This window comes from Gambusia affinis, linkage group LG03 (assembly GCF_019740435.1).
Source record: "Gambusia affinis linkage group LG03, SWU_Gaff_1.0, whole genome shotgun sequence".
NCBI classification, from domain to species: domain Eukaryota; kingdom Metazoa; phylum Chordata; class Actinopteri; order Cyprinodontiformes; family Poeciliidae; genus Gambusia; species Gambusia affinis.
Window position 1 is genome coordinate 32,635,204 of NC_057870.1, and position 127,172 is coordinate 32,762,375.

A 127,172-nucleotide genomic window follows, 5' to 3' on the forward strand; every position below is an offset into this window, starting at 1 on the left:
ATAATTTCACTTTTATTTTCCTCTCAACTTTTTTCTGTTCAAGTATTAAAGGCGAGCTGTTATTGGATCCGGGATATTTCAGCTGTTGAATAAAAGTACAAACATGTGAACCAGAACAAAACAAAACTGTTCAACCTCTATTAGAAAGAATTTACTTTATACCAACTTAGCCTGAATAAATATATTAACTAATTTAATGGATTTACAACAAAGACTTACACATTCCAGTTGAGTTATTGTTTTAGAGCTTGAAGAAAAAAGTCTATAAATCAATACAGTTCAAAAAGTCTGTGTTCAAGTCTAGGCTGATAAAGTTGTGAGTTGAAGGTTAAATTTTTTTACAGGATAAAAGCCAAACTTTCTGCTGGACTTTCAACAGAATCCTACTGTGTATGAAACCTTTTTTCTCCTAGATTCTTTAATAATCTCTTTTTTATGGCGAACTGATGTTCTGCAGAGAGAAAGCTAATTTATTTCTGAAAAGGATTTCCTAACTACCACCATGCATCTGACTGCAATAGCCAAAGACACGGTTTTGTGTTTTCAGCAAATAGTTTTCAGCTTTTCACACTCACTCCTGTGTGCCAATGTACAGTAAGACATGTATATAGCATTGAGAGCATAAGTATTTATTGAAAGTCAAATGGTTCTGCTTTTTAACAGTCGTGCAGTAAACTGCAGCAGGTACATCATGGAACCCGAATCATTCAAATAAATAAATGTGATAGAGTAGAAATGACTTTTGTTGGTGCATTTAGTTGTAAATATACATGCTCAGTTTTGAGTCACTTGTTAGAAGGCTGTTTTTTTTTTTTCTCGACTGTTTTGTAGATGTTAAGAATCATGTCTGTTCATTACAGCAGCATGTACTGACTGATCAGAGTTAATAAAAAAACAAGGGTTTTACGCTCTTTGACTTTTTTTGTTTGTTTGTTTTACGTTTTCCTCCCCAGTTCCTTTTGAATTTCTGCCTTTAAAAGTTGCTGCTAATGTTGTAGAGAGCTTGATAATAGTGTAGTTGTTGGTGATAAATGACAATCCCTGAGCCGCAGACAGATGTTCTAGCATAGGATTCTCCATGTACTGTATCAACGCTGTTGTTTTAGCCGTGCTTTCAAACACCGTTAGCTTCTGCTCTGTTTTTCTTTGTATTGTTTGTGTAGATGGAATTGCACACTACTGATGCTGTTTGTTGTATTGGGGAGCACATAGCAATAAAGGATTTGATGAATTAATATGATCTCTTGCTTTTTATACTTTCTGGACAGTGTTTTGGGGTTTTTTTTGTCAGAGAAGCATCCATTCTTCTCCTTGCAGGATGGCGTCGGGGCTGGTGGCTGGCTCCAGAGGTCATCGGGTCAGAGGCAGGTCATGCATGCAGACAGAAAACATTCAACTCCATTCAGAAAGGCAACAGTGCTGCATGACGTGCAGTCATGTCACAAAAAGTGGAAAAATGCTACTCTGATATTTTGATATACAATAGAAACAAAGTCAGAATTTACTCTCAGCATGTAAAACTTTCTACATTCTCAGTTCTAAACGCCTGAAATTCCTGAAATGTTTTTAATTATTTAAAAGGCATTTTAATTGTTCAACTACTTGTAATTGTTGCCTTTTCAGGCGCTAGGCTTGAAAAATGGGTTTTTCCTCACAGTGGAACTGTCCTTGTTAGATGAAATATAAAATAAAATCTTTAGTCTTAAGATATTGTCTCTTCCTTCCTGCTACCCAGAGGGTCTATATTTATCCTTAAGACAGGAGTCAAGACTTTGTTATATTCCTGCTTTCACCATTTTCTGCTTGCTGGTTTTTGTTTCAAGCACCAGAGATTTAGACTTACTTTTTTTTTTTTTTTGCTGACAGATACTCAGTGGTTGAAGAGAAAATCCCAGAGAATCACTCGACTGTTTATTGCTTTGTTTTCCATTTTAAAGACCCTGGCCATGTTCGAAGAAATCAAACAGTCTGTTGAAAACCCATCAGAAATGTGTGTTTTCTTTCCTATAAATCACAGTGTGTGCTGTGTTGTGTGTCTTTATCCAGCTTGCATATGCAGAGCTGCATTATAACCAGGCTCTGACTATTTTTATATCTGTTGCTGCTGTACAATAGAATCAGTAGCAGGAACTCATAAGGTCAAAGGAAAAGGTTTTAATTGTCTATGGGCCCTTTGGCTCAGAAGAGAAGCATTTTAACAAAGGCTGTTGAATATTTTAACATTATCCTCCTACTGTTCACCAGGCACAGACCTTAGGTTATGACTTCTTAAATAACTGAGAATATCTTTAAAATGACATTTTAAATATCAATAAATTGAACATATATACACTGTAATAATTCTCAACAAATACAAAGATTACATAGTTTAAGCAAGTGATGTAAATGTATGTTAGGTAACGAGTTTCCTGCATTCTGTAATTCATCTCTTGATGAGAAGATTAACTTAAATTTCATGCAAGAATTGGGCATCTATATAATTTATTGTAGTAATTCAGCTCAAACAATAAAGTGCATAAATAAATAAAAGTTGCTGCTAACAGCAATATATGGTGGTTCATTAACTGTAAGTCAGAATCATCAAAATTAACGACAGCTGACACTTAAGATACATCATTGAGTGAAATGAATCTTTATAATGAGGGTTTCACCTTTTTAAATTGAATTTCTGACATGAGTGAACTCCCTGATGACAATCTAATTTATTGGGAAGCACATAATAATGTCTTCTCATTGCTTTTTATTTACCAAATGTGCGTTATTTTCATGGTGGCTATTGAAGACCGGCCTGCAGCAGCGCAGTGTGCTCGTCTCTGCTGGTGCCTTACTAGTTTTAATATCCTGTTACATTTCATTTCTTTGCTTATCTGACAAGCCACCAAGAAGGATGCAGTTTACAGAAGAACAGTTTGCTACTCCAGAGTCACTGTCACTGTCTTTCAACATCATATCACTCGTTTTCCTTCTAATTATATTTGAGCGCTAAATAGGAGCTGCCATGATTTTTTTCTTCTTCTTTATTTTGGTGCGGCTTCTGTGAAGCATTGCTGCAAAATGTTGATTGCATTTCCCTGCAAGTAGATGGTCTAGCTTGTCCTGTAAAAAAAAAAAAGATAGATACTCTATCTATTCTTGAGATAGATAGAGTAGTCTATCTCAAAATAGGATTTAAAAATACATATATAGCATTGCTAACGGGGTAAATGTCAGTGTTTGAATGGATTTAGCTGTGGCATTGCACACACATAAATTTTTTAAACTCTTAAAGTATCAGATTCTTCCTTTTGCTGTGAAGACCTGCTCAAACCAAACAAATACAAACTGTATAAAAGGCATCAATACTGTAGCATTCAAACAATAAAACAGATGGTGAGGTGCATAACACATTTTAGTTTAAGGACTTTTTGCAGTTATTTTCATAATTTAAAAAACCATTCATAACTGTATTATTTCACTTTTTTCTCCTGTAAAGTTGCTCTTTAAATTTGCCTTACTTTAATAAAGTAGAACCACGTCTATTTGCAGCTTAGTATTCGTGGAACAACTCATAATTATTTGCCAATTTTATTTTTTTATTTTTTTGTTTTTTTTTAGTGGAAGTACCTTATTACAAGAGTAGGAAAAATATAGTTAGATATTACATCCTGTTGTAGTGCTAAGATGGTTTCCACTGTACATATTTATACATATTGTAGCTGCAGCAATTAATGAAATGACTCAAAGAACTCTTAAAAGAAGAAATCTTAAAAATTAATCGAGGCATTGTTAAATAATGCTTTACAAATTAGCGTCCTTGTTTCGGTCGGACTATTATTTGTGTTACACAAAAAGCTCTCATTTCCGCCAGCGGTTGACGAATGCTAACTACTTTTTTTGCTAAGTACTATTATTAGTAGCTATGGAGGGAAGCGGCGACTGACGGCAAGTAGCGCGGTTAAGAAAGAGACAAAAAAGTATCAAAATGTGGGATAATTTTAATCTGAAAAGAAATAAATGACAGATCGTTGTGTGTACTGAAACGGAACTGGCGTTTCACAGCTGGACGTCCTGGATGCTCCGTCTGGATCTCCTCAGCTGGAAACATCATCTGCACACATTAAGCTCCTTCGTGGCTGCTAACAGGTGACAAGTTTGTTCCCTTTCCAAAAAACTCTTAATCTTACCACAGAATCTGACGTGGAAATATATTTTTGCCTGATCATATACATATTTGCTGATTAACCACAGCAAAGATTAAAAAATAAAAATTAAAAGCAAAAAATAATAATAAAAAGATTATAAATATTTATTTCATAAAAGTTTTTAATACTTCAAACTTGAGACAAAGTGATATTAATTATAAAGCATTTTAAATAATGTATTTTTTTTGTTAAAAAACTGTATTGTATTTTACTAGCATTTTCTGTCATGTTTGTTTTGCTAGCTTGATTAGCTCCTAAAGAATGGGACCATTTTTTAAATCTGATTACTCATTTAATCGTCAGAATAATTGATATTTTACTCAATCACTTTACAACTGTGCTGATGCACACTAGAGTTTATGTGGTGTTTTGACTATTAAAATAAGCAATGTCAGAGGGGGCATCTGCAATAAAACGTTCATGGCAGCTTTGTAGAATAAATTAAAACATTTAATCCACTGATTGATAAGAATCTGACTTCAATCAATAAGTTTAATTTGTTTTGTTGTACCGCTTTTCGCTTCAGAAGGGGATTTTGTTTTTGTTCTCTGTGTGTTTCTATAATTTACCAGCTTTATGTTTAAAATGCAGAATATTTTATTGAGCAATGTTGGGGCATGTTAAGTGTCATATGTGATGCATATTGTTTAGGAAGTACCTGCAGATTTCCTGTTGTTTGGGTCTTAGTTATTTCATAAGTTGTGATGTTGACACAGACAGATCTCACGCCTAGGGTTTATCAGCTGATTTCCCTGTCGTCGTGGTAACACTGTGGATTCAGTGGGAAAGGATGATCCTTCTCATATCACGGGCCTCTGCTGAGTTCCCAGCCCAGGCAGGCAGACAGGTTGGCTCACGCAGAAAGCAAACATTTGCATGACAGGGTATATAAATGTGAGTTTGCAAAAACTGAGGACTGACCACACCAAATTTTTTTGACAAGCTCAACTAAATCTCAAGCTAAAATAATCTATTTTTTTTATTACCTACAAAAAAATGTAACTATCTAAGGATAAATATTTTTTATTTAAAATCTCACCAGTGTTGATCTCAGTTTGAAGAAATGTGTTGATTCTCATATTGATGCCCTTAGTGTCACTGCAGCTCTGTAAAACTTGTGAGAAAGAAGCTGCTCTCCCAGATCCATCCTGCACCAAACTCTGACACTCTCCTGGTGTTAATTGGTGATGCACCCTGAACAACTGGCTTTTGTCTCAGACAGTGTAGGTGTTGGAAAGCACTCTCCTTACAACATGGCACAACAGGGTTTCAGGGTTTCCTTTCATATTGTTGAGTATTGATGTTTATGTGAGTTTTCAGAATCATTATCAGGGTTCATACGGATACGTAGTTAGTCTTTTAAAATGCTTCAATTTCAATTAGGTGTTTTCAAGGTTTGTAGTAAAACCTAAATTTTAAAAATGTTATTTTTGAAATTCAATATTTTCTTACACCTAATAAAAGCAATTTTTTTCTCATTGCCCTGAAGTTAAATCAGACTGAACCGTCTTGTTGTAGGTTCAGTCTGATTTACACAACGTTTACACTCGCACTGGAAAATTGCTGCAAACAGATGCTCAATTATACAACCGTACGTCTTTGACAAGCAGAAGTAGAGCCTCCTGCGCAGCCAACAAGAGTATAACTAGTGGTTTCTGGACGGTAAGTCAATACCAAAACACTTGTCTTTTCCAGCAGCCATTGTACAGTGGTAAAACCAGCTGATCAAACATGCTTGGAGCTCCTCTGGGGTTGCTAGGTAACATTGCAGTGCCTACTGACTTGTGACATTACATTCCAAAGGTTTTTGAGACAGCTAATTTTCCAGACACCAAAAAACATGAACTTATTCCCAAGAGACAGCTGGGTGTTTTTTTTTTTTTTTAAGTTTAGCTTCGGCTGTTTTTAGAAGCAGTAGAAACCCATTTGGAAGTACAAAAAATGTGCAAAGTGTGATTTTAACAATATTGATGTATTGATCTTCAATTGAGATTCTCTTTCTTTTTTTACATGTTTTCTGTGAGTCTAAACAAATCAACAAATCCAGACTGCAAGTTAACACTGACATATTTCTTAACATTAAAAGTTTTGGTGCAAGTATTCATCTTTTTGTTGTTATAATATTGAAATTTAACTAACAGAGGTGGAAATTTCCTGTGAAATATGACAAATAATAATAATATTATTAATAAAAAAAATTCATCACAATTTGCAACAATTTAAACAGTAGTGTAACATAGTTTTCATTTGAGAGCCATTATGAAATGTTGTGTCATGATGATTTAGACAGTGGGACGTAGCTGTTAGTTTAGCCGTCCTCTCTAAGCACCGGCGTCCTACTTCACACCTCTCAGGCTTTTTAGCACAATATTCTGTCAGAGCAGTCAAACAAGGATGAAAGTGGAGTCTTTTTCAAACAGGAAGGCAAACCACTTCCTACAAAATATAAACTTAGTTATTTGTTGCAGGGATAAAAGCTACTGCGACAGACTGGCGACCTGTCCAGGGTGAACCCCGCCTCTCGCCCGGAACGCAGCTGGAGATTGACACCAGCAACCCTCCCAACCCCATTTAGGGAAGAAGGGTGTAAAGAAAATGGATGGATGGATGGATAAAAGCTAGGGCTGTTTGGATAATGGCTGTTGAATAAACAACAAAACAAGGTTGCTTTTAGTTCCTCAGTTATAATTATCAAAAGACGTTAAAGATTTTTCTTCCAGAATCAACTTTTTTATTCCAATTTGAATTCAGTGTAGATTTAAAAAGATGTACACATACATAAACATGTATATTTGGTTTGAAACAAATTTTTGAAAGTGTAACAACCTACTTTTAAGGCATAACCCTGCTGCAGACAAATTTAGAAAAAGTCCAAAGTGGGCGGAGCCAAGTGACACGGGGGCGTGGCCAAGTGGGCATCTTATAAACTTCTCAACAAAAAATGCTGATTTGGGACTAACTACACATTAATTTACTTAATGTAAATACGTAAATATTATTTAATTAGTTTCAGCCTGAGGGAAGAAACTTTTTAGAGCCTCATTTTGGTTTTTTATGTTTTATAACAGATAACACATCTTCGCAGTTCTGAACAAAAGAGAAAAAGCTTGAGGTTACACGTTATTATTGAACTCTAAAGCAGCTGTGGCAACATTTTTCTTTGGAACATTTTTACCGTCTGTCACTTGAGTTCATAGCAAGCTAAGCTAACTCTTTCCAGTCTGTTTACAGTCCGGGTAAAAAATGTAAAGTGGTAAAAATGGTTTCTCATTCTCACATTCTGAAAATGTTAAACTACGCTGCCACCAATTGGCAATCCCAGCCGTATCAAATGTTTAAAAGTTTCTTTACATTCTCCAAGTAAAACTTGTATTTTTCCATCCCATAATTACCGGGAGCTTTATAAATACCAGCTGCCACAGAAACTGCAGACAAGAGGAGACAAGAAATGCATAAAAATAACATTATTCTAATTGGCTCAATGACCCATTTTTACTTGTAGAGGTGTCAGGAAGGTCTCACTGACCTGCCTCGATGTCAGGCGTCTTAATTAAAAGAAATGGACATAAAATGCCAACATGTAATTTTTCAAAAAAAGAGTTTCACATTTACGTCATCATTTTTCTCGTCTGTGTTTATATTTAATTAGCTAATATTTCTTCACTTTACCGTCTGCTTAGCATCTGTTCTGCTGGAGGCAGGAGAGACTTTATTTTATAGCAATTCAAAAGAAAAGATCCAATAATAAGTTAAATACACACTTAAAAAGGTTGTGATTGTCTCAGGTGACCCATCATTAAGCACCAGTATCAGATTATAGTTTGGGATTTTGAGGGATTAAGAACTGCGAAAAGTAGATAACAAACATCTTTAGGTCATTTTCTAATATTCTATTAATTAACGATGACAATATTGAATGTTTACTTGTTTGGACTCAGAGTTTCAATATTATTTGAAACTAAACTTGGAGGAAATTACCAGATATTTTAATTTCTCAAGGTCAGAGTTAATGAGATCTGATACCGGCACAAACAAATCATCCCCTCTGGGTTTCACAGCTGATTTCTCTGTTGTCGTGGTAACGCCATGCTCCCAGTCGAGGAATGCCCGAACATCCTCATATCATCAGCCTCTGCAGAGTTCCCAGCTGAAGCGGAGGTCCGTCTCAGCGGCACGGCGCCACGTTGGCTCAGGGAGAAAGCAGACATTTGCGTGACAGCGTCTACAGTTGACCGAGTTTGTAGAAATAAGGACTGAACTCGCAGATTTTCATTTTCACTCGGGACTCAGGATGCCTTCTCCACAAGCATCCTGAGTCTGAGTAACAAGCAAATATTTCTGACAGACTCTGGCTCCCCAAGGACGAAGATACAGAGACGAAATCGAATCGGCGGATGGTTGGGCTTTTGAAGGAATGGACCGACCCAAAAAACATGCACTGTCACATTGATGAGTAAAACAGCATTCGCTGCTTTATGGATGCACTTACTGATGCCAGCAGTTGGTCTGGAAAGCTTTAGTAACAAAAAGCAAACTCATGCATGATGTTCCAGAAGCTGGTGCTCTAATGGTACTAATTAATTAACGGGGTTTTTGTCTCGGACTGTAGCCGTCAAAGAACATCATCAACATAAAACAATGAAGATCAAAAAGATTTTCACTAACACACAGGCCATCGTTTCTGTATCAACTCCAAATTTCAATCACAAACTCATGGATTGACGTCTCTTTGTGTCATTTAGATTTCTCAGAATAGTTTTTTACATAAATGCAAACTCTAGTGTCTTTGAGCATCTTGTTAAACTTTTCCTATCATGGATTTTAGAGACTCCTCTTACCACCACAAGGCAATTTTATTTCTAATGCACATTTCATTAACAGGAGTAATTCAAAGTGCCTCAAGAGATTAAAAAGAAAATAAAACGATAAGCTAGCAGAAAACATTATACTGCAGTGGCAAAATAAAGGAAATTCCTGGAAAGCAGAAAAACTGTTTGTTTTTTTTATTGAAGGAAAATCGAAGCAAATAGATTTTAATCTCTGATTTAAAGGACTTCTTAGATCTGTGAAGAGGTTTTATAAAGTAATGGCACCTTCACACATTGATTTGTTTAAAGGATTTTTTTATTGCTTGGATGGGTTCATATCATCAGCCGGTCATGTTGTAGCTACCAAAGGTACTAGCTAGCATTGTTTATAGTCCGATGTGAGAGCATGTAGATATTAAATGTAAGGGTCCAGGATTGAACCTTGGGGTTCCCCACATGTGACTTCTGTCTGCTTCGATGGGACGTTTCCCATCAAAACAGAGAAATCCCTGTTCTGTAGGTAAGTTAGGAACCAACTGACTACTGGAGAGTCCGACCCAACTCTCCAGTCGTTTCAGTAATACGTCACGGTCAACCTGTTGAATGCAGCGCTGAGGTCCAACAGAACCAGCACTGTGGTTCTTCCACAGTCTGTATTTACATTTTATATATTTAAAAAATGTTGCAATTGCTATACAAGTGGTAAATATTGCCATGGTGATACTGGTTGCAATGTGTGCCTATTTTATTTCCTCTGTTCTTCCATTGCTGTGATTTTTACCATTTTGGACAATATTGTTAGTGTTTAATGTGAGCATCTGCTGAGCTGAGCTGAGCCTGTCCAACTGGATAAATATTATATTAGTATAAAGAAAACTTACATTATTGTACTCTTCATTGTCATTTGCAATGTGATTGTTGGAAACACTGTGAAACATATTTGCAAAACACAATAATTGTTGGTTTTCTTGAAAAATACAGTGAAAATCCCTCTAGTTTGTGTAAAGTGAGTATTTTCTTTATGGTTTCAACACGAGGGCTGGATGCGTTGCTGGCTGCAGATTAAGGATGCACCGATTGCAGTTTTCTGGACGATCTGTGATCACAGATCTCTGAAAAGCCTGAGTTGTCAAATCCGATTTTGGCTGATACCTTTTTTTTTTTCATCTGAATTGTTGCTAAATATAACAAGAAAGTCACTAAGTTACCAACAGTGGTATCACTATTGTTAACTGGAAACGTGCAGACATGACCGGGGGGCCGGTCTGTCTGTCAGTCAGTCCTCTCACAGAAGAGCAGAAGAAGTTCAGATTTAGATCTTTGCTGAAGTAGATAAGATCTGGGGATAAGATAAATCGGTGCACCTCTACAGCAGATCTTTGTTTTTTTGGTATCTAAGCTTCACTTTCCGTGAGTTCATAGAAGAACTCTGAAGCCAATACAGTGTGCTCAAATGTTACAGAATGAAAAATGACATTGTGCTTCACAGGTGCCAATCTGTGCAGAAAATCCAGCTAGAATGTCAAAATCTTGAGCAAAACAAACCGACTCACTGAAGTAAAGATGCTTATATTAAATATTTAATTCCTAAATCTGAGTTGGCTTCAGTTGAAAGCGAAGGGGAAAACTGAGCCTCCTGCAGCCTCTTGTTTTTGGACTCATTCTCATTCAAGCTCCCAACACTCACATCCTGGTTCTGTAGTGAACAATCTGCTGCCTGTGGGCTTGTTCCTGCTTTAATTCCTTAGCGATGTCAGACTGTGTTTCCATCTCTCCTCTGTGCCTCAGAGTGTTGATAGCTTCAGTGTTTCATGTTTAATCATCACAGAGAGCCTCTCCTCTCTGGGCCCCATTTGTTTTCTCTCAGTCCTGATTTCATGCTCAGTCATGGGAGAGGGACGGCCACACTCCACCTTTATCCAAACAAGTCATCCTGAAGAAATGACTTTGCAGAGATAAACTTGATGGATTGTATTCAGGCTGTACAATCTTCATCTTTTGACGCCTTTGTTGCAACTGTTGCTATGTGGTGACAATAGGAGACAGATAATGTGTGAAAAGATCGATCTCCACCTTGTCTCTGTCTATTGTCTGATGAAATGCAACGTTCCCAATCAAAAACAACCAATCAGAGCCAGGAGGAGGGGCTTAGCGCTGTCAATCAGCCTCATTAAAACTGTTAAATGAAATAACTTATCAAACTAAAACTAGCCTAACTACCTGTCCACATAGCTAGTTAGGCTAGCTATATGCTATTAAAAGACTTTCTGCTGTATAGACCAAAATTTATGGCCCAATAAAATAATTAACAAAAATAAAATCTGACAAGATACTCTTTTTTTTTTTTTTTTGTAGCAAAGGGATGTTATTCATCATAAATCCAAAACTTGAAAAAGGATTCTGCATGTTTGCTCTATTAAAAGAAATGCCTCTAGTTGGCAATTTGTTTTGGACTTAATTGACAAAAAATACTGAGAGTATTTGGGTCACTTTCTTGCAAAATACTTTAATAAATAAATAAAGTTGATTTGGATAAATATGGTTCTACTTGTTAGAAAAAACAAAAAGCTTCCCTCTGCATCAACCACTGGTGCTGGACGGGGAAAATTTCTTTCATTTTTAAACTAACTAGCACCTGGGTGTGATGGACAGCGCTACGGCCCGCATCCGGTCTCTGATTGGTTGTCTCTATTTAGCACTCAGAGAAAGCACAAAATCAATCCAAGGGCCACAAATGGCCCCTGAACCGCACTTTGGACACCCTGATATATATATATATATATATATATATATATATATATATATATATATATATATATATATATATATATATATATATATATATATATATATATATATAAAACATGTTTATAGGGGAGCAACAGGAAGTTATTTTTACTGAAACAAAATGAATCTAACACATGAAAGCATGACCTATCTATCCACACTAAGACTGAAATTAGGGGAAATCTTTGCATCGTTAAGGAGTTTCGTTCAGCCAGCAGCCATTTGGTCGGTTTAATTGGAGTTCTGCTCATGTGGACGTAAACACTGGTTGGTCCCAGTTTCACTGATTAAACATCAGCCGTGTCCTAAATTTGTGTCTGTTCCCATATCCAGAACAGTTTATTAATTCAGCCTTGCTGCTCCACGACGCGACGCTTTAATCTGCATGAAATACTCCAAACGCTTTAAAAGCTTTTTCAACAAGCACAGATAAACACTTCAAGGCTGTTTTTGTCTCAGGCAACCCACCTGAGACAAAATCCTCCTTTTGGAACATGCTTAAACTATTTCCTTGATGTTCTGTACACCAAGGAATGTTTGGTGTATTTTAAATATTCTACAAATATTTAAAACATAAATGCTCTCATTTACGATGGTTGCACTGGCTGTTATGTTACACATGATTAGTATTTTTGTAGACTGTTCATAGTTTCGTGTTTGAGGAACTGCTTTGAACAATGTTTTCCTTCTGGTTTTTGATACTGTGCATTTTAACTGGTAACAGCTGATTAGCATCTCAAAAACTGTTTAAAAAATACAATCACAGTGAGAAGTAAAAGTTCTGAATTATTTTCAGTGCTGTCTTTTAAACTCTTTGGTTGCCGTTTTATTTTTAATAAGACAAAACAGTTTGAAATAGAGATCAGTAAGTGCTCAACATGAGTCAGTGAAATGATTATAAAATGCAGTAAAATGTTTGTTGACTTTTGTTCTCTTGTGTTTTTCTAAAACATTTTGTTTCTTTAGTTATTTAAAATGGGGATTTCATTGTAGAAAAATAAGCATGCTGTATTGTTGCTTCAGATTTAAAAGCTTAATTGGAAATGTTTTTTTAACTCGTGCACTGATTCACATTAAGCATATCTTGAATCATTAACTTGTGCTCTAATCTTTGGGTTTTTAAAATTATTTTCCCAATAAAACATATCAAACCAAACGAGGCCAAACGCTGTAAAACAGCGACAGAGAAAACAAAAGTATTTTGCTCCTTTAGGATGTTTTTATTTTATTCCTCTTAGCTTTTGCTTTTATATCAAAGCAGCTTTCAAGTGCCTCACTTTCTTCGAAGTCTGGAAATAACAGGGTTTTTTTAAAATGCTCTTTAGAAGATATTTTGAAGTTTACAGAGAAGAAATGAAGCTCAACTCTCCAGACTCCTTTACAAATGCGTAGATTCCTACATTATTTGAACATCTTCATGTTTCACACAAAATATCAAATGAAACATTTTTCATTCTGCTGATCCAGACAGATGTTTTTCTTTCTAGTTTCTGTTTCCCTCTATACTGAGGCTCAACACTTTTCTGTTGCACTTGAGTCATAAACACAATTTGCTTGGAGTGTAACACGATTTTGTGGCATGAGATATTTTAAATTGAAGTAGTTTTTCTTTTGAAGTGTTATACATTTATGTCTGCATTTCTTCTTTTGAGGTTAGTCTTGAAAGCAAATGTGAGCTTTAATCATGACACTTTGTTCAGAGTTTCACTTTAAAGCCAGAAAGGACAGAAAGACGTATAAAGATCCATTAGGATGGCTGACAGCCTGTGGTTAGAAAAATACCAAAAATAATGATGAAGCAGCTTCTGTGGCAGCAGCATGGGTAAAATTAAAAATATACATTTAAAATTCAATCTGCTTCATGGACATTTTTGACACTTAGTAATAAAATTGATGATTAAATTAATTGTAATTAATTTACTGACACATTTCTCATTGCAGTTCAAAGCTCCACAAGTAAGTTTCTGCTTTGAAATAAAATACATGCTTCTTCAGTTACATTAAGCATAATAGACCAATGAGAGTAAAGTCGTAATGAGAATGAACTCATAGTATTACGAGAATAAAGTCACAAATTTACAAGAATAAAGTCACAAATTTATGAGAATAAAATATGATTTAAAGTCTAAATAATATAAGAATACAGACATCATAATGAGAATAAAGTTGTAAAATTACGATAGTCGTATGAGAATAAAATCATAATAAGTGAATAGTCGAACATAAATTATGTAGCATTATAAAAATAGTCAATAATAATGAGAATGAAGTAATATTTTGAGAATAACGTAATTTTATGACTATTTCTTTTTGTGGCGCTGATACTGATGGACTTACAATGATAAAAACAGTATGAAAAACCTTTATCCTACTTATCTATTTACTTTAAAAGAAACTGACTTTTTTGTAGTTTTACGGTTTTAAGCAGCATAAGTTTCCTGCTCTTTAAAGAGTCTCTAATGTTCTCTTGGAATTCTGACTCGATGTTTTAAATATCGTCGTTCTCCAATCCATCAGCAGACGCCTCTAATCCTGCTCTTCTCCAGCGTCTCCGACCGACACGACAACCCGGTGCAGAGTGTGTCAAGTATTCACTGGATGGACCCGCAACTTCAGAGATGTTTTCTATATAATCCAGTCTGCAAGTTCTGGATTATATACAAATATGGGCTTGAAAGCAAATGAAACGCCTGAGTTATTATTTGGATGGCTGAGCAAAAACTCTTAGCATTGAGGACAGTAGAATATGTTAGGATGGATCTGCTCCAGTGTTTCCAGATGTTGAATCAGTTTCTGCACAGGAAGTGATGTTTACAGCGTGTTTATTACTTTATTGATGACACTTTTAGACATTTTGCAGCTCACAGGACCACGAATGCACCCACACAGTTTGGTCACATTAACATTTGTCTTTGTACGAAGGCAGGACGGAGGTGAGCGCCACAAATTTCAAAAGCAGACACAGGAACAATGTTTCCTCTGTCACTGATCCAGTTCTCTCAACAGACAGAATTAACAAAACAAAGAAATATTTCTCAAATGCTGCACGTCAGCGACCGGCGCAAAGAAGCTTCTCTTCCAGCAGAAAACAGTTTTGTTTTTGTTAATTCACACAGAGAGGGATTACACTGTAAAACAGATTATTTTAGAATAAAAAATGCTGTTGGCCTGGAAATCATTGGAGTTTTTCACAAATTTATTAAAATGTAAGAAAATAATTTGATGAGAAATTTTGAAACATTAATGAAATGTGAATTCTTACACCCTTACACAATGAACATTATATCCAGTTGTGGTGAAAAAATTAAATAATGTAGAATTTACACACAAGTTTATCAATGATTGGGTCTGTACCAGGATTTTAAATGATTTAAACCAACTTTGCACTTTAAACTGGTGAAAAGACGATGCCAAAGCAGACAAATTGCATTAAATACTAAATACACATTAAAACCTCAAACTATGTACCAAATACATAAAACCAGTTTTATTTGGAACTTTTTCTCTAAGTATAAATGTAACATCAGTTTCATCTACTCTTTAATAATAATTATACAGTATGTATATGTAATAATTTTCAAAACAACTAAAATGTTAAAGTGCCACTGCATTGGGACTGATTAGAGTCGGATTTTGTTTGCTGGAGTTATTTGTGATAATCTAGAAGAGCAGCTGTTTATTCAGGTGCAGCAAAAACTCAGCAAATAGCTTCTGAAAATCCCCTTTATGCTCCATTAGGATTAAATACTGAATTAATTGGAAGGTAATTAAATAAGACTGGGGTTTTTTTTCAACTCTCATGCAATGTTGCTTTATTAGCATATACAAAAGGCTAAAGTGGCAAGAACACATAAAACTAAGAATATCAAGGAAGGTGCTGCTGCACCAAATAGCAAGAAAAGATGCAATGTAGTCAAAAAACAGCAGAGCTCAATATTTTTGTAATATTTTGATTTGCAAGAAATGAAATGAGACATCAAGCGTAGATCCCAGAAGTGACGGATCAGGTGACGAGTTTGATTTATCTGATATTTTCTGAGAATCAAATGTTAGGGAATCACAATGGTCAAAAATCAGTGAAGTCGTTGCGTTTATACTGGGTGCAAACATTTTGTAGCTCTTTAAACCGAATAATGCTTTTAACATGAACAACACAACACGTGTCATTAAATGATTCGATGTTTGATAGCAGATGAGATACACTAACTGAAAACCAGCTTCATTACACAGAAGAGACTGGTGGCTCTCTCCCTTAAAGGTGGGAGCTTGGTGACTGCTGTGTTTGTGGGCTGAACTTCACCTGTGAAGTTCAATCAGAGAAAGAAATTCGAAGAAAAGTGAACCAGTCACTTTTAACTTAGACTGAAGGAAAATGTAGACGGCTAAATACAGGGTGGGCCATAAGTTTCCATACACAGGAGAATGTAAAATGTATATTTCTTTTGTATTTCAGATACCCAACAAGATGCGTTTAACAAAAGAGCAAAGAATTGAAATTATACTGATGGCTGGATGGGAAAGCAGTCGCATGGTTGCACCAAACTTTAACAGAAAACATGGAATGAGTGTCACACACACACAACACACTGTGGCAAAATGCAAGTTTTAGAAAACTGGAACTGTTGCAGATCAACCAGGAAGTGGTCCAAGACGTCCAGCGATTACAGAGTCCCACAAAAATAAAAACGGTCCAATATGAAATGTTCATTTTTTCTATGTATGTAAACTTATGGCCCACCCTGCAGTTTAAGAAGAACCAGAATTTTTATCAAAGAATAGCAGCAATATTTTAATAATTTAACATTGATTGAAATATTATTCCAATATTTTTATGAGTTTATGAGTTTAAGTGCATCTGAATTGTGTGCAAATGTTAAATATTTGCTGATTTCAAAAGAAAATGCCTAAGAAAGAAGGGGAAATAAAAACTCAATGCATATGGAGTGCAGGCTCAGGTCTCTCTTCCTTATCACAGCAGAAATGCACAAACTATTTGTTCCAACTGACATCTAATCGAACAACTGCTGTTATCTGCTACAGCGCTTTTAGTTAAGCAATAAATCATTTCAGAGCATGTTTATGTGCAGTCGCCACGCTGCCCACAAACAGATACTTTTTCTTATCTGTAAAACAAAAGCATTTGTTTAAAGGTGGGAATATGTCTGAATATGAATGAGGAGCAAAACTTTGCTTCTGCTTCCTGAATATTTCAGTAAAGATCCTGTCAGTTTTATACATTCCAGCTTCAAGTGGTGACGTTTGCTTTCTTCTCTGAAGAGCAGCAGCTTTTCAACATTAAAAATCTTCTATAAATTACTCATCAGCCCATCTTTAATGAATTATTATAAATAAATCATGTTTTCACTACTATTGCCATAAAGCAGGAGGGTTGAGCTTTGCTCATATGCAGATATATATCTATATATTGTGCTGTCAGTTACAGAGGTAATATATCAAGTGTTTAATAGCCCTTCTCAATTAAATAGGACACCATGACTTCCTTTCTTTTCATTAAAATCCAACTCTCTGTTGGACAAAAACCAGCAGTTTCTGTGTCCAGGTGTTACGTCTTAGTAACATTGAGTGGAACATTTAAGCAAAGACTCAAAAACCTCACATGCTCAGACGGAACCAGTTGCATGCAGATTAAGCGAAGATTTCAGGAGCCGTTCAGTCCACAAAAAATGGAAATTCACAGTAATTCATCAACAATTGTATAAATGGGTTATTGTTTTTCACCACAGGCACTAAAAAGTACAAATATTTTACATTCAAAAACTTACACAAAATGCATTTATTCTGCTAAACTGTTTCGGCTGTAGTAGTAAATGAAGAGCAGTCCCATATATACAGTTTTCTGTGTGATTCTTGTCAGTGGCGCTGAACAGACATCAGCAAAATGCATGAAATAAAAAATTAAAAAGCAGCTTTAAAGCTACCTTATGTAACTTTTACAAAAATAATGTTTTGTACATATTAATTATGCCATAAGAGGATAATATGAGAGATAATCAGGAAAAAGAATCTTCTCTGCCTCCTTCCAGTTTGAACTACAAAAAAACACCATTCATTCGGAAGCAACCAATCAGAGCTGGGAGGAGGGTCTTGGCGCTGTCAATCACTCTCATGCTCTCTGATAAACATTTCCAGGATTAGAGGACTAATATCTGGAGAAACTGATCCATGCATTCATCTTCAGTCGCATTGATTACTGCAGCAGCGTCTTCACAGGTCTGCCTAAAAAAAATCCGTCCTACAGCTGCAGCTGACCCAGAATGCTGCTGCTGGCGTTCTGACTAGAACCAGGACGTTAGAGCACGTCACCCAGTTCTGAAGTGAGAGAATAGACTTTAAACTACTGCTGGTAGTTTATAAATCACTACAATACATTACAGATCTGCTGCTGTATCACCTTCCAGACCCCTCAGGTCTTCTGGTTCTGGTTCTGCTCTGAATTCCCAGAACCAGAACCAAACATAGAGAAGTAGCATTCAGCTTCTATGCACCACAAATCTGGGATAAATTTCCAGAAAACTGTAAAACAGCCAAAACACTGAGTTTGTTTAAATCCCAGCAGTTTTCTCAGTTGCTTTTGAAACATCATAAATGAAACATCGACCAAACATTGATGTGTAATGATGGAACTTGACAAAATGTAATGTTTCAATTATTGATGTGAGTTCTGAGAATGATTTAAATTACTTTCACCTGCCTTGTTGCTGAAATGTGCTATACATATAAACATGATTGATTGGTAGACTGCCACTAATGCTAAGGCTAGTTAGCATAGCGTGGCGACAGATAAACATTTTTTCTGTAACAGTGAGCTCAACATTAGCACGTTGAACCGCGTACATGAGGATGATGGGCAGCGTTAAGCCCCTCCTCCTGTTTTTGCATTTCTTCAGGTGGCTCAGGGACGATGAGGAGGAGGAGATCATTTTTTCAGATTCTCTGTCTCAAACTTACTGTCACGACATGGAAAAGTTGTAATAATTATGAAAAAAACATGTATTTGTAAAAGTTACATACAGTAGTTTTAATAGAAAAATAAAAACCCTTTAAATAAATCTTAATGTGAAGAGCTTCAAAAAATATAAATTTATATTCTGAACATTTAATCTGCCGTTTCAACCTTCATTTTTAATTCTCTGGACATGATGCAGCAACACTTGGTGACCTACAAACACAATGCTCACAAATGCAATCAGTGTGTGCTTCAGTCCCTGTGAATTACAGCTAATTATCACCATTTAAACTACCAACAGGGTCTGCAGACACAACGACAGGCTGAAGGACTCTTCCAGTGGCTAACAGATGATGGCACTCAGGTAAAGTGAGAAGAGATGTTCAGGGAGGGCGGCGGCTTGTTTTACAAAGACGAGTCAAGTCAAGGTCACAGAAGCTGCGTGTCAACATGAGAGATTCACCCAAAGGGGGAAACATGACCTGTTCTCTAACTAAGATGGAAAAATGTTCTGAATTCAGCGCCGTTGTTAAGCTGCTGCTATTTTAAAAGATCCCTGTGGAGACGGTGGTTTGTTTTGTGATCTCTGATGTGTATAAACTCCCAGATTCACTAAGATTAAACTCAGCATGAGCTAATTATCGTGGCTGACTCTCAGCTTTGACCTCATTATGAGACACAGGAAATGCAGGCTGCAGCAGAAAGAAAAATTACATCCATTTGAAAAAAAATTACATCAAGCAATTTCAAGATTCGTTGAAACCGCTGCAGCAACTGGCACCCAGGTAGAGACGCACTGCAAAAACACTAAATCCTACCAAACATTTTTATCTCATTTCTAGTTGCAAATATCTTGGTACACTTGAAATTAGACAAAACTAACATACAAGTAACTTTTTAGCAGAATATAGGAACTTGTTTTACGTAAATAATTCCTTAATATTGAATTTTAAGAAAAGTTTTAGTTCCACTGGCAGATTGTTTTACTTATAACATGGAAAAAATGTCTTGTTACAGGTGAAATAATCTGCCAATGGAATAAGTGTTTTTAAATCGATATTAAGGAATTTTTTTACTTAAAATAAGCTCCTACATCCTGCTTAAAAAGTTTCTTGTTCTGTGTTATTTGAAGTATGACAAGATATTTGCAACAGATAATTGGCCAAAAATACTTGGTAAGATTTGTTTTTGCAGTGTGTGATCAAAGTTTTCAAATAAACCTTTAATTTCATAAAGCTTATTAACTGATGGATTAATAAATATTAAGATAATTGTGGTTTGGATAATCCTGTCACAATTTTTCCTAAAATAAAAGTGTTTTTGTTGTAAAGTTAATATAATCTTGTATCTTTGGATTGATCTGAGTGTCTTAAATCTTTTAATTAGGATGTTTTCAGTTTTTCAGAGTTATGAATACAACATGACACGAGGGCCATTATGATTGTCTCCTTATGAAATCAGCTAATGGAGTGAATCTTTGTTGTTCATGTTGATTAAAGATATTTAATATGCGCCCATTTTTCATTTTCAGAAATATAAATGAAAGCAGAGAAAATAAATTCTGTTAATTTGAAGGATTTTCTCAGCAGTCGGCTCACAGCTTCAGGATCTGCAGGATGTAGAATATATATACAGCAACACAACAGGTCAGGGGCCCCCAGGGGCCCCACTTTGGCCCCTTTGCAGGATTATTACACAAATATAAAAATAAAACAACAGTAAATCTTTTCTTCTCCACATTCATTCATTATTTACACGTTTATGTGCAGGTTTGCAGAGCCGATTTCAAACTGAAAACTTTAAAATAATGTCAGCTGAAGTCTTTCCTTCATCAAGAGGAATTTTAAAAAATGGAAAAAGACAAATTAGTTTCAGGGTCATCAGCAGATTATCAGTTTTTCCAAAAATATGATTCTCATCATGAAACTATAAATCAGCTTGAGTGAATATTATAGTATTTTGAATGAGTTAGTCATAAAAACAATTTAAAAGTGTTTAAGCCACAAAAAAGTGACACTAATGGAATATTTACTGGCTGCTTTTCTAGGTAGGAGATCAGACGTCTGTGTGAACAGTTTAGCACCACAAAGCCATTTCTGGAGTTCTTCTGCTTTTTTAAAATTATTATTTTAACTCGTATTTTCCCCCAAAGTGGATGTTTTACTTTGTCGCTGTGTCTCACTTCCTGTCCCATTCCTGACATTCCCGTCAAACATGCATGAAAGAATTATAACAGAGAACATTATAACATAATATAAGACTTAAAAACATTGATTTTACATAACACTGCCCCTTTAAAGTTGTTGTTTTCACATATCTGACCAAGCTTGTGAAGCTACTGGTGTATTTAAGTGTACTGTACTGGTGCAGAGTTATCAAATACATTTATCATTGGGTACATTTATATCTTAAGAAATGTTTAATGTAAATTCAGAACCGTTTATCTGTATTAGATCAATATCAGCCAATACTAAACCTCAGATATTGATATCAGAAGTGGGAAGTAAATGGGTCGGTGTCCCTAATTTAAACTAGTTTTCTATGTTTTTGTTTTCACCTTAAGTCTGTACTGAAAACCAAGCATGATTATTATCTGTATTAATCATGGCATTAATCACCATTTGAACCCCATTCATTTTGGATGTGTTATTTTACGTAGGCACAGCATGTTCAAATTTTAAACATCCTTAAATAACAATTATGAAAAGGCGCGTCATCAGATGGACACGGCGGTCACGCCGCCGCTGCTGCCGGACCCCTGCTCCAGGTCCTCCATCACCAGCTCCCGCTCAGGAACGTGGTTGATCCGCCTGGAAGCGTTCTTGTCCAGGCTGTTGAGCGAAATGGGCTCCACGGTCGTCTGCACGTTGTTGGCCGGCAGCACCGAGTTGCCCTGCAGTCTGTGTGAGTAGCTCTTCCTGCGCTGACCGTCCGCCGCGCACAGGCTGATCTTAAACACGGCCTGGAAACCCCGCCGGAAGTTCTCGTTGAAGAAGCCGTAGATGATGGGGTTGACGCTGCTGTTGAAGAAGGCCAGCCAGTGAGCGAAGGGGTAGATGTAAATGTTGATAATCCTGTACTGCTGCTCCGTCAGGCTGGCGTAGTCGCTCAGCATCATGAGGGTCCAGAGAGGCAACCAGGAGAGGATGAAGAGCAGAGCGACGATCAGGAGCATTTTTATCACCCGCTGCTTCTTCTTCGACACGCTGTGGCGGTTGTCGGCGCCCGGCTTTCCTCCCGTCGGAACGGCGGTTTTGAAGAGCGTAATCCCAATCCGGGCGTACATAATCACAATGAGCGACAGAGGGGCAAGGTAGATGTTCGCAAACAGGACGGTGGTGTAGATTTTCCTCATTTCCTGGTTGGGCCAGTTCTCCCTGCACCAGTAGAAGGGACCAGTCTGGTTGTCGTAGCCCAGTAAGACGCGGACGGTGTGCTCCTTGGTCACCTGCAGCATCACACCGGACGGACACATGATGGATATGGCCAGGACCCAGATTACCACGATGATCAGCGACGCCGTGGAAATGGTGAGCTTCTGCTTGAATGGGTAGACGATGCATCGGAACCTGCAGGGTTGAGAAGAAGAAGAAGAAGGTTCTGTTTGGGTCGAGCTTATTTGAATTACATTTCAGCAGCAACAACACTGCAAAACACAAAATCTGGCAGTGTTTTTATCTAGTGTCTAGAGCAAATGTCTTAGTACAGCTGAAGTAAGACAAAAGTAACCTACAAATTACTCTTCAGCCAGAAATATGCCAGAAATAAGCCTGTCTTAAGGAATAAATTCCTTTATATTGACTTTGAAAAAGTTTGGCTGATTATTTCAGATAAAACATTTTTCCCTTGTTGCCAGTGAAATATTCTGCCAAAGATTTTCCACTTTTACTTAAAACAAACTCACATTTCTTGTTGAACAGTTACTTGTCAGTTAGTTTTGTCTTATTTCAAGTGTTTGTCTAGTTTCTATTTGCGCTGTAATAAGATTTTGTGTTTTTACTGTGAGGGCAGTTCAAATTGCTTTACATCATAAAAATATCATAATAATAATAAAACAAGAAATAAACATTTAATTTAGTCAAATGCAATCATTAAGCAAATACACATCAACGGCCTCCACTAATGATTACTGATTATTCTATCAATTAATTGATTAATCGGATAAAAATGTTGCAAATTTTTTATTTTTTGCATAATATTAGAAAAACAATGGAAGATGCGAATTAGCAAATAATTCCATTTCTCTTTTAAATAAGAAAATAAATGTTTTATTGGCTAAAATGCAATAACACAGCATTCCTTTAGCAGCTAAATTTTATTATTAATCTGTATTGTTTTTTAGATCAATCACTGAAAAGCAAAAGTCTTAAATCTTTAATAATTAAGGTTTACGTTAAATGAAGAGTCCCAACAATGTCAGCCTGTATTCTTAGTCACAGCATCATAAATATGGCAGCTATTAGCAGAACATTTACTTAATGGAAATGTACTGCTAATAGCTGCTAATAGCTGCTAATAGCTGCTAATAGCTGCTAATCGCTGCTCTTCATCTGCCTTCCCTTTCTGAAGTTGGTGGTCGTCTGTCTGATGAGGTGACTTTGAATCGTGGACGCCACGTTTTGGAGTTAATGTGTCCTTTCCGGAGGCGCTGATGTCCTCCTGGGATTTCACATAATGACAGTGACATCACTGGACACCTGACCTCCCAGGAGACCGGCTGTCATTTTTAAGCTTCAGCGTTCTGGTCGCCCTTCCCTCCATTTTGTCCTCTGATGCGACTCGACGCTTTGGCTTATTCTACGTAATGAAACACCGTGCGGCTTCTGGGGGGGTTTGTGGCGCTAGCTTCTCTTTTTCGCAACAGTTAGACAGGAAATAGGCGGATATAGTAAGGTTCCTAAGGTCAAAGGTCAAACCCCTGCTGGCTGCGTCAAGAACTGTTGACTGTCATGGCAACAGATCCTGTATCTGGGTCATTCATGAACCACCACAAAATTAGTTAATTAACTAATTTTAATTATTTCTGATACATTTTATAATCATCATGTTGTATTTTATTTTTTGTATTTTCTGGTTGTGGTAGTTAAGTTATTTTAACCCTTGTTTGTTTTTTAGCAAGACAAATTACTCCATGAACAACAGGTGAAAAGCAACATTTTGGCTACTTCTGGCACATTTACAGAAATGTTCATTAGTGTGCATTATTGCTCCTAAAGAAATAATAAAAACTTCAAATGGAGCCATGCAAAAATACATCTTACCAAAAAGCCTTCATCAAGAATTAAAACATAAAAATGACGATCAAAATGTTTTGTTACAACTTCTTTGTCCTATTTCTAACTAAACATGGCAGACATTTTCAGAAACTGCATGGATTTCTTCTTCTATGGTTTCAGTAGTTTAGTCTAATAACATCCAGTTGGTAATGGTTTTAAAATAAAACCTTGAATTTCACAATGACGTAAACTGATATTCAACTTACTGTCTGACAAAAAACTATAAAATATCTCCTCTGTATTTATCTGATAGTTACTAACTTGAGCTTTCTGCTGCAGTCGGTGCTTTTCAGTTATTATGCGGGTCAATCAAACTATGAGCCTTTTCTCCTGCTTGCACCAGATGCACTCCTGTTTGTTTTGGCTGTATTTACCCAGAATCCCTTGGATTCAGGAAGTGGACTACTACTTGTGCTGTAGTCCACTTCCTGAACGCTCTCTTAGATTCAAGTTTGTAAATCAAAGGTTGTAGCTTTTAGGGCTAACAATTATTCCAGAAAACCTGTCATAGTAAGTTGCACTTGTTCAGTCTTGTTCTAATTAAGAATATTCTAATAAGTCATAAACTCAACTGTTTATTACTTATTAATCTGAGGTTTGTAGAATTTTTTTAGATTGTTTTTATTTTTTGGCTGATTTTCTGGGATGTTCACTCCTGGAAGGACAGCTGCCTTTTGTTTGTCACAAGTGAATAACCTTAATTTAAGTTGAATAACGGACATTAAATAGATCAGAAATCACATCCTGATGCTTAACAAATTGATGTGCAGCAGCAGCTGCTTCACTAACATCATTACTGACATCATTATCTTTATTTAATGAAACTAAAGATGAAAACTAAATATGAAACTAAGGTTTTCATGTACAGTCTTAATATTTTCTGTTATTTTTGCACAATTAAATCAATTTGAAAGCTAGTAAAGATTTGAGCAGCTTTGTTAGCTGATACATAAAAACCTTTTAAGTGAAACTGAGTGTATTTTCTTTTTGCCAAGATCTAAGACAGAAATCTTTTCGAGACATGCATGCTGAGTTTTATTATAATAATTCATATTTTTGCTAATTTTTAAAACAAATTTTACCTAAATCTAAGATGTCTTCTATATTTTTTCTTTGCATTTTCTGTTTGTTCAGAGTGTGTGTGTTTTTATAGTTTTTATTTATTTTATTTGTCACAATGGTTCGTTTGATTTTTTTTGTGGTCTCCGTTTACTAAAAACCCATGAGTGAAAAGAACCGACCATTACCTGTCAACTGCGATGGCAACCAGTGTGAAGACGGAGGCGGAGACTGAAATCCCCTGAACCATGCCGCTCATTTTGCAGACCAGGCTTCCAAACGGCCAACCTGTTGACAGAAAAATGACGTTGAGCTCGTTTACTGCAGGGAACCTGTTCATAAAGACGACAGAAACACTTTTAAGCACAAGTTATGACTCATAATGGGGCACTTAAGGTTCAGTGAGGCAAGCATTCAGTTTTAATAGAGTCCATTACCTGCTGAGGCCAGAAAAATCCAAAATGTCACGTTTGGTGGAGGTTTCATGGAGGTTATGGTCTGTTTGTACCTGAACCTGTCCTCCCCACTGCAAGGAAGGCTTAACATCTAATTTAAAAAATGTTCAGGTTTTACAAAAATAAAATACATAGTAAATAAATTAAATAAAGCTAAGATTGGAAGCATTTAATATAAATATAACAAGAAATCCCACTTTGCAGTTTGTTATCCACCTGGCTGGATGTTGGCCTTTTTTGCATCAAGTGTAATTAATCAATTAATGGCGTAGTTAAAAAAAAAGGATCTTAAAACTGTTCAAATGCCTCATTTGCATTTAAGAAATACATCAGAATGAAGAGACTGGTCCAGAAATTAGAGATTTCAGTGCCTCGTAGGTTTAAAGGGGATCTATTATGGAAAATTTACATTTAGCATATTTTTGTATTTTCATTTAGTAGAAATACTGCATAAAGAAACAATCAACTGTTTTTATTAAAAAGTAATTTAATGTTTTTTGGTATCGTCATAAATCAGCGTGATATTTCTGATTTGGACATTTGGACAAATGATGCATTAACTCGTCCAAAAAGATCCTCTGCTTTTGCATGCATTGACTTTAGAGTTAAGCAAAGATATTCCTGGATTTTGTTGGTCTTTAATATTCAAATCCTCCTGTGTGAAAAATAAATGTTTCACTGTCTGAACAGTTTGTGACAAAAAAACAAACACTTTTGGTTATTTTTTAAGATGTTCCTGTAGAAAACTTTCCAAATCATCTTCAGTCAAAATTCTTATAAATATCATATTTTCAAGAGACTATAAGTAGGTTTGTCATAATAAATAATCACACAGTAAATAAAAATAAACTCAATAATTTCCACTTGCACAATTGATTGTTTTTTAAGTTCAAACTTAATTTGTTAGTTACAATTTGTGTAATACTTTTATGTTTATCTTCTCAGTAATAATAAACAAAAAGACAGGAATGCTGCATAACTCCTTTTCTCTGGAACTCGTCCATACAAGTCGGTTTGGAGCGTTTCAGTGGGAACGTTGGTCAGCGTTTCAGTGGGAACGTTGGTCAGCGTTTCAGTGGGAACGTTGGTCAGCGTTTCAGTGGGAACGTTGGTCAGCGTTTCAGTGGGAACGTTGGTCAGCGTTTCAGTGGGAACGTTGGTCAGCGTTTCAGTGGGAACGTTGGTCAGCGTTTCAGTGGGAACGTTGGTCAGCGTTTCAGTGGGAACGTTGGTCAGCGTTTCAGTGGGAACGTTGGTCAGCGTTTCAGTGGGAACGTTGGTCAGCGTTTCAGTGGGAACGTTGGTCAGCGTTTCCAGTCTGAAAGGATTCGTCCACAGAAACGCTGCAGCGAACCGAGTGGGAGCCGTTTCTCTGGTTCCAACCTGCAGAGTCTTCATCACTCGGTCAGACTGTTCGCCTCTGATTTCTGCAGGGATTCGTCACTGCTCTGTTTGTTTTCTTGATGAAGAAAGTAAATTGTAGAATTTGTGATTTTAATAGTGCTTAAAAGTAGCTGAAAGTGTTCAGTGTTTTCTTCGCTCTCGCCTCGTCTTTGGGCTGTTCGTTGTCCCCTCACATTTCTTCTTTTTTACTGTTTTTCTAAAAGAGGCTTTAGAATCTCAGAGCAACACATTCAGCTTTGTAATCCCTTCAAAAAGAGGGAACTTCAATCAGGCTTGTGCCAGAGTCCCTTTACTACACCTACCTCTGGGTTGGCTTACAATATGAACCACTGTGGCCTGAGGTTTTACTCTTTATTAATAGTTGTATGTAGAGAGGAATATTATCTTTGAACACACAGTTAACAAATCAGCCCTGGTGGCCCGCGTCAGGGACAGGGAACAGTTATTTCTCATCATAATCCATGTTTATTTTGGGATCCTGCCAGAAGTTAATAGAAGAACAAACATCCCATAAATAAGTAAAAGATATACATCTTTTTACATATCAATGTGAAAGAATAGATGTTGGACACCTCCTTCCTTTTAATTTATTTATTTTTTTTTTATTGAAAAACTGTTTTAATATGAAAATTATTTATCAAGCTGCACTTCTCCTGTTGAGCCTGAAGGTGGCGGTAAGCATGACGTTGCAGCAATGCGCCACCAGAGGGCGTACCAGCAAGCTGGCAACTCAGCGCTGCAACAGATGTAGGTCAATTGGGATGATGATCGCTGCTCTCTAATTTACGACGGGGAATTACGGCCTTTGAAGATAAAACAAAACATCTGTAAATTTCCCCCAGAAAACTCACAAATTTTCTAGAAAAAACATGAAACATTTTTTTCTTCTGGATTGCCAAATGTCATTAATTTGCAAGAAAAAAAAATCAGATATTTTGAGATTAACCTCAAATACCTGGAAATCTCTGAGCTCCAGAAATCTAAAATTTTAAAATAAAGCAAACAGAAACTTTCCAATTAATCTCAAAAACTTTTGAGAAAAATGTGGAAATTTCTGAGCTTAAAAAGTCAAAAGTTTGCGCCAAAGTTTTTTAGATCAATCTCAGAAATTTCTAGAAAAACCTGGAAATTTTTGAGTTTCAGAAGTTGAAATTTTTCCATCTTTGCAGAATTTTCAACTTTAAATGTACTTTAAATTTTTCCTATCTGCAATGGCCGCTGTCATACTTGCCTGTCTGTCAACAGGTAAATAATAATCAGTAACTCATTTACAGTATTGCATAAGAGTGTTAGAACTCCAACACACTCTCCTGAGTGTGTTGTGTATTTTCAAGCTAGCTTAAATTGAATTTAGGTAATTGATGCTGCCACTAGTCTGGAGGAGTTGTTTGTGGAAGGGGTAAAAAAGTGATTTTTCATATTTTTATCAGCTGTGTGCAGATTTAATTTACAAACAGCCTGAAAACACCAGCCGGTGTAATTAATTTAGAACGTGTTTTACTGTGAGGACGGACTTACTAAAATAAAATGTTTTTATTAATATTCAAATTAATGAAAGGACTGCATATGAACATTGTGTCCTGGTAAAATATGAGCCCAGTGAGTTTCAGCGTTTCTGCTGTGGAGTCCGATCAACTTGTTTCAAGTCTGCATCAATTCTGGAAGAATTTCAAACTTAATTTCCTCGTCGTTCCCTTCAGCTAAATCAGTGGAATGAGAAATACCTGTCCTGTTTTTAATCAGGAGCGGCAGTAAAGTCTGTGGCTCTGTTTTCAGAGTCCGTCTCTTTCCACTGAACTGCTTGGCTTTTCTCTCAGTTGCTGAAACTCTAATGCATTCTGGGATTGTTTGGTTTGGTGATTTTCTCCTAGTTCACAAAAATAAATTCAGTTCCAGGGTTTTATGTATAACGACTAACATTGTTTCAATTCTAAACACAAAATATAAAAACAGTTCACCTACTTCCTGCTCAGCTCTACGAACAGCAGCACAAACATTCATATCAGCAGTAATAAAGCGACAATTCAGGTAAATGTCACATCACTGTTGGTATCACAGATATATATTATATATATATACACCTGGTGAAAGCTATTGCTGGTTTTAATTAAAATCAGATTTGGGGACACTAACGGTTCACTATGCGGTTCTATTTACCATGAAATTAAATGGAACATAAAAATTGTGGTTGTTAAAAGACAAATATTTTCAGTTGTATCTCATAGAAATAAGATTAACTGCAGTCTGGAGGTCAGAAATGGCCGCCGGCCCACAGTTTGGACACCCGAGCCTTTGACTGATGATGACAGACGTCGATCTGTTCTGACATCCAGATGAAAAACCTTCTGTTTCCAAACATCACAGCGTCGTGCTCTTCGCCGTCGTCAGCAGAGGAAACGAGTCTTTCATCACAAAGCGTCCAGATGAAGAGCAGCTGATGAGCTGATTTCTTTGACTTACTGGGTTTCTGATCTCTGACATAAACAAGCCTTTTGCCTTTTGCCTTTTGTCTTCTGCTTGCTGAGTCCTTGATTTGCCTTTTTTCCTCTCAAGGTGCCACCTGCTTCAACTTGACCCCTTTTTCCACACCACTGCTTTTTCTATTACCGTTTTGCTCAGATATGAAAGGTGTTGGAGTTTTCTCTGCAGCTAAATAAATAGACCGAGATTTCATATTACTTTTAACGCTCTTGATATTACAGCCATATGCACCCAATCATACATCCATCTGTAAGCAACCTGAGGTTCAGTGCCTTGAATATGAGGGCAGATTTACAGGAAGAGGCTGGATTTGAACCGTTAACCTTTGGATTGCTACTCTGGATATTTACAGACAAAGGTCTTTGTTTTGTTTTTTTACCATTTTTTTCTTCATCTTAAATGCTAAATGCATATATTTTTGTACAGTTAGTTAAATGCTGCTTTTAGTGTTGTTGTTTAACCAAAAGTCTATTTTCAGTTTGTATCCTCCAGTAAATGATTAATCAATTACTAATCAGTTGACAAACATTTAAAAAAATAATTAATTGTTTCAGTCCTAACATATTGCTTTTTAATACAACTATTAAAAAGACATTAGTGATTATTAATCAAGCTTATTGCATTTTATGGCAGAATTAAATCACATTCACCAAAAAAAGACAAAAAAGATGAGTGGCTGTAAATCTGTAAACTGCAGTGTCTGTTTATTATTTCACTGCCAAAAGGAGGCGATGAAGTTTCTGCCAAGACGTTTTCCCAGCTCTGAATTACCGCTCTGGGTTACAACGAGAGGCTTTGATCCCAACGTTTTTAAACGGCAGCATCAAAAGTTTTGCAAAAACGTGAAACTGAAAGTGTTGTGCCTCTTCCACTAATCCTTTTACCCTCAGGCATCAAACCCCATATCTGTACCTCACATTGATCCTTTATTTTTTTGGGTGGATGATTTAAAGTACCACCAGACACGTATACAATGTATGTGAGGCAACAAACCCAAATCTGGTTCTGGGAGGAGTCAGGGTCCCATTTTATGATGGATGTTTAATTAGGAACCAATAAGTTCCCAAAGTATGCAGGAAAATATTTTTTTCCCTAAAAAATAAAAAGTCATGCCATAGAGCCCTAATAAAATCAGTTTCTAACTGTGTGTGCGCGTTCATGCCTGATGGGTAAAAGAGTTCAGGCTGGACGGCAATAATTAGTTACTTATCAGAGAAATAATAGTTTTAGGATGATTTAGTTTTAAGATGATTTAGTTTTAAGATGAATGACATTAAGCAGAAATGATGATCAGACTGATGTCATGATGTCATTAGTTCATTTCCATGAGGTTTTAATAGTTTGTTTTAAACAATCTGGATCTCTTCTTGGAAGATTGTACCCTTTTTTATTGTTTTACATGATGTTTGATAAATTGGACAATAAAAACACCCAAAGTGAGTCACTTTTTCTGCAGTAAATGTTGAACTTTTTTGCAGGTCTGCTTCAGGAAAATCAACTCCCAGGAAGGTTCAGGTTTTATCAGATGCGGTGAATTATTCAAGAGGTGCAGATAGTGAAGCCTCATGAGTTCTTCTGCTGCTGCTGTCACAACATTTATGGTAAAAAGTTGTTAAAGTGATCTTGCTGTGAGATTGTGAACTTGGTGATAACAGTGAAATGTTAAAAATGTTTTCTGACAGTGAGCTTTGAGCGTTGCGTCGTTGACCTGAAGTAAGACGGTTCTGCAGATAAATCGTGGCTAAGCTTGTCACAATAAATCATTTAATCACACAGAAAATTCAAATAACCTCAATAATTTCCATGTGTATGACTTGTTGTTTTTCTTTTATCTCTGCAAAACTGGAACATAAAAATCTTCAGTTTGTTACTTTGGACTATTTTTAAGGACAGTTTTGTTCAGACTCAATAATTCATTTTATTAGTTGTTTGTTGTTTGGTTTATTTATTTTGGATATTTAAAATGTCTTCCATTTCCAGAGTTAAATGTTTATTAAAATTTAAAGTTCACTATTATGCCGTTAGTACCATTATATTTTTAAATGGTATAAATGATCGTTTTATACAATAACTTTAAAAATGTATCATGTTTGTGTTGTGTGTCTCTGTACCAGTTGGCCAGTTAGCAGCTGTGAATTTATTACGTTGTTATGAAAAATGGATCAGAACCTGCATGTTTAAGATGCTTGACTGGTTGAAAACTCTCCACTTTAGATGATATTTTCATGATTTTTGAACCATCACATCACAGTATCTGCTGCAGAACTGCAAACTCAGGTAATGGACGTCCAGAGAATCAAATCCACCATTTTTATTTCTAATCCAAGTTCAAGGATGGCGGAGCGACGAGTGGAAAAGTTGAAATGTTTGGTTCTTTAAGGCACCTGGGGAAACGTCTAAAACTGACATCAATATTAAGATATTATTGACTTAAAACAATTAAAAGTTACTTGCAAACAGTTTTGTTTAATATTAAGTGTACTAAGTTATTTACATTACAAACTACATATTTGACATTTTTTATTTTTCCAGTTACAAATACAGATAATAATACATTTTATTTAAATTTGATATCATCAAACTTCAGACATTCAGGTGTTTTTGTTTGTTTTCCTTTTATTTGTTTTATTCAAACCAAAGTTTGTAGACGTCCACAAAAGACTTAAAACACTTAACACTAAAAAAGTAAAAAACAGAATTTAAGAGCAAATCAAATCAAAATCTTTTTGAGGTTGAGTTGAGGAACTACAAAGCAAGAGGGAATCTGAAACTGAAGTATTAATCGATACCGATTGGGTATCAATTTTATCAATATTTTGTGTCAATCTGCTTCAGGTCACGACTTAGCAAATGATTATAAAACTGAGAATTTCAATCAGTTTCTAGGGGAAATTCATAAGCTGATATCAGCTTTGATAAGTATACATTCACCTGCCTACACCTGTCAAACTGACCTGCTGTAAGTCGCCACGGCAACATCTAACACGTATTTTTTGTGAGGTCTTACAAAGAGTGAGAATGCCCAGCAGCTCCTGCAGACATCCAGCAGAAAGCCTGCGAACCGTCGCCGCCGCTGCCACAGAGGATCATGGGAGACGTGTGGCTTCAACAGCTGTCGGGTAAAATTAGCAGACTGCGTGAACATCCTTGGTGTTTGCACTGAAGACGCTTTCCTCCATCCCATCTCCAACGTTCAGCTCCCTGCAGGGAATCGGTTCGCTTTGATCACCGTGGACTGTCAGGAACGCATCAGCGCCGCCATGTTTACGCTGATCAATGTCTTTCCTCCAGAACATCAGCTGCAGACCAGATTCTCATCAGCAGGAGGAGTCCGATAATCCACAACACGGAAATATTTAGAGCGACCTGACCTTTTGTTTACGTGTGTTTTCCAGCAGAAATATATACCACAGCATTCTGGGGCTATTATAGATAGAAAAAGAAAAAGGAATAAATTTGCAAGAAAAAACCCAGAAATGTGTAACTTCATTTATATTTTATTTATAAAGGTTTATCTATTTATTTATTTTTTATGGTGCTTATTACACACCATAATAATGGTGCAAAATAAGCATCTATACTTTGGTACATTGTAAAGAAACAAAAAAGTTAAAAATGCTTAAATGGTTACACGTTGATCACACCAAACGTGTGAGGATAATTTAGACGTCAGAGAAAAGGTAAGAAAAAAATAGCTAATAAAACAAAACACCAGAATTAAATAAAGAAAAACAAACCAAAAGGTCAATAATTTTTCCCACGCCGCCCATTTTTCCTCAAATGTCTCACTTTTTCTGCAATTGTATTCCACTTTAACTTTAACGTTAAATTTCAGAGTTTCAAAAGTCAAAATTCAAGAAGTTTTGACTTTTGAAATTTCCAAGTTTTTTTTCCTGAGATCAATTACAAAATTTAATTAATCTAATCTAATCTAATCATTGGCAGATATTTCTTCCTCCTTTTTTTATTTTTTATCTAAAATATCCCTAATCTGCTGCTGTAGGACAAATATTTTTAGTTAACTATGAATTATTTCCAAAACCACCGGTGGTACTGCCACTCCTGCACTGCAAAAACCCAAATTTACCAAGTATTTTTTGTCTAATCAAGTGCAAATATTTGACTGAACTTAAAATAAGACAAAACTAACTTATAAGTAACTTTTCAGCAAGATATAGGAGCTCGGTTTAAATAAATAATTCCTTAATATTAATGAAAATGTTCTAGTTTTAATGGAAGATTCTTTTACTTATAACATGAGAAAAATGTCTTGTTGCCAGCAGTAGTTCATTTTTTCTTATTTTAAGTGTATTAAGACATTTGCACTAGAAATTAGATTCCCATATCAAATGTATCTTAAGGATTATTTCTGATTTAAATCACAATCTTAATTTTTGTTTTCAGGTCAGTATAAATATTTAAATCTTTATTCCTTACCGCGTTACGTAAAACCTCTGACATGTGAAAAGTATCGTTATACACAAGTTCTCCTGGTTATGGATTACTGCGGCGAAGATTAAAATTTGACAAGCAGAAGATGAATCTGACTGAGAGCCGTCACATGCAGAGTCCAAAGGTTAATTAAGACGTCATTCCAGCTTAGCGGCTGCTGAACGGAGAATCCACCAGAGAATCTGAGATTAAATGTGGAAATGAAATGTTATGATGGAAACTCTCACAACAATCATCAGATCAGATGAGGCGTTTAACCCTCTTCTCTAAATAAATGTTGTTTGAACCTGAAAAACATTTTTCCTTTGAAGCACAGATTCCTAAAATAAAGTTAGTTTAGTAAAAAAAAGAATAAAACACACTTGTTTCCTAAACAGGATTCAGTTAATGTTTTGCACTTTTTACGGCATCAGGCTTTCATTAGAAACACAGTTACTTCCTGCAGAATTGGATAGTAACTAGTTACATGTACTTAAGTAATGTTTTTGGAAAATTTACTTTTACTAAGCTGTACTTTTTTGTTTTACTTGAGTAATTTCATAATGAAGGATTTCTTCTCTTACTTGAGTAAAATTTCTGGATTTTCTTCCCACTGAATGAAAAACAAACATGTTTTTTTTTTTAAATCCACCAGCAGTTTTTGTTAAAGTTTATTAAGTTTTTTACTGAAAGAAAAAAAACTTATTTTGCCTGATTGTGTTATTTATATAAATTATTGTCTTTTTTGTTCTTAAAATACCAACATTTCCACTTAACTTTGTATTTTGATCTGTTTGATGATGTAATTTGTAAATATTAAATGATTGATAATTAGTTACTCAGTACTTGAGTAGACTTTTTACCAAATACTTTTTTTACTCTTACTTGAGTAATTTTTTGGACGGCTACTTTTTACTTTTAATTCAGTAAAGATATGTTGAAGTAGTTCTAGTCTTACTTGTGTTTAATTTTGAACATGGTATCAAAAATCTGCTTGCTAGATACCTAAACATGTTAATTTTTACTTGCTTGTCTAAATTTATATCAGTCATATTTTCTTTCCAGCACTTTGAATCAGATAAATGTCGGTGATTTCTGCAGCTCGGTTGGAAACGACAGACCTGTGCAACCTAATCGATGGTAAAAAATTGATGTTAGCAACTTTGCAGGCCGTTCCAGGCTCTGTTTCACACTCTGCTCACCTGTAATGATGTTGTCAAGAAGAGTGGTGGGCATGCAGAAAATCCCCACCAGCAGGTCGCTCACAGCGAGGTTCAGGATGAACAGATTAGTCACAGTCCGCATGTTTCTGCTCCTCAGCACGATGAAGCACACCACTCCGTTTCCCACCATGCACACCAGAAAGATCAGCAGGTAGGACACGATGAAGATGGCGGCGGTGGACGGCTGGTGCAGGTAGTATCCGACATACGTGATGTTCCTCCTGGGAGTGACGAACTCCACCGTGGAGTTATAAAACGTCCAGTTGTCGTACAGTTGAGTGGAGTTGCTCTCTTGTCCTTCGTTCATTTTAAACCTGAAAAATTAGACAATTTTTAATCAGTTCCTGTTATTATGCCTCCTTAAACAGGAGTGGGTAGTACACTTGATGCAAGAAAAAAATAACTTACAAATGACTTTTCAGCAAAATATAAAACATTTAATAATCGTTATTATTTAAGAAAAAGTAAAAGTTCCATGTAATAACTTGTAAGTGAACTAATCTGCCAGTGGAACTAGTATTTGTTTGCTTAATATGAAGGAATTACTGACTTAAATCAAGTTCCTACATCTGTTTGAAAAGTTAACTTGTAAGTACAGTTTCTTTAACTGTACTAAGACATTTGAACAAGAAACTAAAAAAAAATTACTTGGTAAGATTTTGTGTTTTTGCAGTGTATGAAGGTGACAATTTTATTTTCCAGCAGCTTCTGGTGCCAAAGGTGTCAGAGGAGTTCTCTGACCTTTAACCCCATAGGAAATCTATGAACTGTTGTCAAGAGGAAGACGAGCGACACCGGATATATTAATCTTTCTGTACTAACGTGTGTGTGTGTGTGTGTGTGTGTGTGTGTGTGTGTGTGTGTGTGTGTGTGTGTGTGTGTGTGTGTGTGTGTTTTCAATCAGAGCAAATTTCTGGTCCCAGCCTTCTGCCACTGAAATGGATGAGTTACATAAATGGATTACCAGCTGGAGAAAACATTTTAAAGATGTTTAAAACAGCTCATTGTGAGTTGTTCTACATTTGACCAAGAAATGTGGACCATGAAGTAAATTACTTTATTCCATAAGAAACGTAGAAACAACAAAAACCTTCTCTCTTATACGTGCAGCCATCAAAACAACTCATTCTCCTGACGGAGACGCGCAGGAGAATTTTAAGCAGCTGCAAGCCTCAGATTTAATTATTAATGTGTGATAATTGGTATTATCTGATAACAGATCCAACATTTTCGTTTTGGGGAAAATCAGCATAATCTTTTACTGCATGTTGCGTCTAACTGGTTTGGTTTCATCAAAGTTGTTATCCTCACTCTGTCCCTCACAGCTTCGGCGTGTTTTATTTATTTTTGAGAATATCAATCATAGACTAGCACAACATGAGGCTATTAAGACTGAACTGGTTCAGACCTGTCCAACAGGCTCTGGAGTTACGACACCTAGTGGCTGCCTGTTGAAATAGCAACTAAAATATCGCTTTTCTTCTGTTCTTGGTGTTTTTCTTCTGCAGCTTGTTTGCATTAATCTATATTCTCCATGAACAATAATAATGACATTTTTACAGCTCCAGACACATTTATTGGTCCCACTGGTAGAAGGCATTAGGAAAAATCCATTTTTATTGTAGCAGTTTGATCTCACACTGTAAAATGTTGAAATATCCATCCATCTTTCAGATTTATGCTACAGGAGATAAATGCAACACTAAGACATTATTATTATTATTATTATTATTATTATTATTATTATTATTATTATTATTATTATTATTATTATTATTATTACAAAAACTCATTAGTACCCATATGGATTCCTGTAAAGAGAATTTTTTTTCATTTAGTCTTCACTTCCTAAAGCTGATTTCAAATTTCTAAGAACTTTCAATTAGTTAATACTTACATTTCTGTTTATATATTCTTAAATTAATATATTTCTTAGTCACTAGCTGTGTTTCAATTACAAATGAGTGCAAAACTTTGTCAATATTTTTGAAAATGTTCAAAAAACACAATTTTGCAATTGCTGTGTTTCCATTATAAGAAACACAATTAAAATCACACATGAATAAGTTTGTTTATGTGACAAATTGTTAAAAGTCATGCTGTGCCATCATCCTCCAACCATTTCCTGTTGTCTTCTTCTTGTGGTTTCCACCAGTGGCAACATCTGCTTGTTGATTATGTGACTCTTGTGATGTTTATTTTGCAGTTTTGTGAAATAAAATAATTTCAATACAACCAAAAAAAAATCAATAATAAAATTCATCTTGGTGCAAAAATGTTTTATCAAAAATCAGGATCTTTTTTAAATTTTCATGTTTCCATTAAGCAAATTTATTTTTCAAATGTTGTACAATTATATGGAAATGCAACATCTGGCTGTCAGGTAGGGTCAAAGGTCAAATTGAACGAAATCCAAAGTTCACTATCATCTCCAGATCCCCAACTTTTCATAACCATCTGCAGATCCGATCCTGTTCAGTAGTAACACAAATATCAACATGTGGAGTTTAATAAACTCAGCTTGAATTCTAACAGGAATCACAGGCTTTGGTCCGATGAGACTAATGTTATTTCCACATCTCATAGTCTGGTAAACTTGGCTTCATTAGGAACCAAAATTACAACATTTTCAGCTGCTGCGGTTCGTTTTCACACTGCTCTGTGTCAAACAAACCAAAAAAAAAAAAGAAAAAAAAAAGAAAAACCTGTTCCCTTCCTCACCTGTGAGGGCGCTGCACCAAGAACCAGAGAAGGAAACAAAAACATTTAAAGAAGACACCTATGCTGTAGTCCCTTTCTTGCTTTTGGAGCGGTCTCCGGTCCACTTTGTGTTCACATATGCATTCAAACCACACCAGAGTTCCCTTTAACCAAACTTAGACCAGAGTTTGGGTTTTAGTTCACACCTGAGCTCGATTTCGCGTTCACACTTCCACAAACGAACCAGACTTTCTACATAAATGAACTGGGTGGAGTTTAATTAAAGCTGATAAAATAAGGGTGTGTGAATGCAGTATAAGATCAACATTTCTGGCAACAAAGAGTCAGAGCTGGTCTGATTATAAATATAAAAGTCAATATGAGGAGAACCACCCAATACCCTGCAGGCACAGTAGAGGACTGGTCATACTGTGGGCTGATTTCTCTTCTGACTGCCCTGGGAAACTTTTTAAACTATCTTAGGATAAGTTGGAGGGTTCGTCTCATGGTGGAAATCCAAATTAAAGTCAGGAATTGCACCCAAGAATCTTAAATAAGTTGAGCAGGAAGTGTTGTGGAAGTTAAGTGTAAGAGTCTGAGAAAAAGAAAAAAAACGTTTTTTCTGATAAGAACCCTGGAATAAAATGGATCTTATTCCTTCATCTTTTCTCTCTGCTGCATTAAAGCCCCTCAAACTGATCTATGACCAGATATTTTCTTTTTTATCTTACTTGAATTATACTACATTTAGTTAAAAGATTATTTTAATGATAAATTCCTTTTTGGGGACGCAGTTCTGTTTAAAGCATTATTAATGCTGACTTTTTATGACTAGAATACCATCATGCTAATCAGAGCTGCTAAGATTAAGTTGATAAAATAAATGTATTTTGAATATTCTGAACCACAGCTGGGAGACTGAAATCATTTGTGTTCACTTTCTGTCTGCTTCTAACTGTAAATCTGTGCACCAGACGTCCATTTTACTTATGTTTTAAAATCTGAACAGAAACACAGAACGACTCCAGTTCCTGAACCCAGTCATGCAAATAACGGCTGTAGAAAGCAGCTTGTTCACATGTTGAGACCTTGTGCTGCTGAATCGATAAGATCACTTGTTCACAATCGGATCTATCAGCAACAAGCCGCAGCGGTGAAACAGAACCGAAAAGGACAAAGAGATAAACTCACAGCATCAGATAAAAACTTGTTTTTATGCTATATTTACTGTTATTTCAATTTGCAAAAAATATCCCACATTCTTCTTGTTGCTTGATAAATTATCCACGAATGGGCACCCAAAAGTAAAATCAACTGCTGTCATCAACTGGAACCTCATTATGAGTTCATTACATCACTGCAGGCTGGTTAACCTGCAGGAAACCTGATGGAAGCAGCCAGACACAGAGGAGTGGCCGGAGGAGACGGGGCTTTACGAAACAATAATAACATAATCAGGCTGTTTTTCTAATATAGATTTATCTCTTTACAATCACAGGACACCTTAAATGTTTTTGCAAAATCCTCAAATTAACCAAAATATCAAACTTACTGTTACTGAATGTGGCTGCATGTTTCATAACTGCTGCTGGAGAGACATGAGTTGCTTTGGTTTGTCTCATAATGAACTCGTTCACTGGTGAGTTTTTCAGTCTATGTTGTGGCATGAAGGTTTGATTCACCTCCACTGAAGGGCGTGCGTGATCAGAACCACAGCAAAGAGACATTTTTGGTTAACTTTGATTGATATGATTGAATTATGAGGAAATAATTTAAATGAAAGGGGGAAATATTATAGTTTGGGGAACTAAACCAACATGCATAAGAGTAGAAACAATTTCAATCAATAAATATGATTTTGCAACAGAACCAAAATGTCTTCCTGTAATTAGGCTGACCCTTCATTAGTTAGGGTTCGCCCCGAACTCGGGAGAAAACCGCATGTTGGGCCAACGGTCTCTGCGCCTTGATCTGCTTTGGCGCTGCGCTTTTCATGCGCTCTCCTTTTCCCTCCATGGGAACTTTGCTCCTCTAATTGCGCTCCTGTAATGAAGCGCACCGGGGACCCAGAAGGACCTGAGGGGACCCGGCGCGCTTCACTGATCCCCACAACACAAAGAGGAGTCTGTCACCAAGTAAAGACTGCGCACTGAGGCGGGGACGGAGATGAGAGGTAAGAAACCGCTAATACTGACATGAAACCCTCATCAAGATGTAAAGAAGTACATTTATAAACATACATTTATTTGTGTGATCAGATGTTTGTAAATTATTTTTTACTCCTTAGATGACGTCTTACCTGCTTTGAGTCCAGTTAAGTTGACAACCAGAGATGCGCTTTGAGCACAGGTAAAAAGAGTCCAGTTTCCTTTAAATCAGACATAGATTGAAGGACCAGCTTCATCGATGAGCTCAGGAATGAAACAGCCGAGCTGCGCTCAGTCCCAGTCCGGCTTCATGTGCGTCGCTGGCACGGGCAGCGCGCAGACTGAGGGCAGCGCCGCGCCATCCATCCGCGGCTGCCGCTGCGCTGACGTCGGCATCGGAGAGGAGGGATTAGCGGGGAGCTAATGGTTGAATGATATGCCCCTCCTGATCTCTTCCAGCTGCTGCCTCGGAAATGTCAAGAGTCTGATATTAAAAAGTCAAAGCTGAAAGTGAGAGGAGGAGGCTTTGGCTCAAAGCTCCTCTTATTTACTCTGAAGCCTCCTCTCAAAACGCCCCATATTAAATCACAAGTGTCCCATTTTACAGGGAGACATTCCTCAGAGCATACAATGTGATTCTAAAATTATCAATCAGTTTTCAACAAAACCATGCGATGGTTTAACAAAAAAGTACTTTAAAATATACTGGGTAACATAATGAAGGAATATATTGAGAATTATAAAAATAAGTTTTGAAAATGATTGACCTTGTTGTTATTTCTTTGAAGAAGAAATGTCCAGGGCAGGTTTCCACTCCCAGCAGGTATATTCTGGAGTTTTTTCCACTGAATTTTCCGCTAATTGTTTCATGTTACATTCTACAGAAAAATCTAGTTAAATCTGCAAATACAAGAATTGGATTCCATCGTATTTAATATTTGTTAAGATGGACAAATAACAGCAAACAATAGATACATATATGCATACGTTTTAAATTTTAGAAAAATAAAGTGGCAGACAATACTTAGACAATGTTAGTGGGACGCTGTCAACCAGCGTGTGACGTCATTCCCAGATCTTAGGCTAACGTCACACTGCAACCCGAAATGACCCAATTCCGTTTTTTTATTTTTGGTTTTGTCTTAGGGTGTCCTCTCTCTCAGCTTTTCATGACAGTCTGAACAACAAAGGTGGGACCTTTTTTTTCTTGAATGTTACCTGCTTGGATATTCGGTATCTGATCTTTTCAAATGTAACCTGAGTCTGACCGACCGGCCGGCCTTTCATCCGACCTGAACGTCATCGATACTCGACAAACGTCACTACTCTACATCCTGATACGCGCAAACGGGAGGATAAACAACAACCATAAAGGACGGAAATGCGGATTAAGTTGTTAACGTGCTGGCTTTAAAATCGTAAGAAACGCTCCTCCATTAGCTTCCATGTTTACTACCGCAAACACTGAGCACTTCTTCTTTTTTAACACGCTCTAGGTGTAACGTTATTGCGCCCCCTACTGGCATGCGGGACACTTTCAGCTGACACTGGAGAAACACACAAGTCGCGTGGATTTGGAAATGTGAAGGACCACGGGAAAAAAAACAAACATATTTCACAAAATATTGGGTCACTTGAGGCTGCACTGTGAACGTAGCCTTTCCTAGGTAAACGAAACGCAGCGTTACCTAAAAGTGACAAAAAAGGGTAGAAAACACAAATTCTGGCTTAGGAAGGATGCCAACTAAAACTTCAGGACCTTTTAGTGAAACAGTCATTTCACTGTTTTGCTATTGGTAGAACATAACTCCCTGCCATCACGTTGCATTTGCATTGACCATAAAGTTGTGCAAATTGATATTACGAAAAGAAAGAATTGCAAAATTGAGTTGTTGTTTTTTACTTTGTCAAAAACATATTTGTGTTTTTTATATCAGACGTTGCATAATTAAAATTCAAAAATGCTTTATTTATTCCAATGGGAAATTAAATTACGGTTCCCCTAAAAAGCTATTTTCCAACAAAAATACAGAAATGAAAGTTTGACAAAAAAAAATTTCAGTGAAAGTTCAGAGCTACTCCAACATGCTGCCACCCTGAGCAGCAAAATGATAGAAAGTCGACGCTACAGCAAATATCTATGTAATTCATGCACTAATGGTGGCTGCTCAGCAACACTTAAATCTAAATAAACTGCATTTGTTCAAACCCACATAAAGTTTAGACATTTTTTGGTGGAGCTGTTGAAAGTTGCAGCATTTTGTAACTTCATAATCCAAAATCTGATTAACTGATCTGTTTTATGGAAGTGTAGATGCTCAGAAATATTTACAGTTTATTTAAAATTAAATCCTAGATCAGAATTACTTGAGGGACATTTACTCTCCAGATACATTTGAAACAAACTTCTGCAGAGTCAAAGTTTCCTGATCACACAAATACATTACAATCACGAGATGGCAGAATTTCCCCAAAATCTTTTCAAAGGGTCAAATTTAAAGAAGGTCAAGTAATTATAAAATTACCAAATCTTATTATTGTCAAGTCAGTTGTGAGTGTGAAACAATCCAAAATCAGTGTAACAGAATGGGGCTGATGAAATGATTGTCTTCAAATCAAACTGACTATTTGTGTTTCAACAAAGATGCTGGTTGTCAAGGATTTGATTAAAAGGTGTGTTGGGGAATATAAAAGCTTCTTCCTCTGTAAAACACACAGATTTATGCAGAACTGCCTGCCTGGCTCACAGGGGATTCTGCTGCACATTATTAGACGCTTTGCAGAACCATTTTAAAAACAGACTGTAGTATGAAGACAGTAGGCAGATGGATAAATGGTTAGAGATGTAATTAAAAATATGCAATTTCAGTGTGAAGAAAATATTTGATTGATTGGTATGTAATTAAACTTTACCTTGACCTCTGCTGTCTAAGGCGCAGATTTAACAGCCTGAATGTAATTATCTGCATCTCAATTAGAGAAAAGTTTTTGACAGGACTGCATGTCTCTGGATAAATATATCCTATGGCAAACAACCATGAATACTCACAATAAACAAAGAAATTAATAATGTAATTCAGTTCAGAAGCACATGCAGGAAACAAGTTCATTAAAGCAAAAGTATTATGTGTTTTTCAGCCACATGGTGCCATTTTATAGCACAATCAAGTATTTATGTTACCTTCAGTTCTCATAAAAACACTACATATGTACAGTGTTTTATATTTATATTCACAGTGCCATTTCATAGCACAACATAACTTAAAAGAAAACTCGATTTGCAATTAACACCTTGAAATTGGGTCTCTGTCTCCATCTTCAGGAAGTCATCACATCAATATTTCTCCATTACAAAAGCAGTATTATGTATTTTCCAGGCACATTTTGCCATTTATAGCACAATTAAGTAACTGTTTCACCTTCAGTTGTTTATATGCATCAAATATGACATAAAAAATTTTAGTTTGTAGTTCTTCGCCCTGAAATTGGGCCTGTGTCTATTTAAAAGATCCTGCTCTTCCTGAAACGTCAGGAACATGGCTCCCCATCATAACATGGCTCCTCTTTTCTCTAAGAAGTTGCTCCTATAATGAGCTCAGTAGAGTTCCAGTGTTTGCTAATTAATGCTGGCTAGTCTGAAGGAGCTGAGTGAGGGAGGGGCTGCGTTCATGAAGGCAGGGCTAGGTCCTCCCAGATGTTTTGACAGCTGAATGGTTGCCATGGAGATTAAAGGATTTCTCAAACATCAGAAAGAATCAAAGCAATACTCCAGGTTTGTTTTTGATGAGAGAAAAACTTTATAACATGATGTAAAGCGAAAAAAATATTGTCCCTTTAAGGAGAAAGCCATGGTTACATTAGGTTGCTTTTTACCATATATTAAATCTATTAATTATTAATATGTTTACATACATGTGTGAATGTAAAACTACACATTGTTCAGCGGATATATACAGCTACATATAGCATGTTACACTAATCACATATTAATTTAGAAATCTGAAATTGCATATTAATTGTAACATTTCTCACCTTGCCCTGGTGAAAAGTAAATATACGAAGTATGTTAAATTTTAGTATACACTTTTAGTTAACTTAAAGTTTTGTTATCTACTCTGCCACAACATTTAGCTTATTCTTGTAATGAATAAATAAATCTGACAATCTGGTAACAAGTTAAACAGACAAACCAGAAACGCCGATGTTCTCATTGAACCTGAGTAGCTTTAGCTGCAGGCGCTGAGTGGGAGCAAAAAGATGGAGGTGGACGGCTACAACCTTTTAGCATTCTTTTGTTCTTGATTTTATACAAACAGAAAAATCCATTCACATATTTTCACTGAGTTAAAAGATCCTGCAACATTTATCACAAAAGCTTGATACAGTTGTAGGGAAATTTTATTAACTGATATAATCTGAAAACATTTTTCCCATTAGTGTCTACAGTTGCTGTCTTTTCTCTGATTGGACTAAAATATTGAATCATTACATGTGACATTTCATGCTTCCTTGAACAGGTTTGGCTAAGTTTATTGGCTAAACATGTTCATTACATTTTTTGCACAAAATCATTCTTAGATAATGAGTTTTTCAGTATTTGGATCTCCTTTCATAATCTGGTTTAGGATATCTTGTCACTTTAAATCCAAATAAGCTGCTGATGGCCACGCCCCCATAAAAAGGGCTGCAAATGGATGTACAATTCTACAAATATATATCTTTGAAAAGCAGAAGTAGGGGCTTGTGCACAAGTTGCAAGAATGCAGCAAGTGATTTATGGACGGAAGGTCAAAAACAAAACACTTGTCTTTTCCAGCAGCCATTGTACAGTACATAACCAGCTGACCAAACATGCTGGAGCTCAGCTTGTGTTGCTAAGTAACTTGTGGAACTCCACTGGGGTTGCTAGGTAACAGGCTGGGCTTCGCTGGGGTTGCCTGGTGATTTGTGGGATTACATTCAGAAAGCTTTTGAAACGGCTCAATTTCCAGACACCAAAATCATGAACTTACTGCCAAAAAACAGCTTTTTAATAGCTTTGTCTGTTTTGAGACCCAGATGGAAGAAGAAAAATATGCAAAATGAACACAATCTATCTACTGCAAATTTAACTTTCAGGGCAATTACCTTTGGTAGAACAAAATTTATTTTATTTTATTTACTCCAATCTTTCAACAACAAAAAAACTATACTGCATTAGTTGTATGGAAGGAAAACCATGACTCTCTTAATCCGTGGATTACGCCCCTCCCTGCAGTGATTTTTCATGCTAGAGTATATAATATCAAACTACAGCTGTGTAAAGAAGATTAGACAGCTGCTGTAATGTTTATATTTTTTAAATGTATATATTTTTTTTTTTCACAAATATTTTTATTAGAATTTTCTGCTATATAGACTTACAAGAAAAGAACATGAAAAAAAAAGACATAACACAAAAATTAACACAATGCCATCCCTCCCCCCACCCCAAAAATAATAATAATAAAGAAAAACACACAAAACCCCAGGGCTCACTATCTACACAAAAAGAAAGAAAAGATTAAGTTTACATGTCACATTGTTCAATAAAATATAGGAAGGGGGACCAAATATCATAAAAGTCTTCAAGTTTTCCTTTTGTTATACAAGTCAGTTTTTCCATTGCCAGGTTGTTGCTCAGTAGTTTGATCCATTCATTTATCTTTGGTCTTTCTGGGTTCCTCCATTTCAAAGCAATCAAATGTTTAGCCTGCAAAAGGCAAAAATTCACAAGCTTCTTTCTCTTTGTAGGTATTTTAAGTCCATCTGGATAAATGTGTAGTAGGCAAAGTTTACTGTCCATTGAAACATCCTGTTCAATCAGACGAGAGGTGAACACAATAACCTCCTTCCAGAAAGTTTGAAGTTCCACACATTGCCACATACAATGAAAAAGAGTACCCTTATCTATATTACATTTAACACACACATCAGGAATATTTGAATTGAAATGGTGAAGTTTTATAGGAGTGATATATGTCCTAAACAACCATTTGTATTGTAATAGTCTAAACCTTGTGTTAATCGTTTGTGTCTGTGCTATTAGACAAGAGTTGTTCCATTCGTCTTCAGAGATGTCTGTTTGCAAATCTCCTTTCCATGCTTGTAGATATGCGAGACTGTTTTCTTTTAAGGCTATAAGCAAGATATTATAAAATTTGGAAAGTAGACCCCTACTCTGATTGTGTTGAGTGGCTATATATTCTATGGTAGAGAGTGGGGGTTCAGTAGTGGATTTCAGTGACGCAAAAACAAAGCTCCTCATCTGTAAATACTTAAAAAAGTGTTTTTGAGGCAGACTGTACCTATTTGCCAGCTGTTCAAAGGACATCAAAACTCCTTCACTATAAAGGTCCCCTATTTTATTTAAGCCTTTATTCAACCAAATTCTAAATCCTCTGTCTGCCCTTCCTGGTTTGAATCTGTTATTTCCCCAGATGGGTGATAGACATGAGAGCTCAGACACCTCATCCAAAACCGAATGTGAGTGGTGCCAAACTGATATTGTGTTTTTGAGAAAAGGATTTTTGGTGTTTTTTAATAGGTGTTTGAGATCTGCTGAGTAAAGATAGGATGTCAAAGGTAATGTTAGTAAGTTGTTCTCTATTTGTACCCAAGAGGGTATGTCATCAGTGGAAAAATAGCAAGTAGCAGCACAAAGCTGTGCTGCATAATAGTACAACTTAATGTTTGGAACTCTAAGCCCACCTCGTTCATAGGGCAAGTAAAGAAGAGAGAGTCGCAATCTGGGGCGTTTATTGTTCCATATAAATTTGGTAAATGCTTTATCTATCGAAGAAAAGAAGGAAGCTGGAATGTGTAAGGGGATGGACTGAAAAAGGTATAAGAACTTCGGGAGAATGGACATTTTAATTACGTTAATACGACCCACCATTGAAATTGGCATCTCGTTCCATCTGTCTAAGGAATCTAATATTTTCTGCATTAAAGGATCATAGTTTATAGAGACTATTTTTTCTAGATCTGGGTTAATCTTAATTCCTAGGTAGGTAAAGCCCTCATAGGTATAAGAAAATTGTGTTTGTATTGGGGGGTTATTTCTATTAAGCAGTAATAAGGAGCTTTTCTGTTGGTTAACTTTGTAACCTGAGAATTCACCAAATTCTTTCAGAATTTTATCAACAGCCTGAATAGACTCTTTCAGATTAGTTAAAAACAGAACAATATCATCCGCAAAAAGAGACAACCGTGCTCCACATCTCCAATTTGAATGCCGGTGATTTCAGGATTTGCGTATTGCCATGGCAAGGGGCTCAATGGCAAATAAGAAAAGGAGGGGGGATAGGGGGCATCCCTGTCGCGTCGATCTACAGATGCTAATACATGTTGAAAGTTGACCATTTGTTGCAACCTTAGCAATTGGCTCAGTATATAATAATTGAATCCATTTTAAATATTTTTCTCCTAAGCCAAATCTCTTGAGGGTATCAAAAAGATAGCTCCATTCGATCCTGTCAAAAGCTTTCTCAGCATCCAATGATAGAAAGGCGTGGTCCATAGCAAACTGTTTCGCATATAATATATTTAGTAATCGGCGGGTATTGTGAAAGGCTTGGCGCCCAATAACAAATCCATTTTGGTCATTCGAGATTAAATTAGGTATATGGGTTTCAATCCTTCGAGCCAAAGCTTTGCATAAAATTTTTGTGTCACAGGACATTAAGGAAATGGGCCTATATGAACCCATTTCTGTTGGTGGTTTACCTGGCTTTAACAAGAGAGAGATAGTTGCCAAACGTAGTGATGGAGGCAGGATGCCTCTTTCATAAGATTCATTGAATGCTTCAAGTAAAGGGGGCAGTAGTTTATCTGAAAATTTCTTGTAGAGTTCAATTGGAAGGCCATCAGGGCCAGGTGCCTTACCCGAATTCATGCGGCTTAAGGCCATTTTAAGTTCTTCAATACTCAGCTTTTCATCCAAATTGTTCTTACTCTCTTCTGACAGAGTTGGAAATTGAAGTTGGTCCAGAAATTGCTTCTGTTTATTTGTGTTGTCTAGATATTGGGATGTATATAAGTTTTCATAATATTCTGCAAATGCATCGTTTATACTTTTTGGATCCACCAGATTTTCACCATTATTTAATTTGATTGAACTAATGGCACGATTCGTCTGTAACTTTTTAAGCCTCCAAGCTAAGAGTTTACCTGCCTTCTCACCCTGATCGTAATATGATTGTTTTAACCATAGTAGATTATTTGCTATTTTGTTGGTAGTGAGCTCATTATATTCCGATTTTAGTAAAAGAAGGCTCCTATATTTGTCAGCGTCATTAGAGTAATACAGTTGCTCTTGTAATTTTTTTATTTGTTTTTCAATGTTTTTTAATTTATTCAAATGTAGTCTTGATTTATGCCTAGTATAACTCATTATTTCTCCCCTTATATAGGCTTTAAAGGCTTCCCATTTTATTGACGCACTGGTTTGGGTTGTATTAAAATTGAAGTATTCAGTTATTTTCTCTTCAAGAAATTCTTCAAACTCTTGGGACCTAAACCATTTAGCTTGAAATCGAAATGGGATTGAAGACCGACAATAATTTGGTAATTTTATTGACAGAATAACTGGGGCATGATCAGAAAGTAGAATAGCTTCATACCAACATTTTGGAACTGTAGATAATAAACTGGCAGAGACCAGAAAAAAATCTATTCGTGAATAAGTTTTGGAGGTGCTAGAAAAGCATGAGTACTCCGTCTTATTTGGATGAAGTTGTCTCCAAAGCTCCACTAAATTAAGATCTTTCATGTATTTCTCAATAGTTTTCCTGGCTTGTTGATGGGATATGACAGAACTATTAGAACGGTCTACTGAAGGGTTTAAAACACAATTGAAATCTCCACCAATTATAAATGGACCATTATAGGTTGACATGGTTAAAAACAGATTTTGGTAAAAGGTAGGATCATCCCCGTTGGGGGCATATAGACATACCAGGTTGACCAGTGTAGAGATTATAGTCCCACCAAGAATAATAAATCTCCCTGCTGGGTCAAGGTATTTATTTTTAAGTTCAAATGGAATTGATTTGTGAATCATTATTATTACTCCTCTGGCGTGAGTTGTAAAACTAGAGGAGAAAACCTGTCCTGGCCATCTAGATCTAATTTTATTTACATCCTTTTCAATCAAGTGTGTCTCTTGTAAAAAACATATTGTAGTTTTCATCTGTTTGATCCTATCCATCACTTGTTTAAGTTTGACCATTTTGTTCAGACCTCTAACATTCCAACTAGATATATTGATTACCGGGCAATCAGACATAAATTGTGTGCTTGGAGATGTAAACAAATATAATATGTTGGCCTCTTCCTGTTCTCACCTTCAAGTCATGTAAAGTCAACAAAAAAACTGTATCTATAGTGAGCCCTTCATCCCAAATCACCACACATTTCCCCAAACGAAATGTGGTGTTAATCCCTTCTGAACATTGAACTTGGGTTATATAAAACGTTGCATCCACTAAGTGGGTAACGTAAAAGTCCATACGCATAACGAAGGTAATATGTGGGCTGGCTGGCCGAACAAAGAATAATTTGACCAAAATATTAATATTTAAGGTTAGATTTGGTAACAATACAAAGGTATAATAAAGAAATATTAGTAGCAGTGATCATGCCTTCACCTACGTCTGTCAACTTACAATATTGTCCATTATAAGTTGCTCCTTTTGTATCTACTGCAGAGGGGAAGCGATGGGCACACATTATGACCTGGAGTTATTCTCTGCCTGTGGGCTTATTCCATCGATGTATTTCTCGGCTTCTTCCACTGACTTGAAGATCCGTCGCTTGTCATTGTGTGTGATGATCAGATGAGCTGGGTACAAAATACCATACCGGATTTTAAGGGCTCGAAGCCGAGCTTTCGCCCCGTCAAAGCGCCTTTGCAGCTTGCGAGTCTCGGCCGAAAAATCAGGAAAAAAAGTGACACGGTGGTTCTCATAATACACTTCCTTCATTTTCCTGGCGGCTTTCAGAGTTATATCCCGGTCTCTATGGTTCAGAAATTTCATCATGACAACTCTTGGAGTCGTAGTTTTAGAGCTGAGGGGTCCGATTCTTTGAGCTCTCTCCACGTATTGGACGGAGGGGAAATCCTCACCTAGTGTCTCTCGAAGCCATGTCTCCAGAAAGCCACACAGATCCGCTCCCTCGGATTTTTCAGGCAGCCCGACCAGTCTCAGATTGGAGCGCCTGTTCCTGTCTTCTTGCTCCGCAACTCTATCACAAAGCACCTCCACCGTTTTCTCCAGCGATTTAACTTTGCTTTGAAGGGAAGTAACGTCATCCTCAACTTGCGAAATTCGTACTTCTGTTTCCCCCGTTCTCTCAGTGAGCGACTGCATATCCCCTTTGATATCCTGAATTGCTTTCATCATATCAGCTGATTGTTTGTTCATATCTTCCTTCAGCAAGTTAATTGCTCTGAGAATGTCATGGTTGGTCGGAGCTTCTTGAGCCTCTGTCGAGTTAGCCGGCGCTGTCTCGTTAGCATGAGCTACATTAGCCGCATTCTCTCGTGGAGTCGCTTTAGTTGGTTGTTGGACAACTTTGGCATTTTTCGGTGGCATGGTCCCCACTAAACGTTTTCCGTTACCATAGACGAGTGAAATTGTGACTATTGATCTGAATTACGGATTAATTTAAGGATTTAACAGCGAGCCATACGCACATGCACCTTTTCACTGAGACGCCATAACCGGAAGTTCAGTTGCAGGAACCTTTAAATGTATATTTAAATTAAATTTTGACTGAAAACTTGATTTCTTAATCATGTTCAACATGATCTTTTTCTATCCATGTCCCATGTTAGCTGCTTTTGAATCCTACAGTATTCTTTCTATTATTTTTGTTCGTCCAGCTGAAGTAGTAATTAAAGTTCCCACAGTAAGGAGACACAGGCTGGTTTTTCAGATGGCAGATTTCCTGAAATGCTGCCAGGAAAAAAGTTTTTTGCTCCAGCGTGTTTTATATGCATAGAGGCTGCAGCTGGAGAGGGGTCTGTTTGGAAACTGTCACAAAAAATCTTCTACAATTTTTGGTTTTATTTGCCATGTTAGGTGAAAAAATTACTAATGCAGGTAGAGGAGAAAATAATTAACGTGGAAACAGTGGCAACATTTCTGAAGGTTTTTGAAAGCCTCATTACAGCACAGCCAGGAGCTAGTGGATAAACATTAAAATGAGCTTTTCTCACATAAATTAAATTAAATTTGACAAACTTTTCTTCTCCAACACTGAAGGTTTAAAAGACGTGTATTCATGGGAAACCCAAATGCTGCTTCAGAAGAGTTTAAGATGCTAATGTTGGGCAGAGCTGGACTATAAATCAATAACAATAAATATCGTGTTAGACTTGTGATCAACAGATAATATATCTGAACGAATATTCAATGCACTTTGATTCAGAACCGCACAGAATTCTGGGGGATGTAGGCAGAGCGAAAACTTTAGCCGCCACCAACCAGCTAGCTAAGCAAGGTTGGTATTATCAACTCACTCCTTCTTTGGTTACCTAGCAACAACCTGTTGAGTAACTTCCTAAGTTTCTTCACTTTGCCTCATAACTGCTTAAAACAAAAAAAACTCCGGCGTGGAGTGAAAACTGGATAAAACAAGAAAGGTTACGGGTCCGTGTATTTTCAGGCAGTTTGTTCTTTTGTTTGAAATGAAAAATGACAGACAGACAATTATCTGTTATGTAACATGAAAGAAATGATAAAATGTGTTTGAACAATTTGAAATAATTTGCATAAATCTGAATATTTTACTGTATTCCACAAGTCCACTTCAAACTAACACAGAAATGATGTTAAAATGTTGGAGGCCTTTGGGTTTATTTTGGAAACAGTGGGAATCAATATTGTGTATGAATGTTTTGTTGGCAGGAGGAGGCCTAGAAAAGACTTACAAAGCCATTTCCATGAACTGCAAATAGTGCTGTGCTTTACAAAACTTCAATCATCTCTGGTTGAGTGAATTACTAAATCTTTCCACGGTTTGCTTCATTTGAAAACGCCTACACTTGTACTTCAGATTGGCAAAATAAAAGGATTCGCCTCCTTTTTCCTTTCCAGAATAGAAGAAGCTTTTTGTGAGGTTCTTATAATAAGTATACCTGAATGCGTATGTGTGTGTGTGTGTGTGTGTGTGTGTGTGTGTGGGAGCACGCGTGCCCATTTTGGAGGAACAAAATAAGATGAACAAGAATATATAGAAAACTCACAGGCTCCAGCTGCGTCACTTCTCCACTACCTAAATATATCCTCACACACATCATCAGTTGCACTGATAAAAATTATGACAGTATGTTACTTACTAACAGCTGGAATGGTTATTGCTACTTAAACAGAGTGCCTGTTGTTTAATCAGAGTTTGAAGCAGCTCATTGACCTGTGAATTCATCAGGAAAGCTCCTTGAATAACGTGAATGACAGTAAAGGTCAGAAATGTGTTTGTGTGGAACACGGCATGAATGTCAAATTAAATCTGCCGTTTTACTTTTGTATTTGAACCCTCATTTTCTCAGAGTGGACTGATTATACAATGTACAGTACATGTGCATTGACGTTTAAAAATAATTGGGTGCACAGTTTTTTCATTTACGGTGAATTTTCTCTCATTTCCAGAAGGTCAAATTATACACACTAGTTTACATATACAAGTACATTCACCTGCAGCTTTTAATGAGCTTCTAAAGGATGCATTTGAACTTGACCTTTCAAAGGTCAAAGCTAGTTATAATTGGTTGAATCTGTAATCACATGTCTTTTGTGGTAACAAATCTTGTTGGTTGGACCAAGCTCAGCAGACACACAGTTGCTGCTGCCGCTAGTCTGGAGGAGCGGAATGGGAGGTGACAGGGAGAAAACTGAAACACATTTCTTGATAAAGGTTTTTGCACTGGGATCAAGTTGTTTTTCAGCTGTATTGAAATTATTATATTTTCTAAAAACTGCAACTAATAACACATTTTTTTGATTTACACGAGCCATGTGACTAGATTTTACTACTGCTGAAAAAGACAAAGAAGACAACAGGAAGTGGTCGGAGGATGATGGCGCAGCAAGTTTTTTTTTATGATAGTATGATTAAAATATTTTTTTAAATAATCTGCCAATGGAACAAGAACTTTTTGATCAATATTAAGGAATTACTTACTTAAAACAAGTCTTTGTTTCTTGTTAAAAAGTTGATTTTAAGTTAGTTTTGTCTTATTTCAAGAGATACTACAAGATTTTGTGTTTTTGCAGTGTAGAATCTGATTTATTGGGATTAATCACAAAGTTGGTTTGATTATTCTTAATTAATCGAAGTGTTAGTCTGATTAATCATGATTAATCATAGCACTAGAGTCCGATTAATTGTGATTATTCACAGCCTGTGATTAATCTGATTACATGTTTTAATGGATTAACAGCACTAACATACATATTAAATATGACTCTGCACAGCTCTGATTACTGGTGGAGGTGCAGCATCTGAAAAGGCTAAAGTCTCCTGTTGTTGTCAGATTGTGACAGTTTGGTGCCAATTGAACATTCAGGTTCTGAGCCGGCCTGCTCTCCTCTTCTCTCCTGGTACTTGTTAAAAAAAAATCCCTGCCAACCGACTGGCTTTACTAAACCAGGGTCTGAAATGGAAACGACAACCACATGCTGCGTTTGAATTCGTCTGCAGATAAAAATATAGCAAATCGGTCGAGCTTCAAGCAGCAACTTTGATTTAAAGTAAACAAATCTGTTTTCCATAACTTCCTTTTCCCAACTGGCGGCCATGTCTGAAAGAGTGAAAATGGGCGTCATATTTCCACTTCATTTTGAGAAAAGTCTTTGAACAACTTAAAATTTGCTCCACGTTGTTTGTTGTAATTGGAATGCGTAATGTGTGTGGGTGATGTAGAGCAAAGCTCTTACTTTATAGGAACAATGGGTGGATATCAGGAAGTGTGACAGTGTGTTTTCCTCTGGGTGGCAGGCTGGTAGGAGGAAGAGATTTTCCTTCTTTGTGAAATGTCACATCCACAGTGGGGTATTTGTCTCCTGTGAGAGCGCTGACAGGATGCTAATCATGGCTGCTGGTGCGCCCCAAGTCGCTTCTTGTGTTGTGATGTTTGAAACCAGCAGGGGAAGGAGATAAAAGTCCCCCAGTTTGTATTTGGATCTTGTCAGGCATCTACACAGCAGCTGATTCCCAAATGGTTCAATTGTTTTGCAGCCACAGCAAATTCACAGGAAAGAGGAGACGGGACGTTTCTAACAAGCAAGTTTACACTAAAACTTCTTTCCTTTTACAATCTGGAATACTTTACCTTCAAACACTTCCAAAATATTTCTGCTATGTTACGACCCGTCTGGCCAGATCTTAACATGAAAGGTCCCTCCTCGTCTCATCCCAAGCAGCCAACACACACAAAGTTAAACATTTTATAGTGATATTTGTTAATATTTACGCATAGGTCTTTGATTTAGATATAACAAAATGGAGCAATAACTTCCGAATGAGCTAATGCCAAAACAACAAACAAAAGAAACTGTCTGAATAATAATCAACTTACCTAACTGAAAATAAATAAACCAAATGACAAAAACTTACCTCCCTAACTAACAAAACAGGAAAGACTAAGGTAACATAAATGGCAGCTCACTCCTACAAACCAAGATGTTTAACAAACAAAACAAAGAGTGTGGTCGGTTGAGATGAACAGAGGAGGAATCCCCCAGGAAGTCCGGTCCGCAGCTTTTATACTCGTCACATCCGGGAAGCCACCAATCAGACGACCCCCGTCGTCCTCCAGGCACCAATCAAAAGCAGGCACCTGCACACTCGTTTGCATAATCAGATTAAACGACTCTAGTCGTAACAGCTATTTTGTCAAGTTCTGTCAGCAATACCCAACAGCCATTACAGATATAAAAAAGGAACATTTTGGTCAAAAATGCAGAAATTTTCATATTAATCTCAGAAATTACTACTGACCAGGCTAAAACCTCATTATCTAAGAATGATATTCTGCAAAAAAAATTAACAAACATATTTTGTACAGTGCACAGACCTATCCTAACCTGTTCAAGAAAGCATAGTAGGTAACCTTTATGATGGCTTGTATTGTAGCAAATTTGCATATTTTCATTTTTAAAGCTGCAGTTCTCAACTTCAAACGATGTTGTCTTTATAACAACATGTCTCAGGGGTTAACTGATAATTAATTGTAACACTTTACCGCAGTATGTTCTTGTTCATTCGTGTGTTATCAGTTAGAAAATCTTTGAGCCCCTCAGATGTGTCGGCTTTTTTGGATTTGACTGAGCTGTGAGGAAGACTTTAGTTGGTTCTTTTAAAGTGGCATCTGCCAGATCTTTTCCCAAGAGACTCTTCTAAATTACACAGACGAAACTTATTACCAAAAGGGAGCAACAGTGTTTTTATTGTTTCACTGCTTGAATAAATAAGGCAAATGGGGTTATATGTGATAGAGAAATAAAGACATGCGCTACAAAAACTGAATACCAATTCAGTGAAGTCTATGAATATCAATTTCCTGATATTCACAATAAGAAGAAGCATAATGAACACATTTGTGGTCGACACATATGTGCTTCTGAAACAGGGGTCATTTAAAGATGACTCACATTATGCTTGGAGTGAATCAATCTATTCATACTTTTGAGAAAAGCTACTTTTAAAATAAAAATTAAACGCTTTGAAAGTTATGAGTAAGGCTGACAGGTTCAATGGCACTGAGGCAGTTGTTTGATAAAAGTCTCATCAAATAAAATCTACCTGAAGCCACAAACAAAGACTTGTTCTTATGTTTTAAATATGTTTTAAATTGGTGCTTTTAGTGGACAATCAGGATGACGAGGCATGGCATGAGCAAAAATCACTGGTTAGCATGAAAACAGTAAAATCAGCTGAAAAGTGTGAGAAACTATATTAAACCACCAAAGGCTAACGCTTATCTTACAAAACTAAATAGAAATGAATACATCAGACAATTTGAGCAATAATTAATTCAGCTGAAGAACATCATGTGACAAAACCTGAGCAGAAGTAAAATATGCAACGGCATATTAGAGTCATTATAAATAAAAAGAGAGAGAGTACATTTCCACCCAAAAAAAAAAAACGAAACAGTTTTCCTAGGAAAACAAGGACATTTCTGAGCCTCGAACGTAGAAAATTTGACAACTCAGAAAATTTCAGCTTTCTGGAAAAAACCCCAGACATTTCTGAGTTTGAAAATGTTGAACATTTGCTTAAAAAAAACCAACTAAAAAATGTTATGATTAATTTCTGAAATGTTCTATACAAAACTTAAAAATTCCAGTTTGAAAATGAAACATTTTCTAGAAAAACAGCTGGAAAGTTACGAGTTTTCAAATTTTGAAACTCAGAAAAATTTCAAGCTTTTTTTGAGATAATTTCTGAGATCTGTGAAAAACAAACCATAAAAAAGGAGCTTCTTTGCCTCCTTGTAGTTCTAAAGTCATTTGCAGAAATCAGTCAGAAACAACCAATCAGAGCCAAGAGGCGGGTCTTATTGCTGTCAATCATGCTCACATATGCTCTGCAGTTATGCTAAGGGCCAAGAAACGACTTATTCTTGGCTTTTTATAAAAGCTACAAAAAAAAATTATATTTTCTCTTTCTTTAAAGCACTCCAGTTTATTTTACATCTAATGAACTGCTAAGCAGCTGTGTGCAATATTTATTGTTACATTTATGGTGCATACTTTTTAAACCCAAAGCCAAACATATTTTTGCGTTACGGATGTTATTCTGTAGTGAAAGTGTGTTTTACCTCCCTACTTTTACTTTTTATACAGATTAACAGACTTTTTTTTGTAGGGTGTAGAAGGACATCATGGTTCAGTTTCAGATTCTTTGCTGGTGCAAAAAGTCGAACCTCATTTTAAACACTAATAAGACTAAGAAAATGAGCATTGATTCCAGAAGGTTGTAACCATTCTCTGCCACAGTCATTAAAGGAGAATCTATCCTGGCCATCATTAATTATGAACATCTTTGCATTTTACTGGACAATAAACTTAGATGGGACTAATGAACTAACCTGCAAACTCAGACACAGCAGAGAAGGTTCCTCTTACAGAAATTGCTTCTTTAATGTCAACAACTGTTTGCTGCAGACATTTTGGCTGCTTTTATAGAAGGTATTTGTTTGGATTTGTTTTCTGTGTCTGAATCTTTGGATCCTGGTTCTGTCAGGGGGAGCAGCCAGAGAATCTGACCATCTGTTGCTGGCCTGCTCCGTTTGTTTTTGGAACTTTTTTGGGGTAATTAAATCTTGTCACGCTGCTTTCAGTTTCAGAGAGTTCAGGCAGATCAATCCCCCATGAATTAAATATCGGAATAACCCTACAGTTATACGTAGTTCAATACTTCTGTAAAATAACCAATAAAAAATTATAAAAGTATTTTACTTGCTAATTAAATATTTAGTTTGAAACTGTGACACTTAAAATTGACTCTGAAAAAATAATCCTCGTATAAATATTGGTATCAGGAAAAAGCGGTGATTGACAGCACTAAGACCCGCCTCCTGGCTCTCATTGGCTGTTTCTAGTTAGCTCTGGGAGAAAGTGTAGAAGCACAAGTTTTTTTCAGATATTATACTGTCAAAACATGGCAACAGTTTCAAGAAGTATGTAAAAAATACATATTTTATAACAGTTACATACTGCAGCTTTAAGCCAATTAATTTTCAAAATGTCTAGTTATGCAATATAAATATTTCCATATTAATTCAGTTAAACTGAAATGAAAACAGTTTTCTGTCATTTTCTTGTTGAATTTCTCCTTTTCCATCCTGTTTGTTGTTGGGATTTTTTTTTAGAAACTATTCCGTCTTTCTGCTTTGTGACTCCGTTGCCCTCAAACTTCTCTCTGCTAACGTTGAACACCGGCTGAGATGGTGTTTGCTCAGAGACTGAGCCGCCTCTTGGCGCTCTCGCCCTGAAACAGGGACAGATGCCCTGCAGAACCTCGCCTGTGAATCACAGCTGAGCTGTCCAGCTCACATGGACGGAGAGCAAGTGCTGCGCTCTGGCCTCTTTTTGTTTTTACACCGGCTTCAGTTGGAGCTCTTTCATTCCTGAATCAAAGCGTTTCTGCCTGGTAGTGAGAAGAAGCATCTAAATCAGGCCTATAATAATCTTTGCCTTTTATTTATGAGCTTGTCCAACCCAAGTAGCGGCATGAAGGAGCCCGGCTGTGTTTCCCTCCCATGGGGAAGAGCAGAATGGTGGATTTGGAGTTACTGTTCTCTCGCGTTCATTGATCTTCTGGTTCCTATGGATTTTTATCATTGATGTTTCCATTTCAAACACACCCTCAGGGCGCTGGATTGTCTGCGGAGAATCCATAGGCAGCTGTTGAATCCACACCGTGTCATGACTACACACTAGTGATATCGATACTGAATAGAAAAGTGACTTGATTGAAATTCAACAGAAGCGGCGGCGTGAAACCCAGATGTGTGGTTTTGCATTTCCAGCCACATTGCAACACAAGAGAAGAAGTATTTCCGTCTGGGTCTCGCTAGAAACATGCTGGAGGAAAGTCTGGAGTGATTGGTGTGGCTGTTTGTGGACATCTGTCCCCCACCAAGCAGCTGCTTCCAGCAGCCGGTCCAGTTTTAACTGTGGCCAACAAGTCGATTCATCATCTGGATCAAAGCGATATTTCATGGAGAACAACCGACAGAACGCCGAGGTCAGCCATGTTTATTTACCTGCAAGTTATTAGCTGAGGGGAGCTTTCTGGCTTCCCATATTACTTGTTGCTGAGCCTCAGAAAAGTTTTCACAGGGGTGCACAAACTTTGATTCGTGGGCCAAAATTGTACTCAAGAATAAAAAGCAGTGAGTCAAAAAAAAAACAACCAAAAATCAAGTAAATAAATTATCCCCATATTTACTGCAGACCCAAAACTTGAAAGGGTTTTTTATGGCCCTGTGTTGGGCCACTGCAGATGGAAAACAGGAGTAAATTGTCACCAAAAACTCAGAAATTTTGTGTTTCTAAAACACTGAAATTTTCCATAAAATTTAAAAATATATATATTTTGACATTTGAAATTCATAAATTTTCAGGTTTTTTTGTATACATTTTCTGATATTAATTTAAACATTAGTTTTTTTCTTGCAAATTTAAACGTTTTTTTTTTTTTTAATTTCTGAAATTATTCTCAATTTTTTTTTTTTTTTGCAGAAATTTACTATGGGGGCCATTTTTTCTACAATGGATCTAAAATAAGACAAATACTCAGTACTGTGCCAACATTCTTTCTAGTTTAAGACCAAAAAAAACTATGATTATAAAATTAAAATATGAAATTATTTTAACTCAATAGGGGACAAATCAGTCTTCAATTACAAAAATATACAACTTGAAAGCGCCATGTACTTGTTTGAGAAAACAGTACAAAATAAATTGTAATATTCCTAATGTAAATATTTGATTAATTGTGCAATGATCTGATTTTATTATAATTGATTCCATTTGTCCTGTAATTTGCTGTTGTTGAAAATTAATTCTGTTAAGTACAAAATGTATTTATTACTGTTTAAACAAAACTTTTCCATCCAATTTTGTGTAATATTTCCTTTAGTGATCACTTACAGCTTCAGGGTGCAGCGCACGTTTTTTGGGGGTTCAGAAAAATTCCTTCAAACTTTCCTTTTGTTTGTTTTGTCAATCAAAAAATTTCCAGCAGGTCAAAAAGTGAGCAGCTTTGCAGCCACACAACCAGAAGAACTGCACCAATTTGGAGGAATGTCAATAGGTCAGTTCATTTTTGAGTCTCTGAATAATTCATATTTTCATTGATCATTTCAATTGTATTGTGTCGGTTAAAGAAACCGTTAAAGTTGGAAAACCTTTAAAATGAATTAAAAATAATAACAGGGAGACAAAAAGCTAATTGCTAGCTATTACAAATACTTGATGGTGGTTTTAGAAGCAAACTTATGTTTCAATGTTCCTTCAAAACAAAATAATGATTTGAAACCTGCATTGTTTTTTTTCATTATTAAATTTAAAAAACATCTAAATGTATCAAAAAAAGCAAAGTCAGAAGAAAAAAACAGAGGGGAAAATAATTTTCCACAGCACTGATTTCAAGCACTTCTTTATTTTATGTGTTCAGTTGACAGTTTGTAATTCCAGTCAGCTGCTGCTCAGACACACATAATGCTTTTGTCTGCAAGAGTTTCTAGGTCTTTTGTTTAAAATGCCAAGAGCGTCAGTTCGAACCAAAGATGATTATTTTCCCATTAAAGCCGTTGGGACGTAGAATTTGCATCGGCCTCCATTAGGCATCTGTGAAAGCTTTCATGGAGGATCTGCGAGGCTGAATCAGGACGGATAGAGTGAAAGGACGCTAACCGCTAGTACGCTTCCTTCTGCTTTATTCCTCTGAGTGAAAATGCAGCAGTTTAGATCAGCAGCGTCACAGAAGCCGTTTCTCTATAAAAACCCAGCTGGAGCTTACCGATGGTCGAGTGGGTGGATACCAATTATCCAGCTGTAAATGAGTAAAATCTTCTTATCTTTCTATTTATCTTAATTAATCACTGCATATGGTCTCCTGTTAATAACTGCAGCCTTTACACGTTCAGTTTCCACTACATTCTCAATTTAAAATCAGTAAATTTTTACAGCTTTACAGCATTTTATATCAAATCAGAAAATTATTAGAATATTCTGTAACTTTATCAGAGGTTGGCTTTGAAAATTATTCCTCATTTTTCATCCTGCAAGTCACTTTGTTCAAGATATCCTTTAATGGTGGACATAAAATTATTTTCTCCTGGGACACTGCAAAACAAGTTAGTTTTGTCTTATTTTTAGCATACTAAGATATTTGCACTAGACATTAGACGAAAGATACTTGGTAAGGTTTTGTGATTTGCAGCAAATTAAAAGAAGCTGAATTCTAATAATTTTTTACCAGACGCTTTCTGTCTTTGTTAACCCGTAGCTACAAATGCAACTATTCAGTGTGCAAATTTTCACATATATGCCGATTACACACCTGTTTTACATGAACGATATATTTTTTTTCTTATGGCTTTGGATAAAATATTACAAATAAACACTGAGCATTTTATACTCATAAATATAGTTGTATTTATTGATAATAAAAATAAGAAATGAGATTTCATCTACTACTTACTTTATCTATAATTCTTCCTCAGTAAAGATGTGTTGTATTTGTCCAATATCAGTTATATAATTTATAACAGAGTTTATGTGAGTGATTGAAAATGAAGTCAAACTACTAATATCTAGCAACTCTAAAAGTTTTGGTGGAGAAAATGCTCTGAGGTTATTTAGATATAAAATACAGCTCCAATCAGTTAAATAATGAAAAATACATGGAGAGAAGAAACAGGGACCAAGTACACAACCATGAGGGATGAAGTATTGGACTATAGTGGAAATACACTTCGACATGGACTTGTTTGTCAGAGTTGTTTGGTATCATTTTTTTGAAATAGATAAATTAAAAAATAAAATAAATAAATAAATAAATGAATAAATAAAATGAAAAAGAATGGTCCATTCTTTCTTTTGTTTTCTGTTTACTGGACCACAGAGCATCCCAAAAAGTATTTAGTGCAGTTGTCAGGTATGAGGAAAACCCCAGGAAACTAAATGTTTATTTAAAACACTCGTCTGGTGTGTCTGTGTGTGTTTTGGTGCAAACCTTAAGCAGGGAGGAAACAGCAAAGGAAAATCCACAACATTTTGTTCCTACTTGTGTTATTTATGAGCAGCTGTGTTCTTTGCTTTAACAAGACTCAGCAAAACTGAAGCAAACATGTTAAAAATTATGCAAAAAGTGGAAAAATACATAAATATTTCATTGCAGTAGTGTAATCTCAAATGGACAGTTTTTAGTATTTTCATCAAGTGGGACAAAAACATCATAAATTAAGAATACCGGTGATATATTTTTCTGTAACACTAAATCATGTTAAGCGCTTCCAGTGGTTGCTATGGAAACGTGGTGAGAACAAGAAGCCCCTCTTTGCTGCAGTTTTCCATTATTCATCCCTGGAGACGGGTTTAGATCCTTTTCTATCATCGCTTGTTGGAACTTAGATTGTAACTCAGCTTCGTGGCCATTGAAGACAAACATATCCTATATTGATATAGACAACGGATTATGTGTGGCTGGTTAGCTCTGTTGGTCGGAGCGTGGTATTGATAAAGCCAAGGTCATTAGTTCGGTTCCCACACTGACCAATGGAAATATTAAGTGTTTCATAAAGAGAACTCTTCAAAATTATAGGAAGCTTTAAATTAAACCATAATTCTTGTTGATTTTGAAAAACATTAGAATTTCACAGCTTTTGTCAAGATTATGTAAGGTTTTCTAACATTTAACGAAAGCTCACCATTATGTGTGGCTGGTTAGCTCACCATTACGTGTGGCTGGTTAGCTCAACTGGTCAGAGTAGGGTACTTATAATGCTCAGGTCATGGGTTCAATACCCACCGTGGCCAATTGAAATAAAGTTTTAACAAAATCAACTCTTCAAAATAGCAGGAGGCTGTATATTAAACCATTATGCTCATTGGTTTTGAAAATCATTAGAATATGAGCTCTTTACTCAAATCTTCATTGTGGTAAAATCATGTACGTTTTTCTTATATTGACGAAGACACATGATTATGTGTGGCTGGTTAGCTCAGTTGGTTGGAGCGTGGTACTGATAAAGTCAAGGTCATGGGTTTGATTCACACACTTGCCAATGGAAACATAAAGTGTTTCTAAAAGTCAACACTTCAAAATAGCATGATGTTTTAAATTAAACCATAATTCTTGTTGATCTTGAAAAACTTTAGAATTTCACATCTTTTGTCAAGATCATGTAAGTTTTTCTAACATTTAACGAAAACTCACCATTGCGCGTGGCTGGTTAGCTCAACTGGTCAGAGTAGGGTACTTTTCATTCTTAGGTCATGGGTTCAATTCCCCCACTGGCCAACTGAAATAAAAAGTTTTAATGAAATCAGCACTATAAAATAGCAGGAGGCTGTATTTTTAACCATTATCCTCATTGATTTTGAAAATCATTAGAAAATTAGCTCTTTACTCAAATCTACATTGTGGTAAGGTCATGTTAGTTCTATGAAATCCATGGAAACTCAGCATTATGAGTTACCATGTATTTAGGAAAACTGTCCAGCTGACATTAGCTCAGCTGGACGAGGTGTGGTGCTAATAACCCTGAGGTAAATGGTTCAATCCCCATACTGCTCAATGAAAATCTAAAGTCTTTCAGACAAACAATACTTCAAAACTAAAAAGGGTGTAAAACAAAAACAAAACTAAGAAACAATAATGGTTGAAAATAAAATCAATACTTCAAAATAAAAAAGGTGGAAAATAAAATCAACACTTCAAAAATCAAAAAGGTTGGAAAATAAAATCAATACTTCAATATAAAAAGGTGGAAAATAAAATCAACACTTCAAAATAAAATATTGCTGAAAAATACACCTTTAAGCATGTTGATTTTGAAAAACATAACAGTATTCTTGAAATCTTCCTTGTGCTAAAATCATGTTTCTTTTTCTTTTATTCACAAAGACTTGTGATTATGTGTGGCTGGTTAGCTCAGTTGGTTGGAGCGTGATATTGATAAAGCCAAGGTCATGGGTTCGAATCCCACACTGACCAATGGAAACATAAAGTTTTTCACAAAGTCAAATCTAAAAATTACAGGAAACTTTAAATTAAACCATAATTCATATTTATTTTGAAAAACTTTAGAATTTCACAGCTTTTGTCAAGATCATGTAAGGTTTTCTAACATTTAACGAAAGCTCACCATTATGTGTGGCTGGTTAGCTCACCATTACGTGTGGCTGGTTAGCTCAACTGGTCAGAGTAGGGTACTTATAATGCTCAGGTCATGGGTTCAATACCCACTGTGGCCAATTGAAATAAAGTTTTAACAAAATCAACTCTTCAAAATAGCAGGAGGCTGTATATTAAACCATTATGCTCATTGGTTTTGAAAATCATTAGAATATGAGCTCTTTACTCAAATCTTCATTGTGGTAAAATCATGTACGTTTTTCTTATATTGACGAAGACACATGATTATGTGTGGCTGGTTAGCTCAGTTGGTTGGAGCGTGGTACTGATAAAGTCAAGGTCATGGGTTTGATTCACACACTTGCCAATGGAAACATAAAGTGTTTCTAAAAGTCAACACTTCAAAATAGCATGATGTTTTAAATTAAACCATAATTCTTGTTGATCTTGAAAAACTTTAGAATTTCACATCTTTTGTCAAGATCATGTAAGTTTTTCTAACATTTAACGAAAACTCACCATTGTGTGTGGCTGGTTAGCTCAACTGGTCAGAGTAGGGTACTTTTCATGCTCAGGTCATGGGTTCAATTCCCCCACTGGCCAACTGAAATAAAAAGTTTTAATGAAATCAGTACTTTAAAATAGCAGGAGGCTGTATTTTTAACCATTATCCTCATTGATTTTGAAAATCATTAGAAAATTGGCTCTTTACTCAAATCTACATTGTGGTAAGGTCATGTTAGTTCTATGAAATCCATGGAAACTCAGCATTATGAGTTACCATGTATTTAGGAAAACTGTCCAGCTGACATTAGCTCAGCTGGACGAGGTGTGGTGCTAATAACCCTGAGGTAAATGGTTCAATCCCCATACTGCTCAATGAAAATCTAAAGTCTTTCAGACAAACAATACTTCAAAACTAAAAAGGGTGTAAAACAAAAACAAAACTAAGAAACAAAAATGGTTGAAAATAAAATCAATACTTCAAAATAAAAAAGGTGGAAAATAAAATCAATACTTCAATATAAAAAGGTGGAAAATAAAATCAATACTTCAAAATAAAAAAGGTGGAAAATAAAATCAACACTTCAAAAATCAAAAAGGTTGGAAAATAAAATCAATACTTCAATATAAAAAGGTGGAAAATAAAATCAACACTTCAAAATAAAATATTGCTGAAAAATACACCTTTAAGCATGTTGATTTTGAAAAACATAACAGTATTCTTGAAATCTTCCTTGTGCTAAAATCATGTTTCTTTTTCTTTTATTCACAAAGACTTGTGATTATGTGTGGCTGGTTAGCTCTGTTGGTTGGAGCATGGTACTGATGAAGCCAAGGTCATGGGTTCAATTCCCACACTGACCAATGGAAACGTAAAGTGTTTCAAAAAGTGAACTCTTCAAAATTATATGAACCTTTAAATTATACCATAATTCTTGTTGATCTTGAAAAACTTTAGAATTTCACAGCTTTTGTCAAGATCATGTAAGTTTTTGTAACATTTAATGAAAACTCACCATTACGTGTGGCTGGTTAGCTCACCATTACGTGTGGCTGTTTAGCTCAACTGGTCAGAGTAGGGTACTTATAATGCTCAGGTCATGGGTTCAATACCCACTGTGGTCAATTGAAATAAAGTTTTAACGAAATCAACTCTTCAAAATAGCAGGAGGCTGTATATTTAACCATTATGCTCATTGGTTTTGAAAATCATTAGCATATGAGCTCTTTACTCAAATCTTCATTGTGGAAAAATCATGTATGTTTTCCTTATATTGACGAAGACACATGTTTACGTGTGGCTGGTTAGCTCAGTTGGTTGGAGCGTGGTACTGATAAAGCCAAGGTCATGGGTTCAAATCCCACACTGACCAATGGAAATAAAGTTAGAATGAAATCAACTCTTCACAATAGCAGGATGCTGTATATTTAACCATTATGTTCATTGATTTTGAAAAACATTAGAATATGAGCTCTTTACTCAAATCTTCATTGTGGAAAAATCATGTATGTTTTCCTTATATTGACGAAGACAAATTATTATATGTGGCTGGTTAGCTCATTTGGTTGGAGTGTGTTAACTTTAGAATTTCACCTTTTGTCAAGATCATGTAAGTTTTTCTAACATTTAATGAAAACTCACCATTGTGTGTGGCTGGTTAGCTCAACTGGTCAGAGTAGGTTACTTTTCATGCTCAGGTCATGGGTTCAATTCCCCCACTGGCCAACTGAAACAAAAAGTTTTAATGAAATCAACTCTTCAAAATAGCAGGAGGCTGTATATTTAACCATTATGCTCATTGATTTTGGAAAAACATTAGAACATGAGCTCTTTACTCAAATGTACATTGTAGTAAGATCATGTAGGTTTTTTTATATCGATGAAAACTCCCCATTATGTGTGGCAGGTTAGCTCAGTTGGTTGGAGCATGGTATTCACAAGTCCAAGACATCGTGAGGGTCATGTTCTAAGGTCACTCTTCTCCCTGTCCACTGTTCTTTCTGGACACACACAAATACGGACGGCTAGGTGAGCAAAACCAGAGTTAATTACAACATTCTATTTAAATATACTATTTTTTATATTATTCTTGATTATCTAACACTTATTGTGTTTTTCATATTTTAATTGTATTACTCATAAAACTCAGAGCCTATCTCTGTTTCTATTGGTTGAATTGAAATTACCGGGAATATAGTGTCACACGTGTTAAGCAAGCTGAGGTCATGAAGATCCTGGAGGGTGGGGGGGCATCGTGTGACCGGAAATTAAAAGGAATTAATTAGGGTCATTAATCACTCATCAATCACTCCCCGATTAAATTTTGACAGAAGGGTGCCTATATATCTCTCTTACAGCTTTGGGAGCGTAGCAGTACGTTTCTGGAGTAACAGATGGATGGATAGCTAAAAAAAGAGTCTATTTTACATAACACTGCCCCTTTATGTGTTACAGCTGTAATGACATTGGAGTGAAACCCAAAAAAAGCTCAAGCACGAACTGAGCGCCTCGGCCGTGATTCAAAGGGACGTCGGCTTAATTTACTCGACTAATTAATGTTTCTGTAAAAGCTGCTGAGTCAGCAGTTCAGAGGATTTTTCCCTGAGCCCCAGAGGAAGACATGGCTGGATGTTTATGGAGACTGTTAATCGTTTTAACTGGTAGTAACATTCAGATTAGCTGAACTACGCCTCGATGCAGCTTCATACATTTCTACTGGAGCCTGAAGCTTTGAAAATGAAAGTGTCTGCACTCTCAGCCGTTTCTGACTCCATTTGGAAAGAGACCTTGAAGAAAGATTCTGCTTTTTAGTGAAGAGAAGCTGTGACTGAGGCTTTTGTGCTGAAAATAATCTGAAAATAATGTTACTGTGAACCTCATGATGCCCCCGACTGTCCATCCAGCCATGGAGACTGGATTGAAGGCAACGGCAGCCTTAGATCTTTAAACTGATCTCCCTACTAGATGATAAACTAAATTTTTAGCTTCAACTAAATGTTTAGCTTGCTAAATTAATGTTTGATTTGCAGCTAAATACACATAGTTTAAAACTGAGTATTTAACGTGCTATCTAAATATTTGATTTGGAGCCAAATATTTGGTTTGTGGGTACGTATGTAGCTTGCAAACTACATATTTATCTTCAGTTATATTTGCTAATTAATTAGTTTCTAGCTAAATATTTAGGTTGGTAGCTAAATATTTGGTTTGTAGCACACAGGTCTGCCTTCCCTCCCATACAAACTCTGGCTCTTTTGCTGGTTTACCTTTCTTTGACCACCGTTAATAGATACTCACTATTTTCGGTCAGAAGGATCACGGCGTTTACTGCCAGACAAACATTAAACTGAATCAGTAGGAAGACATATTTTCTTTCTTCAAAACAAGACGTGTGAGAGCGGCGAGAACTTCAATCTGTCTTCCTGAAACGGATCCTAAACACTTAGCTCAAATTGATTCTTGTCTTTATTAGTTTCTGAGCTCTAACTCTGAGAAAATTGGTAATAGTGTCCAAACGCATCGAAAACATTTCAGCTGACGGGTGTTTCAAGGTAACTATAAAATGAAATAGATTTTTTTCTGCTGGTAAAAGGCATAAATAAATAAAGCTTATTGTAGTAAAAATGGAAAGATGAGCAGATTGTGCTCAGTCACAGATTGGACCAACCTGCCGCTTTATTGCTCGTCTTGCTTCTGCTGCTTGTATCCAGGATCTGATTTTCAACCCAACGGATCGGAGCAGAACCATCATAGCTACGGCTGAAACCCAGATCCATCAACAAAACACAGAAACTCCTCCGCTTCCGGCAGATTCACCATCAGGACGAAGAGAGAAAATCAAATGTTTCTTACAGCACTATAGTTTGAAGCTAAAAAATAAATATTAGATAAATATTTAAAAAATTAAAAAATAAATAAAAAAATTGAAATATTTTGAAATATTTGTGTTTTTGCAGCGCTTCACCTCTCTCTGATTGCAGATAGAAATAATAAAAAGCGCCACTGTGGATGGACTGATTAGCAATACAATATGCTGTATTGTAACTAGTTTGTCTCTTTAAATGTCCAAAACACATTATGAACATTTTTTAAAAAGTGATCTGACTCAGTTGCACTTTTTAATTTGAGTGTCATTTTTAAAACTGCACACTATTTGTTCTCATTCTGTAAATTTTAGTTGACTGTACATGTTATCACTTACACACTGCAAAATCAAATTCTTAGCAAATAATTTCATTCTAGTTTATAGCGCAAATAAACCTGAAATATGACGAGACTAACTCAATTAGCTTTTCTGAAAGATGGATGAGCTTGTTTTAACTCAATAATTTGACTTTTTAGTTATAAGAGAAATAATCTGCTAGTGGAACAAGACATTTTACTTTAAGTTAGGCTTTTCTTATTTCAAGAGTGTCAACAAAGTTCAATTTAAAATTAGACCCAAAACATTTCATAAGATTTTCTGTTTTTGCATTTTTGTGTGAATCTCTTTGCTTGACTTGATTTGAATTTTCCCAGCATCATAATCTGGATCCTGATTTCATTTAAGGAAAATATCGATTAATTTCTTTAAATATGACAAACATTATACAAAATCTTAAATTTTAGTATCCAATAAAATAATCTGGGAGGAACTATGAAGGCATGTAGCAACCAAGATGTTTCCTTTCTCTTATATTTTAATAACATTACCCAACACTTTTACTCACTTTTTCTAAAATTATGTCAAAGTAAATTCTGTATTTGTTCTGCTGACAGAGGGAGACGGGGAACGGCCGAACCTCATTACTTTTGTCTCAGTTCTGTGATGACAAATTCAACGTTCCTCCAGCCTGTGTTGCTCTGCAGACGGCAGCATGCCTGCAGGAAGTGTGAAGTAAAGGATAATCTAATGTGGCAGCGCGCCACGCTTCCCTCTCTTCACAGTGAAAAGGGAAGGAAATTATGTTCATGCACCACAATAAGGCACATCTTTTTATTTATTAAACCTTTTTACGTTAATTTCCCCTCTTTCACATTACAAACTTTGACGTCTGCTCACAGAAATCAGGCAGAGCTTAAAGTGAATCCTTTAATCAAAAATCCTAAATCTGCTGCTTTTGGAGGAGATAAAAGGCTGCAAATATCGATGAGTCAGGATTTTTAATGTGTCCTTTTCCCTCTAAGTTCAACAAATTTAAAGTAAAAAGCGTTTAAAGTGATGCTGGCATGCTGAGAACTTTTTAGATCCGTTTTTAATTTAAGAGTGATAAACTGTGGAACTCACTACCACCTCCTGATAAGACAATAACTCACATTAAACATTCACCTAAAGCCTTAAGGACTGGGTAAAGACAACTGTACTCATTTTTAAATATTTTAATTATTTTGATTCAGAAGTTTTAAATTCATTATTTTGCATCTCTTTTTATTGTATTTAATATTGATTTTAAACTTTTCATTTGAACCAAGTCCTTCTAGAGACGGATGTTACGAAATGGATATGACAAAAAAAATACTGATTGAATTGATCTTTGTTTATTGTATCTGTAACAAATAAACACCAAAATAAAATAATTTACATTGTGAGATTAACAGACATGTGAAAAGTTTTATTCTTTAAAGCTTTTCATGCTAAACATCAGAATAATGTGACAAAGTTTACCAGACACTTTTTGTTTTAACTCAGAAGAAAACTAAAAAAACTAAACGCTAATATAGCAACACCATTTGAACAACAACAACAACAACAACAAAAACAACAACAACAACAACAATAATAATAATAATAATAATAATAATAATAATAATAATAATAATAATAATAATAATAATAATAATAATAATAATAATAATAATAATAATAATAAACAGAGAAATGCACTGAACACAGAAATACATCTTAAACAATAAAAAAAATATAAAAATAAATTAAAAAACCAACACCTGTTGACCGGCAATTCTCAGAAACCTTTAATTTTATAACAACAAACCTCACCTTGTATGGAGAGCCAAAAGGGCCAAAAATTAAATTAATACAAAATTAAATTTACAATTAAAGTAAATAAATGATTAAAATATTAAATATTTTAATTCAAAATCAGCTGTAATCAGTTTGTATTATGATTTAATGACATAATAAATTAATTGCATCTTGTGAATACACTATTTAACTATTTAATTTAGGATTTATTTCTGTCATGACAGATGTAGTTAATGTGCCGGAAGCCCTTTGAAAGGCTGTTTACATGGTTTTAAACTGTGTGATTGTGAGAATGAGTGGGAATAAAAATAGCAACAGGTATTTTGTTCCATATAACGATGCAGGAGTGTAACAGGAAAACCTTTTATGGATGCAAACTCGACTAAAAACCCACCTGTTTAGGATTGTATTTGAAACGTAATCAATTAGAAATTTAATGATGGAATCTGACTTAATGTCACGTTTTGAGTGTTGAGTCTATGTTGCATTGTGTTTCTGTGTTTGATTTGATGTAAAGCACTTTGAAATGCCTTGATGCTGAAATGTGATATACAAATAAAATTTGATTGATTGATTGATTGATTGATTGATGACTTAATGATGTATTTTTTCTTACTTAATTTTGTCTCTTTTAGCTTGATGAATATAAATAGGAGCCAATCAGTCAGATTTCAATAAGTTATTTTAACTTACATTTTATAATAAAAATGACTAAAAACAGATGAGATTTTATATGTAAAAAAGCAGAACTAAAAACTTATGATTAAAAAAGTTCTGATCTTCCCTCCAACTTTCTGATGCCCCTCTACCGCCCCCTGGCGGACGTCAAGCTGTAAAACAATGTTATGAAGTCCCTCTTTCTGCTGAAACGTATTTAATTTAGGGGCTTCAGCATAAAGGGAGATGAGTACAGAAGCATGCCACACTTTTCAGTGTTTGTTTTCTTCTTTTTAAAACTGCTTTATGTTGGTCTGTTGTGAGAAAGCTACAAATGTCATGAATGCTTTTGCAGAGCATCATGTGCTGTTACATTTTTTCCATAAGATCCTGACATTTCTCTGCTGAATCCTCTTATTTGACATTTCCTCTCACACCTCTGGCACCAATACACTGATATGTCTGAACTGTTGAAAGGACTTCCTAATAATAAATCCTGGGGGTGATTTGTAACGTAAACATGGATGTTAGCATCTCGTCCTAGCGCGGCTTCACAGAGTAGAGAGTGAGATTTCTCCGTCTCGCAGCTTTTTTTCTTCAGTTTTCCTGCTGCATCTGACACCCAAGTGTCAGAACAGATATCTTTCTGCTCTCCACAAAGGCAGCAAAATTGCTCACGATTCTCTTATGCTTTCTGGACTTGTTTGTGTGCAGAGCTGCTGCGTGGGGAGAGCAGGAGGTTGCAGCTCATGCTGCTTCAGCTGCACTTTTCAACAGCGTCCAGGAGTCACTAAAAGCTCTTGTCACACAGTTTTTCCACACAGTTCTACAAAAGCAAAAATTGCAATACTGTAAGTTCTTTGTTGCTTTATATCGGAAAGTTGGATACTTAGTTGGAGTTCCAAAGTTTGCTGATTTTCCCTTTTTAATCTAAAAAAAGCCCTGCTGTTTTGATCAAGCTGAGAAAAACTTTGACTATTATCCAGGAGTAGGTCATTCTGCTTTTAGCGCGAGGCAACACTTTGACAAAACTAGTTCACACCACAGACAATCCTCATCTTTGTTTGTTTGTAGTTGTGGACTGGAGCCGTTCTGGATCTTTGTGACTGTTGCTGAAAGCATCGTGTCACTCTGCCCCTGCTCAGGGCCCCATCTGCGCTCAGCCAGCGAGACCAACATGTGGGCACCCATCCAAGCTTACAGTTCAAAACAATTCCCCACAGAGTCAAAGGTAAAAAAACAAAAAGAAAAGAAAAACAGAAAAAAAGGCTTTATTTTACAGCTAATCTCAAACTTTCACAGAGACACAGCAGAGTAGACGGATGAAACTTAATAAGAATACATGCAGTGTGGATTTGCAAGTCCTGGCTTTCTGCACTTAGCTGTGAAAAGTAATCACGCCCTTTGTTAAAATAATTAATGGGCTTAACACAATCTTTTTGCTACTGGAAACCATCCAGGATTGGAGGGGAACTTGAAGCCTCCACCACATTAAGGTGTTGATTCCTTAGAGAAAGTTCCTCAAAAAATGTCCCTGCTTTCTCCAAAATAAAATTATCTAAAATATAATGCATGAAGTCACTGCTGCAATTAAATCGGTTTTATTGATTTGTTCAATTTTCTGTTTGATGAAGATTTTATTTTTTGGAAAGTCTTGATTTTTTTTTCTCAGATTGTGTATTTTTTTAATCATCTGACTGAAATAAAAGAAACTTTTTGATCAGATTTTCTGTCACGCGTAACTTCAGTTTGAGAATAGAAAAGGCGAAAAACAATCAGTTTGGGTCTCAACTGCTCATGTAAACAGACCAAGTGCTCAAAGAAAAAACAGTCAGTCCGTTTTCTGAAGTAAGTTGATGTTTTTTGGTGTCTGTTTTCACACTGGTGAAGTTACCAGTGCTTGGTAACTTCACTGTTACCAAGCAACCCGAGCCCAGCCCGTCACCATAGCAACCCGAGCTGAATTCCAGCCTGTTTGATCAGCTGGTTTGACCGCTGTATCCACCGTGCAACGGCTGCTGGAATAAACAAAATGCTTTGCTTTCTGCACAACCAGACACCACTTACTGGTTGTGCAGGAGGCTCTATTAATGCTTTTCAAAGATGTACGGTTGTATAATTGTGCAACCATTTTCACATGTGCGTGTAAGCGTTGAGTTGGGGGCGAGGCCAGCAGCAGCTTCCTTGGCTTTAAAGTGACAGAGGCCCTAAATCAACTCATTCTTTTATCTAAAAATGATTTTGTGCAAAGTCCAGTCCATAAAAGGATTGCCCGGCGCTTTATAGAGTTACATTTGTTGGTAGCAGTTTTGTTTTTGATGACAGATGCAGAAAAGGGATGTCAGAGAAATCCTAAAAACAGGTTGGCTTGTTTCTCATCCTCAGAGACCCAGTTGGACCTCGACCTCTCATACTGAAAGGTTTCTCTAGAAACTGACATTCTTTGAAACGTGTCGTTTAAAAAACCCTGATATTGGCGGTTAAAGCAATCGTGCAATTAAGTTTCTGTCAAAAGACCAAAGGAGGAGTTCTTCCAGGTTTCTGCCCAGATCTGCACTCTGCTCTCCTGAAAGTCAGAAAGACTGAAAAAAATAAAATGTACAGCTTTAGTGGCAACCAGGTTAGAGACGTTACCTCTGGGAATAAGAGCTTATATAAGTAACACAACATGTCAGGTCAGCTGAGGTGAACAATAACAGTCACATTAGATATGTGTGTGGACGTTACTGCACAGCTGTGTTTAACTAAACATTTTATGAGCTCTTGCACAATTTAAATCCTTTAATAATTATGTTACTTCTGACAAAGACTTAAAATTGGACGCTATAAAGTGAAACAGCAAGCAAACATCTAACATTAAAATTTTTAAAAAGAAAAGAAGTTTGGGTCACTTATGTCATATAAAGGGGAAGGTTTGAAATTGCAACAATAAAATGGTCAGAGGGAAGATTATTCATATTTCCAAACAAAATGACAAATTTTGTTTACCGGTAAATCCTTTTCTGCACAACACCAAGATTATTTAGCTGAAATCAACTCAATAAAAGCAATTCTATATTTTTTATTCAGTATTCAGTTGTTTTGATGTACTTTGCAGGATTTAATGCACCCTCATGGCAAAGGGTGAGTATCAATAGGTATGGTTAGCATAAACAACTTCCGGTACACAGTATCCACAAGTCTGAACTGGAAGTGATCCATGCCAACCTGGTAGGCAAATGTAGCGCAAAGCAGAGCGGATCCATGGCTTCCAGACCAACAAAAAGCTAAATATGGAGTCACTCTTGACTAATGTGTAAGAGAAAAACACCCAAAATGGCTGCTGTCAGGATCGACCCGTTTGAGGCAGAGAACGGAAATAAAGTCTGACCTGTCTGACTTCCGCATTTTGTTTCGCTTTATGCGCCTTATAACACGTTGCGTCTTATATATGAAAATAGATCCGTTCACTGATACTGCGTCTTATAATCCGGTGTGCCTTATAGTTTGAAAAATACTGTAATTTTGAACTGTGTTTATATTGTTTATGCAAAAGTTGACTTACAAGGAAATAATCAACTGATGAGATTTAGCTAGATGTAACAGTCTGATCGTGTCAAAGTCTTATTTTTATAAAGTCTAACTGAGAAACATTTTTAGGACAAAAAAAAACCTTAATTCCTCATACTGTCAATATGTTGTGTACTCAAGAATTTTTCTATCAGCTAAATCTCAGTGTTTTGTGTTGTGAAAGCCTTACGAGCCCTGTTTTTGCAGAATGAATGAGGGCCGTGTTATTTTATCTGGGCTGTGTGTAATTAAACCCGGAACAGTAGAACAACAGAGTGGTATAAGCTTAGCGCTACGCACATGATGAAAATAAACACTGTAAATATAAACCCTGTCATTAAACTGCTGCATTCAAGAACAGATTTAGCTGTGGTTAATCACAGTGCAGTAGTGAAGTGTGACGCCTTAAACACACGTTGTTGTCCTGTCGATGTCACACCAGCATTGTAAAAACACGCAAAAGAGTCACAATGAACACAGGCCACATGTTAACCTCATCAGGTCATTAAGATTATCATTTAAAGGCTATTATTGACATTTATCTGTATAATTTTCAAAATCTCCTAAAATAATCTCAAACAGGGCCTGCACAAGCCTTTTGGGGCCTTGAACAGATTTTCATGTGAGGCCCCACAAAACAACAACCTGGAACCCAAAGCTTCATCAATCCTAAGCCAACATACCTACTAGCATTAGCGCTTTGTAATTAGCTTGCATGATACAAGTTTTAATATGGCTTTGATTTTAATCATACAGGAGTAACAAATGTAACAATTATGGGCTAGGCAGCTAACTGTATACGTATATACGTGTTTATGTATATACATATATACATATAAATATATATATATATATATATATATATATATATATATATATATATATATATATATATATATATGTATATATGTATATATATATATATACGTATATATGTATATACGTATACCTATATATACACCTATATATAGGTGTATATGTATATACATATATACATATGTACGTATACGTATATATACGTGTATATATATATATATGTACACATATATGTGATATATAATATATATGTCTATATATTTATGTACATATGCTTATATGTATATGCATATAAGTATATATGTATATGTATATGTGTATGTAAATGCACAAAGTTATATGTATAAGTAAATATTTGTATGTATATATGTATACATATACATAAACATATAACTATACATATATGTTTATGTATATGTATATGTATATGTATATGTATATGTATATGTATATGTATATGTATATGTATATGTACATACGTATATGTATTCATACATATACGTATGTTGCCTTTCTGGAGAAACAGCTTCATCATTTATTGTAAACCCAAAAATTAGAAGCAACCGATTAAATAAAGCAGCTTAAATAATCTTCAAAATGCTTCTGAGTCAAAATTTTGTGTTGGTGTTAGATGTTATTGCCTTCTGAGTCTATTTTGTAACACCATTGTTAAGCTGGACCTGAATTTGTGTATTAACACAATTGAGAATTTTAGTCACAGATATACTGTGATTCAATTGTTTTCAAGTAGGTTTTCGTTCAAGAAACCCAACAAACTATAAACATCATCCATTAATACCACAACTGTCATGATAGTCAAAATTTAATTGTGATTATATAAACTGCGCCTGTTGCACACACAAAGCCATACTTTTCATCAAACCCACTAATTGCTCTTCATTATGTGCTATAATCATTTACGCTAAATTTATCCTTTTGTTCCTGAGTAATTTATTTAGATATACCAATAATCAACCCAGTATCTGAGTGTGCCTTCTCTGTACATCTTCAGAAACGTATTGGTGATTCCTTTGATCACACGTCTGAAGATAGACGGCTGCCTCTGTGGCTGCTCTGAACCCGGATGGCTTTCTTCCTGGATATCCTCTTCCAATGGCTCCTGGTTCTGCTGCTGGTTTTGCAGCTCCTGGTTCTGCTGCAGGTTCTGTTGTTGCTTCATTTCCTCCTGCTGTTTCTCTTTCAGCTTTTTGATTAGCTGTTCCACTTTGCGCTCCAGGGTAACGACCGTCTTCTGTAGGGTCTTATTTACAGCCAACAGTTTTTGCAATTCTTTGTCTTTCTCCTGAAGTTGCTTTTCTTGTTTAAGTTTGATGTTCGCAATTCGTATCTTCAGCTCTTCGATTGCTTTAAGGAGAGACTGTTTCTCAGCAGCCATTATGCTGATTTGATTCAAGATGACACGAAGTTTCTGTGTCTCTAGCTCTAAGGGGTTTGAACAGAGTTGCACTCTCTCCTCGTTCTCAGAGTCAGAAGATGACAACTTACTGTTTTGATTCATTTTTGCTTGTTTCTGAGTGGACAAATCCATTAAATGTTAAATATTGTCCTGTATTTATACGTTAGGAATTGCCTTATTGAGTTCAACACTTGTTCAGAAAAAATCCTTCTACTTGCTCTGTCTATTCTGCAAAATGTTCATCTGAAGAGCAAATGGTTACATGGAATACAGGAATGCAGCTTTGTGATGTCACAGAGAAGAGTGTGATGTCATACATTGATGTCACTGTTTCTGCAAAACAGCTAGAAAACTGCTGAAGTTTGAATAAAAACAATTTCTATTTCAAATTGTGGAACTGGTAAAAGAAAAAGCCATAAGATGCAATGCAACCAATAATTTTTATATAAAACATTTATACTAGTTATCAAAGAAAATATGAATTGCTTTTGAGCCAGTGATTGTGTATATTAGAATGGGGTAGTGATCACATTTTTATAATCAAAAGTGTGTAATTTTTATAATTATATGTAGATTAATCAAGAAGGCCAACTTTTAGAAAAGCACTTAGAAAACATTCACATGATATATACATTTATATAAAAATATGCATACACATATTTTCTTCCGTAGCTAACCAGAGATGCAAAAAATACATAGCCTACATATATATATCTAGATATATATATCTAGATATATATATATATATATATATATATATATATATATATATATATATATATATATATATATATATATATATATATATATATATATATATATATATCAGTATTTTGCATCTATCCGCCCACCTCTAGTTTCCAGCCAAATGCAAATAAAAGCATGTAGGTTTCTGGATGTGGTGAGGAAGATAAGCTGGAATTCAAAACCTCAGAAAGAGGAAGAAAGGAGACGTCTCAGACTTTGACTGGGCCATTGCTGGGCGGCATGACGGCTGATATAAATATATATAAAGTGATTTAAATAACCCATAAATCAGATGACAGCTGATAAAATACACACATTCCTGCTGTGAACACAAGCCGTCATGAATATCATTTCCACATCTTGTTTCCTTCATTTCTTCCAGTTCAAATTGATCCTCTAAGGGCCACTCAGGTACAGGAGTTTATGCAGCACAGTCATGTATTAATATGATATGCATTCCCAGTTCAGGTTCCTGTTTGGATGAGAAAGGTTGGATGATTATGATGAATCAAATGGCTTCGACTCACATTAAGGCTGCTTCCCGTTCTTATTTCTTTCATTTCACAAACATTTCTAAGATTAGACAAATGGTCTCCAGAGTTGACCTGGAGAAAATCATTCATGCTTTCATGTCATCTCCTCAGGAATACTGCAATGCTATTTTCAACTTTCGGGATAAATCCTCAATTTCACCTTTGCAATCAATACAGAACGCAGCAACCAGACTTCTCACCACATCCAATAAATTCTGTCGTATCTCTCCTGTTCCATTTTCACTCCACTGGCTTCCAGGTGATTTTAAGATTTGTTTTAAAGTACTTCTGCTGACATACAGAACATTACAAGACCAGGCTCCTGATTACGTTTGTCAGATTTTAACTAAATATTCTGCTGCTCATGGTCTTCGTTCTCAAAGTCTGAATGTTTTGGTTGTTCCACCAACACGGTTAAAAACTAACGGGGGCCTTTCAGTCGGTGGTGGTGGAAAACAAGGCAAAAATAGAAAAATCTAAGGAACACCAAATATGCCAAAATTACAAAACCAAACTCAAACAACCCCAGATCCTGACAGCATCTTTGTTTTTGCTACAACAAAAGGACGACATGACAATTTGTTTGCATGCTTGTTATTATTATTGATATAAATGTTACTGACAGCATCGACTGTTGTCGCCATAGCGATAGAAGAAAGGAAGAGACAAAGAAATTCCCTCACATTCCAGATGTTGCTGCTGTCTTATGTGGATCAGGACTTTTCACCAGTGTGGATTCGCTGATGACGCTTCAGACTTGAGGAATCTTTGAATCTCTTCTCACACTGATCACATTTATAAGGCTTTTCACCAGTGTGGATTCGCTGATGACACTTCAGACTTGAGGATTGATTGAATCTCTTCTCACACTGATCACATTTATAAGGCTTTTCACCAGTGTGGATTCGCTGATGGCTGTTAAAATCACCCTTCCGAATGAAAGCCTTTCCACACTGGTCACAGAGATAGGGCTTTTCACCAGTGTGGATTCGCTGATGACACTTCAGACTTGAGGATTGATTGAATCTCTTCTCACACTGATCACATCTATAAGGCTTTTCACCAGTGTGGTTTCGCTGATGTTGCTTCAGCCCAGAGGAATCTTTGAATGTCTTCTCACACTGATCACATTTATAAGGCTTTTCACCAGTGTGGATTCGCTGATGACACTTCAGACTTGAGGATTGATTGAATCTCTTCTCACACTGATCACATCTAAAAGGCTTTTCACCAGTGTGGATTCGCTGATGACACTTCAGATGTGAGGAACGATTGAATCTCTTCTCACACTGATCACATTTATAAGGCTTTTCACCAGTGTGGATTCGCTGATGGCTGTTAAAAGAACCCTTCTGAATGAAAGCCTTTCCACACTGGTCACAGAGATAGGGCTTCTCTCCAGTGTGAATGCGTTGATGAATTTTCAGATACCTCTTCCATCTGAAATGTTTCAGACACGTGTCACAACGGTGTTGTTTCTGCAGCCTCTGGCTGGGCTGAACCTGCTGTCCATCACTGGGACCAACTGAGGCTTCATCATCATGTTCTCCTGGGTTTGTGCAGGTTTGGTTCTATGAAGGGAAGTACAGTAATTATAACCAACAGTAAATATGATACACAAACACTTTGATAGTCAACAGCTTTATTGCTTTGCAAAGTTTAAAAGCATCCTAACACATCTCCCCGTTTAGCTTAATCAAATACAAAAGTATAAATTTGCCTTTCTCTCAGGTGGACTAGAGGTCTGGAACCTGTGGCCCCACGAGTGGCTCTTTGGACATTTTATAATGGCTCCTAATAATTTAGTTAAAAATGCAGAAAAACCAACCGACTGTCTTTTAGTCTAGACATAATGACAAAAGTACATTTTAATAAAACGGTAAATGACTGAACTTATTTAGATCTTTTCCAATCATTTTGACCACTCAAAGTGCTTTACACTGGAGTCACATCCACCCATTCAAACTCTCACATTTATACATCAGTAGGGGGTAAATGCCTTGCCCAGGGGTACATCAACATGTAAGAGAAGGAACCCAGAATTGAACCTACAACCTTCTGATCACAAAACAGCTACTCTACCCACAGAGCCACAGTCACCAGTAATATACAACAGAACAATTGCATTGAATTTCCACAACAGAAGGACAAGAAAAGTTCTAGCTTAGTATTTTATAATCTGTTTTTCTTGTCATTCAGTTGAAAACTATCCTGTAATTTTACTTAATTAGTTACTTAGTTAGATTTTTATCAAAATATTTCAGGAAACATTTGTGGCTCTAAAAATGTTTTGTTGTTGTTTTTTATCTGGACTGAAGGCAAAAATGGTTCTTTAGACTATAAAGGTTTCAGATCTCTTTTGTAAGAAAACATAAAGATTTGGGTTTTGTTAGGTCAGGTCACCAGGCGACAAAGAGACATAAAGGACCAACAAACACACACATATACACACACATATAAACACACACACACACACACACACACCCACACACACACACACACACACACACACACACACACACACACACTCATACTTATAGCAATTCAGAAAACCCAAATGAAAATAAATGTCATGTTTTTGAGGTTTGGCATGAAGCCAGAGTACCCAGAGAAATCCCATTCATGCACAGAGAGAACATTCAAAGTAAAAGCAGAAAGACTATTAAAAACAAAAAAGTAGCACTTAGTTCCCACAAGTTTTAATAACTAACCTCTTCCAGTGATGCCTTCTCTTCCTGGCAAAGTTTCTCCATTTCAGTCCTACGTAAAACAAACATTCATAACATGTAAAATTGAATTTAGGATATTTGTGCAGCAGTGGCAGCAGTTCCAGATGTAGTTGAAACCAGATATTTATTAGAGACGACCTGATTTCACACATTAAGATTTTAAAACCGTCTTAACTTCCTGCTTTATGTCAGCCAGGATTAAATACGTTGTCTGAAAAGTTTTCATTTCTGTTTTTCATTTAGAAAGTTTTCATAAACTAACTATTCATTTAAACAGATGCTTTGTAAACTTCCAGCACTTTTAACAGAAATAAATGAGATTCATGAAACAGAGGGATGATTTCTGCTTCACATGTTGAAGTTTTAGTAATGACATGATTCTACATTTTGTAAAGTGAATTATTAAACATCAGTATGAATTATTACAAATATATGAGATAATGAAATAAGCCTTTACTTACAATTTCTTTGAGCCGCCTCTTCAGATTGTCTTTGTCATAATATTTACATTTGACAGATGCTCTTATGGTTTCCATGGTAACATTGTTCAAAGGATTACAGCTCCATAAACATTTAACTCTCTATGTATTTTTTTAAAACATTCATCCATTTGATTAGGCCAATTACAGACTTTATTCTTCTGTGCACCAGAAAGTTTCACTTTAATGTAAAATCTATTTTATTTTAACAGATCTGGAAACTTGTTATGATGCATGCAGTACTGTTTCCATGGAGACAGGTTGTTTGGATATTTTAGATCTTAATGTAACCATAGTTGTAACAAATGACTATATTTGTTATGTTTTGTTTTGTAAATATCACGTCTTTTTAAAACAAGCTGCATTCGTATGTGTGTGCCTCTGTGTTTATACAAGGATGCAAAAGCTAAAAGAGACGGAGGAAAACCGAATTATTTATTCTGTCGGAGTGGCAGAAATATCACAACAACAATCACTAAATGTGGTGCATATGGATCCTAAGATAAAATATGGCGGCCAGTTCCTTCCGGCCGCGTTGCCCCATGGGCCCCGACCCGGATCGCCATGGTAACGGCCCGCAGCCCTCAGTGTTGCAACCCCCAGGACAACTAAGCTAATGTGATACTAAGACTGAAGTAATTAAACTAAACATAAAATTTTAAGCAATTTATTGTAAATCATGAGAAACAAAAGTCAGACATTCCTGAGAAAGTCGATGTCAGGATTCACTGCAAAAACACAAAATATTACCATTTTTTTCCCGTAAAGATAAAAGTAATTTTATTTCTTTCTTTTTTTTTTTTTTTTTTTAATTTCAAATTTTTACAAAACAATAAGCAACATACATAGACATTCAAGTCATACTTGAGACAGTACTTTTGAGAATGGGCACAAACCAATAAATGACAAAACAAGAACCAAAAATAAAACAAGGCACACAAACAAAACCTTGCAATTAGTTCCATAAGTACGTGGATAAAGGGTAGGAAACTAAAAAAATAAATAAATAAATAAATAATAATAAAATAAACAAACAGAGGTAACATAAAGTAGATAAAATATAAATTAACCAGAAAACAACTAAGACGGGGCACCTAAATGGCTTAATGTATTCTGTGCTACGAAAATTGTTATAAAACTTCTATAATGGGTGTTTGCCATTACAACTTGGAAGTAAGGGGAGCATCACTCGAATGTCAAAGACTTAACATGGTCCAGAAATGGTGACCAAATTCTTGAGAATGTAAATTCAGAGCCTTTGAGAGTATGCCTAATTTTTTCCAGTTTTATGAATGAAAGTGCATCTTTTATCCAATGAGAGTGTGTGGGTGGGAGAGGATTCTTCCAATGCATCAGTATAATCGCCCTAGCAGTAGTGTGAGGAAGGCCACAAGGTCAGCATGATGGGGTGACAGCAACTGGTTTTTGGGGAGGACACCAAATAAAGCAATGAGTGGAGAGGGTTGTACTGTGGTCGAGGTGATTACAGAGAGTGAGTCAAAAGTAGATTTCCAAAATTGAGATAAAGAGGAACAAGTCCAAAACATATGGCTGAGAGTGGCTGGACCCAAACCACACTTCACACAACTTGAATCCACGTCCGGAAATATTCGAGCCAGTTTGCTTTTGGACCAGTGTACTCTATGGACGACTTTACACTGAATTATTCTGTGTCGGGCACAAATTGATGAGGTGTGAATGCGTTCTAGAATAGTTTGCCACATTTCATTGTCAATTTCTATATTAAGCTCATCAGACCAAGTAGCCTGAAGATGGCCAAGCCCAGGAGACAGATCGGACATTAAGAGATTGTATATTTTGATATTGTACCCTTTGGAGTGGGACTGATTTCTAGCAGTTGATCAACCATGTTGGGGGCGGGATTATTGGAAAACCTGGGACACGATGACAAATAAAGTCTCTAACTTGTAGGAATCTACAAAAGTGGACAGCAGGTAAGTTAAAATTTGAAGATAATTGAGCAAATGAGGCAAAAGTACCATCTAAGTATAGATCTTTCACAGAAAAAAGCCCATGGCTTTTCCACACTGAAAAAGTATCATCAATGAGCGAAGGTGGAAAAAGAGGATTAGAGTTTAGTGGTGATAAAAGAGGTATTCTCTGGATCCCAAAATGTTGCATAGTCTGAGCCCATATTCTGAGGCAGTTCTTAACAATTATATTGTTAGTGTAAGTTATAGGAGAAGTTGCAGGAGGGAGGCATAAAAGAGAATACAAGGAAACAGAGCTACATGAGGCTTCCTCTATTGGTAGCCATTTGGGAGTCTCACAGCTCACATTGCTCCAGAATAGCATTGTACGAATATTAGCAGACCGATAATAGCACAAGAAATTTGGCATGGCAAGCCCTCCCATTTCTTTACTTTTCTGCAGGATACTCTTTCGTATTCTAGGAGGTTTTTTGTTCCATATGAAGTGAAAAACTGAAGCATCGAGTGTCCTAAAAAAATGTTTTGGGATAAACACTGGTAAACACTGAAATAGGCACAAGAATTTCGGCAAAACATTCATCTTGATACAGCTGATCCTGCCTGCTAAAGAAAGTGGCAGCATGGACCAACGCTGTAAGTCCTGATTCAGCTGGTCAAGGAGTAGAATTAACTTTAAAGAGTTGAGAGTAATTCTTAGTTACATGAATTCCTAAGTACTTAAATGCTTGCAGCGAGATCTTGAATGGTAAACTGGTGAGAGGATAGGTTGTAGCTGCATCATTAATTGGAAATAATTCACTTTTATTAAAGTTCAGTTTATATCCAGATAATTGTCCAAACTTCTCAAGCGTGTCTAATACCAGAGGCATGGAGGTCTCTGGGTCTGAGACAAAGAGTAAGAGGTCATCAGCGTATAAAGAGACTTTAACCTCTCGTGATGCATGGGACTGGATCTGAGGGCTGCAGCTAAAGGCTCTATAGCAATTGCAAACAGAAGAGGGAGAGTGGGCAGCCTTGGCCGCGTTCCACGGCCTAGATGAAAATATTCTGAGTGGTCATTATTTGTGCGAACACTGGCTAATGGAGAAGTATATAACAGTTTGACCCAAGAAATAAAGGAACAGCCAAACCCAAAGCGTCGTAAGGTGTAAAACAAATAGGACCATTCTACTCGGTCAAAAGCCTTTTCGGCATCCATTGAAATAATCACTTCAGGGGTATCAGCTGATGTAGGTGAGTACATTATATTTAGCAACCGCCTAATATTATGAAAGGAGTGTCTGTTTTTAATGAAGCCTGTCTGGTCAGAGTCGATGATTTTGGTCATGATTACTTCCAGACGTTTTGCCAACATTTTGCCAAAATCTTGACATCTGTACAGAGCAATGAAATTGGCGGTGGTTGTTGCAGACTCGTGGGTCTTTATCTTTCTTTAGGATAAGCGAAATAGTAGCTTGTCGCATTGTGAGAGGGAGAGCACCAGATTCACCTGCTTCCTTAAGCATGTTAAGCAGAAGGGGAGATAGCTTGTCAGAAAAGACCTTATAGAACTCTGATGGAAAGCCATCAGGTCCAGGGCATTTTCCACTCTGCATTGATAATATAGCACTCTTAACCTCAGCGAGTGTAAAGGGCTTGTCTAAATCAGAGGCAGTTTCTGGATCGATCGTAGGGATAGTAAAACTATCAAAGAAACTTTCATATTGAGCATGATCGGGTGAACACTCTGAGGTGTATAAAGCAGAATAGAAGTCTCTAAACTGATTGTTGATAATTTGTGGATTAATAGAAGTCCCATTGGAGATGTTGATCTCAGCGATGTGCTGGTTTGAAGCTCTCTGTCGGATCTGATGAGCAAGAATTTTGCTGGGCTTGTCACCAAACTCGTAATAACTATAACGGGATTTTAATAATAGTGCCACAGCTGTGTCAGAGGCTAGAGTGTCAAATTCAGCCTTTTTTATCAACAGATTTTTTTATAAGGTCTGGAACAGGGGACTCTGCACATTTTGTTTGCAGGTCAGATATGGCTTTAGATAGGGTAAGACTTTTTTGTGTGGTTGTTCTTCTAAGATATGATGAGTAAGCGATTATCTCCCCCCGTAAATATGCCTTACATGTCTCCCAAATTGTTGCAGCTGATACATCTGGGGTAACATTAGAGGAGACAAACAGGTCTAAACGGTCATTCATGGTTTTGACAAAAACAGTATCATTGAGTAAAAGCAGTTTAAGCGCATACGGTGGCCGTGAAGCAGGTCTGCCTGGGAGAGAGAGGTCCAAGATGACAGGAGAGTGGTCTGAGATTACAATGGGATTATAGCAACATGACCTGACTGAGGAGAGCAGTTTGTTATCAAGAAGAAAGAAGTCAATTCTAGAGAAAGTAGAATGCACTGGGGAAAAAAAGGAAAATTTTCTGGTGTTAGGGTTAAAATATCGAAGCGTCTGAGACTGCATATTGCTGCATAAATGTATGTAGAACTTTGGATGACTTGGAGACTGAATGTGACTTGCTTGAGGAACGGTCAAGTAAAGGGTCAAGGCAGCAGTTAAAGTCACCCCCAAGAATGAGCTGGCTGTTATTTAGATCAGGAAGTGAGAAGAAAACTTTTTTGAAAAAGTCCTCATCATCCCAGTTTGGACCATATATGTTTACTAATGCCAAATTGCTGCTGCTAATTCTTCCCAGGACAATAACATAGCGGCCGTTAGGGTCTGATATGACTTTGGTCACCGAGAAGGAAACAGATTTATGTATTAGAATAGCAACCCCACGTGCCTTGCTATTAAATGATGAATGATGCACCTGGCCAACCCAACCACAGCGAAGCCTGAGCTGGTCTGACATTTTTAAGTGTGTTTCCTGTAAAAAAGCAATTTTTGTGTTTAAATGTTTTAGGTGATTGAATACTTTTTTACGCTTTATAGGAGAGTTCAACTCTTTCACATTCCAACTGACAAATCTTAAAGAATCCTCTGGTGCTAATGGGGCGTTAATACTTGGCATAGTACCCTAGGTGTGATATATATGAAAATGACAGAGAGCTATGAAATGTAGCACATATGTAATGAGTAGCATCAGTACATGCAGATAAAGGAGACCCGCAAAATACACACACAAAAAAAAAGGGAAGAGAAAACCAAAAGGAAAAAGAAAAGAAAAACAGAAAAAAAGGTGTCGCAAAAGGCTGGCACCAAAACTCTGATAAACCTATCAGCATATTTTATTACTTCCTTCTTCCTAAATCCCAGCTACTAGCCATCGCGTTATGAAAAAACAGACAGATTCGAACCTCATTCCTTACAGCTTCGAATGATCAAGCTGCGTATATGTAATGTATTACAGTATTATTCACTAACAAATAGGCCCAACAAGCCGCAATGAATTAGGAAAATAAATCGCAATTGAAAAGAGAAAAGAAACCAGAAACCAATGTTAGATTTCCAAAGACAAAGGATGTACCTGGGCTTTTGTTTTTTTAAGCCTAACCCAAATCCTGGACGAATTTAGCCGCATCCATGGGCGGGAAACCACTTCTTATCTCCGTTAGTGTGATGCGCAACTTTGCAGGAAATAGCGCGGCTTGTATCCCGGCTTGTATCCCCGCTTGTACAGTTCGGTCATGGCACCTCTGTATTCGCAGCGCTGCTTCACAACCTCTGGACTGTAGTCATCATAGAAGCGGATCCTATGCCCCTGGTAAGACAGTGCACCCCTCTTGCGGGCTTCGCGGATAATCAGGTCTTTCTCTTGGAATCTGTGGAGCGCAGGATAACAGGGCGAGGCGGGATCGGAGGCGGGCTTGGGGGCGAGAGTGCGGTGCGCTCGATCTATCTCAGGAGGAAGGGCGTGTCTTGACCGAAGACTTCAATCAAAAGCTGAGAAAAAAACGAGGATGGCCGGGGACCTTCTATATCTTCTGGTAAGCCGACAATGCGAATGTTTTGGCGCCTGCTGCGCCCCTCCAGATCCACCACTTTAGCTCTCAGTATCTCATTTTCTTTTTGAAGATTAGCACACACCTTCTCCACCTGCAGCAAGCGCGCATCAGAAGCAGTTGCATTATCTTCCAATGAGCAAATACGCTGACCGTGATCCGTGATAGTAGAGTTGATGCTGTTCAGTGTGGAGTTCAGAGACTCAAAAGACAATTTGAACTCCGCAGACAGGGCCTCTTTATGACTGCTAAGGAGCGAGCTAATGTCCGCCATTGTTATGCTAGCTGTAGTCGGGGGCGCATCTTTTTCTCGTTCAGAGGGTTTTCCTTTGGTCTTGGATATGACAACTTGAGTTTACGAGAAATAATAACTTAAAAACAAAAAACAAATACTGTACTCTTTGCAAAGGAGATGAGGTTTCAGGGAAGTATGTAAAGCACAGATGCAGCAGCAGTCCAGCGGCGTCTACTCCTCACGCATCCCAACGGAAGTCCGCTCCTAATTTTATTTCTATAGCACATTTTCAGCAACAAGCCAATACAAAGTGCTTTACAGGAATTAAAATGAAATACAAAATAAATAACAAACCAAAGGAAAGAGCAAGAAGAAGAAAAATAATCTAATGTTGATCTATTCAAAGTTTATAAACTAGATGCTCCTGTTCAGGGTTGCAAGATCAGTATAAGTAAATATCCTCTGGTCTAATTCCTTTGTCTCTATTTTGTAGTTCAAATATTTTAGTAAACTTGAAATATGTAAAACTAACATACGAGTAACTTTTTAGCAAAATATAGATTGTTTTAAATCAATGATTTCTTAATATGGAATTATTGGCAAAATTAATTCATCAGCCAATAGAACTAGTACTTTGTCATCAATATTAGGATTTATTAAAAACCAATCCTCAAACCACAGAAAAGGATCAGGTTGTTGTCTGTTTTAGCAAAAATAATCTATTTTCAGATGCTTATTTGCATTTTGGGTGATGCACTGCAAAAACACAAAGTCTGGTCTTTACATGTGCATGTTGCTGTAACTGAGCACAGTCACTACATGTGCTACTGTAGACCAATATTAATACTGCTGCTGCTCAATCCTAATCCTGCTAAATCTTTCTGGTTCCACATCAGGGTTCTTTGTCCCTCTGAGGGAACTTCCTGATCTTCGGATCGGATCGGTTCATTTATTCATATAAATGCCTGAATGTGAAGCCTGCAGCTGTTCTGGGCGTACAGGAGAAGCAGAACATGGCGGCGGAGCTCAGCTCACCTGCAGCCAATCCAAGGTAACGCCTATAACGCAGCAAATCTAAAAGCACAAATCAGAGATCCTGATTGTCATGGAGCCACGATGCAAAGTTTTATTAAATATTTCAGGTCTCGTATAACTTGAGGGACATTAAAGGTATTAAAGCTTCAACAGGTGCAAAGATAAGAAAACAGATCTGGGATTACTCAGCCGCAAAAGGTATTTCAGGAGTTTTGATCAAATAATCCTTCGTGAAGCTGATTTTCTTGGTGGGACTGTTTGGATCTGGCTTTGTGTTGTGACTCTACTGCTTTAATAACTAAACGCAGTGAATTCAGAGGAAATTCTGCTCATTTGGGTGAAAACTGAATGCTAAAGCAGGTTAGTAATTAGACCTGTCTCGATAACAAACTTTACTGGACGATCAATTGTCCCAGAAGTTTTTGTGATAAACAATAATATTGTTGTTTTGAGACCTTTTTCCAGTAATGGCACTAAAATAAATAAAATGTGAAGATTTGGGTTTTCTGTGTGTTAATTTAGTTCCTGTGTCGTCTTTTCCACCCCTTGATTGATCCCAGCTGTGTCCTGTTTCCCCTGATTACCTTCCCTGTGTATTTATATCCAGAGTGTCTGGATTTCCCTGCTGGATCTTTGTGTTGACTTTGGTGCCAGTGCTACCAGTGCTACCAGTGCTACCAGTGCTACCAGTGCTACCAGTGCTACCAGTGCTACCAGTGCTACCAGTGCTACCAGTGCTACCAGTGCTACCATTGTCTGTGTTTACCTTGTCTCTTTGCTCACCTGTGCTGCCTGGATTTCTGTACACTTCCTTATTAAAACTATCATTTGCATCTTGTCTGGGTCCAGATTGGAGCGGAATCTGAAGTTGACAGAGCAGAATCAACACAACAATTGCTGATCTTGGGCGGCTGGCATAAAACTGGATGTGACTGGACTGCTATGGTTGAGAATGATTGAGATGATGAGATGGATTTAGGTGACTGGACTCCAGTGCGTGGTAGTAGAGGATCGGGAAAGGAGTGAAAAGAAGATAACTTGTCAGAGACTCAAAGTAGTAAACGGAGGAAGGAGGATGAAGGTATTCAACTCAGTCCATTAGCTCTGTTGAGATAATTAAAAAAAGAAGTTTGGAGAGCTGTCATTGGCTAAGATCCTTAGAGATGGGAATCTGTTGTTTACAGTGAGAAAGGAAGAACAGAAAAACAAAGTGATGAACACCCAGAGTAATTTTGCAAAAAAAAGATTACTTAGATAAAGATTTTGGGAGATGATAAAGTAGTAAGAGGGGTGATCACAAGTATTCCAGCGGGGGAAGATCTAGAAAAGTTCAGATGCGGTATTTATGGAGGTGAAGTCAGCAAAATTAAAAGAATGATGAGAACAGTTGAAGGTGAAAGAGTGGAAAGTCTCTCTGTAATGTTGGAGTTTCAAACAAATGTTCTTCCTGAAAGGGTAAAAGTCGGGTGTATGTGCTTTCCTGTATGGCTGTAAATCCCTCCTCCTCTCAGGTGTTATAAATGCCAGAGATATGAACACATCACAGCAGCATGTAGGGGAAAACAAAGATGTCCAAAGTGTGGAGGAGTTACATTAAACTTTAACTTTGTGCTCAAGAAATGTTCCTGTTTATGTTCCCCCCCAATAATGAGAGGGGATTTACGCCCTTGCTTCAACTTCCAAACTTTTGACCATGTTGACCAACTTTTCCCTGTTTGAAGTAACCATTGGGTCAACTTCTTAGACTTTTTTTGAAACTTAAAAATACCCAAATAATTTAAACTGACAAGAACCTGTGAACGGCCGTTAATAGAATATTTAATGAGGGCAGCCTAATATTTGTACAACCTTCACTGTTGAAGCTAAAAAATGTCAAAGTAGTTGTTTTTCTTTATTTATTCAGCTTTAATACGCTGGCAGCAAAACTCTGCAGCAAATACATTTTAGGACTTTGCTTCAGCAACACTTATAAAACCTGTGTTTTTGGTATTTTTTCTTAAAAAAACAAAAAAACAATCACATTCAATCATGGATCATAATATTGTGAGTTATGTTTGATTTTATCAAACAATTTTGCTGGAAGTTGATGCTTGAAGTTCAGGTCGACATTGAGAACCGCTTCATTCTGTAGTAATACTCCTCAGACACCAGAGGGCGCCACAACATCGGTTATAAAATGGCTTCACTATAAACAATTTTGAACAATAATATAGATACCGGTTTGTTTGGGGGTCTTTCACTGAAACGTCAAGTTTTCTATTTATATTATATTTTCCTTCCGAAAATATGTAAAATAATCTGATTTAGAAACATAAAACCTAACCAAGCCAATCCAATAAAATATGTTTTTTTTTTTATTCAGATTGAATTATTAATAAATGTTAACTTTATCCAACCTCTCACCATTGTACACACCAGCGACTTTATTTGCTACAGTTGTTCAAATTGTTGTTAATAGAGTTGTACGATACTGTGTATTTTATTATTCTAATTTATTTTATATCAATCTGAAACCATGTAAATACCGGACCGGTGTCGCTGATTTTAACACTGATTTATCAAACTTCTGATCTTTTGGTGTTTGGTGTGTTTTCCTTTGACTTATTTTGTTCAAACCTTAAAGTTTGTATTTTACAAAATACTTTAACATGTTTACACAAGTAACAGAAACAATTGAAATGTGTGGATTTTTTCCTAAACAAAAAAATATATTGTAAGATCTACTAACCTGCGACAAGGGGATCGGTGACTCTGAATCTTTATAATCAAATAACGTATCAGAACTCGGTTCAACTCAGGAGGAGCAAGGGAAACAATGTGTTGAACAAAACACATTTATTAGACATTTTGACAATAACACTAACAAAACAAAATAGTCAAAGTTTCCTTTTAATAGTCCTAAGTCAAGTCAGTCAAGTTCAAGAGTTTCTTTTTCTTTGATTTGTTTTCAGTTCAGTTTTCAGATCTGAATGTTATTTTGTAGCTACCCGGGTAGTGTTAATATGTGCAATCCCACCGATCTAGTGGAACAGAAGAAGTTTACTTCTTTGGCATCGTAGTGGACACAATGTGAATCCTCTCTTGTGGATCCTGGCTCGCCGTTCTTCATGCGTTGTCTCTCAACACAAAAATAATCAAACAACCTGCATGTAGCAGAAACATCTTTCACTATCGTGCCATATGTGATTCTAAGTCACTTCAGTGAAATTTTATCTCCTCACTCCGTGTAGATAAAATGATTTCCAGCAGTGATAAATAACTTTTTATTTCAGTTCAACAAAACATCATAAAATATTATTCACTGAATTGACATCAATATCTTTTTTTAGCACTATTAAATTCCATACAGTGGAATAAATAACTCACTGTCACTAAATACTTTATCAGTATCAGCATTTCAACAAGATGTGTAATATTAGCAGAATAGCTTTTGTGAGTTAGCCATTATAAGCATTGCTAATTCACATACAAAACATGTAAACATGTATTCTTACCCATAAACAAGTATCTCCGATTGTTTTTTTCCCCTTTTAACAATGAAACTATAAAATTACATTTGCAGTATAACTTTTATTGCATAATAGCAAAATATTAGCTGGTGGCTAATTGATAGCTAACAAAGCTAATTATAGCGCAGAAGTCACCGGAGATTCACAGCAAGAAAAAGAAAGAAATTTTATCTCAAAAAAACAAAAAATTCTTCGGGATCCAGACACACAGGAATCAAAAAATTTACCATAGATGAAAACTAATTCTTGAAAAATGTTGAAAGGAAAAGTTTTGTCAGTAAATTGACCACAAAACGTTTTTTTCTTCTTCTGGTTGTTCTAGTTCATATTCTGTAGCATATTACTGTGGTGGGCTGCACAGTGGCGCAGTTGGTAGAGCTGTAGCCTTGCAGCAAGAAGGTCCTGGGTTCGATTCCCTGCCTGGGGTCTTTCTGCATGGAGTTTGCATGTTCTCCCTGTGCATGGTGGGTTCTCCCCGGGTTCTCCGGCTTCCTCCCACAGTCCAAAAACATGACTGTCAGGTTAATTGGTCTCTCTAAATTCTCCCTAGGTGTGTGTGAATGGTTGTTTGTCTTGTATGTCTTTGTGTTGCCCTGTGACAGACTGGCAACCTGTCCAGGGTGACCCCGCCTCTCGCCCGGAACGCAGCTGGAGAGGAACCAGCAACCCTCCCGACCCCATTAGGGACGAAGGGTGTAAGAAAATGGATGGATGGATGGATATTACTGTGGCTTCAGACCACTTTGAAGTTATTTACTGCTAAAATAACATGGGTTACAATATAATTTGAGACCCAATCAAAAAATCTGTTTTTAGTAAGAGTTGAGAAACTGCAGTACAAAAATTAAACAATATTTCCTTCTTGTCATGTTAGTATTGATCAGAAAAAACAACTTGGAAATCAATATCAGTATTTTGCATCTATCCGCCCACCTCTAGTTTCCAGCCAAATGCAAATAAAAGCATGTAGGTTTCTGGATGTGGTGAGGAAGATAAGCTGGAATTCAAAACCTCAGAATGAGGAAGATGGAGACGTCTCAGACTTTGACTGGGCCATTGCTGGGCGGCATGACGGCTGATATAAATATATATAAAGTGATTTAAATAACCCATAAATCAGATGACAGCTGATAAAATACACACATTCCTGCTGTGAACACAAGCCGTCATGAATATCATTTCCACATCTTGTTTCCTTCATTTCTTCCAGTTCAAATTGATCCTCTAAGGGCCACTCAGGTACAGGAGTTTATGCAGCACAGTCATGTATTAATATGATATGCATTCCCAGTTCAGGTTCCTGTTTGGATGAGAAAGGTTGGATGATTATGATGAATCAAATGGCTTCGACTCACATTAAGGCTGCTTCCCGTTCTTATTTCTTTCATTTCACAAACATTTCTAAGATTAGACAAATGGTCTCCAGAGTTGACCTGGAGAAAATCATTCATGCTTTCATGTCATCTCCTCAGGAATACTGCAATGCTATTTTCAACTTTCGGGATAAATCCTCAATTTCACCTTTGCAATCAATACAGAACGCAGCAGCCAGACTTCTCACCACATCCAATAAATTCTGTCGTATCTCTCCTGTTCCATTTTCACTCCACTGGCTTCCAGGTGATTTTAAGATTTGTTTTAAAGTACTTCTGCTGACATACAGAACATTACAAGACCAGGCTCCTGATTACGTTTGTCAGATTTTAACTAAATATTCTGCTGCTCATGGTCTTCGTTCTCAAAGTCTGAATGTTTTGGTTGTTCCACCAACACGGTTAAAAACTAACGGGGGCCTTTCAGTCGGTGGTGGTGGAAAACAAGGCAAAAATAGAAAAATCTAAGGAACACCAAATATGCCAAAATTACAAAACCAAACTCAAACAACCCCAGATCCTGACAGCATCTTTGTTTTTGCTACAACAAAAGGACGACATGACAATTTGTTTGCATGCTTGTTATTATTATTGATATAAATGTTACTGACAGCATCGACTGTTGTCGCCATAGCGATAGAAGAAAGGAAGAGACAAAGAAATTCCCTCACATTCCAGATGTTGCTGCTGTCTTATGTGGATCAGGACTTTTCACCAGTGTGGTTTCGCTGATGACGCTTCAGATTTGAGGATTGATTGAATCTCTTCTCACACTGATCACATCTAAAAGGCTTTTCACCAGTGTGGTTTCGCTGATGTTGCTTCAGCCCAGAGGAATCTTTGAATGTCTTCTGACACTGATCACATCTATAAGGCTTTTCACCAGTGTGGATTCGCTGATGGTTGTTAAAAGAACCCTTCTGAATGAAAGCCTTTCCACACTGGTCACAGAGATAGCGCTTTTCACCAGTGTGGATTCGCTGATGAAGCCTCAGACTTGAGGATTGATTGAATCTCTTCTCACACTGATCACATCTAAAAGGCTTTTCACCAATGTGGATTCGCTGATGACGCTTCAGATTTGAGGAATCTTTGAATCTCTTCTCACACTGATCACATCTATAAGGCTTTTCACCAGTGTGGATTCGCTGATGTTGCTTCAGCCCAGAGGAACATTTGAATCTCTTCTCACAGTGATCACATCTATAAGGCTTTTCACCAGTGTGGATTCGCTGATGTCTGTTAAAATCACCCTTCTCAATGAAAGCCTTTCCACACTGGTCACAGAGATAGGGCTTCTCTCCAGTGTGAATGCGTTGATGAATTTTCAGATTCGTCTTCCATCTGAAATGTTTCAGACACGTGTCACAACGGTGTTGTTTCTGCAGCCTCTGGCTGGGCTGAACCTGCTGTCCATCACTGGGACCAACTGAGGCTTCATCATCATGTTCTCCTGGGTTTGTGCAGGTTTGGTTCTATGAAGGGAAGTACAGTAATTATAACCAACAGTAAATATGATACACAAACACTTTGATAGTCAACAGCTTTATTGCTTTGCAAAGTTTAAAAGCATCCTAACACATCTCCCCGTTTAGTTTAATCAAATACAAAAGTATAAATTTGCCTTTCTCTCAGGTGGACTAGAGGTCTGGAACCTGTGGCCCCACGAGTGGCTCTTTGGACATTTTATAATGGCTCCTAATAATTTAGTTAAAAATGCAGAAAAACCAACCGACTGTCTTTTAGTCTAGACATAATGACAAAAGTACATTTTAATAAAACGGTAAATGACTGAACTTATTTAGATCTTTTCCAATCATTTTGACCACTCAAAGTGCTTTACACTGGAGTCACATCCACCCATTCAAACTCTCACACATTTATACATCAGTAGGGGGTAAGTGCCTTGCCCAGGGGTACATCAACATGTAAGAGGAGGAACACGGAATTGAACCTACAACCTTCTGATTACAAAACAGCTACTCTACCCACAGAGCCACAGTCGCCAGTAATATACAACAGAACAATTGCATTGAATTTCCACAACAGAAGGAAAAGAAAAGTTCTAGCTTAGTATTTTATAATCTGTTTTTCTTGTCATTCAGTTGAAAACTATCCTGTAATTTTACTTAATTAGTTACTTAGTTAGATTTTTATCAAAATATTTCAGGAAACATTTGTGGCTCTAAAAATGTTTTGTTGTTGTTTTTTATCTGGACTGAAGGCAAAAATGGTTCTTTAGACTATAAAGGTTTCAGATCTCTTTTGTAAGAAAACATAAAGATTTGGGTTTTGTTAGGTCAGGTCACCAGGCAACAAAGAGACATAAAGGACCAACAAACACACACATATACACACACACACACACACACACACACACACACACACACACACACACACACACACACACACACACACACACACTCATACTTATAGCAATTCAGAAAACCCAAGTGAAAATAAATGTCATGTTTTTGAGGTTTGGCATGAAGCCAGAGTACCCAGAGAAATCCCATTCATGCACATTCAAAGTAAAAGCAGAAAGACTATTAAAAACAACAAAGTAGCACTTAGTTCCCACAAGTTTTAATAACTAACCTCTTCCAGTGATGCCTTCTCTTCCTGGCAAAGTTTCTCCATTTCAGTCCTACGTAAAACAAACATTCATAACATGTAAAATTGAATTTAGGATATTTGTGCAGCAGTGGCAGCAGTTCCAGATGTAGTTGAAACCAGATATTTATTAGAGACAACCTGATTTCACACATTAAGATTTTAAAACCGTCTTAACTTCCTGCTTTATGTCAGCCAGGATTAAATACGTTCTCTGAAAAGTTTTCATTTCTGTTTTTCATTTAGAAAGTTTTCATAAACTAACTATGCATTTAAACAGATGCTTTGTAAACTTCCAGCACTTTTAACAGAAATAAATGAGATTCATGAAACAGAGGGATGATTTCTGCTTCACATGTTGAAGTTTTAGTAATGACATGATTCTACATTTTGTAAAGTGAATTATTAAACATCAGTATGAATTATTACAAATATATGAGATAATGAAATAAACCTTTACTTACAATTTCTTTGAGCCGCCTCTTCAGATTGTCTTTGTCATAATATTTACATTTGACAGATGCTCTTATGGTTTCCATGGTAACATTGTTCAAAGGATTACAGCTCCATAAACATTTAACTCTCTATGTATTTTTTTAAAAAACATTCATCCATCTGATTAGGCCAATTACAGACTTTATTCTTCTGTGCACCAGAAAGTTTCACTTTAATGTTAAATCTATTTTATTTTAACAGATCTGGAAACTTGTTATGATGCATGCAGTACTGTTTCCATGGAGACAGGTTGTTTGGATATTTTAGATCTTAATGTAACCATAGTTGTAACAAATGACTATATTTGTTATGTTTTGTTTTGTAAATGTCACGTCTTTTAAAACAAGCTGCATTCGTATGTGTGTGCCTCTGTGTTTATACGAGGATGCAAAAGCTAAAAGAGACGGAGGAAAACCGAATTATTTATTCTGTCGGAGTGGCAGAAATATCACAACAACAATCACTAAATGTGGTGCATATGGATCCTGAGATAAAATATGGCGGCCAGTTCCTTCCGGCCGCGTTGCCCCGTGGGCCCCGACCCGGATCGCCATGGTAACGGCCCGCAGCGCTCAGGGTTGCAACCCCCAGGACAACTAAGCTAATGTGATACTAAGACTGAAGTAATTAAACTAAACGTAAAATTTTAAGCAATTTATTGTAAATCATGAGAAACAAAAGTCAGACATTCCTGAGAAAGTCGATGTCAGGATTCACTGCAAAAACACAAAATATTACAATTTTTTTCCCCGTAAAGATAAAAGTAATTTTATTTCTTTTTTTTTTTTTTTTTATTTCAAATTTTTACAAAACAATAAGCAACATACATAGACATTCAAGTCATACTTGAGACAGTACTTTTGAGAATAGGCACAAACCAATAAATGACAAAACAAGAACCAAAAATAAAACAAGGCACACAAACAAAACCTTGCAATTAGTTCCATAAGTACGTGGATAAAGGGTAGGAAACTAAAAAAATAAATAAATAAATAAATAATAATAAAATAAACAAACAGAGGTAACATAAAGTAGATAAAATATAAATTAACCAGAAAACAACTAAGACGGGGCACCTAAATGGCTTAATGTATTCTGTGCTACGAAAATTGTTATAAAACTTCTATAATGGGTGTTTGCCATTACAACTTGGAAGTAAGGGAAGCATCACTCATAGGGTCACATCGAATGTCAAAGACTTAACCTGGTCCAGAAATGGTGACCAAATTCTTGAGAATGTGATTTCAGAGCCTTTGAGAGTATGCCAAATTTTTTCCAGTTTTATGAATGAAAGTGCATCTTTTATCCAATGAGAGTGTGTGGGTGGGAGAGGATTCTTCCAATGCATCAGTATAATGCGCCTAGCGAGTAGTGTGAGGAAGGCCACAAGGTCAGCATGATGGGGTGACAGCAACTGGTTTTTGGGGAGGACACCAAATAAAGCAATGAGTGGAGAGGGTTGTACTGTGGTCGAGGTGATTACAGAGAGTGAGTCAAAAGTAGATTTCCAAAATTGAGATAAAGAGGAACAAGTCCAAAACATATGGCTGAGAGTGGCTGGACCCAAACCACACTTCACACAACTTGAATCCACGTCCGGAAATATTCGAGCCAGTTTGCTTTTGGACCAGTGTACTCTATGGACGACTTTACACTGAATTATTCTGTGTCGGGCACAAATTGATGAGGTGTGAATGCGTTCTAGAATAGTTTGCCACATTTCATTGTCAATTTCTATATTAAGCTCATCAGACCAAGTAGCCTGAAGATGGCCAAGCCCAGGAGACAGATCGGACATTAAGAGATTGTATATTTTTGATATTGTACCCTTTGGAGTGGGACTGATTTCTAGCAGTTGATCAACCATGTTGGGGGCAGGGATTATTGGAAAACCTGGGACACGATGACAAATAAAGTCTCTAACTTGTAGGAATCTAAAAAAGTGGACAGCAGGTAAGTTAAAATTTGAAGATAATTGAGCAAATGAGGCAAAAGTACCATCTAAGTATAGATCTTTCACAGAAAAAAGCCCATGGCTTTTCCACACTGAAAAAGTATCATCAATGAGCGAAGGTGGAAAAAGAGGATTAGAGTTTAGTGGTGATAAAAGAGGTATTCTCTGGATCCCAAAATGTTGCATAATCTGAGCCCATATTCTGAGGCAGTTCTTAACAATTATATTGTTAGTGTAAGTTATAGGAGAAGTTGCAGGAGGGAGGCATAAAAGAGAATACAAGGAAACAGAGCTACATGAGGCTTCCTCTATTGGTAGCCATTTGGGAGTCTCACAGCTCACATTGCTCCAGAATAGCATTGTACGAATATTAGCAGACCGATAATAGCACAAGAAATTTGGCATGGCAAGCCCTCCCATTTCTTTACTTTTCTGCAGGATACTCTTTCGTATTCTAGGAGGTTTTTTGTTCCATATGAAGTGAAAAACTGAAGCATCGAGTGTCCTAAAAAAATGTTTTGGGATAAACACTGGTAAACACTGAAATAGGTACAAGAATTTCGGCAAAACATTCATCTTGATACAGCTGATCCTGCCTGCTAAAGAAAGTGGCAGCATGGACCAACGCTGTAAGTCCTGATTCAGCTGGTCAAGTAAGGGAGTAGAATTAACTTTAAAAAGTTGAGAGTAATTCTTAGTTACATGAATTCCTAAGTACTTAAATGCTTGCAGCGAGATCTTGAATGGTAAACTGGTGAGAGGATAGGTTGTAGCTGCATCATTAATTGGAAATAATTCACTTTTATTAAAGTTCAGTTTATATCCAGATATTTGTCCAAACTTCTCAAGCATGTCTAATACCAGAGGCATGGAGGTCTCTGGGTCTGAGACAAAGAGTAAGAGGTCATCAGCGTATAAAGAGACTTTATGGTCTACCCCACCTCTCGTGATGCCGCACATGGGACTGGATCTGAGGGCTGCAGCTAAAGGCTCTATAGCAATTGCAAACAGAAGAGGGGAGAGTGGGCAGCCTTGACGTTCCACGGCCTAGATGAAAATATTCTGAGTGGTCATTATTTGTGCGAACACTGGCTAATGGAGAAGTATATAACAGTTTGACCCAAGAAATAAAGGAACAGCCAAACCCAAAGCGTAAGGTGTAAAACAAATAGGACCATTCTACTCGGTCAAAAGCCTTTTCGGCATCCATTGAAATAATCACTTCAGGGGTATCAGCTGATGTAGGTGAGTACATTATATTTAGCAACCGCCTAATATTATGAAAGGAGTGTCTGTTTTTAATGAAGCCTGTCTGGTCAGAGTCGATGATTTTGGTCATGATTACTTCCAGACGTTTTGCCAACATTTTTGCCAAAATCTTGACATCTGTACAGAGCAATGAAATTGGCCGGTAGTTGTTGCAGACTCGTGGGTCTTTATCTTTCTTTAGGATAAGCGAAATAGTAGCTTGTCGCATTGTGAGAGGGAGAGCACCAGATTCACCTGCTTCCTTAAGCATGTTAAGCAGAAGGGGAGATAGCTTGTCAGAAAAGACCTTATAGAACTCTGATGGAAAGCCATCAGGTCCAGGGCATTTTCCACTCTGCATTGATAATATAGCACTCTTAACCTCAGCGAGTGTAAAGGGCTTGTCTAAATCAGAGGCAGTTTCTGGATCGATCGTAGGGATAGTAAAACTATCAAAGAAACTTTCATATTGAGCATGATCGGGTGAACACTCTGAGGTGTATAAAGCAGAATAGAAGTCTCTAAACTGATTGTTGATAATTTGTGGATTAATAGAAGTCCCATTGGAGATGTTGATCTCAGCGATGTGCTGGTTTGAAGCTCTCTGTCGGATCTGATGAGCAAGAATTTTGCTGGGCTTGTCACCAAACTCGTAATAACTATAACGGGATTTTAATAATAGTGCCACAGCTGTGTCAGAGGCTAGAGTGTCAAATTCAGCCTTTTTTATCAACAGATTTTTTATAAGGTCTGGAACAGGGGACTCTGCACATTTTGTTTGCAGGTCAGATATGGCTTTAGATAGGGTAAGACTTTTTTGTGTGGTTGTTCTTCTAAGATATGATGAGTAAGCGATTATCTCCCCCCGTAAATATGCCTTACATGTCTCCCAAATTGTTGCAGCTGATACATCTGGGGTAACATTAGAGGAGACAAACAGGTCTAAACGGTCATTCATGGTTTTGACAAAAACAGTATCATTGAGTAAAACGGATTTAAAACGCCACGGTGGCCGTGAAGCAGGTCTGCCTGGGAGAGAGAGGTCCAAGATGACAGGAGAGTGGTCTGAGATTACAATGGGATTATAGCAACATGACCTGACTGAGGAGAGCAGTTTGTTATCAAGAAGAAAGAAGTCAATTCTAGAGAAAGTAGAATGCACTGGGGAAAAAAAGGAAAATTTTCTGGTGTTAGGGTTAAAATATCGCCAAACGTCTGAGACTGCATATTGCTGCATAAATGTATGTAGAACTTTGGATGACTTGGAGACTGAATGTGACTTGCTTGAGGAACGGTCAAGTAAAGGGTCAAGGCAGCAGTTAAAGTCACCCCCAAGAATGAGCTGGCTGTTATTTAGATCAGGAAGTGAGAAGAAAACTTTTTTGAAAAAGTCCTCATCATCCCAGTTTGGACCATATATGTTTACTAATGCCAAATTGCTGCTGCTAATTCTTCCCAGGACAATAACATAGCGGCCGTTAGGGTCTGATATGACTTTGGTCACCGAGAAGGAAACAGATTTATGTATTAGAATAGCAACCCCACGTGCCTTGCTATTAAATGATGAATGATGCACCTGGCCAACCCAACCACAGCGAAGCCTGAGCTGGTCTGACATTTTTAAGTGTGTTTCCTGTAAAAGCAATTTTGTGTTTAAATGTTTTAGGTGATTGAATACTTTTTTACGCTTTATAGGAGAGTTCAACTCTTTCACATTCCAACTGACAAATCTTAAAGAATCCTCTGGTGCTAATGGGGCGTTAATACTTGGCATAGTACCCTAGGTGTGATATATATGAAAATGACAGAGAGCTATGAAATGTAGCACATATGTAATGAGTAGCATCAGTACATGCAGATAAAGGAGACCCGCAAAATACACACACAAAAAAAAAGGGAAGAGAAAACCAAAAGGAAAAAGAAAAGAAAAACAGAAAAAAAAGGTGTCGCAAAAGGCTGGCACCAAAACTCTGATAAACCTATCAGCATATTTTATTACTTCCTTCTTCCTAAATCCCAGCTACTAGCCATCGCGTTATGAAAAAACAGACAGATTCGAACCTCATTCCTTACAGCTTCGAATGATCAAGCTGCGTATATGTAATGTATTACAGTATTATTCACTAACAAATAGGCCCAACAAGCCGCAATGAATTAGGAAAATAAATCGCAATTGAAAAGAGAAAAGAAACCAGAAACCAATGTTAGATTTCCAAAGACAAAGGATGTACCTGGGCTTTTGTTTTTTTAAGCCTAACCCAAATCCTGGACGAATTTAGCCGCATCCGCGGCCGACGGGAGCCACTTCTTATCTCCGTTCGGGAGTGTGATGCGCAACTTTGCAGGAAATAGCAACGCCGGCTTGTATCCCGGCTTGTATCCCCGCTTGTACAGTTCGGTCATGGCACCTCTGTATTCGCAGCGCTGCTTCACAACCTCTGGACTGTAGTCATCATAGAAGCGGATCCTATGCCCCTGGTAAGACAGTGCACCCCTCTTGCGGGCTTCGCGGATAATCAGGTCTTTCTCTTGGAATCTGTGGAAGCGCAGGATAACAGGGCGAGGACGGGATCCCGGAGCGGGCTTGGGGGCGAGGGTGCGGTGCGCTCGATCTATCTCAGGAGGGGAAGGGAGCGTGTCTTGACCGAAGACTTCAATCAAAAGCTGAGAAAAAAACGAGGATGGCCGGGGACCTTCTATATCTTCTGGTAAGCCGACAATGCGAATGTTTTGGCGCCTGCTGCGCCCCTCCAGATCCACCACTTTAGCTCTCAGTATCTCATTTTCTTTTTGAAGATTAGCACACACCTTCTCCACCTGCAGCAAGCGCGCATCAGAAGCAGTTGCATTATCTTCCAATGAGCAAATACGCTGACCGTGATCCGTGATAGTAGAGTTGATGCTGTTCAGTGTGGAGTTCAGAGACTCAAAAGACAATTTGAACTCCGCAGACAGGGCCTCTTTATGACTGCTAAGGAGCGAGCTAATGTCCGCCATTGTTATGCTAGCTGTAGTCGGGGGCGCATCTTTTTCTCGTTCAGAGGGTTTTCCTTTGGTCTTGGACATGACAACTTGAGTTTACGAGAAATAATAACTTAAAAAAAAAAACAAATACTGTACTCTTTGCAAAGGAGATGAGGTTTCAGGGAAGTATGTAAAGCACAGATGCAGCAGCAGTCCAAGAGAGCGTCTACTCCTCACGCATCCCAACCGGAAGTCCGCTCCTAATTTTATTTCTATAGCACATTTCCAGCAACAAGCCAATACAAAGTGCTTTACAGGAATTAAAATGAAATACAAACAAAATAACAAACCAAAGGAAAGAGCAAGAAGAAGAAAAATAATCTAATGTTGATCGATTCAAAGTTTATAAACTAGATGCTCCTGTTCAGGGTTGCAAGATCAGTATAAGTAAATATCCTCTGGTCTAATTCCTTTGTCTCTATTTTGTAGTTCAAATATTTTAGTAAACTTGAAATATGTAAAACTAACATACGAGTAACTTTTTAGCAAGATATAGATTGTTTTAAATCAATGATTTCTTAATATGGAATTATTGGCAGATTATTTAACCTGTAAAGCCATTTTTCCCATAAATTAATTCATCAGCCAATAGAACTAGTACTTTGTCATCAATATTAAGGATTTATTAAAAACAATCCTCAAACCACAGAAACAGGTTGTTGTCTGCATTATTAGCAAAAATAATCTATTTTCAGATGCTTATTTGCATTTTGGGTGATGCACTGCAAAAACACAAAGTCTGGTCTTTACATGTGCATGTTGCTGTAACTGAGCACAGTCACTACATGTGCTACTGTAGACCAATATTAATACTGCTGCTGCTCAATCCTAATCCTGCTAAATCTTTCTGGTTCCACATCAGGGTTCTTTGTCCCTCTGAGGGGGACTTCCCTGATGCGGCTCGGATCGGATCGGTTCATTTATTCATATAAATGCCTGAATGTGAAGCCTGCAGCTGTTCTGGGCGTACAGGAGAAGCAGAACATGGCGGCGGAGCTCAGCTCACCTGCAGCCAATCCAAGGTAACGCCTATAACGCAGCAAATCTAAAAGCACAAATCAGAGATCCTGATTGTCATGGAGCCACGATGCAAAGTTTTATTAAATATTTCAGGTCTCGTATAACTTGAGGGACATTAAAGGTATTAAAGCTTCAACAGGTGCAAAGATAAGAAAACAGATCTGGGATTACTCAGCCGCAAAAGGTATTTCAAGAGTTTTGATCAAATAATCCTTCGTGAAGCTGATTTTCTTGGTGGGACTGTTTGGATCTGGCTTTGTGTTGTGACTCTACTGCTTTAATAACTAAACGCAGTGAATTCAGAGGAAATTCTGCTCATTTGGGTGAAAACTGAATGCTAAAGCAGGTTAGTAATTAGACCTGTCTCGATAACAAACTTTACTAGACGATCAATTGTCCCACAAGTTTTTGTGATAAACAATAATATTTGAGTTATAATATTATAATATTTGAGAATAATGTTTTGAGACCTTTTTCCAGTAATGGCACTAAAATAAATAAAATGTGAAGATTTGGGTTTTCTGTGTGTTAATTTAGTTCCTGTGTCGTCTTTTCCACCCCTTGATTGATCCCAGCTGTGTCCTGTTTCCCCTGATTACCTTCCCTGTGTATTTATATCCAGAGTGTCTGGATTTCCCTGCTGGATCTTTGTGTTGACTTTGGTGCCAGTGCTACCAGTGCTACCAGTGCTACCAGTGCTACCAGTGCTACCAGTGCTACCAGTGCTACCAGTGCTACCAGTGTCTGTGTTTACCTTGTCTCTTTGCTCACCTGTGCTGCCTGGATTTCTGTACACTTCCTTATTAAAACTATCATTTGCATCTTGTCTGGGTCCAGATTGGAGCGGAATCTGAAGTTGACAGAGCAGAATCAACACAACAATTGCTGATCTTGGGCGGCTGGCATAAAACTGGATGTGACTGGACTGCTATGGTTGAGAATGATTGAGATGATGAGATGGATTTAGGTGACTGGACTCCAGTGCGTGGTAGTAGAGGATCGGGAAAGGAGTGAAAAGAAGATAACTTGTCAGAGACTCAAAGTAGTAAACGGAGGAAGGAGGATGAAGGTATTCAACTCAGTCCATTAGCTCTGTTGAGATAATTAAAAAAAGAAGTTTGGAGAGCTGTCATTGGCTAAGATCCTTAGAGATGGGAATCTGTTGCTTACAGTGAGAAATGAAGAACAGAAAAACAAAGTGATGAACACCCAGAGTAATTTTGCAAAAAAATGATTACTTAGATAAAGATTTGGGGAGATGATAAAGTAGTAAGAGGGGTGATCACAAGTATTCCAGCGGGGGAAGATCTAGAAAAGTTCAGATGCGGTATTTATGGAGGTGAAGTCAGCAAAATTAAAAGAATGATGAGAACAGTTGAAGGTGAAAGAGTGGAAAGTCTCTCTGTAATGTTGGAGTTTCAAACAAATGTTCTTCCTGAAAGGGTAAAAGTCGGGTGTATGTGCTTTCCTGTATGGCTGTAAATCCCTCCTCCTCTCAGGTGTTATAAATGCCAGAGATATGAACACATCACAGCAGCATGTAGGGGAAAACAAAGATGTCCAAAGTGTGGAGGAGTTACATTAAACTTTAACTTTGTGCTCAAGAAATGTTCCTGTTTATGTTCCCCCCCAATAATGAGAGGGGATTTACGCCCTTGCTTCAACTTCCAAACTTTTGACCATGTTGACCAACTTTTCCCTGTTTGAAGTAACCATTGGGTCAACTTCTTAGACTTTTTTGAAACTTAAAAATACCCAAATAATTTAAACTGACAAGAACCTGTGAACGGCCGTTAATAGAATATTTAATGAGGGCAGCCTAATATTTGTACAACCTTCACTGTTGAAGCTAAAAAATGTCAAAGTAGTTGTTTTTCTTTATTTATTCAGCTTTAATACGCTGGCAGCAAAACTCTGCAGCAAATACATTTTAGGACTTTGCTTCAGCAACACTTATAAAACCTGTGTTTCTGGTATTTTTTCTTCAAAAAAACAAAAAAAACAATCACATTCAATCATGGATCATAATATTGTGAGTTATGTTTGATTTTATCAAACAATTTTGCTGGAAGTTGATGCTTGAAGTTCAGGTCGACATTGAGAACCGCTTCATTCTGTAGTAATACTCCTCAGACACCAGAGGGCGCCACAACATCGGTTATAAAATGGCTTCACTATAAACAATTTTGAACAATAATATAGATACCGGTTTGTTTGGGGGTCTTTCACTGAAACGTCAAGTTTTCTATTTATATTATATTTTCCTTCCGAAAATATGTAAAATAATCTGATTTAGAAACATAAAACCTAACCAAGCCAATCCAATAAAATATGTTGGGTTTTTTTATTCAGATTAAATTATTAATAAATGTTAACTTTATCCAACCTCTCACCATTGTACACACCAGCGACTTTATTTGCTACAGTTGTTCAAATTGTTGTTAATAGAGTTGTACGATACTGTGTATTTTATTATTCTAATTTATTTTATATCAATCTGAAACCATGTAAATACCGGACCGGTGTCGCTGATTTTAACACTGATTTATCAAACTTCTGATCTTTTGGTGTTTGGTGTGTTTTCCTTTGACTTATTTTGTTCAAACCTTAAAGTTTGTATTTTACAAAATACTTTAACATGTTTACACAAGTAACAGAAACAATTGAAATGTGTGTGGATTTTTTCCTAAACAAAAAAATATATTGTAAGATCTACTAACCTGCGACAAGGGGATCGGTGACTATGAATCTTTATAATCAAATAACGTATCAGAACTCGGTTCAACTCAGGAGGAGCAAGGGAAACAATGTGTTGAACAAAACACATTTATTAGACATTTTGACAATAACACTAACAAAACAAATTAGTCAAAGTTTCCTTTTAATAGTCCTAAGTCAAGTCAGTCAAGTTCAAGAGTTTCTTTTTCTTTGATTTGTTTTCAGTTCAGTTTTCAGATCTGAATGTTATTTTGTAGCTACCCGGGTAGTGTTAATATGTGCAATCCCACCGATCTAGTGGAACAGAAGAAGTTTACTTCTTTGGCATCGTAGTGGACACAATGTGAATCCTCTCTTGTGGATCCTGGCTCGCCGTTCTTCATGCGTTGTCTCTCAACACAAAAATAATCAAACAACCTGCATGTAGCAGAAACATCTTTCACTATCGTGCCATATGTGATTCTAAGTCACTTCAGTGAAATTTTATCTCCTCACTCCGTGTAGATAAAATGATTTCCAGCTGTAATAAATAACTTTTTATTTCAGTTCAACAAAACATCATAAAATATTATTCACTGAATCGACATCAATATCTTTTTTTAGCACTATTAAATTCCATACAGTGGAATAAATAACTCACTGTCACTAAATACTTTATCAGTATCAGCATTTCAACAAGATGTGTAATATTAGCAGAATAGCTTTTGTGAGTTAGCCATTATAAGCATTGCTAATTCACATACAAAACATGTAAACATGTATTCTTACCCATAAACAAGTATCTCCGATTGTTTTTTTCCCCTTTTAACAATGAAATTATAAAATTACATTTGCAGTATAACTTTTATTGCATAATAGCAAAATATTAGCTGGTGGCTAATTGATAGCTAACAAAGCTAATTATAGCGCAGAAGTCACCGGAGATTCACAGCAAGAAAAAGAAAGAAATTTTATCTCAAAAAAAAAAAAATTCGTCGGGATCCAGACACACAGGAATCAAAAAATTTACCATAGATGAAAACTAATTCTTGAAAAATGTTGAAAGGAAAAGTTTTGTCAGTAAATTGACCACAAAACGTTTTTTTCTTCTTCTGGTTGTTCTAGTTCATATTCTGTAGCATATTACTGTGGTGGGCTGCACAGTGGCGCAGTTGGTAGAACTGCTGCCTTGCAGTAAGAAGGTCCTGGGTTCGATTCCCTGCCTGGGGTCTTTCTGCATGGAGTTTGCATGTTCTCCCTGTGCATGGTGGGTTCTCCCCGGGTTCTCCGGCTTCCTCCCACAGTCCAAAAACATGACTGTCAGGTTAATTGGTCTCTCTAAATTCTCCCTAGGTGTGTGTGAATGGTTGTTTGTCTTGTATGTCTTTGTGTTGCCCTGCGACAGACTGGCAACCTGTCCAGGGTGACCCCGCCTCTCGCCCAGAACGCAGCTGGAGAGGAACCAGCAACCCTCCCGACCCCATTAGGGACGAAGGGTGTAAGAAAATGGATGGATGGATGGATATTACTGTGGCTTCAGACCACTTTGAAGTTATTTACTGCTAAAATAACATGGGTTACAATATAATTTGAGACCCAATCAAAAAATCTGTTTTTAGTAAGAGTTGAGAAACTGCAGTACAAAAATTAAACAATATTTCCTTCTTGTCATGTTAGTATTGATCAGAAAAAACAACTTGGAAATCAATATCAGTATTTTGCATCTATCCGCCCACCTCTAGTTTCCAGCCAAATGCAAATAAAAGCATGTAGGTTTCTGGATGTGGTGAGGAAGATAAGCTGGAATTCAAAACCTCAGAATGAGGAAGAAAGGAGACGTCTCAGACTTTGACTGGGCCATTGCTGGGCGGCATGACGGCTGATATAAATATATATAAAGTGATTTAAATAACCCATAAATCAGATGACAGCTGATAAAATACACACATTCCTGCTGTGAACACAAGCCGTCATGAATATCATTTCCACATCTTGTTTCCTTCATTTCTTCCAGTTCAAATTGATCCTCTAAGGGCCACTCAGGTACAGGAGTTTATGCAGCACAGTCATGTATTAATATGATATGCATTCCCAGTTCAGGTTCCTGTTTGGATGAGAAAGGTTGGATGATTATGATGAATGACTCACATTAAGGCTGCTTCCCGTTCTTATTTCTTTCATTTCACAAACATTTCTAAGATTAGACAAATGGTCTCCAGAGTTGACCTGGAGAAAATCATTCATGCTTTCATGTCATCTCCTCAGGAATACTGCAATGCTATTTTCAACTTTCGGGATAAATCCTCAATTTCACCTTTGCAATCAATAAAGCAGCCAGACTTCTCACCACATCCAATAAATTCTGTCGTATCTCTCTGTTCCATTTTCACTCCACTGGCTTCCGGATAAATCCTCAATTTCACCTTTGCAATCAATACAGAACGCAGCAGCCAGACTTCTCACCACATCCAATAAATTCTGTCGTATCTCTCCTGTTCCATTTTCACTCCACTGGCTTCCAGGTGATTTTAAGATTTGTTTTAAAGTACTTCTGCTGACATACAGAACATTACAAGACCAGGCTCCTGATTACGTTTGTCAGATTTTAACTAAATATTCTGCTGCTCATGGTCTTCGTTCTCAAAGTCTGAATGTTTTGGTTGTTCCACCAACACGGTTAAAAACTAACGGGGGCCTTTCAGTCGGTGGTGGTGGAAAACAAGGCAAAAATAGAAAAATCTAAGGAACACCAAATATGCCAAAATTACAAAACCAAACTCAAACAACCCCAGATCCTGACAGCATCTTTGTTTTTGCTACAACAAAAGGACGACATGACAATTTGTTTGCATGCTTGTTATTATTATTGATATAAATGTTACTGACAGCATCGACTGTTGTCGCCATAGCGATAGAAGAAAGGAAGAGAGAAAGAAATTCCCTCACATTCCAGATGTTGCTGCTGTCTTATGTGGATCAGGACTTTTCACCAGTGTGGATTCGCTGATGACGCTTCAGATTTGAGGAACGATTGAATCTCTTCTCACACTGATCACATCTATAAGGCTTTTCACCAGTGTGGTTTCGCTGATGTTGCTTCAGCCCAGAGGAATCTTTGAATGTCTTCTCACACTGATCACATTTATAAGGCTTTTCACCAGTGTGGATTCGCTGATGGCTGTTAAAATCACCCTTCTGAATGAAAGCCTTTCCACACTGGTCACAGAGATAGCGCTTTTCACCAGTGTGGATTCGCTGATGACACTTCAGACTTGAGGAACGATTGAATCTCTTCTCACACTGATCACATCTAAAAGGCTTTTCACCAGTGTGGATTCGCTGATGACACTTCAGACTTGAGGATTGATTGAATCTCTTCTCACACTGATCACATCTATAAGGCTTTTCACCAGTGTGGATTCGCTGATGACGCTTCAGATTTGAGGAATCTTTGAATCTCTTCTCACACTGATCACATCTAAAAGGCTTTTCACCAGTGTGGATTCGTTGATGTCTGTAAAAATCACCCTTCTGAATGAAAGCCTTTCCACACTGGTCACAGAGATAGCGCTTCTCTCCAGTGTGAATGCGTTGATGAATTTTCAGATACCTCTTCCATCTGAAATGTTTCAGACACGTGTCACAACGGTGTTGTTTCTGCAGCCTCTGGCTGGGCTGAACCTGCTGTCCATCACTGGGACCAACTGAGGCTTCATCATCATGTTCTCCTGGGTTTGTGCAGGTTTGGTTCTATGAAGGGAAGTACAGTAATTATAACCAACAGTAAATATGATACACAAACACTTTGATAGTCAACAGCTTTATTGCTTTGCAAAGTTTAAAAGCATCCTAACACATCTCCCCGTTTAGTTTAATCAAATACAAAAGTATAAATTTGCCTTTCTCTCAGGTGGACTAGAGGTCTGGAACCTGTGGCCCCACGAGTGGCTCTTTGGACATTTTATAATGGCTCCTAATAATTTAGTTAAAAATGCAGAAAAACCAACCGACTGTCTTTTAGTCTAGACATAATGACAAAAGTACATTTTAATAAAACGGTAAATGACTGAACTTATTTAGATCTTTTCCAATCATTTTGACCACTCAAAGTGCTTTACACTGGAGTCACATCCACCCATTCAAACTCTCACACATTTATACATCAGTAGGGGGTAAGTGCCTTGCCCAGAGGTACATCAACATGTAAGAGGAGGAACACGGAATTGAACCTACAACCTTCTGATCACAAAACAGCTACTCTACCCACAGAGCCACAGTCACCAGTAATATACAACAGAACAATTGCATTGAATTTCCACAACAGAAGGACAAGAAAAGTTCTAGCTTAGTATTTTATAATCTGTTTTTCTTGTCATTCAGTTGAAAACTATCCTGTAATTTTACTTAATTAGTTACTTAGTTAGATTTTTATCAAAATATTTCAGGAAACATTTGTGGCTCTAAAAATGTTTTGTTGTTGTTTTTTATCTGGACTGAAGGCAAAAATGGTTCTTTAGACTATAAAGGTTTCAGATCTCTTTTGTAAGAAAACATAAAGATTTGGGTTTTGTTAGGTCAGGTCACCAGGCAACAAAGAGACATAAAGGACCAACAAACACACACATATACACACACATATAAACACACACACACACACACACACACACACACACACGCACACACACACACACACACACACACTCATACTTATAGCAATTCAGAAAACCCAAATGAAAATAAATGTCATGTTTTTGAGGTTTGGCATGAAGCCAGAGTACCCAGAGAAATCCCATTCATGCACAGAGAGAACATTCAAAGTAAAAGCAGAAAGACTATTAAAAACAAAAAAGTAGCACTTAGTTCCCACAAGTTTTAATAACTAACCTCTTCCAGTGATGCCTTCTCTTCCTGGCAAAGTTTCTCCATTTCAGTCCTACGTAAAACAAACATTCATAACATGTAAAATTGAATTTAGGATATTTGTGCAGCAGTGGCAGCAGTTCCAGATGTAGTTGAAACCAGATATTTATTAGAGACAACCTGATTTCACACATTAAGATTTTAAAACCGTCTTAACTTCCTGCTTTATGTCAGCCAGGATTAAATACGTTCTCTGAAAAGTTTTCATTTCTGTTTTTCATTTAGAAAGTTTTCATAAACTAACTATGCATTTAAACAGATGCTTTGTAAACTTCCAGCACTTTTAACAGAAATAAATGAGATTCATGAAACAGAGGGATGATTTCTGCTTCACATGTTGAAGTTTTAGTAATGACATGATTCTACATTTTGTAAAGTGAATTATTAAACATCAGTATGAATTATTACAAATATATGAGATAATGAAATAAGCCTTTACTTACAATTTCTTTGAGCCGCCTCTTCAGATTGTCTTTGTCATAATATTTACATTTGACAGATGCTCTTATGGTTTCCATGGTAACATTGTTCAAAGGATTACAGCTCCATAAACATTTAACTCTCTATGTATTTTTTTAAAAAACATTCATCCATCTGATTAGGCCAATTACAGACTTTATTCTTCTGTGCACCAGAAAGTTTCACTTTAATGTAAAATCTATTTTATTTTAACAGATCTGGAAACTTGTTATGATGCATGCAGTACTGTTTCCATGGAGACAGGTTGTTTGGATATTTTAGATCTTAATGTAACCATAGTTGTAACAAATGACTATATTTGTTATGTTTTGTTTTGTAAATGTCACGTCTTTTAAAACAAGCTGCATTCGTATGTGTGTGCCTCTGTGTTTATACGAGGATGCAAAAGCTAAAAGAGACGGAGGAAAACCGAATTATTTATTCTGTCGGAGTGGCAGAAATATCACAACAACAATCACTAAATGTGGTGCATATGGATCCTGAGATAAAATATGGCGGCCCGTTCCTTCCGGCCGCGTTGCCCCGTGTGCCCGACCCGGATCGCCATGGTAACGGCCCGCAGCCCTCTGGGTTGCAACCCCCTGGACAACTAAGCTAATGTGATACTAAGACTGAAGTAATTAAACTAAACGTAAAATTTTAAGCAGTTTATTGTAAATCATGAGAAACAAAAGTCAGACATTCCTGAGAAAGTCGATGTCAGGATTCACTGCAAAAACACAAAATATTACCATTTTTTTCCCCGTAAAGATAAAAGTAATTTTATTTCTATAGCACATTTTCAGCATCAAGGCAATACAAAGTGCTTTATAGGAATTAAAAGGAAATACAAACAAAATAACAAACCAAAGGAAAGAGCAAGAAGAAGAAAAATAATCTAATGTTGATCTATTCAAAGTTTATAAACTAGATGCTCCTGTTCAGGGTTGCACGATCAGTATAAGTAAATATCCTCTGGTCTAATTCCTTTGTCTCTATTTTGTAGTTCAAATATTTGAGTAAACTTGAAATATGTAAAACTAACATACGAGTAACTTTTTAGCAAGATATAGATTGTTTTAAATCAATGATTTCTTAATATGGAATTATTGGCAGATTATTTAAACTCTTAAAGCCATTTTTCCCATAAATTAATTCATCAGCCAATAGAACTAGTACTTTGTCATCAATATTAAGGATTTATTAAAAACAATCCTCCATATCTTGCTGAAAAGTTACTTTCAAGTTAGCTTGTCTTATTTAAAGTGTTCTAAGATATTTGGACTAGAAACTCGACCAAAATAACTTTAAGTTTCCTGCTAGAATAAAGAAATAATCTGGAGGACAATATTTACATGAAAACCACAGAAACAGGTTGTTGTCTGCATTATTAGCAAAAATAATCTATTTTCACAATTTTCAGATGCTTATTTGCATTTTGGGTGATGCACTGCAAAAACACAAAGTCTGGTCTTTACATGTGCATGTTGCTGTAACTGAGCACAGTCACTACATGTGCTACTGTAGACCAATATTAATACTGCTGCTGCTCAATCCTAATCCTGCTAAATCTTTCTGGTTCCACATCAGGGTTCTTTGTCCCTCTGAGGGGGACTTCCCTGATGCGGCTCGGATCGGATCGGTTCATTTATTCATATAAATGCCTGAATGTGAAGCCTGCAGCTGTTCTGGGCGTACAGGAGAAGCAGAACATGGCGGCGGAGCTCAGCTCACCTGCAGCCAATCCAAGGTAACGCCTATAACGCAGCAAATCTAAAAGCACAAATCAGAGATCCTGATTGTCATGGAGCCACGATGCAAAGTTTTATTAAATATTTCAGGTCTCGTATAACTTGAGGGACATTAAAGGTATTAAAGCTTCAACAGGTGCAAAGATAAGAAAACAGATCTGGGATTACTCAGCCGCAAAAGGTATTTCAAGAGTTTTGATCAAATAATCCTTCGTGAAGCTGATTTTCTTGGTGGGACTGTTTGGATCTGGCTTTGTGTTGTGACTCTACTGCTTTAATAACTAAATGCAGTGAATTCAGAGGAAATTCTGCTCATTTGGGTGAAAACTGAATGCTAAAGCAGGTTAGTAATTAGACCTGTCTCGATAACAAACTTTACTGGACGATCAATTGTCCCAGAAGTTTTTGTGATAAACAATAATATTGTTGTTTTGAGACCTTGTTCCAGTAATGGCACTAAAATAAATAAAATGTGAAGATTTGGGTTTTCTGTGTGTTAATTTAGTTCCTGTATCGTCTTTTCCACCCCTTGATTGATCCCAGCTGTGTCCTGTTTCCCCTGATTACCTTCCCTGTGTATTTATATCCAGAGTGTCTGGATTTCCCTGCTGGATCTTTGTGTTGACTTTGGTGCCAGTGCTACCAGTGCTACCAGTGCTACCAGTGCTACCAGTGCTACCAGTGCTACCAGTGCTACCAGTGCTACCATTGTCTGTGTTTACCTTGTCTCTTTGCTCACCTGTGCTGCCTGGATTTCTGTACACTTCCTTATTAAAACTATCATTTGCATCTTGTCTGGGTCCAGATTGGAGCGGAATCTGAAGTTGACAGAGCAGAATCAACACAACAATTGCTGATCTTGGGCGGCTGGCATAAAACTGGATGTGACTGGACTGCTATGGTTGAGGATGATGGAGATGATGAGATGGATTTAGGTGACTGGACTCCAGTGCGTGGTAGTAGAGGATCGGGAAAGGAGTGAAAAGAAGATAACTTGTCAGAGACTCAAAGTAGTAAATGGAGGAAGGAGGATGAAGGTATTCAACTCAGTCCGTTAGCTCTGTTGAGATAATTAAAAAAAGAAGTTTGGAGAGCTGTCATTGGCTAAGATCCTTAGAGATGGGAATCTGTTGGTTACAGTGAGAAAGGAAGAACAGAAAAACAAAGTGATGAACACCCAGAGTAATTTTGCAAAAAAATGATTACTTAGATAAAGATTTTGGGAGAGGATAAAGTAGTAAGAGGGGTGATCACAAGTATTCCAGCGGGGGAAGATCTAGAAAAGTTCAGATGCGGTATTTATGGAGGTGAAGTCAGCAAAATTAAAAGAATGATGAGAACAGTTGAAGGTGAAAGAGTGGAAAGTCTCTCTGTAATGTTGGAGTTTCAAACAAATGTTCTTCCTGAAAGGGTAAAAGTCGGGTGTATGTGCTTTCCTGTATGGCTGTAAATCCCTCCTCCTCTCAGGTGTTATAAATGCCAGAGATATGAACACATCACAGCAGCATGTAGGGGAAAACAAAGATGTCCAAAGTGTGGAGGAGTTACATTAAACTTTAACTTTGTGCTCAAGAAATGTTCCTGTTTATGTTCCCCCCCAATAATGAGAGGGGATTTACGCCCTTGCTTCAACTTCCAAACTTTTGACCATGTTGACCAACTTTTCCCTGTTTGAAGTAACCATTGGGTCAACTTCTTAGACTTTTTTTGAAACTTAAAAATACCAAAATAATTTAAAGTGACAAGAACCTGTGAACGGCCGTAAATAGAATATTTAATGAGGGCAGCCTAATATTTGTACAACCTTCACTGTTGAAGCTAAAGAATGTCAAAGTAGTTGTTTTTCTTTATTTATTCAGCTTTAATACGCTGGCAGCAAAACTCTGCAGCAAATACATTTTAGGACTTTGCTTCAGCAACACTTATAAAACCTGTGTTTTAGGTATTTTTTCTTCAAAAAAAAAAAAAACAATCACATTCAATCATGGATCATAATATTGTGAGTTATGTTTGATTTTATCAAACAATTTTGCTGGAAGTTGATGCTTGAAGTTCAGGTCGACATTGAGAACCGCTTCATTCTGTAGTAATACTCCTCAGACACCAGAGGGCGCCACAACATCGGTTATAAAATGGCTTCACTATAAACAATTTTGAACAATAATATAGATACCGGTTTGTTTGGGGGTCTTTCACTGAAACGTCAAGTTTTCTATTTATATTATATTTTCCTTCCGAAAATATGTAAAATAATCTGATTTAGAGACATAAAACCTAACCAAGCCAATCCAATAAAATATGTTGTTGTTTTTTTATTCAGATTAAATTATTAATAAATGTTAACTTTATCCAACCTCTCACCATTGTACACACCAGCGACTTTATTTGCTACAGTTGTTCAAATTGTTGTTAATAGAGTTGTACGATACTGTGTATTTTATTATTCTAATTTATTTTATATCAATCTGAAACCATGTAAATACCGGACCGGTGTCGCTGATTTTAACACTGATTTATCAAACTTCTGATCTTTTGGTGTTTGGTGCGTTTTCCTTTGACTTATTTTGTTCAAACCTTAAAGTTTGTATTTTACAAAATACTTTAACATGTTTACACAAGTAACAGAAACAATTGAAATGTGTGTGGATTTTTTCCTAAACAAAAAAATATATTGTAAGATCTACTAACCTGCGACAAGGGGATCGGTGACTATGAATCTTTATAATCAAATAACGTATCAGAACTCGGTTCAAGTCAGGAGGAGCAAGGGAAACAATGTGTTGAACAAAACACATTTATTACACATTTTGACAATAACACTAACAAAACAAAATAGTCAATGTTTCCTTTTAATAGTCCTAAGTCAAGTCAGTCAAGTTCAAGAGTTTCTTTTTCTTTGATTTGTTTTCAGTTCAGTTTTCAGATCTGAATGTTATTTTGTAGCTACCCGGGTAGTGTTAATATGTGCAATCCCACCGATCTAGTGGAACAGAAGAAGTTTACTTCTTTGGCATCGTAGTGGACACAATGTGAATCCTCTTGTGGATCCTGGCTCGCTTTCTTCTGTCTCTCAACACAAAAAAAAAACAACCTGCATGTAGCAGAAACATCTTTCACTATCGTGCCATATGTGATTCTAAGTCACTTCAGTGAAATTTTATCTCCTCACTCCGTGTAGATAAAATGATTTCCAGCTGTAATAAATAACTTTTTATTTCAGTTCAACAAAACATCATAAAATATTATTCACTGAATTGACATCAATATCTTTTTTTAGCACTATTAAATTCCATACAGTGGAATAAATAACTCACTGTCACTAAATACTTTATCAGTATCAGCATTTCAACAAGATGTGTAATATTAGCAGAATAGCTTTTGTGAGTTAGCCATTATAAGCATTGCTAATTCACATACAAAACATGTAAACATGTATTCTTACCCATAAACAAGTATCTCCGATTGTTTTTTTCCCCTTTTAACAATGAAACTATAAAATTACATTTGCAGTATAACTTTTATTGCATAATAGCAAAATATTAGCTGGTGGCTAATTGATAGCTAACAAAGCTAATTATAGCGCAGAAGTCACCGGAGATTCACAGCAAGAAAAAGAAAGAAATTTTATCTCAAAAAAACAAAAAATTCTTCGGGATCCAGACACACAGGAATCAAAAAATTTACCATAGATGAAAACTAATTCTTGAAAAATGTTGAAAGGAAAAGTTTTGTCAGTAAATTGACCACAAAACGTTTTTTTTCTTCTTCTTCTGGTTGTTCTAGTTCATATTCTGTAGCATATTACTGTGGTGGGCTGCACAGTGGCGCAGTTGGTAGAGCTGTTGTCTTGCAGCGAGAAGGTCCTGGGTTCGATTTCCTGCCCGGGGTCTTTCTGCATGGAGTTTGCATGTTCTCGCTGTGCATGGTGGGTTCTCCCCGGGTTCTCCGGCTTCCTCCCACAGTCCAAAAACATGACTGTCAGGTTAATTGGTCTCTCTAAATTCTCCCTAGGTGTGTGTGAATGGTTGTTTGTCTTGTATGTCTTTGTGTTGCCTTGTGACAGACTGGCAACCTGTCCAGGGTGACCCCGCCTCTCGCCCAGAACGCAGCTGGAGAGGAACCAGCAACCCTCCCGACCCCATTAGGGACGAAGGGTGTAAGAAAATGGATGGATGGATGGATATTACTGTGGCTTCAGACCACTTTGAAGTTATTTACTGCTAAAATAACATGGGTTACAATATAATTTGAGACCCAATCAAAAAATCAGTTTTTAGTAAGAGTTGAGAAACTGCAGTACAAAAATTAAACAATATTTCCTTCTTGTCATGTTAGTATTGATCAGAAAAAACAACTTGGAAATCAATATCAGTATTTTGCATCTATCCGCCCACCTCTAGTTTCCAGCCAAATGCAAATAAAAGCATGTAGGTTTCTGGATGTGGTGAGGAAGATAAGCTGGAATTCAAAACCTCAGAAAGAGGAAGAAAGGAGACGTCTCAGACTTTGACTGGGCCATTGCTGGGCGGCATGACGGCTGATATAAATATATATAAAGTGATTTAAATAACCCATAAATCAGATGACAGCTGATAAAATACACACATTCCTGCTGTGAACACAAGCCGTCATGAATATCATTTCCACATCTTGTTTCCTTCATTTCTTCCAGTTCAAATTGATCCTCTAAGGGCCACTCAGGTACAGGAGTTTATGCAGCACAGTCATGTATTAATATGATATGCATTCCCAGTTCAGGTTCCTGTTTGGATGAGAAAGGTTGGATGATTATGATGAATCAAATGGCTTCGACTCACATTAAGGCTGCTTCCCGTTCTTATTTCTTTCATTTCACAAACATTTCTAAGATTAGACAAATGGTCTCCAGAGTTGACCTGGAGAAAATCATTCATGCTTTCATGTCATCTCCTCAGGAATACTGCAATGCTATTTTCAACTTTCGGGATAAATCCTCAATTTCACCTTTGCAATCAATACAGAACGCAGCAGCCAGACTTCTCACCACATCCAATAAATTCTGTCGTATCTCTCCTGTTCCATTTTCACTCCACTGGCTTCCAGGTGATTTTAAGATTTGTTTTAAAGTACTTCTGCTGACATACAGAACATTACAAGACCAGGCTCCTGATTACGTTTGTCAGATTTTAACTAAATATTCTGCTGCTCATGGTCTTCGTTCTCAAAGTCTGAATGTTTTGGTTGTTCCACCAACACGGTTAAAAACTAACGGGGGCCTTTCAGTCGGTGGTGGTGGAAAACAAGGCAAAAATAGAAAAATCTAAGGAACACCAAATATGCCAAAATTACAAAACCAAACTCAAACAACCCCAGATCCTGACAGCATCTTTGTTTTTGCTACAACAAAAGGACGACATGACAATTTGTTTGCATGCTTGTTATTATTATTGATATAAATGTTACTGACAGCATCGACTGCTGTCGCCATAGCGATAGAAGAAAGGAAGAGACAGAAATTCCCTCACATTCCAGATGTTGCTGCTGTCTTATGTGGATCAGGACTTTTCACCAGTGTGGTTTCGCTGATGTTGCTTCAGCCCAGAGGAATCTTTGTATGTCTTCTCACACTGATCACATTTATAAGGCTTTTCACCAGTGTGGATTCGCTGATGTTGCTTCAGCCCAGAGGAACATTTGAATCTCTTCTCACACTGATTACATTTATAAGGCTTTTCACCAGTGTGGATTCGCTGATGTTGCTTCAGCCCAGAGGAACGATTGAATCTCTTCTCACACTGATCACATTTATAAGGCTTTTCACCAGTGTGGATTCGCTGATGGCTGTTAAAATCACCCTTCTGATTGAAAGCCTTTCCACACTGGTCACATCTATAAGGCTTTTCACCAGTGTGGATTCGCTGATGTTGCTTCAGCCCAGAGGAATCTTTGAATGTCTTCTCACACTGATCACATCTATAAGGCTTTTCACCAGTGTGGATTCGCTGATGGCTGTTAAAAGAACCCTTCTCAATGAAAGCCTTTCCACACTGGTCACAGAGATAGGGCTTCTCTCCAGTGTGAATGCATTGATGAATTTTCAGATACCACTTCCTTCTGAAATGTTTCAGACACGTGTCACAACGGTGTTGTTTCTGCAGCCTCTGGCTGGGCTGAACCTGCTGTCCATCACTGGGACCAACTGAGGCTTCATCATCATGTTCTCCTGGGTTTGTGCAGGTTTGGTTCTATGAAGGGAAGTACAGTAATTATAACCAACAGTAAATATGATACACAAACACTTTGATAGTCAACAGCTTTATTGCTTTGCAAAGTTTAAAAGCATCCTAACACATCTCCCCGTTTAGTTTAATCAAATACAAAAGTATAAATTTGCCTTTCTCTCAGGTGGACTAGAGGTCTGGAACCTGTGGCCCCACAAGTGGCTCTTTGGACATTTTATAATGGCTCCTAATAATTTAGTTAAAAATGCAGAAAAACCAACCGACTGTCTTTTAGTCTAGACATAATGACAAAAGTACATTTTAATAAAACGGTAAATGACTGAACTTATTTAGATCTTTTCCAATCATTTTGACCACTCAAAGTGCTTTACACTGGAGTCACATCCACCCATTCAAACTCTCACACATTTATACATCAGTAGGGGGTAAGTGCCTTGCCCAGGGGTACATCAACATGTAAGAGGAGGAACACGGAATTGAACCTACAACCTTCTGATCACAAAACAGCTACTCTACCCACAGAGCCACAGTCACCAGTAATATACAACAGAACAATTGCATTGAATTTCCACAACAGAAGGACAAGAAAAGTTCTAGCTTAGTATTTTATAATCTGTTTTTCTTGTCATTGAATTGAAAACTATCCTGTAATTTTACTTAATTAGTTACTTAGTTAGATTTTTATCAAAATAAGTCAGGAAACATTTTTGGCTCTAAAAATGTTTTGTTGTTGTTTTTTATCTGGACTGAAGGCAAAAATGGTTCTTTAGACTATAAAGGTTTCAGATCTCTTTTGTAAGAAAACATAAAGATTTGGGTTTTGTTAGGTCAGGTCACCAGGCAACAAAGAGACATAAAGGACCAACAAACACACACATATACACACACACACACACACACATATAAACACACACACACACACACACACACACACACACACACACACACACACTCATACTTATAGCAATTCAGAAAACCCAAATGAAAATAAATGTCATGTTTTTGAGGTTTGGCATGAAGCCAGAGTACCCAGAGAAATCCCATTCATGCACAGAGAGAACATTCAAAGTAAAAGCAGAAAGACTATTAAAAACAAAAAAGTAGCACTTAGTTCCCACAAGTTTTAATAACTAACCTCTTCCAGTGATGCCTTCTCTTCCTGGCAAAGTTTCTCCATTTCAGTCCTACGTAAAACAAACATTCATAACATGTAAAATTGAATTTAGGATATTTGTGCAGCAGTGGCAGCAGTTCCAGATGTAGTTGAAACCAGATATTTATTAGAGACAACCTGATTTCACACATTAAGATTTTAAAACCGTCTTAACTTCCTGCTTTATGTCAGCCAGGATTAAATACGTTCTCTGAAAAGTTTTCATTTCTGTTTTTCATTTAGAAAGTTTTCATAAACTAACTATGCATTTAAACAGATGCTTTGTAAACTTCCAGCACTTTTAACAGAAATAAATGAGATTCATGAAACAGAGGGATGATTTCTGCTTCACATGTTGAAGTTTTAGTAATGACATGATTCTACATTTTGTAAAGTGAATTATTAAACATCAGTATGAATTATTACAAATATATGAGATAATGAAATAAGCCTTTACTTACAATTTCTTTGAGCCGCCTCTTCAGATTGTCTTTGTCATAATATTTACATTTGACAGATGCTCTTATGGTTTCCATGGTAACATTGTTCAAAGGATTACAGCTCCATAAACATTTAACTCTATGTATTTTTAAAAAAACATTCATCCATTTGATTAGGCCAATTACAGACTTTATTCTTCTGTGCACCAGAAAGTTTCACTTTAATGTAAAATCTATTTTATTTTAACAGATCTGGAAACTTGTTATGATGCATGCAGTACTGTTTCCATGGAGACAGGTTGTTTGGATATTTTAGATCTTAATGTAACCATAGTTGTAACAAATGACTATATTTGTTATGTTTTGTTTTGTAAATGTCACGTCTTTTAAAACAAGCTGCATTCGTATGTGTGTGCCTCTGTGTTTATACGAGGATGCAAAAGCTAAAAGAGACGGAGGAAAACAGAATTATTTATTCTGTCGGAGTGGCAGAAATATCACAACAACAATCACTAAATGTGGTGCATATGGATCCTGAGATAAAATATGGCGGCCAGTTCCTTCCGGCCGCGTTGCCCCGTGGGCCCCGACCCGGATCGCCATGGTAACGGCCCGCAGCCCTCTGGGTTGCAACCCCCAGGACAACTAAGCTAATGTGATACTAAGACTGAAGTAATTAAACTAAACATAAAATTTTAAGCAATTTATTGTAAATCATGAGAAACAAAAGTCAGACATTCCTGAGAAAGTCGATGTCAGGATTCACTGCAAAAACACAAAATATTACCATTTTTTTTCCCGTAAAGATAAAAGTAATTTTATTTCTATAGCACATTTTCAGCATCAAGGCAATACAAAGTGCTTTATAGGAATTAAAAGGAAATACAAACAAAATAACAAACCAAAGGAAAGAGCAAGAAGAAGAAAAATAATCTAATGTTGATCTATTCAAAGTTTATAAACTAGATGCTCCTGTTCAGGGTTGCAAGATCAGTATAAGTAAATATCCTCTGGTCTAATTCCTTTGTCTCTATTTTGTAGTTCAAATATTTTAGTAAACTTGAAATATGTAAAACTAACATACGAGTAACTTTTTAGCAAGATATAGATTGTTTTAAATCAATGATTTCTTAATATGGAATTATTGGCAGATTATTTAAACTCTTAAAGCCATTTTCCCCATAAATTAATTCATCAGCCAATAGAACTAGTACTTTGTCATCAATATTAAGGATTTATTAAAAACAATCCTCCATATCTTGCTGAAAAGTTACTTTCAAGTTAGCTTGTCTTATTTAAAGTGTTCTAAGATATTTGGACTAGAAACTCGACCAAAATAACTTTAAGTTTCCTGCTAGAATAAAGAAATAATCTGGAGGACAATATTTACATGAAAACCACAGAAACAGGTTGTTGTCTGCATTATTAGCAAAAATAATCTATTTTCACAATTTTCAGATGCTTATTTGCATTTTGGGTGATGCACTGCAAAAACACAAAGTCTGGTCTTTACATGTGCATGTTGCTGTAACTGAGCACAGTCACTACATGTGCTACTGTAGACCAATATTAATACTGCTGCTGCTCAATCCTAATCCTGCTAAATCTTTCTGGTTCCACATCAGGGTTCTTTGTCCCTCTGAGGGGGACTTCCCTGATGCGGCTCGGATCGGATCGGTTCATTTATTCATATAAATGCCTGAATGTGAAGCCTGCAGCTGTTCTGGGCGTACAGGAGAAGCAGAACATGGCGGCGGAGCTCAGCTCACCTGCAGCCAATCCAAGGTAACGCCTATAACGCAGCAAATCTAAAAGCACAAATCAGAGATCCTGATTGTCATGGAGCCACGATGCAAAGTTTTATTAAATATTTCAGGTCTCGTATAACTTGAGGGACATTAAAGGTATTAAAGCTTCAACAGGTGCAAAGATAAGAAAACAGATCTGGGATTACTCAGCCGCAAAAGGTATTTCAAGAGTTTTGATCAAATAATCCTTCGTGAAGCTGATTTTCTTGGTGGGACTGTTTGGATCTGGCTTTGTGTTGTGACTCTACTGCTTTAATAACTAAACGCAGTGAATTCAGAGGAAATTCTGCTCATTTGGGTGAAAACTGAATGCTAAAGCAGGTTAGTAATTAGACCTGTCTCGATAACAAACTTTACTGGACGATCAATTGTCCCAGAAGTTTTTGTGATAAACAATAATATTGTTGTTTTGAGACCTTTTTCCAGTAATGGCACTAAAATAAATAAAATGTGAAGATTTGGGTTTTCTGTGTGTTAATTTAGTTCCTGTGTCGTCTTTTCCACCCCTTGATTGATCCCAGCTGTGTCCTGTTTCCCCTGATTACCTTCCCTGTGTATTTATATCCAGAGTGTCTGGATTTCCCTGCTGGATCTTTGTGTTGACTTTGCTACCCGTGCTACCAGTGCTACCAGTGCTACCAGTGCTACCAGTGCTACCAGTGCTACCAGTGCTACCAGTGCTACCAGTGCTACCAGTGCTACCAGTGCTACCAGTGCTACCATTGTCTGTGTTTACCTTGTCTCTTTGCTCACCTGTGCTGCCTGGATTTCTGTACACTTCCTTATTAAAACTATCATTTGCATCTTGTCTGGGTCCAGATTGGAGCAGAATCTGAAGTTGACAGAGCAGAATCAACACAACAATTGCTGATCTTGGGCGGCTGGCATAAAACTGGATGTGACTGGACTGCTATGGTTGAGAATGATTGAGATGATGAGATGGATTTAGGTGACTGGACTCCAGTGCGTGGTAGTAGAGGATCGGGAAAGGAGTGAAAAGAAGATAACTTGTCAGAGACTCAAAGTAGTAAACGGAGGAAGGAGGATGAAGGTATTCAACTCAGTCCGTTAGCTCTGTTGAGATAATTAAAAAAAGAAGTTTGGAGAGCTGTCATTGGCTAAGATCCTTAGTGATGGGAATCTGTTGTTTACAGTGAGAAAGGAAGAACAGAAAAACAAAGTGATGAACACCCAGAGTAATTTTGCAAAAAAATGATTACTTAGATAAAGATTTTGGGAGAGGATAAAGTAGTAAGAGGGGTGATCACAAGTATTCCAGCGGGGGAAGATCTAGAAAAGTTCAGATGCGGTATTTATGGAGGTGAAGTCAGCAAAATTAAAAGAATGATGAGAACAGTTGAAGGTGAAAGAGTGGAAAGTCTCTCTGTAATGTTGGAGTTTCAAACAAATGTTCTTCCTGAAAGGGTAAAAGTCGGGTGTATGTGCTTTCCTGTATGGCTGTAAATCCCTCCTCCTCTCAGGTGTTATAAATGCCAGAGATATGAACACATCACAGCAGCATGTAGGGGAAAACAAAGATGTCCAAAGTGTGGAGGAGTTACATTAAACTTTAACTTTGTGCTCAAGAAATGTTCCTGTTTATGTTCCCCCCCAATAATGAGAGGGGATTTACGCCCTTGCTTCAACTTCCAAACTTTTGACCATGTTGACCAACTTTTCCCTGTTTGAAGTAACCATTGGGTCAACTTCTTAGACTTTTTTTGAAACTTAAAAATACCAAAATAATTTAAACTGACAAGAACCTGTGAACGGCCGTTAATAGAATATTTAATGAGGGCAGCCTAATATTTGTACAACCTTCACTGTTGAAGCTAAAGAATGTCAAAGTAGTTGTTTTTCTTTATTTATTCAGCTTTAATACGCTGGCAGCAAAACTCTGCAGCAAATACATTTTAGGACTTTGCTTCAGCAACACTTGTAAAACCTGTGTTTTTGTTTTGTTTTTGTTTTTTCAAAACAAAAAAAAACAATCACATTCAATCTTGCATCATAATATTGTGAGTTATGTTTGATTTTATCAAACAATTTTGCTGGAAGTTGATGCTTGAAGTTCAGGTCGACATTGAGAACCGCTTCATTCTGTAGTAATACTCCTCAGACACCAGAGGGCGCCACAACATCGGTTATAAAATGGCTTCACTATAAACAATTTTGAACAATAATATAGATACCGGTTTGTTTGGGGGTCTTTCACTGAAACGTCAAGTTTTCTATTTATATTATATTTTCCTTCCGAAAATATGTAAAATAATCTGATTTAGAAACATAAAACCTAACCAAGCCAATCCAATAAAATATTTATTTATTATTTTTTTATTCAGATTAAATTATTAATAAATGTTAACTTTATCCAACCTCTCACCATTGTACACACCAGCGACTTTATTTGCTACAGTTGTTCAAATTGTTGTTAATAGAGTTGTACGATACTGTGTATTTTATTATTCTAATTTATTTTATATCAATCTGAAACCATGTAAATACCGGACCGGTGTCGCTGATTTTAACACTGATTTATCAAACTTCTGATCTTTTGGTGTTTGGTGTGTTTTCCTTTGACTTATTTTGTTCAAACCTTAAAGTTTGTATTTTACAAAATACTTTAACATGTTTACACAAGTAACAGAAACAATTGAAATGTGTGTGGATTTTTTCCTAAACAAAAAAATATATTGTAAGATCTACTAACCTGCGACAAGGGGATCGGTGACTATGAATCTTTATAATCAAATAACGTATCAGAACTCGGTTCAACTCAGGAGGAGCAAGGGAAACAATGTGTTGAACAAAACACATTTATTACACATTTTGACAATAACACTAACAAAACAAAATAGTCAATGTTTCCTTTTAATAGTCCTAAGTCAAGTCAGTCAAGTTCAAGAGTTTCTTTTTCTTTGATTTGTTTTCAGTTCAGTTTTCAGATCTGAATGTTATTTTGTAGCTACCCGGGTAGTGTTAATATGTGCAATCCCACCGATCTAGTGGAACAGAAGAAGTTTACTTCTTTGGCATCGTAGTGGACACAATGTGAATCCTCTCTTGTGGATCCTGGCTCGATAATAATCAAACAACCTGCATGTAGCAGAAACATCTTTCACTATCGTGCCATATGTGATTCTAAGTCACTTCAGTGAAATTTTATCTCCTCACTCCGTGTAGATAAAATGATTTCCAGCTGTAATAAATAACTTTTTATTTCAGTTCAATAAAATATTATTCACTGAATCGACATCAATATCTTTTTTTAGCACTATTAAATTCCATACAGTGGAATAAATAACTCACTGTCACTAAATACTTTATCAGTATCAGCATTTCAACAAGATGTGTAATATTAGCAGAATAGCTTTTGTGAGTTAGCCATTATAAGCATTGCTAATTCACATACAAAACATGTAAACATGTATTCTTACCCATAAACAAGTATCTCCGATTGTTTTTTTCCCCCTTTTAACAATGAAATTATAAAATTACATTTGCAGTATAACTTTTATTACATAATAGCAAAATATTAGCTGGTGGCTAATTGATAGCTAACAAAGCTAATTATAGCGCAGAAGTCACCGGAGATTCACAGCAAGAAAAAGAAAGAAATTTTATCTAAAAAAAAAACAAAATTCTTCGGGATCCAGACACACAGGAATCAAAAAATTTACCATAGATGAAAACTAATTCTTGAAAAATGTGGAAAGGAAAAGTTTTGTCAGTAAATTGACCACAAAACGTTTTTTTCTTCTTCTTCTGGTTGTTCTAGTTCATATTCTGTAGCATATTACTGTGGTGGGCTGCACAGTGGCGCAGTTGGTAGAGCTGTAGCCTTGCAGCAAGAAGGTCCTGGGTTCGATTCCCTGCCTGGGGTCTTTCTGCATGGAGTTTGCATGTTCTCGCTGTGCATGGTGGGTTCTCCCCGGGTTCTCCGGCTTCCTCCCACAGTCCAAAAACATGACTGTCAGGTTAATTGGTCTCTCTAAATTCTCCCTAGGTGTGTGTGAATGGTTGTTTGTCTTGTATGTCTTTGTGTTGCCTTGCGACAGACTGGCAACCTGTCCAGGGTGACCCCGCCTCTCGCCCGGAACGCAGCTGGAG

General features: G+C 36.8%; 5 protein-coding genes and 1 non-coding gene across 20 annotated transcripts in view; 2 read left to right on the forward strand and 4 right to left on the reverse strand.

The window, feature by feature from the left end:
• LOC122828650 (A disintegrin and metalloproteinase with thrombospondin motifs 3-like) overlaps positions 1–1,235 on the forward strand; it is a 56,247-nt gene extending 55,012 nt beyond the window's left edge. The window contains exon 15 of the mRNA XM_044112404.1: positions 1–1,235. This exon is cut by the window's left edge and continues 4,010 nt beyond it. The gene's annotated coding sequence lies outside the window, so the exon portion shown is untranslated.
• An 18,602-nt stretch (positions 1,236–19,837) lies between these two features.
• On the reverse strand, positions 19,838–40,368 carry npffr2a (neuropeptide FF receptor 2a). The gene is made up of 4 exons (XM_044112361.1): positions 40,072–40,368; positions 35,052–35,386; positions 25,267–25,366; positions 19,838–22,312 (listed from the first exon to the last, which is right to left on the reverse strand). Exons 2-4 carry the CDS (start codon positions 35,377–35,379, stop codon positions 21,460–21,462), a joined length of 1,281 nt encoding a protein of 426 aa, XP_043968296.1. The 5' UTR covers positions 35,380–35,386; positions 40,072–40,368; the 3' UTR covers positions 19,838–21,459.
• Positions 40,369–65,623: 25,255 nt separating this feature from the next.
• Positions 65,624–65,697, forward strand: trnai-gau. Its single transcript has one exon. It is a non-coding gene; the product is annotated as a tRNA-Ile (tRNA).
• A 12,887-nt stretch (positions 65,698–78,584) lies between these two features.
• On the reverse strand, positions 78,585–81,297 carry LOC122828628 (zinc finger protein 239-like). Of its 4 annotated transcripts, none has more exons than XM_044112373.1 (4): positions 81,197–81,297; positions 80,718–80,766; positions 79,322–79,577; positions 78,585–78,985 (listed from the first exon to the last, which is right to left on the reverse strand). In XM_044112373.1, the coding sequence occupies exons 2-4, from the start codon at positions 80,757–80,759 to the stop codon at positions 78,720–78,722; spliced, it is 564 nt and encodes a 187-aa protein (XP_043968308.1). In that variant the 5' UTR covers positions 80,760–80,766; positions 81,197–81,297; the 3' UTR covers positions 78,585–78,719. The 4 variants fall into 4 exon arrangements, with proteins under 4 accessions (XP_043968308.1, XP_043968307.1, XP_043968306.1 ...); XM_044112372.1 differs by having other exon boundaries at positions 78,585–79,153; XM_044112371.1 differs by having other exon boundaries at positions 78,585–78,794; positions 78,963–79,577; positions 81,197–81,296.
• Positions 81,298–93,825: 12,528 nt separating this feature from the next.
• On the reverse strand, positions 93,826–96,491 carry LOC122828630 (zinc finger protein 271-like). Its single transcript, XM_044112375.1, has 3 exons — positions 96,337–96,491; positions 95,858–95,906; positions 93,826–94,734 (listed from the first exon to the last, which is right to left on the reverse strand). The coding sequence occupies exons 2-3, from the start codon at positions 95,897–95,899 to the stop codon at positions 93,961–93,963; spliced, it is 816 nt and encodes a 271-aa protein (XP_043968310.1). The 5' UTR covers positions 95,900–95,906; positions 96,337–96,491; the 3' UTR covers positions 93,826–93,960.
• On the reverse strand, positions 93,826–121,380 carry LOC122828621 (zinc finger protein 501-like). 12 transcript variants are annotated; one of them, XM_044112353.1, is made up of 5 exons: positions 121,276–121,380; positions 120,797–120,845; positions 119,458–119,664; positions 118,982–119,289; positions 109,152–109,881 (listed from the first exon to the last, which is right to left on the reverse strand). In XM_044112353.1, exons 2-5 carry the CDS (start codon positions 120,836–120,838, stop codon positions 109,287–109,289), a joined length of 1,152 nt encoding a protein of 383 aa, XP_043968288.1. In that variant the 5' UTR covers positions 120,839–120,845; positions 121,276–121,380; the 3' UTR covers positions 109,152–109,286. The 12 variants fall into 12 exon arrangements, with proteins under 12 accessions (XP_043968295.1, XP_043968288.1, XP_043968286.1 ...); XM_044112351.1 differs by having other exon boundaries at positions 109,152–109,468; positions 109,637–109,881; positions 118,982–119,664; XM_044112358.1 differs by having other exon boundaries at positions 109,152–109,300; positions 109,721–109,881; positions 118,982–119,664; positions 121,276–121,379.
• Positions 121,381–127,172: the final 5,792 nt, after the last annotated feature.

Bases quoted from the DNA above. Each gene is read 5' to 3' on its own strand.
- npffr2a (XM_044112361.1), bottom strand. From the start codon at position 35,379: ATGAACGAAGGACAAGAGAGCAACTCCACTCAACTGTACGACAACTGG. The intron at 25,367-35,051 runs GTGAGCAGAGTG...TTCTGTCAACAG, and splicing joins TCTTGACAACATCATTACAG to GTTGGCCGTTTGGAAGCCTG. The intron at 22,313-25,266 runs GTAATGGTCGGT...TCAACCCTGCAG, and splicing joins GTTGCCATCGCAGTTGACAG to GTTCCGATGCATCGTCTACC.
- LOC122828628 (XM_044112369.1), bottom strand. From the start codon at position 80,759: ATGGAGAAACTTTGCCAGGAAGAGAAGGCATCACTGGAAGAG. The intron at 79,578-80,717 runs GTTAGTTATTAA...TTCCCTTCATAG, and splicing joins AGAAGGCATCACTGGAAGAG to AACCAAACCTGCACAAACCC.
- LOC122828630 (XM_044112375.1), bottom strand. From the start codon at position 95,899: ATGGAGAAACTTTGCCAGGAAGAGAAGGCATCACTGGAAGAG. The intron at 94,735-95,857 runs GTTAGTTATTAA...TTCCCTTCATAG, and splicing joins AGAAGGCATCACTGGAAGAG to AACCAAACCTGCACAAACCC.
- LOC122828621 (XM_044112348.1), bottom strand. From the start codon at position 120,838: ATGGAGAAACTTTGCCAGGAAGAGAAGGCATCACTGGAAGAG. The intron at 119,665-120,796 runs GTTAGTTATTAA...TTCCCTTCATAG, and splicing joins AGAAGGCATCACTGGAAGAG to AACCAAACCTGCACAAACCC. The intron at 109,882-118,981 runs GTCCTGATCCAC...CACTGGAGAGAA, and splicing joins CGAAACCACACTGGTGAAAA to GCGCTATCTCTGTGACCAGT.